This window comes from Nuphar pumila, chromosome 2 (assembly GCF_984573655.1).
Source record: "Nuphar pumila chromosome 2, dmNupPumi1.hap1.1, whole genome shotgun sequence".
NCBI classification, from domain to species: Eukaryota; Viridiplantae; Streptophyta; class Magnoliopsida; order Nymphaeales; family Nymphaeaceae; genus Nuphar; species Nuphar pumila.
Window position 1 is genome coordinate 108,616,747 of NC_143250.1, and position 144,179 is coordinate 108,760,925.

The following is a 144,179-nucleotide window of genomic DNA, read 5'->3' on the forward strand; positions in this document are numbered from 1 at the left end:
TTGCTTTTCAGGCTAATCCGTTTCCAACTTTCCATCGCCCACTAGGGAGGAGCTTGGCATCTATTCAAGTTAGGAGGCTCACATAAATATTCGCTCAAGTAATTGTATCATATAAAGCTCGAATTTTGCTTGGTCATGGTAGGCGCGTGATGGCCCCACAATTTATGGCATGTGTCACCAAAAGACGGAAATGGGCCTCAAGAACCAAGAAAGATGTGAGACCACATCCCTGACCACTTTATAGATATGGACTCAAAACCAAGTGACCACATGCAATGCTTCAATTGATGTCATCCATTTAATATGAACACCAAGCCAAGCCATACAATGACGTGCAGCACTACCATTTTTATACATGGACACGTCCACTGGCTTTGATTTTTAAACCGAATCTAATCACCCAAGACCATAATTAAGCCCCACCAGTTTGCTTGTGGCTGGGAACATCAGAAACCAGGAAGAAACTGAAAGGGATTATGAATTTAATAAAAAAAAATGTGATCTACATGTTTAGGTTAGTAAACCGGTGTTTGGCAGATGTGGTCTAAGACTTTGCAAGGGTTGAAAGATCAACAGCGTATGATGAAACAAATTTAACCCTCATAAACTTGTATTTCACCGTTAAAAAAATAGGATCTAAGAGTCCATTTCTACTATTTTAAACCATATGCTGAACACATCCATGGGATTAAATTTGGTCAAAACAGCCTGACAATATGAGTTCTAACTAAGGGGTTACTTACCTGCGAAGGTACCCAGTATTTGTCCTTGAATAATAATGTAAAGAACCCAGAGAGACCCTTGAATAGACTCCAAGATTGGGAGCACACCATCGCTTGTCCCTGAACCAAGCCATGGACCAGACTAATCCTTGAAAAACCGCGTACACCTGAAAATCCACAAACCAATCCTCCATCTCATGCTTGGAGAGAGTCTTATGAATTACAAACAGGGGTTAATAATGGCTACTAATGAAGGTATTGAACTAATGAGCTAAAAATCATAGGTGTAAGTTGCATCGACTCAATCTAACCACATAGATGTGTTCAGCATGGTTTGTTTGCTAAGGATCAAGCCTTGGATCGTGCTTTTCTGATGTGAAACATGTGATTTTTTGAGTTATGAAATTTTGGCACATTGTGGGCAGTTGATTTTTGGACCCCTTTAAAAACCTAATTCCTTGTCATAATCACATGATTCAAAACAAGTTTATAAATAAACAAACCATGTAGATCACATAGGTAACATTTGATCTACCAAAAATTGAAAAATTTTGAAGAAAAAAGTGATGATTTCTGTTCATTAGTAGCCAGTATTAACCCTACAGAGTTAGAAAAGATCAAATCTTTGATGATTCCTTGGTCGCTATCCTAAGAAACTTGCCAGCTTTAAGGTCAAGGTTTAAGAAAATCACTCGCATCCCTGCCACAATTCATGTTTCCTTGTCCATATATACAGAAAGCAACAAGCCCCAATCCGGAGAACTCAAAAGGAACAAACATGATTTTTATTTTTCATGAATACAATTCTTTCAAGGCTTGCAAAGAAACAAAGATCAGGACTTGTGAAGGCAACATCACAAAAGTTCAACTATTTATACAAGGAAACTCCTGTTTTTTCTTTCATTTTAAAAAAGGTCAAGAGGTGGACCAAGTTACAGGAGCACTCACCACTCATTTTGTAAAATAACATGATGGTGTCAATCATAAATATCAGCGTTTCTTCCCTTTCACGTACTGATTCCAACCATTGCCACAGAGTCTGAAAGAGAAACCTTCCCTCTCACCTGTTTCATCAACAACTCAATCCTGCTAAAAAATCTTACTACAAACAATATATCAAATAATCACATGAAAAAGAGCTTTATGTTCATTTTGGGGCACTGAGATTTAAATGATGTCCTGGCTCAACGAAGCAGCATATCCAATAGGGCCACTCAACGGTTAGCTAGAGGCTAATCACTGATCATCAACCCAGTAAACATTACAGAACACGTCCCACTGTCAAGAACAGGCCGCTTAAAAGGTCACTTAATCCTCCATCGTATGGACTATACGGACCAAGATGTGTTGAAAGTGGTCTTACCAGAAAAACTACAGCTCACAAATTTAAGCATGCAACCATCTAACCATGAATGCAAGCACACACACACAGCTTGGTGTAATCATGAAGTTGTAAAACCAGATGAGTGAAGAATGGTGATCCATCCAAGGCAAACTGGCCATTCATAATCATTTGCCAGAGAAGTTATCCTTCCTAACAATGTTTCAAAAAGTATCAATTCATGTGCAGCATAGCAAGACTCGTATGGGTTGAATGGTTCCTTCTGTCAGTCCAAGATCTGAAAAAATATTGAAATGCAACATTGGGGACAACGATAAAACCCCCGTATGAGGAAGGAAACAGTTTGCATGAAGAGAATAAAAATAAAATAGGGTTCACAGAAGTAACATTTCATATTCATGTTTAAGAATAATTTGCATAAAAAAGAATATATTCTTAAACCAGAGCATTTACTTGATTACTTCAATTAGAAAAACACGGTTCCAGAAGGGGGGAAACACCTATTCATAACAGTATAACCCAAAAGGAACAAACAAGCATTCAACTTATTAAAAGTCAGTTGGGTATCGAAATGCAAAAGTCCAATAAAATGATATATGTGCAGTATCAAGAATGAGATGAGGGTAATGGTACTCGCAAGATTTCATTCCATAACTAAACAATGATTTACACTCGTCCATTGTACAAAATACAAACAAATATAAAGAACACTTAAAGCTTCCCATGTTTAACAAATAAATTAACTTGTGTGCTAGAGAAAATAAAATTACCTATTTGGAGAGAACACTCATGAGATCGTTTGGAGAAAAGTGCTGCAGCACAGGCATGCTAACTTTCACATTGTCAATAAAATCCAAATTAATCTCTTGCTTCACCACATCTTGTTCATCACCCAGACAAACCATGCCTTGGTTCAATTCACCAGTAAAGGTGGATGGGGGTCCACTATCAACACCAAACCTGCTCAGGATGCTAGGCCCCTTGTTCAAAAACCCAAGACTCCTAGAGGCTCCTTGGTCCAACAAGTCGCCTCCCTTCAGGCCATATGAAATATCACAAACATTTGGTGCAAACCCAGCGACCTGACTAGCAGGATTTGTGCTCATTAATTGTACTGAATTCTGGACCTGCCAGCTTTGTAAGTCAGTCGTGCTCTCAGCCAGTACGGAGCAAGAAGAAGCTGCGGGGGATATTGAACTTGGAAGGGGATAACCACTAAGCAAACCAACATTCTTGAAGTCGCTATCTGATACTTGTCCCATCGCAACTGATATGTTGCCCGGAGAAGAAAGCATGCTGTAGTCAACAACTGAACTACTACTGAAGGTTGGGAAGCATGGGTTGTGGTTGCCAGACGAGGAAACTGGGTTATTCCTACCAGGAAAACTACTGGAAGACATAGGTGCCACAAGGCAAGAGGGCTGCACATTAAGCACATGCCCAGGTTCCAACTGCAATGATTGCTGATGCTGTTGTTGATGCTGATGTAGCTGCACCAACATGCTCCCTCCATGGGAATTTAACCCTCCAATGCTGTTGGAAGAAGCTGTTGCTCCAAGGGGCTGTTGCCATGTTGAGTAGCTAGATGGAATATCATCAATAGATATATTGGCTTGCGGAAACTGGTTCGGTAGATTGGATTGAGACTTAATCAAAGGTTGAGCAAATGTTGCACCCCTTTCAACAGGATTGCCTTTGGATCCATGAAGTGCAGCTTGTATAAGCGTAGACTGGTCCATGGCTGGCATGACCAAATTGCCAGTGTGACGACCAAGGATCTCAGCATGCAAAGCAGCAAAAGTCTGTGGCGCAATTTGACCAGAAGATGCCAATGCTTGGATACTGATATTTGCCATTGGACCCAGTTTGCCACTTGGTTCTCCAGGTCCACCAAAGGAACTACAGATTGCACCTTGATTCTGCCCAACACCACTAAGCCTCTTTAAATAAAGCCTGAATTTCTGCACAAGTACAACCATCATGGATATCATAAATCAACATGTTGAATTGTTGATTGATATATACACATGATCCAGTGCTAAATTGACATGATTTATCTAACAAATTATGCCATTAGACATGGGTTCCCATACACAGTTTTTTCCAAAAAGAAGGTGCAAGGGTGTTGCTGGATCAGGTATTTTATACACAGAAGAGCATAATATATAGCATATTTAATGCAAATGGACAGCTCCTCCAAAATATGAATAAACAAAGAAATTATAAAGTAACTCTAGGAACATACAACATATCTGATGTCTCATATATTACATGGTACATCTATGTGTCCCCCAAAAGCCACCAGCACTTAGAATATCAATATCAAAAGGGGTATGCAAGCATTTTGAAGTACCCATGTTACATAGCTAGCAAACAAGCTGCTTTCCAGTGAACATAATCAAAATTTTACATTTACCACCACAAAGCAGAATCAAGGTTCATAGAGAATAGATTTAGTTCAAGACCTCTTAGTGAAATCTCTTGTTCGTGGGAAGTCAGAAAAGACAAGAATTGTTGCAAGCATTAAAAACACATGCCCAAAGATTCAAGCTCACAACTTCAATTTTCTCATGTAGTAGTTTCCTTAACTCAAACCTGCCTATAGGCATCTCTCATTCAAATAGCCTGCTTGCACGATTTCACATGCAACAAGTTCCTCAAGAAGATAAAATTGACAATGAAGCTTGAAAATAAGGCCATGGAAAAAACTTATTCAAACTTTAACGGCTGAGATGAATTTGCTTATATATCAAATTTTAAAAAGAGAAAAAAAGAAGGAAAACCTGTAAATGGCTTGCAACATTTTCCCTCGTCAGACCTGGAACATTCATCAATTCCAGGATTCTCTTGGGAACAGCCTCTGCATGTACAAACACAAACAGCCAAATTTATCATACAGCCAATAATTACAGATCTCATCTTAAAACAGCCACCAAAAAAATGTACAGAGAGAAGACCAACAAAGATGGTATTAAAGGCATACTCTCAATTCCAAGCTGATTAACTGCATTAACAAATTGTTGATGCAACTCTACCGACCAAACCACACGAGGCTTCTTTGATGCAGCAGGATCTTCATTTTCTTCTTCACCGTCATCTTCATCATCTTTGCATTCCTTCCTCTTTTTGTGGACTTTCCAGTTGCCATCTGAACCTTCGTTAACAGATGATGCATATTCAGTCTCTTCACACACTCGTTTATGCCTATCATTATCCTCCAAACTACCCGAGTGCTCGTGTTCTTTGTTCTCGATGCACTTTTTTCGGATAACATGCTGCCAGATATTCTTCAGTTCTTCTATGCGCACAGGCTTTATCAGATAGTCACAGGCTCCATGCTTAATTCCTCTCATGACAGCACTAGTTCTCCCATCCGCAGACATCACTAAGTACATGTGCTAAGTTAGTAAAACAAGAACAGAGAACACACAGAAAATGAAAAAAACAGTTCTCACTTACTGATTACAGGTAGATCCATTTCCAATCCAACAAGTTCAAGAAGTTTAAAACCATCCATGTCAGGCATATGAACGTCACTTATGACCACATCAAAACCCCCTTTCTTCTCCCGCAGAAGAGAGAGAGCAGCTGTAGCTCGGTTAGATGTTGTGACTGCAAAAATAGAGTATATAATCATAATTATCACAGTGTACTGTTCTTTTTCAAATAATAGTATCTGCAAAGCTCTAACTTTAACCATGCCATCATCACTGGACACAAAATCAATGTCAAATCCACATGAACTGATGGAAATCTATAGAGAAGTTATTCCCATCATAGAGCCAGACAGAAATATATATTGCTGATTTCTTCAAGAACTCTACGACAATATGCATAATACAACAACAACTACGCCTTCATCCCAAAACTACGACAATATGCATAATAAAACCAAAATATAAAACAGAATATTTATCATTAAATCTAATGAAATATATATATATATATGGACTCAACACGAATAAACTAAATAAAGAACCAGATGAGGACCCAACAACAAGCAGACTCAGGCATCAACTTGATAACCAGCAACACAAAGGTACACAAAAACAACAAAAAAACTAGTGCATCTCCTGTGAATTTCACAAACAGTTTTTCAGGCAAGGAATGCCCCTGGAAAGTTATTCCAAGTCATTTCAGGCAGGCAGAGAATACCCCTAGAAGTCTCCAAAAAACACCTCTCCAAGAATAATATCACACGAAAATGAATTAAATAGCTTGATACCTACCACTTAATTTTATTGGCCAGACCCTGATAAAATTATGGTACTTAATAAGCATACTATATAGACAGATTTCATTCCGAGAATGTTCTACTCATAGCCCCCCTCAAGACCAAACCGGAAGTCTCATGCCATAAGTCTCACAGGTCATAACATTCTTCTCAGATTTTCCAAGAGAAAATGGACATGGGGAGGTTTTCAAATTTCATTCGCTTCTTGGGTATCATACTTGCAACATCATCAACACCTTAGCTCCAATCATCTTTTCCGTTAACCAATCTTGACAATCCTACAACACCAAATCCATCTGTGCACGCAACCAGTTATCAACGTGAGGGTGAAATTTGATATATACGAGATCTAACTCGGTTTTAGCTGGAGGAACCTCATAGTTAACCATTTAACTAATACCTAATCATGCAAACAAAGACCTGAACAACCTCTCAAGCTTCACAACTAGAAAATATAGATAAGAAAACAATCTAACAACCTAACAAATACACGACATAGATATTCCAAAAAAGAACGTCAAAATCATTTGGCAAACCCCAACAATCAATTTACATTTGTTCAGACAATTCCAGCACAAATCCATGGCCGTTTCCACCATAAATCCAGATTAACCGCAATCAAGTATGTTTAATGCTATAAGAATCAAGCAAACGAGACTAAGATCTTAGCCATTCTTGTCTCAAGTCCTAAAAGGTTTCTACTGTCGATGGACGAAACCGTCTTTCATAACATCCCAAAACCCAAAACTAGCTGAAAAACTGAAGGCGGGGATGAAAATATAGAAGCACCAAACCACCTATCACAACATACAGCAAGTACTGTAACAGTAACATCAGAAGAAAGGCAAAAATGAAACAAAGACTAACAAAACTTCAAGAAAGGGATAAAAAGAGTACCCGTATACATGCATTTCTTGAGCATTTGCTCCAATATCTTAAGACACGTCGTGTCATCATCAACCACCAAAACCCTAAGCCCCGCCGGAAACTGATCCGGCACCCCTTCCGTCCGGCTCGAGCCGTAACTGTTGGCCGTGGTCAGGCACGAATGTTGCAATCTCTGCATGCTCGCCATGCCAGAAACTGAAAAAGGAACGACTTTGACGAGATCAAGAAAAAAAGAAGATAATGGATCAAATCTTCCGGCTTCTGATCCTATCGGAAATGAAATCACTCGGCCGGAAGATCCTCACTTCCATCCCCAAATCCAGCACCTAACTCCGACCCCCTAAACATCCCTCTAAACCCTGATTTCACCTCCGAAACCCCTCAGACAACCATCTCCGCTAACAATCTCACTCGATCTCAGCCAGAATCCTGGATCCGATCTCTCCATCCACTCAACCGATACACCGACCTCAAAAAACCCCGTCTCCACCCCCGGACCGCCGATTCCCGGCCGGAAACCTCCCAGATCACGAATCCCCTATCCGCCAAGCCTCACGAGTCCACGGAGAACCGATTCCAACGGAAGAACCAAAACCGAGAGAAAACCCGAAAAGTAACCCTCTTGTACCTTCCGACGCCTGTGCCGAACCTTTCTTCGACAATTCCGGCCCTTATCCCGGCAAGATCTCCGGCCGCGCGAAGGATAGTCAACTTCCGTTCGGTTTCAGAGTATCCCTCTCCTCCGTCCCGGCGATTCTTGGCCGTTTTCCGGCTAGATCTCCGGCGCAACGACTGAAATTCGACGCCTTCCAATCACTTCCCCATCATCCCTACTACCGAACGAGAGAGAGAGAGAGAGAGAGAGAGGGTTATCCCAACGACTCGGAAGTCGGAATTTCGTCAGGCTCGACCACCACAGATCGAGAGCTCGCCGATCCACGCGTGTTCACTCTTCTCAGAGCAAAATACGTTGGCACGCCATTATTTAAAAAATATTAAAAAAAGTTCCGGTGCAATGACGATCCCGTCCCTGCACTTTACCGGTAAAGACCACAACTGCTTCCGCCACAGTGGATTCCCGATATACCCCGCATTCTCAGCTTAAATGACGGAAGCATCCCTTCTTCCGGACTCTTGCTGATACCGTACGCTTTGACGAAACTACCCTTGCTGACGACGTGCGTGCCGGATCACCGTAGATCCGAAATAGATTTCGGATATGAGGCATAAAATCCGAATCTGGACTCTAATTCTGACTAGATAGGGTGTAGTAGAGTCGAATGTGGAATGGAATTTAATTTAAAATCGATCCGATTAAAAAACGGTTGAATACCCTGCTTATTTAGAAAATTACCAGAACAAGCCGATTGGTCTGCAATTATGATAATGGGGCCATATCCGATTCAGTGGTTGTGGGTTTGGACAGAATGGATCGGGTTTGTGGAATGTGATTGGAGCAAAGACATGAGATTAGGATTTTGGACAATGTAATTTTTTTAAGAGGTTGGGGTTGTAAAAGTCATTGTCATTATTGTAATGGGCAAGTTGGGTCTTTAGATTGCAACTTTATATTCATATTGACTCTCCGTCTTTATGGCCATACTCGGATCCATGCCGCCTCTCCCGGCGTGTATAAAACAACAGCTCTGAACGTAAATACGAGAGATTAGGCAGACCCCACCACTTATTATTCAACCTAACCGCTAGGGTTTTGAACCTGCAACGTCCCACCACAAAGAGATCAAAACAAAGTGACGTACTGCTCCTACCAGACAAGCAGAGCTCCACTGGTAGACCGTCGATTCACTCTGCCAATGAGATATAAGACCAAAATTTTACTCTCTCTCTCTCTCTCTCTATATATATATATATATATATATATATATATATATATATATATATATATATATATATATATATATATATATATATATATTGGCTAGAATATGAGAACTAATGTGTGAACAATAATTTTCATAGATTTTTTGTTTGTTTCTCTTAAATCTAACTATACCGGTGTGATCTACATGCTTGATTTTATAAGAACTCTCTTTTGAATAATCCGATTTTGATGCATAAATGAGATTTGTTCAAAGCTCTAAAATCAACGGCTCGTAATCTTCATAATTATTCAAGCATTCAAAAATCATATTTTTCATCGAAAAACAAATCGAATAGTTGATTCCTAGCAAATTCGCCGTGCCCCCACATAGTTGGATTTGCACAAAAAAAGTGTTGAAAATGCTCATATTTCAGTTATAATCCAGCAACTATATATATTGAGAGAAAGTAACTAATATGAGAACTAGAACAATGAAGGCTATGCTTGTCTGGTAGGAGAAGCTAGTGCATCTCACCTTGTGTTGGGACGTTCATTGTATAACTGCTAGGAGTCTGCCTAACCCCAGCTAGACTTTAAAAAAAAAATTGAGAACTAGAAATATGGGCATTTCCCAATCCAACCATGTGGATGTGCTTGGCACGGTAAAATTGCTAGGAATCAACCATTGGATCGTGGATGAAAATATATGATTTTTAAATGCTTGGATATTTATGAAGCTTGAGCCATTGATTTCAAAGTCTTAAAAAAATATTGTTTATGCATCAACATCTGATGATTCAAGAGCAGGTTCTTATAAAACCAAACATGTAGATCACACGTGTACGGTTAGATTTAAGAGAAAAGAAAAAAAAACATGAAAATCGTGGTTCACACATTAATTCTCATATTTTCAGTTCTTGTATTCTAGTTACTCTCTCTCTCTCTCTCTCTCTCTCTCTCTCTCTCTCTCTCTCTCTATCTATCTATATATATATATATATATATATATTTATTTATTTATTTATTTGAAGCCTCAAAATTTTATAAAGATTTGGACTATTGATTTTTCAAACCTTCTAAAAACCTTCCCTTGTGTTTTAATTGAACACTCCAAGCCTCAAGTATGTAAATCACATCTATATAGTCAGAATTTAAAAATAAAATAAAAAACTCAAAAAAACTGATTTAGCATATTTGCATCACTATATATATCACAATCACATGATCCAAAATTTGTTTTTTACTTAAACATGCATGTAAACGGTATCTATAAAGGGCTTTGTTTGTTTGATAGGAGTTCTAATTAGTCTGTTTGATTCCGTGTTGGGACGTTTCAAGTTCAAAACCCAATGGTATGTTGTGTAACTGGTAGGGGTCTGCCTAACTCCAGCTTGCCTTTAAAAAAAAAGGTTTGATTAACAAAAAAAACATGAGAATTTTAATAACAAAAAAACACGAGAATTTTATATATATATATATATATATAAGGTAATTGAAATAGGTTTACCAACCAAATATGATTTTGAATCTCAAGTTAATTTAAATCTCAATTTGGTTTGAATTTTATTTGAGATTTAATTTCAATCTGGAGTTGAATTTCATTTGAGATTTCATTTTAATTTGTAGTTGAATTTCAATTAGAATTTAATTTAAATTTAAATTTAAATTAAATATGAATTTGAATTTGAGATTTAATTAAATTTGGATTTGAATTAGATTGAATTAATTAAGAAAATTGGATCCCAAGATTGGGACGCCCCTCTATGTGGGGGGCCCCTTTAGATCAAGATATTCAATGAGAGATGGGCTCCATCTAATCCAAGGAAATCCAAAAGAGAGTGGGACGTCCCCACCTCCCTTCTCTTTTAAATTAAGTTGCCTAAAAACTAATTAAAATTCTAATTAGTGAGTGTTCATCAAATCTATCTCTAATTAAATAAAAAGCAATGTTGATAGAGGTTTTTTTATTCAACACCAAGGGAGGAAACTATTTAAGGAGGTCTTCCTACCACCTTCCTGCCACACACCCTCCTCTCTCTCTATTCTCTCTTTTTTCTTCCTCTCACGTGCCCTTCTCTCTTAGAGAAGAAGGGTTGGTCTGGTGTAGATGCTCCATTGAAGGTGGTGCATACGTAAGGATTGTTGGTTGGTGAAGACGAATTCGAAAAGTTTTTTCGGTTTACTTTTTCAATTTTAAAATAGGTACACTGTAACCTTGCATGTATGCATGAGGCTAGATACATGAACATGCTGTGAATGATTTTCAAATGTGTATCAACATACATATCAGCCTAGATTCACCTAGGAATTGATATGATTTTGAGTATCAAGGTTTTTTATAAATCAAAATCCTTTCTTAAAATAATATTTTTGAGAAAAATGTATTCTCTATGGGATTGTGAGTGATTTCCAATCTAGATCCATGTATGAATTATGTCTATATGAGCACAACATGATTTAATGTGTGCAATCATGAATATGACATATTTTTTATGGATTAAAATTGTCGGATGCACATTCTTAGTGTTTTCTTTATGAAAATGATGAAGCTCTTGATATGTTTCTTAAAAACTACATGTTCTATATATTTATTCATATCAGTCTTAAAAATAAATCTAGTTCTGCAAAACGATAAACCTATAAATCCAAAAAAATTATGAAGATGTTCTGGACATGGAAGCAATCTAAAAAAATATTTACATCAATGAATTATAGATTGGAAGATACAACTTCTGCAAGTCGACACAAAATTTCTGTTCTAACAGAAAATCTGTGTAAGTTGTATGTTTCTATAAAAAATTATACCTCTAAAATTATTCTATATTTATGGCCTAGATTTTTCATGTATGTTAGTTTATATATTGAAGAACACACGATAAAAATCTTGTAGGTTGATTCTTCATGGTTTGGGAATTAAAAATCATGAAAGTTTTGTCTAGAACCTGTAATTTCTAAAAAAAATTATCTATTAACTAACAAAAATATCCTACATTACAAGATTTTTAATTTTTTGTTAGAAATGAATTTTAGTCCGAATTTTGGGGACTCGTGTCAAACACATGAAGCCATCTACAGTAAAAATATCAATATTTAATTTATTTTGTATAATTGTTGGCTGATTTTACATTAAAAATACTGAATTGATCAAGACAGTTCTGTGAATAGAAAACAGGTTGTACTTGTAAAATTTTTATTTCCTGATTCAAAATGAGTTTACATTTTTCTTATAGATAGCTAACATGTGTATGAATCTACACTAAAAATCTCAGAGCCAAAATCCTTTGTATGATTTATAGTAGAATTTCTAATGACAGAAATTTTGTCCACATAGTTCTAAATTGGGAACTTGTATTTGGATGCATGTCATAATTTCAAAAGTAAACCAGATGAACATGGCTTGGTTTCAGAAGTAGACTAGAAGGACACCTGACCTGTTGAAGTAGAGTAAGTGGGCTTATTGAGGCTAGGTAATTGTGCCATTACTTGTGAACAATTCTTGAATGTTATGCTGTAATTTTTTATCATAAAGTTATAATGTGTTGCCTGATGTGTTTGATCATGCATACATTTTACATGTATATTCATCTTATATTATGCATGATTTAGTGTAAAATCGCATTAAAACTCGTCTTTATCGTTGTTTTCAAGAAATTACTTTGAAACCCAATTTTCAGAAAAAAAAATATCTTTTTTTATTCGGTCCTGTGTTTTTCGGTATTTTTATTAGATAAAAATTTTTTACTTCATAATTTAGTTAGATTAGGACTTACTTTATTACTTTGAATTAGTTTTAGAAAATACCCCTTTGAAAAACACGTTTTTAAGAGGGAACCTATTTTGGAAATTGAAAAATATTTTAGACTCCTTTTAAAAATTTGTTTTTAACCTAATTAGGCTTATAAATATTAGTTTTGAGGGCTGGAAAAACATTTTTTCCAGCAGCCCTCTTGCCTCCCTTGCCTCTTGTCTCCATCTTCCCTTTTCCCTTCTTCTTCTTCATTCTTGGCCGATTTTTTTCTCCATCTATTTCTCCTTTTTCCTCTTCTTATTCTTTATTTCATCGATCATCTAAACTATGTCTTCATTGGCTTTTCTTACCTTCTTCGTCAGAGCGGCATGTATGCAACTGGGATCAACCACTTTCTCTTCTCAACCCCTCCATCAGAGGTGAATCACGGGAAGTGTTGGACGTATGGTAGAGCCCTTTTTGTGCCCTCAAAGTACCCTTTGAAGTTCCCTCAAACCCTCAGAAGTGCCCAGAGAGCCCTTTAGAAAACCATACAAAAGTGTTCAACCTAAGCACTTAAAGGGTACATAGAGGGAAAGATAAAGGGAAGCAAATCAATCAAAAAGGGGACACAAGGACTCGAAGCACTACAGCCTTTTCTTTTCCTTTTAGATTAGGGATTATTTTATTTATTAATTGAGTCTGTAATAAAATCATTTAATTATTTGTTTAAGCCCTCTGTGTAGGGGAAACACTCTTAGTTATTTATTTAATTATTTTTTTATTTTGGCAATAAAGAGTAATTTAGATTATGTGTTTGAATACGAAGTATTTTCTGTTCCTTGAGATCGACCCGAACTCCACCACTCCTGCGAACTAGTTTTTATATTATTTTAAAAAGGGTTTTCATAAAACTCACACAAAATTTTGGCATCATTGTTAGAGAACGGCGAGTAATACAAGTATTCACTTTATTGTCATTGTATGTTCATGTTTAATTAGGTTGTTAGTTACTTTTTGTTCTTTAATTAAGACTGTTTAGTTTACGTTCCATATTCATTGTTTAGGATTGCTAGTTTGCTTTCTGTATTTAGGTTTAGAACCACGTGCTTGCACACCGTAGAAACCAACGTACTTTTCCTGCACAGCCCACCTACTAAGATACCCTTAGAGGTGATTGCGCACGTTTGATACTGTGCTCATAGATTTTATTTTCTTCAAAATATCTGTTAAGTGCCATTGTGTGATGCTTGTTTATTTACTACTTTCCAGTTTATTTTCCTTTTTGCTTGCTTGTGGTTTGTTGTGGTTTGGTTGTGTAGCGTGTTAGGTAATTAGAAAACCAGTGTCTTAGGACGGTTACAACATCGGTCTACCTTCTGGTGCATGCACGGGCGACCCTCGCTTGACCCCGAGCTTGTTGAGTTAGTTGAGGACCCCTAGTCCCTTATCAGGAGAGCCCGTCGATCCGACCCCATGGCCCAAGATCAGCAGTTCACCTGTTCTCTTAGGGAGTACTTTACTCCCAATGCTTACACTCTGGCCTCCTGCATGGCGAGACCCGTTGTAGGAGCACCACAGTTTGAGATTAAGGCCAACATAATTAAGATGCTTCCATCTTTCTATGGCCTGAACAATGAAGACCCCTACTGTCATCTCGATGAGTTTCTCGAGAACTGCTCTGTGGTGCATATCAACAATTTTGGGGATGACGCATTGAGGTTGACGTTGTTTTCATTCTCTCTCAAGAATAAAGCTAAGCACTGACTAAAGGTCATCAATATTGTTCAAATTACCACTTGAAAACACATGCAACATGAGTTTCTCAAGAAGTATTTCTCAATTGGTAAGACGAACCAGTTTCATAAAGCCATTACCAGTTTCTCTCAGATTGAGAGAGAACAGTTCCATGAGACCTGGGAGAGGATGAAAAATCTTCTCTGAAAGTGCCTCCACCACCAGGTGCCTCATTGGCAACTGGTGCAGTACTTTTACGATGGCCTGACTGAGAAGGACAAGCAAATAGTTGATTCTTCGTATGGGGGCACATTCATGCTCAAGAGCAAAGATGAGACATGGGCTTTATTCGAAACATTAAGCGAAAATGCTATGTACCATGTCATGTCCTCGCGGCTTGATAGTGCCACACTTGCTCCTAATGGTCCTAAGAAAAAAGGGATTTATGAAATTAGATCTAAACATGATTTGTAAATCAAAGTGGACCAGTTGACTAGGAAAGTAGATCAATTACTGACCAACCCAGTTTCAATAAATTCAGTAGGAAAAGTGTGCAAGCTATGTGCTATCCCTGCACACTTTGTTTCTGAGTGTCCGGCAGCACCACTCTATCCTGAATTCATTCAGAAGCAAGTAAATGTTGCCCAAGGTTTTGTCAGACCGATGCACAACCCTTATGCACCTACTTATAACCCGAGATGGCGAAATCATCCCAACTTCGCGTGAAAAAATCCACACGAGCCACTTCATTTGTCCTCTCAGACACAACACAGACAGAGCAACTTCTCACAAGGTTACCCACGTCCTACACTTTCATAGGCCCACCCCTCGCTTAGCTTGACTTCTCCTCAGGAGCCCACATTGAGCTCATCTTTTCAGAAGAAGTTGTTAGAGGCATTTTCTGACATTAAAGTCACTATTTGTTCCCACACGCAGTCAATAGCGAAGCTAGAGATGTAGATGAGATAGTTGGTTGAGGCCTTGAGTAGGCAAAGCGAGGGAAGCCTCTCGAGTCAAGATGTCATCAACCCGAAGGGTAAGAAACCCATGTATCACGACCTGCACTTCATAGAGTCCCACCATGAGCAGGTCAACTCTATTATGACCCTTTAGAGTGAGAAGACATTCCACCCTACTCTGGAGGCGATTGGTGAACCCACTGCCACACCCATTTCTCAGTCGATCTCCTCTACCAGGCCCACGAAAAATGGGAAGGGCCCATGGCCTGTGCCTTCTTCGTATATTCTCATAGCCCCTTTTCCTCAGACCTTGGCCAAACTGTATGATTTTGACAAGCAGGGGGCATGCCTGTACGAAATGCTTGATATATTCAAGCACGAAATGCTAATATTGATAGATGTTCGGTTCTTGGCTCTCCACCATTTGAGAATAGTCTTGGAGACTAAACTCCTTCCTTCCAGTTTAAAGAGTCATCGTAGGGTGCATAGGGATAGAGTTGGAGGACATATAGTGCGCAGTGTCACAGATGACACTATTTTTCTCAGAACCCCTAATTGAACATGACTTCACATCTATTGATCTCATGGACGATGAAGGGTCTCCAGAGATACGTTTGGCTGAAGACGTAAAACTTAGCGCTTTATGAGAGGCAACTCATATTTGTGATGTACTATTAGTTGATTTAGTAGTTTTTCTATTTTTTTAGGTAGTTTTTTTCTTTCATGAGCGCAAATGATAGATTATGTATGCATTTCATTTTATGGTATAATTTTTATGAGTTATAAATTGTTAGACAGGTGGAACCTCTGCAGTGCCATTCACATGCCACATCAGGTAAGGTTTCACAGTGTGGATTAGGTGACTTCTACCTTTTCTCCCAGTTATTTATGTTCTTATATGTATTCACTCAGTTTCATACAAGCATGGAGGAGTGCCACTGAGGACAGTGTCATTCAAGCATGGGGGAGGGTGTAGTTACACACCCACGCTTTTTTTTGTCTTTATACTTGCACTTTTGATGGAAACTCATAAAAATTTGGTCTTTTAAGGAACGAGTTTGAACTTATATGATTGCTTTGCAAAATCTAATGTTTTAGAGGATTTTTAAGCCCCACAAAAAAAAAATCTGACACTAATCTAGAAAAATATGGCTATTTATGTGGATTTCAAAGAAATGATGATAAATGCATGTTAGAGTTTATTTTGAATCACTAGTATGAATATGCATAGTTTTATTTTTGAAAAACTAAGCAAATGAAAAACATTGCATTCATGAGCTCAAAAAGTGAAAAAAGCATGCATTTAGTTGTTTGATCTCTTCGTATTCTCTAATAGTTGAGCTCAGACAAAAGTTGAAGTGTTTGAGTCCCATGTTGAAAAGGATAACGAAGAAAGTCACTTCTATATCTAGTTGATATCTGTGGCCTATTTGGTTCGAGCAAGTAGAGCCTGAGGGGTGTTTACACCTGGTACCCTAAAGCCATCTGGTTTGGGAGCCACCGACCCAAAAGCCCGTTACACGAACTTTATAGAGAGCTTAATAGATGTTGACATTGCACATGACAAGAAGCAAGTTATACATAAAACTATAAAAAATTGAAGGTCTAGTGACTTGAGCAATTAAGTCTGAGGGATACTCCTAAGGTCGTCTGGCTTGGGAGTCACAGACCCAAAGCTCGTTATATGGGTCACAAAACTGGAAATTTGATATAGTGATTAACAAAAGAAAGAAAGAAAAAGGGTGAAAAAAATTAAAAATCTAGAAAAAGAAAGAAAAAAGCATAAAAGAAGAAAAAGTTCACTGCTTAGAAGCAAATATTGAGAAAACATGTATAGAAAATGTATGAGTGAGGATAAGTAAATAATGACATGTATATATTTGATTTTCTAATAATAAAGCATAAATGATTATGCTATTTAGAAAAGTGAAAGAAAAAGTTTTGTTCTGTGGTGGTATGTAAAAGACTCTAATCATATTTTGATAATGTAGAGCCCTTTTTGTGCCCTCAAAGTACCCTCTGAGATTTTCTCAAGCCCTAAGAAGTGCCCTCAGAGAGCCTTTTAGCAAACCATACAAAAGTGTTCAACCTAAGCACCTAAAGGGTACACAGAGGGAAGGATAAAGGGAAGCAAATTAATTAAAAAGAGGACACAAGGACTCGAAGCACTAAAGCATTTTCTTTTCTTTTTAGATTAGGGCTTATTTTATTTATTAATTGAGTCTATAATAAAATCATATAATTATTTGTTTAAGCCCTCTATGTAGGGGCAACACTCTTAGTTATTTATTTAATTAATTCTTTTTATTTTGGCAATAAAGAGTAGTTTAGATTGTGTGTTTGAATACGAAGTATTTTCCGTTCTTTGAGATCGACTCAGACTCCACCACTCATGGGAGCCGATTTTTATTATTTGGTATCTAGCTTTCACTGGATTTTTATTAAAAACATTGTTTTAAAAAGGGTTTTCATAAAACTCGCACAAGTGTTAATGTTCAATATAATATGTTAATATGTAGCATGATGTTATGATATACAACATGATGTTATGATGTGTTATAAGACATGAAATACATGCATGCACATGTGGATTTTCATGATTGAAGAACCATTGTGGTGTCACAAGTGCACAAATATGATATGTTGCATAAAAGTATGTTGATCTGCTATAAGATATGAAAAACATGCATGCACATATGATCGCTCATGAATGAGCAAGTGGTTTAAAGAACCAATGTGGTGTCATGAGTGCACGAATATGGTGTAGCATGTGATGATAATGTGTTGTAAGACATAAAAATTACGCATGCACACGAGATCGCTCATGAATGAGCAAAGGGTTGAAAAAAAACCCATGAAATACTAAAAATGCATCAAGTTATGAAAAAAATACATGCACACACAATAATCTGGGATCACTTTCATAGGAAAGATGCCCAATTGATTTAAGAGCATCAGAGCATATTAAATGGGTTATTAACATAAATGAGCAAATCAATTGTGTAACTACCTTATAGCGGATGCGGGGGTATAATGCTCATGTCAAGAAAGGCGATTGAGCCATGGAGTTATAAATGATAAATAGCACATGTGATGGAATGCAATGAACCCTTTAATAAAAACACTCAATAACTCATTTATACTTGGGCTTACCTTGAAAACGGTAGGTGATACAAAACTCCATTAAACTGTTATGTATTTTTTAGAGCAATGCATCTCATTTGATCACCAGTCCTCAAAGTTGGTGGGTGTGAACTACCAATGTGTCATAGGTGATAAGTTCATATTTTTTGCAGATATTTATGATGCATCCTCAGAATCTCGGCCATTAATGGGTTTTTCATTTGGTCATGAATCGTCCTTAGTTGATTTGTTTTAGTAAGTTACTCAAAAAATTAAAATACATAGCATAATAGACACTCAAGTGGTCTCCTCTGATTCAATAACTTATCCTATGAAAAAGTAAAACAAAACCTTACACTTGAAGATTTTTATTCTGTGAGAAAACTTGTATTGAATACATACCCTAATAAATCAAAAACTCAATTATGGATAGGTTCATGTGTTGAAATATGTTGCATGAATTTATTTTCTATACTTGTCTAATTGCATGTGTCATGGTGGTTATGTCATGAAAGAATGCATTATGATATGATATTACATTGCACATGTTCTAAAGAATGTATGTATTCACGTATGCTTGGTTCTGTATACATATTCATTGTTATTGTGTTCCTATTAAAACTTAATGAGTCTGGCTCATATATTACAAATATACGAACGATAACAGGATGTTGCAGGTGGTGCAAAAAACCAAATGCTAGATCTAGGATGAGTCTTAAATTGAAAGACTCATTAATTTGTTTGACAATTGTTTAGAAACAATTTATTGAATTGAGAAATGATTTTAAATTGATTCATGAATTGCATGTATCTTTTATGATTCAGTTTCAGATTCTTGAGTTGAAATTGAATTATGAGTTGGATCTGGACCCAAGTCTACTATGAGAATTGGATCCAGTCTCATGTTGTGTTTAAATACCTATAACTTGTCCGAAATTCAAACCAAAATGCTAAATAAATATTTTTGTTGTATTTTTGTTTTTCTTTTATAAAGGGTTTTTGTCCTTGGTTGTCTTCTTTTCGAACTTAATTCTAGTTGGCTAATATACACTAGCACTTACACACAAGTGAGCCCCCTAATGCTTAGTCCGGTTAGAGCAATGCCATAAATAAGGCCTTGCATAAAAAATTTTATGTATTTTTTGAGCTAAAATTATGGGGTGTTGCAATGTTAAACATTGTCTCTTGTCTTGTGTGGTTGTGTGATTCTCTCTCTCTTTCTCAACCCTTTTATGGTATCAGAGTCCGACTCTGGTGATTTATCACAGCCGCCTCAGGATTGATTTTTGTGCAGGACACCAATGACAGTATCTTCACCATCTTCCTCTTAGATAAGTTCTCCTATTCTACTTGCTCCTGTCAGTCTACCGTACTTTTTTAAGTACTAAGTTAATTGTAGATAATTTTTTACTATGGGAGTCTTAATTTACTCCCGTTCTTCTATCCTATGATCTTTATGAGTTTATTGATGTTTCAAAAAGGTGTTTGAACAAGTATATTTTGTCTAGTGATGAAAAAACTCAAATTGCTAATCCAGATTATCTGACCTGGCTGAGACATAATCAACTTTTTCTTAGTTGAATTATTTTCTCTCTTTCTGAGTTTGTTTATACTTAGATCATGGGTCTCAAGACCTCTTATGAAGTTTGGAATGCCTTTAAAAACTCTTATGTTGCCACAGTCCAAGGTCTTGTAGTTAAAAGAACAACTGCATAATTTAAAGAAATGAACCAAATCCATCGATGAGTACTTTCAGAGAGCTAAAATGTGCTCTCACCGGTTAGATGGTGTTTCACGTCCTTTAAGTGAAGAAATGATTTTACACTTGCTAAGGGGTCTTCTGTAAGAGTATGCTACTTTTAAGATCGTCGTCTCTACATGAAAAGAAGTTGTGACTGTCGATGAACTTTGCAGCCTTCTTTTGATTGAAGAGGCACAATTTGGTGATGTGGTACATGCTGACACCACCTCTAACTTCTCTGTAAATCTTATGCAATATCAATTGACTAGGGTGCAACCTAGACAACCCTAGAATAATAATAATAGGGGGTTCAGTCAACAAAGAGGCAAAGGAAGGTTCGGAGGAAGGAATCAGGAAAACAATGAGAATCGTGGAACTATGATTTATCGATACTGTAAAAAACCCTGATCATACTGTCAAGCGATGCTTTCAGACTATGAGAAACTTTCCGAAGAATTCAAATAGTTCACGTGAGTCTCAACCTCAAGTATATCAAGCTACATCATCTACTTTGGATAAAGGAAATTGGTACCTCAACTCTGGAGCATCACATCACGTGACTCGTGATTTGAACTCATTGTTGTTACACTCTCCTTATGAAGGGAAGGACATGGTCAAGATTGATAATGGATCAAGTTTGAAAATTCATAATATTGGTTCTTTATCTTTATCTGTTGATGGTTCAAAATTTTTTCTTAAAGATGTTTTGCATGTTCTCGCATTACAAGAAATTTACTTTCAGTAAATACATTTTCTCGTGACAATAATGTTATTTTTAAATTTTACCTTGAACATTGTTGTATAAATGATCATACTTCAGGGAAAGAGTTCATTCAAAGGAGCAGTGGGGGACTTTATCATATGAAGTTTCTTTCAAGTGAAAAGAGGAAAAACAATAACTTGTAGGTTGTTGTCCTGGTTGGAGAAAAGTGTCCCTTCAACGGTGACAACAGAGACTTGGTCATCCAACAGTTCGTATTGTTCAGAAAGTAGTTCAGTAGTTTGGTCTTCCATACTATCAAAATTCTTTTCAAAATGTGTGTGATGCTTGTCAACAAGGGAAGAGTTGTGCACTTCATTTTTCTAGGTCTATTCATACAATTTTTAGACCATTTGAATTGATTTATTTTGATGTGTGGGGCCAGCTCCTGTTATTAGTTTGGACTGATATCACTATTATGTTCATTTCGTTGATGCTTTTTTTAAGTTTACTTGGATATATATGATTGCTCACAAATCGGTCTTTCATACTATCAAAATTCTTTTCAAAATGTGTGTGATGCTTGTCAATAAGAGAAGAGTTATGCACTTCCTTTTTCTAGGTCTATTCATACAATTTTTAGACCACTTGAACTGATTTATTCTGATGAGTGGAGCTAGCTCCTATTATTAGTTTGGACGGTTATCGCTATTATGTTAATTTTGTTGATACTTTTTCTAAGTGAACTTGGATATATATGATTTCTCATAAATCTGATGTTGCTAATGTGTTTCGACTGTTCAAGGCAAAAATTGAAACTCTTTTCGAAAGAAAAATAAAAAATTTGCAAACTGATAGAGGAGGTAAGTACAGAGTTTTAGATTCCTTTTTATGTGGAAGTAGTATTTCACACAGAATATCATGTCTACACGCATGAACAAAATGGGTATGCTTAATGAAAGAACTATCATATTGGAGATACTGGTCTAAGCCTGATGAGTCAGTCATCAGTTCCTACCAAATATTGGTCCTTTGCCGTTTGCACAGTTGTCCTATTAATCAATAGGTCACCTTCTCCTATTATTCAAAATAAGTCGCCTTATGAAGTGCTTTTTAAACAACAACCAAACTACTCTTTTTTAAAAGCCTTTAGGTGTTCCTGTTATCCGTGTTTAAGACCATATTAGTCTAATAAACTTGATTTTAAAACTGAAAAGCGTATTTTTCTTGGCTATAGTGACAATCATCAATGCTCTTGATGTCTTAATCCCTTTATTATTTCCAGACATGAGTTATTTGATGAAGCTCAGTTTCCTTTCAAGGAACAAGAGACGTCACTCATACTAATCAACTCAACTATTCCTTCATCTATTTTAGTTTCTTGTAGCAATAACTCTTTGTTATTTTTTGAAGTTCAATCATAGCCTGCATCATCGAACCTATCTTCTCAAACAGGCACCCGAGATGTTCCTATCAAGTCAGTCCTCTCATCTCCTAAACAAAATCAATCACATCAAAACATATCCTAGTCATCGCAGTCTAACATTCTTGTTCATCCTCAGCCAGTTCATCACCATCCAATGGTCACTCAATCCCAAGATGGTACACGAATTCCAAAAGTGTTTCTTACCACTTTGTATATGTTGCCTTTTGCCATGTTAACTCAATATCTTCAAGATTTTGATCTCAAGTATTTTCGTCAAGCTAGCCAAATTCCATACTTGTGTGATGCTATGTCACTTGAGTGTAATGCTCTTATGCATAATGGTACTTGGGTTCTTAAACCACCTCATTCAGCTGAAATGATTGTTTAAAGTAAAATGAAATGTAGATGAGTCTCTTGAATGGTATAAAGCTTGTTTGGTTGCCAAGTATTATAATCAAGAAAAAGGTATTGATTATTTTGAAACTTTTAGTCTCATGGTTAAACTCACCACTATTTGTACTATTCTAACCATTGTTGAAAGCTATCAATGGCATGTTAAACAGTTGGTTGTTCAGAAAGCCTTTTTGCATGGTGATCTTCATGAGAATATTTATATGGACCAACCTCCTAGGTTTAAGGATACTCGTTATCCAAATCACATTTGTAAACTTTGAAAGGCTCTCTACGATCTGAAACAAGCTCCTCGAACATGGTACCAGTGACTCTTTACTGCTCTTCTAGATATGGGGTTTGTTAATTCTCATACAGATACATCATTATTTATTCTAAAAATGCTAAGTTTACTATTTTTCTATTGGTGTATATGGACGATATCCTTGTGACTGAAAATTGTGCCTGTTTCCTTAATAAGCTCATTGAGACGCTTTGACAGTTTTTTGCTCTTAAGTATCCTGATGATTTGCATTTTTTCTTGGGCATACAAGCTATTCTTGTTGCTTAGGAACTCCTCCTTTCTCAACAAAAGTATATGGTTGATCTTCTTAATCGTGTAGACATGGTAGGGGTTGAGCCTAGTACCACTCCTTTATCGCCCTCCTAGAGTTTCTCTGCACAGGATCCTTTCAACTTTCATGATTCAACATTAAACAAAAGTATTGTTGGGGCACTTCAATATTTGACATTGACTAGACCTGATTTGTCTTATGCAGTTAATGAAGTTTGTCAATTTATGGCCAAACCTATCATTAGGTAGCAGTCAAATAGATTATGCGCTATGTCATACACACCATCCAGTTTGGTCTTCTCATACTACTCTCTCTCTCTCTCTCTCTCTCTCTCTCTCTCTCTCTCTCTCTCTCTCTCTCTCTCTTCCGATATTGATTGGGCAAGGTGCTCTAATGATAGAAAGTCTATTGGGAGCTATGCTATTTTACCTTAGACCCAATCTTCTTTCTTGGAGCTTAAAAAAGCAGTCAACTATTGCTCTGTGCAGCATAGAGGCAGAATATCATATGCTTGCCAACATTGCTGTTGAGTTCATTTATGCTCAGTTCTTGGTGAACTTTGCATACCCTTGAAATCTATTTCATTGTTATGGTGTAACAATTACTATTTTTTAAATAATATTTTAATTTATTTAAATATTATATCAATAAAAATACCTTTTTATTATTAAAACATCAAAAAAATATTTTTTTATTAAAAAATAAAAACTTATATGTCCTTGTGTTCTACTTTTTAAAAACTTTTTGAACCTACGAATTGAACTCACCTCACATGTCTGCATGCCGATGTATATTTGTGACATATACCCATAAGAACATAATAAGACATAACCTAAAGGGTGGTTGGCATAGTGGAGATGGGCATTGACTATCATACGAGTGATTAAGATTCAATCCGTGTGGGCATTACCTCCCTACACATGTTGATGCTCAGCATAGGCATTGGGAGCAAGGGTCTTAGGCTCCTAGTCATGATATCTCTGTTCTCAGGCCTTGGGTTTCTCTGTGTAACTAAAATACCATAATGAGACATTTGAACCAAGCAGTTGGTTCTTCTCATTATAAAAAAATATAAGCATTAAAAGCTACAAGCCAATCTTCTAGTCAAGAGTTCTTTGGTATAATTATACATTGACCAAACTAATAATACTGAACTCTAATGTACACCTGGATATTAAAAAAATTAAACCATAGACCCATAATGTGAACCTTGTTTCACCAAGTGGTTGGTTTGGTTGTGTAAAAGGGTTTAACATTAAAGTAGTTTTATCAACTTATTAAAATAATCAAAACAACATTAAAAATAATTGTATTTTTTAAAATACAAGGCTACTTAGAGAGTTCAAGATAACATACTCGTGCTTTAAAAACTAAATTTATAAAATATTTTTTTCATAAAAATATATTTAACATTTTACTTTCTTTCGAAAAAAATACTCACTTAACTCTAAAAGCAACAATGTATTAGCACAACAACTATTATTTTTAAGATTGTTTTGTTTATTTCAATTTTAATCCATCCAATGTTAATATAATTAATTCAATATTAAATAAACTCAAATATATATTTATAAAAAATTAAAACTATGTTATAATAAATATATTAATTATTTGAAAATATGTATCTTTATACCCTACTTTCCATAAGAATAACATACTCTTATGCCAATTCCATATCATATATGTGTTTATATTTATCTCCATGTGAGAGTCAACTAAGATATAATTAGGATGCAAGATATTGGGCTACAATGGCCCATAAAGGTTTTGCTAATCTAGTAGGGGTGACTTGCAAACATTGTTGTGATTTTGGGGCCCATGCTCAGGATCACACTAGGTCAAATTTGATAATGATGCGATTAGAAAACATTGATAATTACAATAAAAATCAGTAAAGAAGCAAATAATCATAAGACAAGATGATTTTACATTGTTCGGCAAAATCGCATACATTCACGAAAAGAGTATCGAGAGTCTTTATTAATATAATTAGTCACTGATACAAGAGAAAACAAATAAAGCTATAAACAAGAATAACCACACTTCTCCTTCGACCCACCAAGAGGATCGATGAATACAACCTAAATATTTCTCTGTAACCAAGAAGAAGTTGTCACATTCTCTCACTTCTTTTAAAATCCAAGAGAAGTCTCAAGCATCGAAGAACCGTCCAAAAGAGCAAAACTACCCTCTTTCAGTACAAAAAAGAGAGATACCTTCTCTCTTTTTTTCTCTCTCTCTCAAATCAAGTACATCTTCACCTTTTCAAAAGAGAACACACCCTCTATTTATAATTCTTAAAAGGTACAGTCTTTATCCATCAAGGTACCTCATATGGTTCATATTTCTCATATCATATGATATTATAAACAAGAGTCCAAAAGCAACTGCTTTATGTGGCAAGGTGAGTCTTAGTCTAATAGAGACTCATTCAAGCCACAATCAATATTCTTCACCTTGGCTTGAATGCTCAACAACCAATTTTTTTTAAACCATAGTTTAAAAAGTTATCGGGTCAACGCGTTGACTCGGTTCACTCAACTCAGATCACCTATTTACTAGGTCAAAAATGAGTACAAATTCATTTTGTGCAAAACTTGGCAGAGTCACCGTGTTGACCTGACCGAGTAATGGGCGAGTCAACCAAGTCATGGGCAAGTCATGCATATATATATATATAATATTTTATATATAATTACATATATTATATGAAACATAATATAAATATTATATATATTATATATATGGTTATACATGTATTAATAAATATATTATAAAAATAACATAGAATGCATATTATATATAATATATTGGTAAAATACTATAAAATACACATAGTTTATATGTATATTTATATCTTTTATATAAAATATAACATTAACACAACCCAATCGAGTGACAAGTCACTCAAAGATGAGCCGAGTGACGAGTCACTGGGTTTTAAAACCATGCTTTAAATACCCCTCTTCTCGTTGCTTGATTAATCTAGCTTATAAAAGAGATCAAGTTCAGGTTAACCCTAAACTCTGCAAGCTTTACTATTTTGCAATTTTCACTTGTAAAAGTCATATTTCTTATGCATGAACCTGCATATTCAACTGACAAAACATACACTATCATATCAGCATCCTGTGTACATTGCCCATGAGCTTGAATAGACTTTTAAAGAAATTTAACCAGTAGTGAGTTATCCGTGATTGTAATGAGAAGATCTTGATGAAAAACCATTACCCTTTCCTTTTTCTCAACTTTTTGTTTCACCTGCAACAAAGTTTTATTTATTTTATTTGCCTTGTAAACACCATGTTGAATCAACAGATCCGTAACCCTTTTTTGCCATATCAAACTTAATATTCATCACCCTCCTTTTTTGCCATATCAAACATAATATTCATCACCCTTGAAGTCTTATCTGATTTTTCCTATAACCAATAGCTTTGATAACACTTGTGATTTTGGGACCCATGTATATGATCACATTATGTCAGATATGATATTGATACGATTAAGAAACACTGATAATCACAATAAAAACCAGCAAATAACCACAAGCTAAGATAATTTTAAAAGGTTCAACAAAACTACATACATCCACGAAGAGAGTACCAAAAGTCTTTATTAATATAATCAGTTGTTGATACAAGAGAGAACAAATAAAGCTACAAACAAAAATAATCACACTTGTCCTTTGACATACCAAGATGATCGATGTGTGCAACCCAAACCTTTTTCTCTGACACCAAGAATAAGTTGTCCCATACTCTCTCTTACTTCTCTCAAAATTCAAGAGAAACCCCAAAAATCAGAAAATCACCTAAGAGGCAAAACCACCCTCTTTCAACACTAAAAAGAAAGATACCTTCTTTTTTTTTCTTTCAAGCCAAGAAGTACTTCTTCACATTTCTAAAAGAGGGCACACCCTTTATTTATAATTCTCAAAAGTAGAGTCCTTATTAATCAAAGAACCTCATATAGTTTTTATTTCTTATATCATATGGGATTCTAAACAAGAGTCCAAAAAGGACTTCTTTACGTGGCAATGTGAGTCCTAATCTAATAAAGACTTATTCAAGCCACAATCAACAAACATCACCAAGTTAAAGGGTTTGAAACTCACAGGTGTATGTCTCTTGATGCGAGACTTAAACTGAATCTTCTCTCTAGTGGGCAACGAAGACCTAGGGTTTTTACAGTAATGAGTGAGTTAGTGAAGTGTTTTTCTACCTCTAGTAGACGACTGCAGGTATGACATCTTGAGCGAACGCATGCAGGTCATCATGCCAGGTGAGGTTTCTTAGAGTTATAAATTAAAAAAAAAAACATTTTTCTGCGATTATCTCAAGAAAAAGAAAAGAAAAAAAAAGCCACTATAGCCTACATAGGACCATGTTCCACTAGGGTTCAAGGTCTATTGGTTCCACGATTTCATTGGGTATGCATGAAATCATGCCCTTTGACCCAAACAAGTATTTAGGAGACTGGGTCAAGTCTGGGTCTAGCTAGAGATAGTGGTTGAGCCAATTTTTCTTCCATTTAACCATATGCTAGGTTCAAACCTGATCAACCTCATGTTTACGAGAGATTAATGAGCACGTCGGGGTTCATGCAATGTTGTCAACATTGAATCGAATTGGCCTGAACCAGCTGATTCGAATTGAATCAGCCTTATTTTGATTCTCGTGCAAAAACGTCTAATTCAACCTTGGTTCAGCTGTATCAGGCAGAATTGGCTTGATACGGCCTAGTTTGGAGCCTGGTCAGTGTGCGCATGCATGCGCGCACGCGCGCACACACACACACACACTATATATATATATATAGTGTGTGTGTATGCTAAATGGATTTTTTGTATTTTTTTTTTTTGTAATTTTGACCCTATAGATGCATTTGGCATGGTCAATTTACAAGGAATCGACATCTGAATCATGTGGGTTTTTATTAAAAAGATGATATTTGAAGCTTCAAAATTTTATGAAAAATCTAGACTATCGATTTTTCAAACCTTATAAAAACTTAACCATGCATTAGAATCAAACCCTTCAAGAGTTGATCCTTATAAAATTAAGTGCATAGATTGCACCAGTATGATCAAAATTTTAAAAAAATCAAAAGAAACTATATACATAATCTGTTTTTAAATTTAAAAAATTATTTTTTTAAATAACTTGATTCGAACGGATTCAAGTTTCTTTTTTCTGAAAGACATTCAATTCAGAAACCGATTCTAACATGTGTTCATGGTCCCCTCCAACCCCACTAGAGAATTGGAATATTCTCCTACCATTGAACTAGGAAAAGGGTGGGAAAAAGAAAGGAAAGCCAAAAATTGAAAAGCAAAAGAGGAGAGAAAAAGAGGAAAACACAAAGCGTGAGTTTCCGGGCATTAGTTTATCCACCTCCACTCTTAAAAGGCGAATGCCATCTACAAAAGGGAGACAAAATATCGCAAAAAACACAAAAAGAATATGTTTCTCATAATCAGAAATGGAGGGGCAATATCTTTCCTTTTTTCTTTTCCCATTATACCCCTTTTAATTTCAAAAATTGATTTGGGTGTCCAAATGGATCTTTTTGTTGATGTGGCTACATATCCATGTGAGAGAGAATTCATTCATGGGCAATATATATATATATATATATATATATATAAATGAACCTGACATAATCCGATTCCGAAAATGAATTTGGATTCCTTTCGAAAGGCACCTTACAGCATCTATCTTCACGTATTCAAGGATCTCAACTCACATCTAACTAGATGGGATCTTTGTTGGACAATGACATCCACCAAATTGACATTCTCAAATCTCTATCAAGTGAACAGCGGGGGTTCGAATTCTCAAAGGTTGGACCATTGGCATTGAATGACAAACAAAGGAGTACATACAACTAGGCACCCAACTTGCTGCCGAGCCGGGCTGGGTCGTGCAGGGCTTCTTTGAGCCCTGATTGGTTCACTAACCAAATGGGATCTTGTTGGATCGTGTCAGCATGTTGGGACTGAATATTAAACCTGAAAACCTAACAACTCAAACCAAACCAAACCAACCCGAACTTGAGGCTTTCTACTGGACCCGTTTGGTCCGGCAAAGGCTCGGTGGATTTGGGTTGGAGAGAACTTGGGTAAGCTTGGTCTTCCTCGTGTCCAAGAGGGGCACAAAAGTCATAGTCATATTATAAATGAAGCAAGGACGAAAAGGACTTCTTATTCGGATCTGATGAGCACCAACCGACTCGGTCTTCGATCTCCAATCAGAGGATTGACACGTCTTCTCCTATCATTGGCTGCTTCGCTCAGTGGGGCCCACGATTTGCGGTGCCACCTTATTGTGATAATTCAGAAAGGGTTGGAAGATGACGTGGCATCGACGCGGGGCCCACTGTCCTCTTTTGCCCCCAATCCTATCTCCGTCTGCCAGAGTTAAGGATGCAATCCACGTGCCACGCGTGTGGGTGATGGGACCCGCTTCGTTATGGTTAAAGTGACCGAGTGATCGTTCTCAGCATTTACTGGACGCGCATTTTAAAAAGAGGAAAAAACGATCGCAAAATTCTTTCTAGGGTTTCTTTCTTTCCTTTCTAGGGTTTTCTTGAGAAAATAAGACACGCGAATAAGGATATTTTTTAATCAATAAAAGTATTTTATAATATTTTAATATATGAACAATATTAAAATATTAACATTTATTTGAGTTTAATTGAGATATTAAAAAATATCTTCAATGTCGTGGCATGTCGTAAGACGCAACCAAAATAACGTGTCCATGTGACATAAAAAAACTAAAGGTAGAGTTTGGATATCTTGATAAGATTTCTCACAAGGTCACACAATTGGTGGTTTGGGATTTGTTCTACAAGAATCCTTCTCTTCAATTCTCATGGATTTTCAAAAGAAACAAAAGAAGCTTCAAGATCCAAATGAACCATTTATAAAGGGGTAAATATTGGCTACTAATTGTACCGATTCAATCTAACCATATAAATGTATTTATCATGGTTTTTTTGCTAAGGATCAAGCTTTTTTGATGTAAAAATGTGATCTTTTGAGTTATGGAATTTTGCCACATTATAGGCCATTGATTTTTAGACTCCTTTAAAAACCTAATTACTTGTCAGGATTCAAAGCAAGTTTTCTACTAAACTAACCATGTAGATCACATCCTTAATATTTGATATATAAAAAATTAACAATTTCTGAAAACAAGAGTAACTTCTACTCATTAGTTTTGTACCTTCATTAGTACCCAATATTAACATTTTATAGAGAGATAATTGTATCTTTTGAAACTCTTGAGCCCGCTATTTTTATTTTTCATGCAAGCTAAAATGTCGATTCACATTTTGGCCCTACTAAAATTACCATTTACTGAGTCAACATTAGAGCTAATTGCACCTTCAAGATTTTTAAGGTTTTACCCAATGTTATTAAAATCAGTCTGAATTGGCCGATTGAGTTCGAATCAACCCTACACCCGTTCTAAAAGGGCCGATTCAATCCAATTTTTTAATATTCTTTTAAAGGAGCTAAATTTTTTAATATATTTTATTTTCAAATGTCATGTGTCATTTGCTCCAAAGGGGTTTGGCATAGTGGGATGGGGCCTAGGCCGCTAGGCGGGAGTCTAGATTCAAATCCCATGAACGTTACCCCTTGCTCGAGCCCAAGCATGGTGACTCTTTGGGGGCCAAGGGGTAAAGCCCACAAAGTTTTACATTGTTATGAGTCAGGTGCAGTTAGGTATTTGATCGTTGGGGTGGTTTCTCTGTGTAAATATATAAAAAAAAAATGTCACGTGTCATTTGATGGAGAAAGTTGATTGATTCAGCTTCAATTCAATTTGATTCTATTTTTTTTAACCCAATTCACCTAGTGAACCTATTTTAACAACATTGGTTTACTCTAACAATGACCCAGTCATTCTTTTAGATATGGACACTAGGGATGTACAATTAGTCGAGCTAGCTCGGGCTCAACCGTTTAAGCTCAGCTTGAACTCATTCGAAAAAATAAATGAGCCAAGCCTAAACAAGGGTTCAGGCTCGATAAATGTAAATGAACCAAGTTTGAACAGGCAGTCCAGCTCGGATAAGGTCGAGCCGAGCGTGAACAACCTTTGCCCATTATCAGCTCGAGACGAGAACAGCTCAGCTCGAGTTGAACATCATTAATTTAAAAATCTTTTTTAAAACCGCTCGAGCCCAAAATTTAAAAGCCTTTTTAAAAATCTATGTAAAATCTTTCTTTAAAAGAGAGGAAAACAATTGGATTTGAAACCTTGTCACTTCCAAAAATAACCAATGATTTATTCATTGAGGTAAACCCCACTTTATGACTACATTATAAAAAAAAAAACACACACATATATAAAATATATTTTTTTATATGACTATGTGAGCCAAACTTACTCTGGCAGCTTGAGCTCGAGCTTCAACAACCAGATTTTAATCTCTAGTAGAGCCCTAGGCTCGAACCCAGCTTGTATGCATCCCTAATCGAGGCCATCTTACATTGGGTATGTCCCGAAGACACCGGTATGACCCGACAATAAATATGAGTTGGAGAAGCAATTTCCCATTTTCTTTTTAAATAAGACACAAGGATACATATTATTTTTTTCAATCAATAAAAATTATTTTTTAGATATTTTAATATGCAAACAACCTGTATTAAAATTATTAAAAACAGCATTAAAAATACTAAATTGATGTTTGTACGTGCCAGGTCATGCTGGAGAGTATTCGTTCATGTCACCAGGAACACGTGGCCAAAATCACATCTTATTATGACAAAGGACATACGTATACGATTTACATCTTTTTTATATATAATTCTTAATAGGTAATGACTTCACATCATATGCAGCATAGCTGCATGGTGGGCATGTAGCGACGTGCTTGACAGGCACTCATATTGGCATTTCTCGAGATGGGTGTGGCGTCCATCTAATGAGATGGATGGTCATCAGCAGCAGAGCTAATGGATGATGTCGTATTACATAAGCGCATAATTGAAGGATGGGATAAGGTAAGGTGTGTGAATGAAAATAGAGAATAGGGAATCCACACTTTTTTTCACTCTCGTGGTGTCTTGACCCCACCAACAGTTACAGTGTATTGCTAAAATGAAATCCTAAACCAGGATCTGTATAATTTCAAATGTTTATTCTTATTAAAATACATATAAATTTTTTGAATAGGGTCGGATACCCGACAAAAAAAATGAATTGGGTCGGATACTCAACAAAAATCATAACTCAAACCTGGTTCACATATTGCTCGGGTCGGGTCGATACTTTTTATGCCGAATATTCAAAAACTCAGGTTCGGGTTGAATCGAGAATCAGATACAAACCCAACCTGTCGACAGCCCTACCAACAGTCAGCCCTAAACACTATAAAGGAAGGTGCAAAATTCCTATTAGATGAGAAATATGTGCAATAACTTATATTTTATATCACGTGCCCTTTTTTTTTAGGCAAGCTAGCGTTAGGCAGACCCCATCAGTTATACAACTGCACCATTGGGTTTTGAACTTGCAACGTCCCAATACAAGGTGACGTGCACTAACAGCTCTTACCAAACAAGCATGTCTTGATAAAAAAGAGGCCTTCCTTTTCTCTCTCTTGCGACCAACATGGCCTTTAACTCTAATCTTCCAATCATAGTAATTATATTTTGTTTAAACACTTTAGAATCAAGTGACCACTGGGTGGTTGCGAAGGTGTTGAGTTGAAGACCCCAGATCAAACCTCACTGGCACACATGTGTCCGTAGCTTTCAGAGGTGGGTCACGTAAGGTAGGGTGGTCGTGGGGCTTCACCCGGGGTTGCAAGGGTTCCTTGTCGTGAAAAAAAACAACTCTTTAGAATCACTAAAAAAAGCACTTTTACCTTAAAAAATGACTATTGCTCATATTTAGAACAGACAGAAATTAATGGGAAATTTTCATAAACACACTTAAAAACTGGATAATCCAGAATGCAATTAAGCTTTTTATATTGTTAAAAACACAAGTAAATTATGTTCTCTAATAAAAAACACATTATTGTCAATTCAACTTGGTTTGCATTTAACCCAAGTTGAGTTAATAGGTCAAAGTTACTTATTTGCGCTTAAAACAAAATCTTTTTTCTATTTTTTTTCAAACATACACAAAAAGTTTTGGCGATGATATAAAATACACCTAGTTTGGTAATTGCAGCACAAATTTAATGGCAACTCTAATGGAAGCAAATCCTGATTAACCGTGAAAAAATTTAGGTGTGTTTTGGACAATATCGAAAACTTAGATGTGATTTTTATTATCATTCGAAATTTAAGTGCGTTTTTTTTGAAAATTTTCCAAAAGAAAATCGCTTTAGGAACTTTTTAAAGGGCCATGTTATGAACTTTATGTAAATTAAGAGAGAGAAACGGGATGGAGGGTAAAATAAAAAACTTAGGTGTGTTTTGGACATGAAACAGGGATGGAGGTTAAAATCAAAACCCGTGAGGGTATGGACTTACGCTTTTCCCCACCCAGCCTCCGCCCCTGTCCCCGTCCCCGTCCCCGTCCCTGTCCTCGATCCCTGCCTTGCTCTGCCCCACCCCATCCCCGATCCTTCTTTAGAGATGGCAGTGGACCGAGGGAAAACAGGGTCCTGCCCCGCCTTAGACCATGGATGGAGAACATGAAATGGGGATAGAGGCGGGGATCATCCAGGAATGGAGGCGGAGATGGAGGGTAGGTTTTTGAGACGGGACGGAGTGACGACCTTGTCCTCCATCCCTGCCCCGGTTCACTGCCATCCCTTGAGAGAACATGACTGACCCTGATGATGGATCAGCAGTCACAACCAACTGTCCCACTTGACCATAATTTAACTTAGCAATCAAACTTATGGGTCATTGAGTTGACTTGTTTGTGCTTGGACTTAACGAGCAACATTGTATTATTTCATGCTGCGAGCCAACCGAAAAAGGGGGTGTAGGCATAAATACCCTTGACCAGTTGCTTCATGTATAAACAAATGATAAATCATTGAACCTTTCACAATTAGGGCACACCAAACTAGGAACACCGAAATCAAGAAAATGAAAGGTGAATATGCTCATGAGGGGGAAAGCTACATGTTCAAGGGTAGGGATGGCAAGGTCTCCACCCCCGCCTCAAGATTTTATCCTCCACCCCCGCCTCTATCCCCGGCGGGGATGGATTTTATCCTCCACCCCCGCTTTCATCCCTGTTTCATGTCCTCCATCCCCCGTTCAAATAACTGGGATGAGGCGGGGCGGGGAAAAGTGCACGTCCATCCCCGCCTCCACCCCCGGACGGGGATGGATTTTAACCTTCGTCCCCGCCTCCATCCTCGTTTCATACCCTTCATCCCCGGTCCAAATGGGGTGAGGCGGGGCGGGGCCCCGCTTTCCCCCGGTCCACTGCCATCCCTATTCAAGGGTAGAGAAATAGAGAGAAAGATCTCTCTCTCTAGAATAAGGTACATATGGACATCAGGTTCTTGATGGATTTTTAGAATGCAAAAAAATGTAACACCAGTGAGCTGAAAACAGACCTAGCCAACCAACCTTACTAAGAACTAGACAATGTCACGTGACAGCATATGGCAAACAAAATAAAGAAATCGCAATTGCAACATTAAGTACGGCAGGCAAAGCCAGCGCCACTAGGTCTTTGTCCCTGGGGTGGTTTCTTCCCGTAAATATCAAAAAAAGGGTTGTTTGGTTATGGATTCGAGAAGGCCAATCATACTAGGTGCGATCAAGTGGCAAGGATGTAGAACGGATGGTAATCTGTCAGCAACTCTCCTACGTGATATTTTTCTCAAAAAAAAAAAAAAAAAAAAGATCGCTTGGTCATCTTGATGTGAGAACATATCTGTAGTAGAAATCTTACTTTATTCAGGCTTGAACTACTTAATGAGAGCCACAAGAAAAATTTATTCACCAAGAAACTCACAATAAACCAGATGACAAGATAATAACCAAACTTGATCTCTAGGTCAGTGGCCGCATATGAAATTTCAGTTCATTGTAATTTATAGTACACTAAGTTCAAGCAAAATGCTATTCAATCTTGATGCATTGATTTCATGGGCATGACTTGCATGAAACATCAAACAAATTCATGGTATGTGTGTGTATTTGGTACTAATGACCGTATAGAACTATTGAGTTGGAAATCACATGTCACCTCAATCTTACCACGTAGAAGTGTTCAACATAGTTCGTTTACTAAAGATAGACCCTTGGATTATTATCATTTCGATGTATTATATCATGTTTTGAGCTATGAAATATTGGTATACATTGTGAGTCACTGATTTGCTTAGAGCTTAGAAAAGCTGCTTACATGTCTTAATCACCTGATTCAAAATTCATTTCCTACTATACAAAACCTTTAATCACATCCATGAGGTCTCATCCACAAAAGAATCTAAAAAAGTTTGAAAAGAAGGTGAGTTTGGCTCAATAGTTTTGTACCTTCATTGGTTACATTTAAATTTTTAAGGTCACTTCCTTTTTCTTTTCTTTTAAATGAAAAAGAAGATTTTATTGAACGAAAAATACTAGCAGGTTGAATACATGCACTAGGCATAAGCTTAATTAGTGATTAGCTACAAACAAGAGGCTCAGCCTCTAAATCTCTAATGTGCCGTGTGTGCCGATCAGACCATAATCTCACTTAAACGTGCAATTCAGCATGTTTAACATCTCTATTTCGTTCTCCAAGTGTCGATTCCTGATCAATTACACGTAGCACAAGTCATTGTTTGTAATCTTTAGATTGGCTTAATGAACCGTTTTTTGTATCTCTCAAGAAAAAAAAAAATCTCTACTTCATTTTGGCTACGTGACGAACAATCATTGTTTTTCCATTTGAGGAGGGGAGAGATATATGGGGAATGAAAGGGCTCTTTGTACTGTTCTTATCTTACTATCATGTCCTTGTTTTGTGTCCTCAAATAGAGCCATCCCACTGCAGGAGGGCTGTGATTGCCTTTACCACACGTCTTAAAGTGCAAGTACACAGATCAACTTGTGATACTTTCCCCTTTTCACAAGTTTATGCTGCACCGTACAATCCTTTGGAACCCACACCCCCACAATATATATATATATATATATATATTCCAATGAGTTCTAGGTCAATCTTAATCGCAGGTCTCACCATCAACTTTTATATATATATATATATATATATATATATATATATATATATATATATATATATATATATATATATATATATATATATATATATATATATATATATATTCCAATGAGTTCTAGGTCAATCTTAATCGCAGGTCTCACCATCAACTACGATGACTCAATTATCAGTATGTTTCAATTATTGCTGTGTGTGGTAGGGTTGCAAACAGATCGGGTCTAAGTGGATATATGATCTGAACCTGACATACTATGTACAGATATGAATCCTTAGATGAAGATCCTAATGTGCATTTGATTCAGATTCGAACTGCATAATCAAATTCTTTTAAAGTTAGATGATTCTTTTGTATCAGATCCACATTAGGATCCAGAAAAGATCCGATTTATTTACATTTAAAGTTTCCGATATGGATCCACACTCACACATTCAGATTGCTTTCTTTATGGATTTGGATCTAGCATGATCGAGCCCATATCTGACCCATTCGTGCCCCTAATGTGGAGTCAAGTGAGCAAAGAGTGCCACCAAAATTAATGAATTTTCTCAAGTTTTCAAATTCCTTGTTACTAACATGAAAATTAAAAAAAATCTAGTAAACTTTGAACTTTTTTGGCAAAATCCAAAATGCCCTGACTGCTTGCGGGTTCTACTCTGTGTTTTGAAATTTCAAAGAAACTCTTAACATCTAGGGCATTTGAACTCAACTTTAAGGTTACTAATGCATAGCATTAAAGGCATTTATCCAAGTTTTTATTTTAAAAATTAGTTTGAGAATAGTATTTAAAACCATTGTTGGTTATTTTGAAATTTGTTTTAAGGCTGTTTTTAGATATCCAAAGTTTTTGTAGCTTCATCTTCTATTTTGTTCTTTTAGTGCCGCACTTTATTGTGGTTGTCCTTTTTATAGTATAGTTTAAAAAACATGGCTAAAATGACTTTTGTGACTTATATCAAATTATTTGACAAGCTAAAAAGTTTAGTCTCATATTATAAATGAAGAATTTTTATAGGCTTATATAGGCTAGGTTTGACTTAGTGGGCAAAACTCTATTGAATTGCATTTGCATTTGCATTTGCATTTGCCTATGTCCATGCCCAGGCCTAGATCTAAGCTAAGGGTGTCAATGGGTCGGGTTTGACCTGGACTTGACCCATACTAATTAAACCCTATAGGGTTAGGTTTTGGTAACAAATAAGAAGGCCCGTTTAAAATTCTTGTCACACCTTTGGTACGACGGAGCCAGGTGTGGTTTGTGAAATTTCATACTAGACCCGGACTCGGCCCGAGTTTCGATTAAGATCAGCAATTTTTCAATATAAAAATGATAAAAAATATTGTTTTACCGAGTCTGGTCTTGGTCTGGTTCATGTAATCTTTATAGGATATGGTTTTGATTTCTCTTATGTCAGGTCTAATCAGTCTGAACTTCGTACCATCATTTCAAGTTAGGTTTGAGTATGGTTTCACATGGGTCTGAACCAAACTTGACCCATTGACACTCCTAAGTCTAGGCCTTGACTTAGTTTGAGTTTTGGCCCAAAACTCAACATTTTTTTTATCTATGTTAGTTGTTTCTAGATAGTCTTGATCATTTAAGGTCAAATTAGACCAAGGGGATTTACAATGGGGGTCAAGGCCATCTAATTTATTGGATGAGTTTGATTGTTTGAATGGGTTGATTGTTGATAGATTTGCTTTTGTTTTATTATTAAAGGTCACTTGAATGAACAAAACACATGAGAATTCTTTTACTTACTATAACTTTCATTTCTTAACATTTTCAATTCAGTTTTTTGCATTGAGTCGATGAGAACATTATCTATTATTTGCAGTAGAGATAATGTTTGTGCATATTAATTTTTTGTTGAATTCAAAGCTCATCAAGTATTCTTGGCATACTCATTTACACTTAGAAAGGTTGTGCAAGCTGAATAGAAGTACAACATAGTGGTTGGCTGGTTGTATCCTTAAGGTAGATGCCTAAACTCCTTGCATTATTGTAGGAGACGAAAACCACCTTGAAAAAATGGACCAACGTAACGTGCCTCGTGCTAGTCTCACAATTAAGAATCGAATCCTCACAATTCCATCATTTTCACACCTAATTTTACAATCTTAGCATGGTTGATCGGTCAAGTCCAATGTAGCCTGGACAATTCCTGACCTTGTTCTAGTTGGTTTAGACTATGGTGCATAAAAGTTCTGTAGAGACAAACAGGTTGGCCTCACTTCCATAAAAGAGCATCCACCAAACAATCAGGGTCCAGATCTGGGAGGGTCTGGACCCGACCCGTTCACAGCCTACATGCAGCAGTTGGCCAAGTGCTGCAAAAGCATAAACCAAAGGAGGTACTTATCTTGGCCTATATCACAAGAATACTCCAGTTTACTCTCTTATCATGTTTTCCTTTTATTATTCTTAATGAGGTGTGTCCTGTGTCCTTTTTGTTGTGTCCTAACAGCTTCTTGCAAGTTGAATTTGGTGTTGGTTTTGCCATTCAGAGAATTATGAATCCATGCTAATTAAGAGTTTTAAACAATGAATAGTCCTTTGTTGTGCATAGAAGAAAAGGATAGGAAAGCATCTTGTCTTTTTGAAGAGGTTTATGCTCAAAGAGACAGAGAAACACAAAAAGTTAATTGAACCCTAAAATCATGTTTGCATTATTTCCAAATGAAAAAGGCAAGTGGTAGTATTCAAAATGATGAAATTCTAGAGTTCATTCTCATTTTTTGTTATTCTAGGAAGGCATATATTCACAATAATTGAGAACTTGTTGTTTGTGGGCAAGGCCCAATATATGTGCAAGACAACTTTCAAGCAACTGTCACATGAAAAACTAAAGGCTTTCAAAAAGGAGGCCCATTTATAATCATGCATACCCATTTTGACTGTTTCATCACCTCATCTTGTAGGTGGAAGGTATGGATGTACTTATGATTCAAGTAGCTTGTTCATGTAACCTTATCACTATCTCCATAAGGTCAAAGCTGGGTGCACTTTCTAGTGGGCGAGGGGGACCTCAAGGGTTTTACCAATCAGAGGCCTGTCAATGGGTGGTTTATGATAAGCTTTTTCGTCGGCAGAGCCGCCAAGAAGAGGCCTGTCAATGTGCGGTTCATGATAAGGTTTTTTCTCAGCAGAGCCACCAAAAAAAAAAAAACTTTTGTCACTGGTTCAAACTTGAACCCGGCCCATGATGGTAAAAGTATAGTAGTTTTACATATAGGTGTGGAGTGTGGACCCTCTTTTTGGGTTTTTTTTTTTTAAGAAAATGCTGGATTTTTGCAAAATGTGAAAAAAGTCTTGATTTCAGAAATCTTTTGCGATGGATATAAAGATTGGTAGATTAGCACTGTTTTGATTTTTGTTTTACAAATTGATATTTTTTTGCTCCAAAAGAGGGTTTGCGTCTGCTAGACGTGCAGTCAAGATTTGATTTTCATGAGCATCACCCCTCTGCGCAAACCAGTGCCCACAGCATAAGCCCAGAGGGAAGGGGGGTCATAGCCTTAGAGTTTTAAGCTGCAAGCATGACAACCATAGGTATGGCAGGCTGAGCCAGCAAGATCAGGTCTTTGTGTCAGGTGCGGTTTCTTCGGGTTATATATAAATCAAGAAAAAAAAACTGGGTTCGAGTAAGATTAAAATGGCATTTGAATAGAGCTTGGTCCACTCGGATATTAGTCGGATTTTAAAACCCCAACTTGATCCACCTGAAACTCAGCCCAAAAAGACTCAGGCTCACCCAAGCCTTACAAGAGTAAGATTGGGCTTTCAGTAGGCTTGGGTCAGGCCCTAACAGGTCCGCCCAATGCCAACCCGTAGTCAAGAGACTATGATTCTACCTGGTCCAGCTAAATTATTCAACTCAACTCGGCTAAATTTGTCAAAAGTCCTAATCAACTACCGAGTCGAGACTCGAGCCGTGTCTGACCCGGCAAACTTCATAGCTATTAGTGAGACTCGAACCAATCTGGCCCCTTGTCTCACGGGTGATGCTCACCCAAGTTGGTCCTTTGTCCGGCAAGAACCTTCCAAAGCATGTGAAAGCAAAGACTTTGGCAATAAAATCCTTAGCTCTACGTAACATACAACCACAAGAAAAGCCAAACTCATAAGCCACCCTTGTCTTCAATCAATGCTCACAACAAGCCTATATATTGAATATGAAAACCAAGCATCTCTTTTCTTCCCTAGCTTTTCTTCTTTCATTATTTGTAGAGTTCCTTCCAATGGACAAGTGCCTCACTAGTGTGATGGAGCCCAATCCATTTTTCAGAAAGCAAAACATACTGGACCCACAACTTCATCTGGTGCAAGACTAGGCAGTAAAATAATAGCAATTGCCATGTTGCAGAACAAGGTCTTCACACAGATCGGATATCGATCCAGTCCTGCCTGATCCATATCGAAGCTGAATTTTGTGTAATAGGTCCTAATCCGAGTCTAGATCTGAATAAGATCCGATGAAGCAAGATTGAATCCGGGTCCAAAATGCATATGGTGATAGTTTTTTTTTTTTATGAGGGAAGGGGAAACCACCTTGGTATTAGAGACCTAGACGAGCTGGCTAAGCGTACGTGTCCTACTTATGGTCATTGTCTTGATGGTGTAAACCCATGGCGCACCCCTTGCCCCCCAGGGAGTCGCCAAGCTTCAGCTGAGAAAGGGCTTATCCCTTTTCCTTATTATTTAAGTGGCTAACGCTCATGGAAATGGAACCCTGATCAACTGTCTACTATACCAAACCCTTTGGGGCTGCGTATGGTGATAGTTGATCTGACAAAAGAAGACAGAAATCTAGGTACTTGAATTTAAAATGTGCAAATGGATCAGAATAGATCTGAATGCGAGCATAAATCTGACATGAAACACCAATTAAAATCTTAAAATGATCCGAATTTGCACAAATTTGAGTTTGATTCAGGTACCCGCGGTTGGGTTTTTTTTTTTAATGATCCATATCCAAAATTAAAGTGTCGGATTCAGATAGGAGGTCTGATCAAACCCGATCAGTTTGCACCCCTATGCAGATCACTGCAAACCAGGCACCGGAAGTTGAGAAGCCCTTAGATGAAGTCATAACTGCGTTTGTAAAGAAATATTCACTCATAAAATTTTTTTTTGAGAAATAATTTGAAATCAAAACATCTAAATTTGTTCAAAATGGGAGTGGCTGGTTAGAGATGAGCCCCATCCAAACTGTTTAGAATTCCTGGCTCTATCATTGAATAATTTTCCATTCTTAGCTTGGTGATTCCTTTTGACTTGCATCATGGAGTGCTACTAGGCCCTGTAGGTAGGGATGGCAGTGGACCGGGGGAAAGTGGGGCCCCGCCCCGCCTCGCCCCGTTTGGACCGGGGATGAAGGGTATGAAACGGGGATGGAGGCGGGGGTGGACGTGCACTTTTCCCCGCCCCGCCCCGTCCCTGCCACGATCCCCGCCTAATCCCCGCCCCGACCACTTTTCCCCGCAATATCCCCGCCCCGCCCCGCCTCATCCCCGTTTGGACCGGGGATGAAGGGTATGAAACGGGGATGGAGGATAAAATCCATCCCCGCCGCGGAGGCGGGGCAGGGGTGGAGGATAAAATTTTGAGGCGGGGCGGGGTTGGAAACCTTGTCCCCCGCCCCACTGCCATCCCTACCTGTAGGAGTTACAAGTAAGGATGCACAACTAACCGAGTTGGTTTGGGCTTGGCTTGGTTAAGCTCCGCTCAGGCTTTAAATGAGTTCAGTTTGTACGTTGGGCTGAGGTTTGGATGAGCAAACGAGTCCAGCTTGATCAGTCGACCGAGCTCGATAAGGCTTAATCGGCTCGAGCCATGTAGCCCCTTTAAACACTTACTAGGGTTTTCTACCACTGGCTCCCCTGTCTCACCCTTTTCCCTTTCGTGCTCAGAGGAAGATGAAGAACTAGGAGGAGGGGAAGAAGAAGAAGAAAGGCGACGTCAGTGCCCAGTGGTTATGCTCTCTCTCTCTCTCTCTCTCTCTCTCTCTCTCTCTCTCTCTCTCTCTCTTTGTGCCTGCTGAGCCCAGACTGAGCCACAGACCAAGCTGGACCGACCCCAAGCCAGCTCGATCTGTTGTGCTCATTGTGAAACACTGACACAGGCTCGGCATGTACAAACTCAGCTCAGTTCTGGCTGGAAATGAGCGTGTACATCTTTTTTTGCGAGCCGCTTGTACATGCCAAGCCCGGCTCGAGCCCGACCATGTGCATCCGAGGCAAGCTCGGACCGAGCACGAGGAACATACTTGCTTGAGTGTCTGCTCATGTGCATCCCTATTTGCAAGTTGCAATGAATTTATTAGTGGGACCCACCTTTGAACTCAACAAACGTGGTGCTTTTGCATGCGTGACCCAGATCATGGTAGTTGTATGGTTATAATGATTTATTTAAATGGACCTATAAAATTGTCTATACGGTCATTCCTCTTGTCTCCCTGTTCCCCAAAAGTATCCTTCATGTCCTAATAAATCTAAGAACCAAAATTCAACCCTAATATTGGGGAACCTTTTCTTTTTTTTTTCTTTTTTTTTTTTTGTTCAAATCAATCTACTAGAGTCTCATGATCGTTTCTACAACTTATAATATCAAACCAAATTTCAACTAAATTCCTTAACTTTTTCCCAGTAAAGTTCATTTTTCCCACTCTCTTCTTGTCTTAGGGTGCGTTTGTTACACCTGTCAATAGGGGACACATTTCACCCGAATTGCGCCTCCTACGGGAGCTGGTTTTCCTAGGAAACTTGCAGGCCCCACTCCACTGCTGTAAACAGCATTTTTTTCATATGAAAGCGGGCTGAAACAAATGCCCCCTTAGAAAACCCTAATTCCCCCCATCAAATTCCTTACTCCCCTTAGAAACCCAAACTTTTAGTGTAGTATATCACAAATGCCTTCAGCAATATCACGAAAAATCACCATTTTTTGTTTTATCATCAATTTATTTGTTGAAAACTTTAGTTTGATTTTCAAATTTATTTTTAAAAAAGTTTAATAGTGATTTCTTGTATTGTTTAATTCATTTGTCTTTGATGAGATTTTCTTCATAAAAATAAGAAAAAAATTGATTTTTTTTTTAAATCTCCCAATGCATAATGGTCGATAAACTGTTGTATTTCACTTATGTCATTATGCTTGTGTATCCCCAAGAAAAACTCTGAATCCTATTTAGATTCATTTGGCCTTTCTTAGACGGCTTTTAAGAAAAAAGTTGCCTTTCCTAAAAGTATATTTTTTTTCTCACTTTTTGGCTTTACTTTTAGGGATAAAGAAGTGACTGAACCAAATTGAAGGAGATTAAATACTGTCTTAAAAGGTGAAATCATGATCAACTCATGTGAAAATCAAAGACTGTCATGAGGATCTCATTAGACTTCAAAGGTTGATAGATGAAGGGTACCTGAAATTTATTGAAGAGACAGTGTAAAGGTGATGTAAACGGAGAGGGCTCGATTTATGATAAAATGCGATGTTATGCTATTTATATCGAATTTACGTTACTAAAGAAGAAACAATGAAAAATCAGTTAAAATAATGCACAAACTCAAGAAAAATACTAATTTCCATTCATCAACTCTTCACTCCAGTCAGAAATACCCATAATGAGTATTTCTACTTTGGATCTGAGATAGATCCATTACATAAAAGATTCAATTCTAAACTAAATTAAATCCAAATGAATCTTTATAGACCCAGGTCTTCGGCTCCTCTCCTGCATCAAAAGGACAACGTCCATGAACTTCGCCGGTGTGAAGAAGCATTTTGGAGACAGAAGTCACGGGTTAAGTGGTTGCAGGAGAGGGGGATATGAATACATCATTTTTTTCATGTGGGGTATGTCAATATCGGTTAGGGTTGCCCAAGTTCATCACGTTCAATTTTCTAAATTACCAAAGGGATTGATCTTTTGAGAAGAGAGTGATCATAGCTGATAAATGTTAGACAAGGTTCATTTCAACTAACACATAACAACTAAAGCTAGTAAATGTTAGGCTCGTCTCGGTTCGGCTCGCATGAAGCTCGTTCAGGCTTGTCAAGTAGGTTCGATGATCACAACTCATGAGCAGCTCATTTAGCATAATTAACAAGCTAAGCATGAACAATTAGTGTTTGGCTTGCTTGCGGCTAGGCTAGTGTGAGCTCATTAAGACCTTGGCTCAATGGACTCAACTAGGGGTGGCAAAACCTGACCCGACCCGCCAACCCGCCTCTTAGGCGGGTTCGGGTTGGGCTTAAGCCAACCCGTCTAATAAACGGGTCGACCCGCCTAACCCATTTATTAAACGGGTCGGGTTCTGGTTGGGGGTATGCCAACCCGGCTGACCCGTTTAATAAACGGGTTAGGCGGGCGGGTCAACCCGCCAACCCGTCTGCCAACCCGTCAACCCGACCCATCAACCCGCCAACCCGACCCACCAACTCGTCGACCCGAAAACATGACCCGTCAACCCGACCCGCGAACCTGAGAACCCGTTTACCCGACCCAACCCATTTATTAAATGGGTTGGCGGGTCGTGTCGGGTTACCCGTTTAATAAACGGGCCGGGTTCGTGTTTGCCACAGCCAACCCGTTTAATAAACAGGTCGGGTTCGGGTTGAGGTATGCTGACCCACCAACCCGACACGATTGCCACCCCTAATTTCCTTAGATCCAATAGCTTGGGTTGGCCTATACGCCATCCGCAGAGAAGTAGGACCTGTGTGTGTGTGGTCTTTAGCGTATATGTGTGCACCACAAAACAAGTATCAATGAGAGTATTATCTCATTACTTTCCTTAAAAATAAGAGTAATATTTCATTTTTTATGCATTTTTAATTGATTTATCACGATTCATTTACTTAAGAACATATCTCGAAATTATAAATTTAAACATTTCAATAAATTTTAAATAAAAATGAACGGTTCATATTGTACCAAAATGTATTTAGAAAACAAGAGCTTTCTATGTCCAATTGTCATATTAAAAAATTATTTATACTAAATAAATAATCTTATGCTCACTTGTATGGTCCAATCTATTAGAAAATGCATGAGGAGAGAATACATTTATGTTGTATGTGGATCAGCACTTGGAAAATTGCTCGGTTCAAACAACATTTGGTACTAACTAAATATTATGGACACTTTTTTTAACAAATTCAACCCTGCAGATGTACTAACTAAATAGAAAAATGTGAATTTTTCAGCTTGAATATTTATGAAAATTGTAAACCATTGATTTTCAAACCTTATAAAAACATACTGTGTTAGAATGGAACAATCCATGGGTTCATTTGTATAAAAGAAAGCAGGTAGAATACATCTGTTAGGTCAGATTTGAGAAAAACATAAAAAAAAACTTGAGAAACCCGGTTGACTGATGGTAACTAAGAATCAAGTAGGCTGAAATCCCTTACTCATATATGAGTGAGGAATAGGTGCCTACTAAAGTTAGGAGTCTACTGCAAGTGAATGAGGTTTTTTTGGGATGTTTTTTGCAAATCTGACCTTGTAGATGCCTTCAACATGGTCAATTTGCTAGAAAATAACACTTGTTTGTGTTTTTTAGGAAAAAACATGAATCTTTCAGCTTGAATATTTATGAAAATTGTAGACCGTCTATTTTCAAACCTTATGAAAACTTACCCATGTGTTAGAATCGGCCACTTCAAGTGCCCATACTTATAAAATCAAGCATGTAAAATAAATATGTATTATCATATATGAAAAAAACATGAAAAATCCCTTCAGAAGCCTCGTAGGCTGGCAATAGGCACAAATCGAATTAGGTAGCTGTCCTCTCTCTCTCTCTCTCTCTCTCTCTCTCTCTCTCTCTATATATATATATATATATATATATATATATATATATATATATATATATATGTGTGTGTGTGTGTGTGTGTGTGCCTACCAAATTTTGAGCCTACCACCAGTGAATAGGTGTTTTCGGATTGTTTTTCTCAAATTTGACCCTGCAAATATATTCAGCGTAGTCAATTTGCTAGGAAATGAGCCTTGGATAATGTTTTTATGATAAAAAAAATGATTTGTTAAGCATTGAATAGTTTAAAAAATTGTAGATCATTTATTTTTAAATCTTATAAAAACCTAATTGCATATCAGAATAGGATGATCTAAGATTTTATTCCTATAAAATCAAGTATGTAGGTCATGTCTGTATGGTCAGATTTTTAGAAAAAATAGAAGAAATCATTCCAATGCTTCATAAGATGGCATTAGGATAGAAAAGTGGTAGACAGCTACCACCTAATATATATATATATATATATATATATATATATATATATATATATATATATATATATATATATATATATATATATATATATATATATATATATATATATATATATATATATATAGGTTAAGATTTGCTACAACGGTTTATAGGTCCAAACAACCTAACAAATTGGGCAAAACTGGTTTTGTTTTTTCTTACATTTAACACCATAGATGTGATCTACATGCATTGTTTAGTAGGAATCGGCTTTTGAATCGCCGAAATATGAGCCATGTACAGGTTTCTCCCGTGATCCAAAAATTAATGGCTATGAATTCATTGATTTTTTGACTCATAAAATCATGTTATTTTGTCAAAAAACCATGATCCAAGAGTGGATTCCTACTAAATCAAGCATTTTGAACACATCTATGAGTTAGACATTGTCAAAACATCTAGCAACATGAGATTCAAACTAGATTGTAGGTTTAATAGTTTTCAGATAATTGTCAAATTTGGATAATTGTCGGATTCAATAGCAAAAATTCAAAACCATATCCGAATCCGATTATAATCTGGTATGGTTTTGGCATACCAAATTCAATTAAGCAGAATCAAATTAGGATGGATATCAAATAAAATCTGATTCATTGACATCCCTACTCCTAGGTGTGCTTTTCACGCACATTTTGCAATGGCTCAAACTCTCTCTATATATATATATACATAGAGAGAGAAGTGGGAAACTACCTGATTAGTTGCGTACTAGATATACATGCTTACCCTAGACTGTCTCATCTTAATCTGATCATACGGTCCATATGTACTATATAAATAGAACCCTAACCCCAACAACTTTGTGCAAACTTGTTGCCGTCGCTACAAGATGTCTTCACCTTTGTGTACGGTCCTGTTGTGTCGTCCTCGCGACCAACTTTCTGTGTTAACTTGGATCGAGTTTTGGTTACCTTTGGAGCTCTTCAGTGCGTAGGAGGAGATTTCAATTGCCTATTGTCTACGCAGGATTCTAGTCTACCGGTTCTTCTCAAGTCCTCTATTAGGGGGTTTCAGGAGTTTGTTCAGCGGAACCAGTTGTACTCGGTACCTCATGTGGGGGAGCAATTCTCGTGGTCAAATATGAGGTCTCGCCCTTGCTTGCAGATACTAGATCGTGTATTTCTCTCGCCAGATCTATTTCAATCAATCATGGATGTCACTGCTTGCCTGATGCTGCGGACCATGTCTCATCATGGACAACTAATTGTTTCTTGGGGTGCGGGCTTTAAAGCGTGTCGCAGGTTCTCCTTTGCGAAATTGTGGGTTCGTGTGCCAGACTTTCAACAGCTGGTTGGTCAATCGTGGGCTCAACCGGTTTCAGGATCTTGGGTGGCCATCTGCATCCATGCAAAGCTTCTTCGTCTTCGGCATCGTATTAAGGAATGGCTCAGCGTTAACAACCTGAACAAGTTTAGGTTCATCGGTCAGTGGGAAGCTAAGCTCTCCTCCTTGGCCCAACGTCAGGTCGATCTTGTTGGTGTGCCGGAGGGTCAAGTGCTTCAATTGCAGGAGCGTATCATTGTCCTTTCTGCCCTCGTTGCAGAATGGAGAGTGCGAGATGAGCTTAGATGGAAATTGAAAGCCAGAGTTGCATGGTTGGCAAATGGCGATGATAATACACAATTTTTTCATATAAGCGCATCAAATAAGTACAAAAAAAACTGGTTCCTCTCGATCGAGATCGATGGATGCCAGTTTGATCAGCATAATTGTCTGCCAGCTATTACTTCTTATTTCTCCAGGTTGTATTCGACTGACGTAGGCGTTGGGGGGCTCATCGATGATATGGGTTATAAGCGATTGGCGGCAAACCAATCTGTTCCTCTGCAGACTAGATTCACCAAAGCTGAGATTTCTGATGCTATTAGCAGCCTTTCAGGATGGAAGGCCCTAGGCCTTGATGGTTTTCACGTAGAATTCTTCAAAGTTTTTTGGCCAATTGTTAAAGCTGACCTGCTCCAGTTGTTCGATAAATTCTATCATAATGCCAGGCTGCCTAAACCATACCATGTGGCAGTCATTTTTTTTATTCCTAAAAGGCAAGGGGTGTCAGACATATCCAACTTCAGGCCGATTTCGGTGATGGGCGCTCTGTATCGCATTATATCTAAGGTGTTGGTTAACCGGTTGCGCGTTGTCATTGATCAACTTGTCTCTCCAAATCAGGGGGCTTTTATTCCAGGTCGAAGTGTGCAAGGGTCATTTATTTGTGCAACTGAGCTTCTTCACTCTTTACAGTCGACTGGAGCACCGTACTTCTTGTTAAAATTGGATTTTTACAAGGCTTATGATAGTCTGACATTGGATTTTCTGTTTGAATCTCTAACAAATATGGGGTTCGGCAACCAGTTTATTGCATGGGTTAAGGAGATGGTCACGAAATCAGTGTCGTCGGTGTGCATCAACGGACTGAGAGGGAAAAAATTCAAGTTGGGTAAAGGCGTGCGACAAGGTTGTCCCCTAGCCCCCATCCTCTTTAATATCGCGGCAGAGAGTTTACCTATTCTCATGAAAAGGGCAGAACAAACAGATTTCTTGAATTCGTTGGGCATTTCTGGTTTTGTTGGTCACACAATTCAATATGCAGATAATACTTTAATATTTGGTCATGCGAATGTTAATCAAATGTCTAGGTTGTGCTTCATTATTAAAATATTCGCTGTAATTTCTGGCCTTCGCCTGAACGAGAGTAAGTGCGCTCTGGTCTTACTCAATGCTGACCCTCTCCTCCAATCGGCTGCTGCAAGGATCTTTAATTGCCCGATATCCGACCTTCCTGTTAATTTCTTGGGTCTATCATTGCACTCACTGCAGCCGTCGAGAACTTCGTCTTGGACGTCTACTATAGAGCGGGTGCAAGGGAAATTACAGTCTTGGAAGGCCTGATATTTATCTTTTGCAGGATGATTGACGCTCATTTGCCATGTTTTGGCCAGATTACCAGATTTTTGTATGAGCATGTCCATTATACCGACGACAGTAGAACGAACGATTAGCCGTTTGCTTTCGCACTTTCTTTGGTCTGGGAATGCGTCTCACAAAAAGTACTCGCTTGTTTCTTGGCAGCAGATCGTTCTCCCGAGGCAGCGAGGCGGCTTGGAGATTCCGGCTCTGAGAAAGAGGAGCATCGTTTTAGTCTTGAAGTGGGCTTGGGTTGTTTCCACATCTTCATCTTCTTGGGCTACGTTTGTTAGGGAAAAATATGGTAGTTTACCTGACTCCCTTCTTTCGTGCCATTCGTCCCTATGGTTGGAGTGGTGGAAAACACTTCGCTCTTTCAGTGACAGAGATCTTAGGCCTGGCCATGGCCGCCCGTGGCTTCACTGGGCCATGACGAGCGGAGATAGGTTCTCCATTAAGCAAGTTTACTATTCCTTGTTGCCATCCGGGATGGATTGATTTTCCATTGATTGTATATGGGGTAAGGGGCCCGCTCCAAGGGCAAAAGCGTTGGCGTGGTTAGTGGCTCTGGATCGTGTTCAAACCCAGATTAATGTCAGGAAATGGGGGCTTTAATTTCCAAGCATGTGTGTTCTTTGCGAGAAGGCGATAGAGGACACGACTCACCTATTTTGGTTTTGCCTGGTAGTTTTAGACCTATTCTTTCAAACTTGGGTTGCACCGCCGGTTCAAACGCGTTCGAGTTCTGTTATTCGGGACCTCTTGTTTGGTCCCATGAGTTTACAAAACTAAAAAAAGGAGATTATTGTGGCGGGTATGGTTGTTTTCAGCATGGTGGGTGATATGGACTGAAAGAAACGATATCTTTTTCAGGAGCATCAAATTCAATTTTGGATGGCTACGTCAGCGAGTTATGTTTAATGTGTATCTGACTCTTAAATTACATAGTAGAGACGGGGGTTTGGATCTACTTGAACTCTGAATTGTGCACAGTCACCATCTAGATGGTGGCTGTAAAACCCAGTGTTTTATGCTCCTTCTTCTCCTCTCTTTCCCCGACCCATGATTTGGAGTTAACAGATGTTGAGACGGTCATTCAACCTCGACCAGTAGTATTAGCACATTGGTAAACCACATTACAGATTGATTGATTATCGCCTTCACAGGTAAGATGCTCGATTGGGTCAAAAGACCAGAGCATCTAGCATGGGTCATTGGTTAAGTAACCCCTCACACACCCATTCATTTTCTTGTTGTCTGTCAAGGGAGAGGACGAATTGGTACACACACTTCGATGGATAGGTTGTTAACAACCATTCTACGAGCAAAGACTCGGTGTCCTCAGTCATCGGAGTTAGGGGATGAGACTACCAGATATTATCCTAGGTGGTAGATCTTTTGGACTTCTGCAGAAGTAGGATGCATCCGTAGCCACGAACGCCTTTGGGGAATCCTCTCTCGGCTAACGGTCGTCCCCTTAGGAATGGACTCAACTAGCTATTCAGGTTATTCAAAATACATAGAATAATAGGCGCTGAACTAGTCTCAGTTGTTTCTACGAGTCGCGTCTGCGTGTACTTGCAGTCCAGTTAATGATGGAACATAAAGTAACATGTGCACTCCACTTGATGAATCTTAGAATTGTGTTTTATGCTCAGTGATTTCAATTCATTATTAAATGTTTTGTTACATCGTGCAGCATGTGCTAGTTAGACTTTTACTTATGCTAATAAATTGCTCATGTTAGTTCAGTAACTGTTTAGTTACTCGTCACACATAGTTAATTGTTTGTGCTTCTTTCAGACTTTTCTGTCTACTTGTGCACCAACTAGTTTTTCATGAAACTAACTCATTTTATGGGTACAGGTGATGATTAGATGCTTAGCAGGCGATGGCGCGATTGCAAGATGTCTTCAGGATCCACTGTTACCACTCGCAGCTCTTGTCTTGATCGTTTTGGGTTTTTGTTATGGATTTCTTAAGGAAATCCAAATTTTGTACAACTTAAAAACTATTTATAATACGAATGTTTTCATCTAGATATTTGCAAGTTATGCCTTTGTCTTTTTGCTCTTTTAGCTAACGTGCCCAAGATTGTCGACTTGCCCTCTTTTCTTTTAAAAGAAATGCTTCCGCTGATTTTATAAATAAACTCTGAAATAAAAAGGATTTTCGAGCCTTTTAAACCATTTTAAAAAGGTTTACAAGTTCGAAATTTTGGGGCGTTACAGTGGCTGTCTTACTCTTATGTTCCTCTCTCATCCAATATTCGGTTGGATGTATTTTGGTAATGTTGAATGATAAATGTTCTCTCTCTATCGATCTCTCTCACCCTGCCTCCCTCTATTATCACCATCGGCAGCGATGACCACCTGTGTTGTCGGCGATGACCACTCGTACCGCCTACGACGACCACCCATGCATGCGATACTTAGTCGGGGCTTGGTCTACAGCTCTGCGACAATATTCTTCTCTCTCTCTCTCTCTCTCTCTCTCTCTCTCTCTCTCTCTCTCTCTCTCTCTCTCTTTCTCTCTCTCTCTCTCGGCCTGTGATACTCAGTTGGGGCTTTTTATTCTTTTTTTGATAACCCATTTTGCCCTTTTTTTTGTATGTTTAGTTGTGTTTTTTTTTTTTTGAGCTGTTTAGATTTGATGTATATCCTGTATATTGTTCTTCTCCTTTCTATTTGCCTTTCTTTTTTCTCCTTTTTTTTATAACTCATTTCATCATTTTTTCTTGTATGTTCAGTTGTGTTTTTTTTTATTGTGTTGTTTAGATCCGATGCATATCAGCGTAGTGCTTGTATATTCTTTTTCTTCTTTTTTCTATTTGCCCTTCTGTTTTCCTCTTTTTTGATTTAACCCATTTCACCCTTTTTCTTGTAAGTTCAGTTGTGTTTTTTTTCTTGTGCGATTTAGATCTGAGAGCGTAGTGCATGTTGTTGTTGTTGTTCTTTCTATTATGTTGTGTACTTCTCCTTTTTTTGGCCTTTTATTCCTGGAATATTGCATTCATGCTGGTTTGCTTGTCTTCTCTCTCGTGGCTATGAAAGAGTATTGTGTTCCTTTGCTTGTCTTTCCTCTCAGCTTAGTGCATGTTGTTGTTGTTCTTTCTATTAGTTATAGTTTTTTTTGCACCTCAGGCTTGAGCTTTGAGGCGCAGAGGGTGCGAGAGGGCCGCGCCTCAAGGCGAGGCATGCCTTTTGCGCCTCAAGGCACATTTTTGATGACACTGGTTGGTAGTTTTTTTTATGTTGACTCAGTCATTCAAATATAGATAATACATGTCAAAGCTTTACAAATTCCAATGTGGCAAGGAAGTTGGATATGTCTATCAACAAGCAAGTAAAAATGAGTGAGAACATCATATGTTGTTGGATTTAGAGAGCAATAATGATTAAATACATTCGATCATTTGGATGAATTGAATGAAAATGAAACAAATATTGAATTGAAAAAGTTTAGTCCACAGTACATCCCAACTGTGCCATTAAATTATGTACCTGCCATAGGTATGGAATTTGAGACTGATTTGGATGCCTATAAGTTTTATAATTCGTATGCTAGACTGGGTGGTTTTGATACTTGCAAAAAAATTTGTAAAAAAAGAGGTGGGAGTGGTTTTTTGGAGGCAGTTTACTTGCAACAAAAAAGGGTTTCAGAGATTGAAAGGGTGTGAGAAAAAAAATATTTAGTGTTTAAATGTGTTTTTAGAATGAAGAATATTGCAGTCAAATTTTTTGTTAAAAATAAATTTGAGCCTTTCATTAGAGGGATATGATCCAAATCAGGTCTTTCAGTAAATAACCGATGATATTTAAAGCCACTAATTCTAGAAGGCATTAGAGCCACCGAGCAGTCTTTCTGTGAGACAATCAAAGATCTGATTTCTAAGGTGATGCTTTTTCGACGCACTTTCTGTGTATTAGAAACTTCATTCATGTGGGTTTCATGGACATATCTTCATACTCCTGTCTGTTCTTAAAGCATGTGCCTCCCTTCAATCTTTTCGATTTGGCCTTCAACTACACTGTAATATCCTTAAAAGCGGTCATGACTTCGAAATTGCAGCAGGGAATTCCCTTGTTACAATGTATGCCAAGTGTTCATCTCCTAATTTTGATTTCCAAGTATTTAACACAATGTCTAAAAGGGATGTTATCTCATGGAATGCAATGATTTCCTACTGTGCACAAGATGGGAGAAACACATGCATCGGTTATCCTCAATGAATCAGGGTTAATTGTATTTTCAGCAACCGCATTGATAGACATGTACTCCAAGTGCTATGTTCTGAATTCTTCATTTCAATTGTTTGATGGAATGTCACACAAAAATGAAGTTTCTTGTACTGCAAAAAATAAATACCCTTTGAAATCTCATCTCTTTCATCAAATGCAATTAGCTAGGTTGGAATTGAATCAAGTGTCTTTGGTTGCAATTATTCCCGTCTGTGCTGCACTGGGAGCTCTGGATAAAGGAAGATAAATCCATTTCACTGATAAATTGTTCTCGATATTAATTACACAAATTGTCATCAAAATTCTCGATATTAATAACAAACCCATCCCTAAAGCCCACCCAAATCAGACATTGCCAACTGCAAAACCCAAATACCAGAATAAACTACTAAAAACTTCAAACAACAATAGCCACTGCATATTTTTCATACTTTTCACAGATCCAACCATATTTGTAACAAGCCCAAAGAGGAAAAAAGTAAAAAAAAAAAAATTATTACATACTTTCGCATTAAAATTTACACAAATAAAGTTTACATTAAGGTTCATCACATCCATACTTTTCACTAAAATAATTATTGATATTAATATTTTTTACTCTTATAACAAGTTTTTTATGTGAGGTTGAAGCACGATGAGTTTGTTGCGGATCTTTGCATGTGCCTGCACTATCTCTCTTTGTAAATCCTCCAGCTTAGATAATAAAAAAAAATTGTTTTGCATATGCAACGATTTGGAGCCACCCTCCTTATAACACCACTCGAAGAACTTATAAAATTTTGCAGTGCCCTATAACATTTATGCAAATACTTAGAACAAACTTTATTATAATTTTCAAACATATTATATGCTCCAGTTAGAAGGATGGAGAAATGAGAAAATATATTAGTTAAAAGAGGTCGGGGTAGGCCTAGTAAGACTTGGATGGAGATGATAGGAAAGGATATGAATGCTTTGAACCTCACCGAGGACATGGCATTGGATAGAAATGATTGGAGGAGAAGGATTCATGTGGAAGACCCAGAATGATTTTCTTTTTTGGTTCATATCGCCGACCCCAATTGTTTTGGGATGAAGGCGTAGTTGTTGTTGTTGTATTATATTCTAATAAAGAAAAACTTACATAATTCTGACACTTATAAAATTGCCATCCTGCATTGGTTTGTTGTTTGATACGATACGTATAGGTGCCGGACTTTCACAATGACAACATTGATCCCAACAAATAATTTTCTTCATTAATGCTGCATAAGACAAACTCTAATATACAAACTATATATATAAGAAGTAAAGGATTCCAATTCAAAAACTGTATAATGAAAAAAAAAAAACAAAAAAAGTGACATTATTCTTTCAATCCCATACGAATGCAATCAATTATAGTGCAATCATGCCAGCAAAACAGAGATAGAGAATGGAATCCAAGTTAACTGCAATATCAAAAGAGTCAACCAAATTTAAGGCCATAAATCTCTCTATATGTAACCACCAATTCAGAATCCAACTTCATAAGCCATGAGAAGGAAGACAAGCAGACCAGTATAAGAAGTAAAAAAAAAAATCCAATTCAAAAACTATATGAAAAAAAACAAAAAAAGTGACTACTCCTTCCATCCCAGGCGATGGATTGATTGCAGGTATTGGGCCTATACCAGCAGATTTGATTGCTGGTATTACTGGAGGAAAAATCCGCCCGGTAATGGGTTTGTAATTAAAAAAAATGTATATTACAAAGAGTCTTGACAATGATGGTAATGTATACTCCTAGTCATATCACATTAACAGGAAAATATGCTCAAATAAACTACAAAGGCATTTCTTGATCCAATTACATTAACAAAATCAAACAGTGTTGTAATGGCTATATTTTGAATCTGAGTCTTCCAAATCCCCCACAAACAATGAACATAATATTACAACACCATATGAGAAATAAAGCAGTTTTCCCTCCATAATACACCAACAGTTTATCACCTAATATGAACAATGACTAATAAGCTGAGTGAAAGAGAGAGGGAGGCTGAGAGAGAGAAGATTACCATCGTTGAGTTGTAGACCAAGCCCCAACTGAGTATTGCCGGCACAGGTAGTCGGCGGCGGCAGCACGAGTGGTCGTCGCCGACGATGGTGGTAGCAGAGGGAGGCAGGGTGAGAGATGGAGGGTTTGAAGGAGATCAAAGGCGTAGCTGGGGGGGGGGGCGTCCTGCCTCCCGAAACAGTTAATTTTTTTTTTTTTTAAAAGCCCAGTCCTAGCCCAGCCCTGATTCCATATAAAATAGTTTTTTATCCATTTTTGTAGCCCAGCCCAGCCCTGACTGCAGCAAATAGTTTGATTTGTCCATATGAAATAGATTTTTATTAATAATTGTAGCCATTTTTTTTATCTCAAAAATTTTTTTTGAGATAAAATAAATTATTTTTTATTTGCTACACCCCTGTTTGCCCCCCCCCATGAATCCTAGCTACGCCACTGAAGGAGATCGATGGAAAGACCACCACCCACGCAAGTTGATGAGGTTAGAATTCCTTTTATATGGTACATATGGACCGTCCGATCAGATTAAGATCAAACGGTCCAGGGTAATCGGGTATATCTGGTACACAACTAATCAGGAGTTTCTCACTTTATATATATATATATATATATATATATATATATATATATATATATATATATATATATATATATATATATATATATATATATATATGAGAACTTAATATATTAGGCCCCATTTGTCATTCTGTCCCTTAGGTTTTAGTCATTTTATGATAGATCTGAACCGTTAGATGTGTTTAGCATGCTCGATTTAGCGGAAATATCGACTCTTGGATCATGTTTTTTTTATGAAAAAACATATTTTTCTGAGTTGAGAAATACGTGTACCTTCATAGCCATTGATTTTGGATCACCAAAAAACAGTGTATACAGATCAGATTAGATGTGGTGTTAGACGTGAGAAAAAATATTTAAAAGTATGATTTTTGAACGGGCCCAATGAGACCTAACGAAAAAAAGGGGCCTAAGTAACACATTACTATATATATATATATATATATATATATATATATATATATATATATATATATATATATATATATATATATATAGAGAGAGAGAGAGAGAGAGAGAGAGAGAGAGATTGGCCATTGCACTACGTGGACGGCATGTGTGTTGAGATTTAATATAAGCTGAGGATAACATTTTGGTAATGAAGAACAAGAGAGTTGAATGTAGGGGCTGGGCAACAGGTTGTCTTTGGCAGGGTGGCACACATTATATTGTTTGTTGACTAAATTGGGAAGCATTGTATATATGAGTTAATGACTTCTTGACTACGTCGAGTAAAGTGACATCGACATTAACGTTGAGTAAAAATCATTTTATATAGATGGCCTAAATACTTTAGACCTACCAAAATTAGCCAGGCTAATGAAACACTGCATTTCATTGGATGACTGGTTGTTTCTTTTCTTTTTCTCTCTTTCAGAACCCATTTTGAGGACGGGCCTACAGTTACCTGATCTCGTGAAAGAACTGTAGATATTCATGGAATCTTCACGTTTGCTAACCGTTATTTCCTTTTAAATAATACAAAAAAAAAGCAAAAATAGCTCCCTAATTAATTACAAAATAGTTGTTCAAGAGGACCGGAGAAGATTTAACTTAGCTTGAGTCAGGTAGTCGCGAAAGCCAATAGAGAGTCGGGCCATTGTGAGGGCAGTCATGTCTGGAAAATTATGAAGGTTAAGAATTTGGTGGAGATCATCACGTTACGTTCTGTTAAATATTATGTTGGAGTTATCTGAATTAAATGGAAAGCGTTGTAGAAAAGTCATCTACAATTATTGATGGGATGTTTCTGATTCATCATCATTAATTAAGAATGTAGGCGAAATTTCACTGCTATTTTCAATCCATGATCTCATCAGACATCAGTGCAATACTCCATTACTTAATTCTAAGATGAAGTGGAAACGATAGGAATTAGATATTGATACATGGAAACTGTGTGTGGCGAATGGCTGAGTGCATGCGATTGCAATTGCAGTAACTGCTGGTTCATGTTGGTCATCATATCAGGATGACAAAGGTTCAATGTGAAGTACAACAGAGGAATAAATTCAGGAAGAATGCGACCCACCAAACACTTACAGCGGTATGTAGGCCCATCCAAGAGAACGTATCCTACTGCAGAAGAGGAAAAGTGGTGGCCCTCAACCTTGTGATGAGCACAAGCTCGCCTGGCTCACGAAAAGCACGATCCAAGCTTGAGTTAGGTCCAAATATAATCAAGTCAAACCCAAAGGGCCTGCTTTCGGCTTTTTTTTTTTGCTCATATACCTGTCTTACTATTGATGAACAACCTTGACTATCATCTTTAACCTTTGCCAAAATAGCAATTGGATGCAATGTTGTCAAAATCTGCCGATTCAGATAGAAATCATAGAATTGGTCCAATGTAGGAGTGTCAACGGGTCAGGTTTGGTTTGGACTTCACTGGTGGCATCTCTTGTTGCAAGGTCAAAGCTGGGTGTACTCTCTAGTGGGTAGGGGGACCTTAAGGGTTTTACCAACTGGAAGCCAGCGAATCGGCGGTTGGTGATTTGGGGGTTGTTTTCCCTTGGATTATCCAAAAAAAAAAAAGTTGTGACTAGATTTCTCGGAAAATTTAAAAACGTGTGGGCCACAGGTGCACACTTGATCTCACATTATTGGTTAGTGTGGGATGTGAATGGGTCCAAAACCAAATAGGTCCAGTTCCGTTTTTTGTTCCCATTTTTCATTTTAGTCCAGTCTCAAGATCGAATCTCATTATTGCATCCATCTCTGACGGTTATTTTTTGTATCTTAGATGGAACTCACAAGTTTTTTTTGAGCCATTGATGTTCTAGATGAAGAGCAACTAGAGCATATAAGATGGGCGGCTGGAAATAAACCCCAAACCTTGTGTTTGAGAGGCCGTTCATCCTGTGGATGAATGGTACCAGAAGCACATACAATGGATTACAGTCAAGATACCTCTGACCTGATATGCTCTCATTGATTATTAATAGATCTCTGCCAGTCTGAATGGCATCAGTCAGTTCACGGAGCATCATTTCCTTTTTGCTTCAGGTCCCAAAAGTCATCAAAGAGTAGGACATATTAGTCTACAATTCTTGTCTGAGAATTTATTCTCCCGGCAAAGATGTTTGATACATGGGATTTATTTTCTTCTTCAGGGTATGAATCTCGTGCCTGTTGCAATTGCAGGCGTGTTTGCAACGCCTTGTGATTCTTGGATTTTCTCGATTTTCTGTGAGTACGAATCACAGTCGCAACACTTTGGCAAGTTTATTGAAGCATGAGAGGCGCAAACTGTGATTCTGATTCTCGCTCGAGAATGCATTTCCTTTGAATTATATGAAAGTCAGTCGCGCCGATTTTGGATTCTCAGCTGCGATTGCTCATCCCACTTGTAACCAAAGCACCCTCTTAAATTTATGAAGCTATATAGTCCTGCTTTCTTTTGCCTATTGTTAGCTCATACTTGAGATTCTTGCTCTTTTATTTTTATGATTTTTTGCTTTGCCATGAACTCGATGAATGACTGGTAAAAAAAAAAGGGAATGATCAGGTTGTTAAGGTAACTGCTGATCAGGACAAGTAGGACCAGCTAAGTGCTGACCAGGACAAGTAGGACCAAATCTGATAAGGAGATCCACTCAAAATATTATCATCATTAGACAGCAGATCTAGAATCACTGCACGAGATTTTTGTGTTGTGTATCCCGAGCACCTTGCAAAGAACTCGGGCTGATCACCTTACCACCACCATCATCTTGGACCTGATCCATTCTCGGGCTGCTATTCTGGGCAAGATACTGCAAAAAAAGTGACTAAGTTCATGATCCCCAATCTTGTTATTACCAGTCAAGATGTGGGAATTCATGAATTAAGGTATGTTGCCTCCAATTGCTAAAACCCTTGAGCACCCAGATACTACCTTGCAGCAAAAGATACACTCTGAGATAAGTCAGACAAACCATGATCACCCCGAGCCAAGAAGATGTAGTCATTGGACTCATCCTTTGTAAACATTTCCTCTTGATTTATTGCTAATAAACTGGTTGGGTCTGCCTGTGACTACAACAGTTGTAGATATTGTTTAAGAGCAACCAGTCACAACAATACTAGAACAGAAATATAACTGCCATCTTTTTTTCTTTTTTGCAAATCTTGTTAGAAAAACCACGAGCAAGAAACAACCGAAGGAAACAAACCATAGCAAGAATATACATATTTATGTGGAAAAATCTCTCCTCAAATTTGAGAGAGTAAAAAACTACGGTCACCCAAAGAAAAAAACTTTAGTCCTCTTTCTCGACAAATACAAGAGAGAAAGAAAAGGAAGAATTTATACAAGGCAAGGGCAACAGCCCTAAACCTAAACAATCGGGTCTGATTCATAAGAAACCGGGTCTCAAACATAAGCCTAAGAAAAAAATTTGGGGGGCACTGCCCCCCTAAGACTCTGCCAAGAGCGGCCCCTTTTGGACCCCCGTCCGTTGAATGCGTAGCGAGACCCGCACCGACGGAGAGGCCTGAACCCTCCTTTCTGCAAGGGTAAAAACTCTGAATCAAGCTCCACAACTCATAAAATCTGACCATGTAGATGTGCTTGGTATATTGAATTTGCTAGGCATCAACCCTTGGATAATATATTTTGGATAAAAAATATATAATTTTTGAATGTTTGAATATTTATGAAGATTATGAGCAGTTGATTTTAAAGCCTGAAAATATCTTGTTTATAAATTATTATCGGATGATTCAAGAGGTGGTCATTGTAAAACCAAATAGGTAGATCACATCTGTATGGTTAGATTTGAGAGAAAAAAACAAAAAATCCATAAAAATCACTGTTCACACGGTAATCATATTTCCCGTTCTCACATTTTAGTGTCAAAGAGTAAGACGATGAGAGAGGTTTTATCTGGATATAATGAGTGCAGTTTTTTGTGTTTTTATAATGAGAAACCATTACTGACCCAAGTGGACCCCACAACCACTTAATCTTAAGTGGCTCACCTATGAAAGCTATGAACACGCTGTGCCAATAGCGTTTGATGTGGTGCCTTCATCTCAGCACCCTCACAACCACCCTGCTGGCCATGCCCGCGACCCTGCGGTGAGTGCAGTTATACAACAATATTGTGTGCATGAAGTTAGGTGAAAATTGGTAATGAGAGAAAAAAAATAGTAGCAATTAAGGAAAATACATAGTTAATTAATTAATTAACTGAGATCTCATAAAAAGTTGTAGAAACGTGAATTAACATAGAAATGCAAGTGTGTGAAAGTAGGTGTTTTTCATTTAAAAAAAAAAGTAGGTCTGTAGAAATAAGTCGAGCCCCAACCCAAGACCGATACTCAGGACGTAGATCTGTTTCAGGTGTTAAAGTACCAAATTAGATATGGACCCATAGAATGCACCTGACCTTGTTGAGCGTCCGATCAGCAGGGATCCAGTGTGTATTGCGGCCAACACAACCAGATCAAGTCCAGATCCATACCTAGGTTCGGTTATGAGTACCAGTTGGATCCCAATGATCATTAAAATTTAGGATCCAAACAGATAGAAGCCTTGACATCTCCGTGGTAATTTAAAAAAAAAGTATATATCGTGTAATAAATAAAAAACTTGCCTTTTGGGAATGTATCAAAAATCACCATGTAGTAAAATTCAGAAATTTAAGAAAACATAATTTAAAAAAAAAATCTAAAAAAATAAATTTTTGAAAAAGGATCAACATGCAATGATATCATGATGTTTTAGAATGAGAGATATCACATGAAGTCATTAATATTTTCAAAATATCGAGTAATATGTGTTTATGGTCCTACCTAACAAACTCGATCACTTCAAGGATGAGGGTCAATAGCGGCGACTCATTAACGGCAACAAAAAAAGTCATCGCTATTGCTCGAATTGAATTACTGCAATAACGGTGATTGTATATATCATTGTTAAAGATATGTCTCTAACAGTGATTAATAAATGTCATTGTTATAGATTGCCTTTAACGGCGATATATGTGGTTGTTAAAACACTTTTGATGGCAATATTTAATGATCATTAAATGTTGTCTTTATTGATCAATAATGATGTCATTACGATATCATCATTATAGGGTTCTATTCTATAATGGCGACCTTGTACATCATTGTTATAGATGTGTCATTAACGGTGACATGTGCAGTCGTTAAATATATATACAATGATTAGGGTCAATAGTACTCTATAATGGCAACATAAATGTTGTCGTTATTGAGTTTAGAATTTGGGTTGGATATTTTCTCTCTCTTTGGCCTCCCTCCTCCCTGCTCGGGTGACGCTGCCGGACCCTGGCCTCTCTGCTCGGCTGACGCCGTCGGACCCTGGCCTTCCTCCTCACTCGTATCTCTTTCTCTCTCTTCTTCCTCCTTCTCTTCTCTTTCCTATTCTTCTTTTTCTTCTTCTTCTTCTCTCCTCGTTGTTGCGTCTGTCGAACCCAACTTGGGCTGAGTTTGTCCGTGTATAACCCAGCTCTTGTTTTGCAGTTTTTTTGTTTCTAATGGCGTTCCAGTTGGTTAGCTTTATATAGCTAGTGTTATTTTTTAGTGGAAATGTGTGTGACTTTTGTTATATGATCGTGCTTGAGTGTTGCTTTCTGTATTTATGGTCACTTCATTAGTCTATATGGATCTATACTCACTTTTAGGCAATGAATGCCTTTTCTTATGTCCACCTGTGATTTTGATGATAATTTTTCTTGTTTCATGTTCTCATTTTCTTCACCATTATTTTTTTTTTAATAAAGATAGCGATTAGTAAAGACTATTCATAGTTTTGGCATTAAAAAAAAAGAGATTTTTTTTTAAACTGGTTGCCCATTAATGTTTTTGTTTTCTGATGTCAAGGAAGATGCTACAAAACTCTTTTGTTCTTGGCTTTCTGTATTTCTCCCTTTGAGGGTATAGATCTAGTTGGCCACCATTCATGTATACAAAACCGTATGAAAAATTGATTTGGCTTCATTGTTTCATCATAGCTCCCTTTACTAGGATCAGTCATATAGCTTAGGATCTTAATACACAATATGCTGACAGATGCAAATTATGGATCTTTAACACACATAATATGTTGATCATGGAAACATAACATCCAATTTCTGTTCTTGGTCTTTTCTAGTGTTCTTTTGCTGATACGATTTCGATATATATAGTTTGAATTTGAGTAAGTAAATACGTGGACTTGACATAGAGATTTCTATTTTTTTCTTGCACTCTTGCGGTTAATGGTGCTCTGTATGATTAGTTAGTTGTCCAACTTCTTACATATTTCATGTTTGATACTTCCTAGATATGGTGCATCCTGAATGCTTTTAGATAAAATTGATGGGTTGCTTTTCAGGATGAGTATAAAACCAATAAATTTTGAGAATTTTAAATAAATAAAGTGAACATCTTTGTCATCGGTTTAAAAATGTGTTTCTGGCTTTTAAATTTTATTCATCGTTGTATTACATGTTTAATTACTCATTTCTAGCCAATAAGGGTATAACTGGCATTTATAAAATTATTTCAAGCAATTAACTATTAAAATTACTTAATTTATACTTAAATATAAATATTTGAAGGTGTCTAAAATATAAAGTATTTTCAAGTATTTGAGCTTAACCAAATGTATCTTGGTAGCTTATGAAAGAATTTTTATCAAAAGGGTATTTTGGTTAAAAACAATTTAAGTGGATATTTTAATCTAAAATAATTATTAACTAAGTAATTTTTAAAAACAATAATTTAGTAGAATTATAATAAATTTGCATTAGTCTAGCAAAGTTCAAGATGTTGTGAAGTAAAATCGGACTTCTATTATGGACCCATAGTCCATATGGGTTTGGATCCAATGAGTTGACCCAAATTTGAGTTCTTACAGATTGTGAATGCTCGTGATTGTGAATCCTCTATGTGAATGTTCGTGAATGTGAGATATTTCATTGTAGCTGGTCCTAATCAACCTGGGGTTCTTTAAAAACAATCAGGTTTTAAGGGTTTTTTAGAGATTTTGTGTGTTTATTCATTTTTTTTTTGCTTCCTTTCATTTAGACATTTCATTGTGGTTGACCTTGTGCAACGTAGGTTTATTTACAAATAATCATATTTTAGGGTTCTTTAGTGATTTTGTGTGCACACACCAATTAGTTGTTGATATATAAGGTTGTTATGATTGCTTATATTGATTGAATTGAAAAATGTGCACACACTACTTAGTTGTGAATATCTAGGGTTGTGTGTTTTTCTATGAGTTTAGATGTGATTTGCTACGCAAGTTAAACAAATGTGATACTCAACGTCAAGTATCCAAATAATAAGGCAAAAAGTCTAAGCGCATTACAAAAACTCAATGCCAATGAAAATAGGCAAAAGACCCTGGGTAAGTACCAAATTTTGAAAGGAGTAAGGAGATCATGTACATGATACATTGTTTGAGAATATGAAGTGTGTGTGTATATATATATATATATATATATATATATATATATATATTGTATAACCAGTATGAGCCAGAGAGAGGTAAAAGTGGAGATAAGATGTGTATATTGCAGGTACCCTTAGGCATGGACCATTAAGTTTTGTGCTCCACTGTATGCTTTAACTATGGTCTTTTGGAGATGAATGGGTAGATCAGGTTCTCTCTTGTGATCATGTATGCTTTAACTATGATCTTTTGAAGATGATCGAGTAAGTCGGGTTCTCTATTGTGATGATATATTTTCAATGTGTAATTTATAATGTAATTATTAGTTTATGCTTATGCAAATGGGCTATAATAGCTAGACATAACATCATCTCAAGGGCATGTTATGTTCTAGTTGCAAATTGTTTCGTAGGGGTTTGTGAAGTGGCATTTGAGGTGTAATAAGTAAGTTTTTTATGGTATATGAATTGAGAATTGGGAATGAAGAATTTCAATTTTACATGTTATTTTTTTGGTAACCACAATTTTTTATGTTATTGTCAATGTGCAGCAAAATGTTATTTTTAATTTTACATCTTTCCCAAATTACTAATTACAAGTATTTTTTTTAAAACAGTGCATTTGTGTCCACTCTAGTTTAGATTACTGATTGTTAAAAGATTCTCTTGTTGAATATAGTGGGGTCACCGTTTGTGAATATAGATCAATCATGGATACACGTTCACGACTGAAATTATGAACCTTATATATATGCAATTGATCAATTCCTAGAAGTGGCACATGCTCATGTTGATGGAGCTTAGTAGGAAGCGTTGCCTATGTCGGAACTCCAAGAATATAAAATATAGACGTATAAATCACATCAAAGCCTACTTGATTGCACGTGGTTCTACCATAAAATATATTCAGTCATATGTGAGTGTGGCCCAAACCCAAGCAAATGTAGTGCATGCACATGTGCATCATGATGAAAGTGAAGATACGACAAAGGATCATGATCGAATCAATGAATTGTTGGATAAATTTATTTGGGGGATAACATAGGCTGCAGCTTTAGATGATGATGGCGAATAAAGACCCCTTCAAGCCTGAACCAATCTCATGTCGTTATACCAAGATGATTTAGAGGATGATTGAAAAATATTATTTATGTGTACAATTCATCATGATAATATTTATGTTAATATAAAATATTATTTAGCACTTAGTTGTGATATGTTCTGATATTGTAGGGCATTTCAAAAACTACAACATGTCTCCATCACAAGCGGAGAAGGAAGACCCTGTGTTGCCTGAAAATCCTAATTGGTTGGTGAATTCATGGCTAGACTCTGAATTTAATATAAGTACGATTGAATAACTACATATTAAAGCGTTCACAAAGTATCCAGGGTCAGAATGTAAGTGAATGTGTTATTGCTTTTTATATATTTCATAATTGTATACAATATCAAATTTAATGTCATTATTATATGATAGTGAATATTCTTGTATGATTGAATTCTATATATTGTAGTCTGATCTAATATTGTTTACATGAAATTAACAGATGTCATCTGCACGACGAGGATGTGTGTGTTCCTCCTCATTCAGAATCGTTTCACCACCTGATGAGATTGGACATAGATCACACTTAGGTGATACTTCATTATAAAAGAAGAGAAGCCCCCCCTCCCTCCCAACACCACAGTCCACTGCAACTCCAGAGCCGTCCACGACGGCCTTAGGTAAATATTAAGTAAGTATTTCTTTAGTACAATTAAAATTTTATTGGTGTCATTGCTATTAATATTTGTAAGTAAATAAAAATTAACAATTGCAGGTTCTTCCTAGTGAAAATATCGGAAGAACAAATATGTAGCCCACTTGAAGCAACTCAAGTAAAGAAAGGCTTTAGTAACCGTCAAGCTTGGGTACTGTGGAGTTGTGGGCGAGGGCGCATCACAGTTCTCTATGAGGCTTACGTGCATTATCAAGAAGAAGGCCAGACTCACTCACCAATCATGGATAAAGGTTCGAGAGGATGAGAAGATGTTGTTACATGAGATAGTTTTTGTAAGTATATTGTCTAACTATATTTTGATAAACAGATTAATCCATAAAAAAAGTGTTACTCATTATTTTTTAATAATTCGATGCAGAGAGAGTTTACTTTAGACGAGAACATAGTTGATCATCGTGTTGTCGTGGATAAGTAGCTTCAATTATCATACAAAAGGGTGCGAGAAACAGCCTACAAGCATTACAAGATGTTTTAAAACAGCACTGAAGCATAAGAACATCCTCCCTAAGGAATCAGCTATGAAGAGTGGAAAGATCTTTAGAACTTTTTTACTTGGTAAATATTGAATATATATTTATAAGTAAATAAATGTTAAAATTTCTATATTTTTGTCTACTAATTGATCTTTGTTTGGTTAACAGAAGACATTTGAGAAAAAATCAACGAACTGAGCCCAACAGACGGTCCAACATACCACTGGATCATCTTCGTACGTCTTAGAGGTTTTATACGAGGGTAAGTTTCTTATTTTCTAAGTTTTTTTTATATAGTAGTATAATATTAAATAAGTTTGATGTAATAGATTTTAAATTTGTTATTTACATACTCTTGAAATAGAAGGGAAAGAACTGACGATAAATGAGTTCTACTTTGAGACGCACACACATTCAGATCGCAAGACATTTGTCTACTGCGAAGTATCAGAGAACTATATTTGTAACCCACACTTTGTAGTGTTGTATTCATTCATTTTATTTTGTACATTATCATTAGTTATTGATAACCAATTATATATCATCGACATACAGAACAAACTACGATCTGTGAAGATTAATGATGATGAAACACGTTCTTCACAAAAAGGCGCATTGATGCCGTAATGAGAAGTATTTGTGAAGGTTCTCAAGGAGTGGTCTGGACATATGAGAGGGATGAGTACATTTTTTATTTCATCTAAAAGCAAAACATGAGTTTCAAAGCTATCTTCTCAGTTGGAGGTGATGCAGTCAGAGCTCGAACGACTCCCATAACAACTAGAGCGAGATAGAGAAGAACAAAGGATAAATCAGTTGTGACTCGAACAACAACTAAAGTGAGAGATAGAAGAAAATAAGAAGTTTAGAGAGGATATGTTGAATATAGTGGTGTCGCTCATACCGAACCCCTCATCCTAGATCTCTTCACAGTTTTGATATGCCCCATTTCCTAATCATCTCTCTCTCTCTCTCTCTCTCTCTCTCTCTCTCTCTCTCTCTCTCTCTCTCATGGGTTTGGGCTAAATGAAATATGCTAAACCAAATATGCTTTCATATTTATATTTATCATCATGTTAAGCTGCTTGTCTTCTCGAAAAATACATGAACCCACTTCATCTCCTGGTGCTTGCTCATCCAGAGAGATGACCCTCATCATCTCTCTCTCTCTCTCTCTCTCTCTCTCTCTCTCTCTATATATATATATATATATATATATATATATATATATATATATATATTGAGAAAGGAAACCTTTCAAGCAGAGAAAGATCCAAAATCTATAACTATATAGAGAGAGAGTAATGGGTTTGTGCTAAATCAAATGTGCTTTCATATTTATATTTACTATCATATTAAGTTGTTTGTCTTCTCAAAAAATAATTAAATGTAAAATAATGTTACCTAATTTGATAATAGAACTGGTTTTTCAAAATACTTTTATTTATTTATTTATTGTGGCATTGTTGTACAGTTGGTAAATGAGTCACATTTCTCTCACGGTATGTTCAACTTCGACTACAAGGTAAGCTCTATCAAGTACTCTGTTAATATATCTTAAATTCTTATTAATATATAGCAAGTGGATAATATTTTGGTGTGTTTTCACATTTATTTGAGTGTTTACAATTTTGAGTATTATTTTCTTAATAGTTGTCATAGGTACTAACATGTTTTATTCTTTTTTGGTAGGGAACACTACAAGAAAAATGTGTAATGGCGACGGATGATATCCGTCGTTGTACATGTTTACGATGGATTTTGCGATGGACTAGCGACGAATATCATCTGCCGCATAACCCTAGTCGCTAAATTGTGACAAAATTTATCTATCATCAATCTATCACTATGTTGCGACGGCTTAGCGACGAATCATGTACGTCGTGAATTCATCGTTAAATGATGACCGATTTGGTTAAGCGGCAGAATTTAATATGTAGCTATTTTCGTCGCTACCATCTATCGATGGATAAATATTCATCACTAATGTCCATCGCTAATAGGCGACGGAAATTATTGACGGCTTAAATTCTATAGCAAATAGATGACTATTTTATAATAAAAATTTAAAAAAAATTGAAATATTTTAAAAATCGAGAAAAAATTCTCGTATAATTCATGTATCTTGCTTATAAAAAAATAATATAAATAAAAAATGCATACAAATTAAACAGAAATGCTAAGTTAAGCAAACTTTAACTACCAAGTACAGTCCTTGCAAAGTTATAATTAGTTACAAGTTTGTCAAACAAATTAAACAAAAAAATCTAATCCTCGCCAAGATTTTGGGCATCATCCTCTTCATTTTCTCGATCTGTCCCTTCCTCCATGCCTACATGAGTTTCTCTACGTTGATCATTTTCATCATCCTACAAAAGAGAATCAAAATATTAGTATTTATAAACAAAACATAATGAAATAAATTATATGCAATCCACCTAATCTAATGCAACAAAGTAAATGGCTCAATGATAAATAGACTAGTAATAAACTGAAGGACATTAACAAAATTATAAGAAAAAATTTATAGCAATTCAATCATGCATACCTGACGGACACCTGAGCTCATGTTGAATGCAGATGAAGTTCTCCTGTCCTGCAAAAAGTTGCACAACTCAATACGGACAAGGTTGAAAATTGCTTCATTTAAAAAGTATTGCATTTTGCTCTCAAGACGCTGACAAACACCATCCTAAGACATAGCAGGGTCAATAGGACGTTGGAAGTTGATGCTGGCAGGAGAACTCTGTGAGCCCGGGCTGCAGGAGGCAACGACTGGTGTGGTGTTCATGCTACTCCCAAACTCAAACACGACCCTTTTTGGGTTCACCTGTAGCAGTCACCCATGCAGCAGGATCAAAAGATGGATGTTGAGTGGAGTTATCACCATATTGTTATATCATTTGATGCTCGTATGACTCCTACAAAGTAATAACTAGAATATGAATTAATAATTATGAATTATAATATTTATGATAAAATAATTTAAAGTAACTTGTATATTATAATGTTTATTAATACAATAAATATATATTGTTGTCGCTCTCGCCTTCTCGGATACAAAATCTCTCATGCTCTTACGTTTATGTGTTTCAACAAATGCATCCTTGTAAGGCACAATGTTTTCTTTTTCTGCTTTCTGCAATGTGATATGATATAAAAAATTGATTAATAAGTATGCAGAAATACTCATAAATTTGATTTTATATATATATATATATATATATATATATATATATATATATATATATATATATATATATACATTGATGACTTACCATTTTCTTCTGGTGGCTCCCAAAAATCCTAGATCCACCTGTGTGTAGATGAGCATTGGGCATTGCTACTCGGTTTTATGCAGCCTTTGCTCAGCAGTTTCAAAAATCATTACTCGCCCACTTGTCGCACATGCCCTCTCAATCAGTGTTGTGAGAGGCGTACGCCTCAGTACCTGAAGTGTACGCCTCAGAGGCGAGGCACACGCTCAAAGTACTGAGGCGTTGCTGTGATGCGCCCCTTATTAACCTCCGACCAGTTGTGATCACCGACCACCGGAGTTGTTGTGCTGCAGCTGCTGCTCAGTCTTCTCCGACCACCGGACGACCGGCATATCCCTCGCTTCCGTACCAGCTGGGCGGGTGGTCCTTCTCTTACTGCCTCCCCTCCCACCACTTCACTTCCATTCCAGTTGTGAGAGGCATATGCCTCAGTACCTGAGGCGTACGCCTCAGAGGCGAAGCGCAGGCTCAACGCCTCGCTTCGCCTCATCGCATTTAACAACCTTGCTCCCAATAATCTCTCCTGACAGTAGCCGGTCCATGGCCCTTCCACTGCAGTGGATCATTTATCCCACCAGCTGTTTTTTTTGCTGTAGCCTTCATATTGTGCAGCATGTTGGCAAATCGATTGGCAGCCACCTTCTGCCATACTATCCTCGCGTTCTTCTCCTTGTTTGCACTCACGAAGCGATGGGAGGCCTACAAATACTTTCAGAACGTTAGCACACATAAATATAAAACACTACTTGTTATGATAAATGATTGTATACCATGAATGAGGAAATTAAGTTGTCCAACACCTCTCTCGGGTACTCTTTCCGTTGCGCTACCAGTTCTGGAATATGATGTAGTAATGACTTCGTAATTCTTCGTATTAATTCTTGTTGCTCAAACCTCGCACTGCACATGAAAAGATATGCATTAACAATCGACCGTCAATATACATTTTTTATAAGTTAAATATTAAACAAGTGACAATGAAATACTTACGGTCGACCATCGATATACACTATTTGAATTACTTATCGTGGGTCACAGTGAGAAGACCTTGCATCCGACGTATGTGGGTCATGTGCAGGCGAAACAACACCTACAGAATAATGAGTTAGAAATTCATATAATATAAATTTCAACTAATCAAATATACAATTATTTAAATGATATACCTATCGAAGGAGCCCGTGAAGATGAAGGCTCGGACTGGCTACCACTGGGTGCTCGACGACTGTGTCCTCTATGAATCATATTCTAATAAATTAAATTGTACTGGCAATATATTCAAACATTGCAACACATTTCAATATATGCAAATCATTCTAATAATTCAGATCAAATTGAAAAAAAACTTCATGCAAGACATTTAAAAATTGCAACACATTTCAATATATTCAAATCAATATAATACATTCTAATCATTTAGATCATTCTGATCAAATTGAAAAAAACTTCATGCAAGACATTCAAACATTGCAACACATTTCAATATATTCAAATCAATATAATACATTTCAATACATTCAAATCATTCTAATCATTCAGATCAAATTGAAAAAAACTTCATGCAAGACATTCAAATATTGCAACATATTTCAATATATTCAAATCAATACAATACATTTCAATATATTCAAATCATTCTAATCATTCAGATCAAATTGAAAAAACCTTTGTGCAAGACATTCAAACATTGCAATACATTTCAATATATTCAAATCAATACAATACATTTCAATACATTCTAATCATTCTAATCATTTAGATCATTCAGATCAAATTGTATTATAAGTTGTATTTCACTAGCTCGTGAATGACTCATCATCACTTGTCTGACTTTCATAGTTTTCTTCTTCCTCATCCTCCCCCTCCTCCTCCTCATCATCATCTTCATCATCATCTTCTTCTTCTTCATGTAGCTCCCATTTACTTTGTATATCATTTGGATTACATTCGTCCATGCATGTGCCATCAGCCAATGGAGATATGACATGCATACCATGTGTGATATCGTGACCATAAGAGAAGCCATACATATTATCTGATTGATAGTATTCATTCTCTTCAGCAATCTTGTCTTCCTATAACTGATCATACTCGGTGTATAGTTTCGACTTCACCTTACAAACTGCCCACCATTTATTTCCATTTGACTTCCTTGTAGTCGGATATGAAGTATAGTACAGTTGTTGAGCTTGCGAGGCTAATATGAATGGTTTATATGTTCCAAACCTTGACTTACCATTCACCTCCACAATGCCTGAGACTTTGTCGACTCTAGTTGTTGTGGGATCAAATCATTGACACTTAAATAAAGTTAAGCTATTATTTGTGCCTAAGTAAGTCAATTTCATTATTTCTTTTATAACACCGTAGTAGTCATGTTCATTTTCACCATAGCTACTACCTTGACGCACATGCCACTATTCTTCGTTGACTTGTTGACACCGTAGTCTTTTGTATGGAAACGATAATCATTTACGATGTACTTGTTGTAACACTGCACAACTTTAGACGGACTATTTTATAAATCACATATTCCTTGATCTTTAACATCACCATGGTAGACCTACAAGCACAAACAAGGACTATGATCACGACAAATTAAGTATCTTATTGTTGTATAAAGGAAAAAAATGTATACAATCGTCCTTACCAACTCTTTCAATCATGCCACAAATTTATTTTCACGTTCCTTTTGTACTTCTGCATCAGTGAGTTGTGGAAGTTTTCTTCGCAACTCCAGATCAAATCGTCTATACTTAACATAAACTTATTTTACCGAACCATGTACACACATATAGAACTTAATGTTACATATTAACTATACTTACTCAATGTATGAGTCGATTGCTGAGCAATTGAAAAGGATATATATTTGTGTTGCGTCTTGCTCTCGATCTTCTAAGAGTCTTGACCGGAACTACCAAATGCATGTCTAAGTAGTTGAAATATAGACAATTTGTCAGTTACAGTTAATTGTTCTTCATCATCATTACGAGGTGGGCATGTGTAACGTGTTGGAATGTGAGGTTCAAAGTACATAGATGAGAAATTTGAAATATCTTCCAAGGTATACGCCTCACAAATAGAGTCCCCTATTCTTGCTTTATTCCAAACCTTTTGTTTTATGTCAAACATGCATCTGTCAACAATATACATCTCGGATTACAATAAATTTCTCAATAGTATTTAAAAAAAAAATTAAATAAACATATACCTTTCAAATGGGTACATCAAAAAATGTTTGTGGAAATATCTTCTCTAGCTGACAAATAGTAGTTACGACAGATTCCTCAAGATTCTTTACCTTAGATACTACAACTTCTGTTGTGCACAATGTTCTAAAAAATCTACTCAACTCGGACAATACCCCTCATATAGGTTTGTCTAACATATCATGGAATGCTAGGAGTATCAATTGTTGCATAATAACATGACAATCATGGCTCTTCAACCCATATAACGGTCCCTGATTTATCTTCACAGCCCGAGCAATGTTAAAAACGTAATCGTTTGAAAATATCAACTGTCTCAACCATTGATATATCAGCTTTACTTGATCTGGACCAAGCGCATACCTTGCCTTTGGTTTCAGTACTTTGTCATTGTACTCTTTGAGTTCCAATTCTGATCTTTTACATGCCACTTTTAAATCCATACATGCCTTCGGATTATCTTTCATTTTCTCTTTCACATTCATTACTGTATTAAATACATTATCGAACACATTTTTCTCCACATGCATGACATCTAAATTATGTCGTATCAATAAGGTTGGCCAATATGGTAGTTCCCAAAATATAAATTTTTTTGTCCAATTGTGATCCTTCCCAAATCCAACAAAGGGCATTGCCCTGCGGTCATCTGTCAATCCACATGGAAAGTATCACAGTCTTCTTAAAATCTCTATGCCAGACAACCTTATTGGTGGACCTTTAATTTCAGTTGTACCTACTCGAAACACATTCTTTTATCATCGAAACGGATGATCGCTGGGTAGAATCGACGATGACAATCAAACTAGCACGGCTTCCTTCCATGCGTCAAACTAAACAATTTTGTATCCTTCATGCAGTACGGACATGCTAACCTCTCATGTGTGCTACAACCAGATAACATATCATATGCAAGGAAGTCACTGATTGTCCATAGAACAGTAACCTTCATATTGAAGTTTTGTTTTTTGTGGGTATCGTACGTGACAACACCGTCATCCTACAGTATTTTCAGTTCATCAATCAATGACCTCAAATATACATCAAGATTTTGGCCGAGAGACGTCGGACCAAGGATCAATTGAGACAAGAAAAGATTTTGATGCTTCATACACAAGCTTGGAGGAAGGTTGTATAGGGTGACAAATATAGGCCAACACAAGTATGGGGTTGATCTACCCCCAAATAGATTAAATTCATCTGTAAATAAACCTAACCTAATATTTCTCACTTCCAAAGCGAAGTTCTAATGAGTACAATCAAAGTGCCTCCAAGCTTCTGCATTAACAGGATGTGTGATCTTGTCTTCATCATGTCAAACTTTATTTGCATGTCATATCATTTGTTTAGCTATCCTCGAAGACATATAAAGACGTTGCTATCTAGGGGTGAGAGGAAAGTAGCGAAGTGACTTATACGACACTTCTTTTGACCTTGTTCTACCATTTTCCTTTGTCTTTGGCTTGAACCGAGGATGTCCACATGATGGACATAATCTGCTTTTTTCTTGATCTTTAAAATACAACATGAAGTGATTGGGACAAGCATCTATCTTTTGATACCTCATACCTAGAGCATTGACCATAACCTTCGCACGGTAGAGATTTTATGGTAATTTCTCATCTTTGGGCAACATACTCTTCACAATAGATCACAGACGGTCAAAATATGATTGACTCAAATTAAACTTGCACTTCAAATTCAATAGTTAAAGAACTGCAGACAGGATAGTGTGACTCTCGCAACCATTTCACAGTGGTTCATCGGCATCTCTAAGTAAGACATAGAATGTACTAGTTGCATCGTTTGTTGCTTCTTCCTCTACCCCAGTTGGTGTATCACTATGTCTTATAGCAAAACTCATTTTTGGTCCTACGACATCAAATATCAGGTCCACATATGGATTATCGTCCACCACATCTACCCTTATGTCATAATTATTCCAAAATTCTTCACCATGTAACATCCAATTTTGATAACCACTAACAAAACACTTCCTGTATAGGTGATGTCTAACTCCATGAGGTTCTACAAATCGATTGTTCTTACACATCGTGCAGGGGCATTTGATCCGACCGGTAGGATCCACTGTACTGACATTGCAAATTCAATAAAACTGTCAACATCATCCATATATTCATATGATACCTCATTATCAACTATCCTACGATACATCCATTAACGGTTTGCAGTCATTTTGTCCTAAAATATTATAGATATTTTCATCATCAGTTAAAAGAAAATCTTAATAATGCTATGATGACACAAATATATTCATTTAAACAAAAAATTCATGATACAATTTCACATAGAATGCATAATCAAATGGAAAATAACTTCATGCAAGAATGGATACAGAAATATCAAACATTGCAATACATTCAAATCATTCATATCAAAACAATATCAAATATGTACCTGCTGCAAACACACTCCAATATCCCGCTAACTACTACCATGCCTAGCATGGAATCCGTACTCTAAAAATAAGAACACTTTTATTCTCATATATTAAAGTCATGCTCAGCATGATCTCCAAACTTCATCAAAGCAGTCTTAAATATCCAAAACTAAGTGAGTGTGTGAACAGAAAAGTGTTGCATCCAAAAAATTAAATAACATGTGATGTGCTTGCATCACTTACTCACAACGGGTATTTACCCGATTTGAATTGCTTTTTGTCTTTGCATCTTTTTTTATTTCTTTTTGCATTGCATTTTTAGTCACATGTGATGCTTATCACTAAGTATCGCACAATTAGCTCAGCTACGTACCTACAACGCATAAATATACAAAACAATACAATACAAAATAATCTACTCCCTCATATCTCGTAAGACAAGGAGACAGGGAAGGGGCTCGGCCCCTCCCTGGCAAAAAAAAAACAAGAATAGGGACGAGCCTGCTAAACTCTCTGTCTGACAGTAATCGTGGAGGCAGGGGGTGAAACCCCCTTGCCTGTCGAAAAGACACGGAGGCAGGGGATTTGCCCCCTGTCCACCAAGAAAAATAAGCAGAGGCAGGGGGCTCCCCCCTGCCTGACGACAAGAAGAATGGGAGACAGGGGCTTGGCCCATGTCGGCCTTGTTTGCGCATGCAGACGGCAGGGCCTAACCCCTGCCATTCTACCGAGAACAACTGCAGATGGTAGGGGCTTAGCCCTTGCCGGCCTGTCGAAAAGAAGAAAATGGTAGGATGCCCCTGTCGACCAACAAAATGGTGTAGGACACTACAACAAAGCAGTAGATTAGCGACGACCACATTCCGTCGCTACGCCTGTTAGCGATGGATTAGCGACAACGAGGCAACGATATGCTTACGTCGCGAATATTTTGACGCTAACTGCCGATGGATTTATTCTGTCGCCAGGTCCGTCGCTAATTGCGATGGACTAACGAGCGCTATATTCCGTCGCCAATCCACCGGTACTAAACAGCGACCACGGCTTGGCGACAGATTTACTTCCGTCGCTATGTCGTCGCTAGATTTATATGAATAGCGACGGATGGTTCCGTCGCTAATCCGTCGCAAACACGAAAAAAAAATAAAAAAATTTTATTTGAAAATTAAATACCGAGAACGGTACAATTTATATTTCCTGTACAATTTATATTTCCTGTAAATAAAAAATAAACCACACAAAAAAATCCATATAACAAGAATCTACAACAATTAATCGTTCCACCTTAAAATTAACAAGTTTAATTATTTACAATTCAACAATTACAATTAAAAAACATAAAAAAATAGAACTTCTTCAACACAGCTCTCTAATCATCGCCAAGATTTTGTGCGTATTCTTGTTCATTGTCTTTATCTGTCCCTTCAGCTCCACTACGCAGATTATCGCTAGCAGCCTACACAAGAAAAGAACAGTCAGTATTAATAAACAAAATATAATGAAATAAATTACACACTATATGTGATTCTATCATGTGCTCATGTGTGATCTAAGGCAATAAAAAAACTCTATATGTGATTCTATCATGCTCATATGTGCTCTAAGGTAGACAAAAAGTTTTATATATATATATATATATATATATATATATATATATATATATATATATATGTAATTCCATAATGCTCATATGTGTGCTAAGGCAGTCAAAAAATTGAATATATGATTATAGCATGTTCATATGTGTTCTAAGGCAGCTAGAAAAACTCTATATGTGATTCTACCATGCTCAGATGTGCTTTAAGGCAAACAAAAAACTATATATGTGATTCGATCATGCTCGTATGTGTGCTAAGGCAGTCAAAAAATTGAATATGTGATTATAGCATGCTCATATGTGCTCTAAGGCAGGCAAAGCAAAAAAAATTATATGTGATTCTATCATAAATGATATATGTTCTAAGGCAGTAAAAAAACTCTATATGTGATTTGTGCATGCTCATATGTGTTTTGAGGTAGTCAAAAAACTGAATATGTCATTATAACATGCTCATATGTGTTCTTAAGCAGTCAAAAAACTGAATATGTGATTATAACATGCTCATATGTGCTCTAAGGCAGGCAAAAAAACTTTATATGTGATTATAGCATGCTCATATATGCTCTAAGGCAATAAAAAAACTCTATATGTGAATCTATCATGCTCATATGTGTGCTAAGGCAGTCAAAAAGCTGAATATTGATTATAACATGCTCATATGTGTTCTTAGGCAGTCAAAAAACTGAATATGTGATTATAGCATGCTCATATGTGTTCTAAGGCAGTCAAAAAAATTTTATATGTGATTCTATCATGCTCATATGTGTTCTTAGGCAGTCAAAAAACTGAATATGTGATTATAGCATGCTCATATGTGCTCTAAGGCAGGCAAAAAAATTTATATGTGATTATAGCATGCTCATATGTGCTCTAAGGCAATAAAAAAACTCTATATGTTATTATAGCATGCTCATATGTGCTCTAAGGCAGGCAAAAAACTGTATATCTAATTCTATCATGCTCATATGTGCTCTAAGGCAGGCAAAAAGTTATATATGTGATTTGATTATGCTCATATGTGTTCTAAGGCAGACAAAAAACTGAATGTGTGATTATACCTAAGAGCGACCTGGAATCGAAGATCCCTTGTTCAGAACAAGATTGTTGATCTCATTTCGAAGAAAGGGGGCGACGGTGTCATGGAAGTAGTTATTCAGTGATTCTGTAACGATCTGGCGTACATCATCACCGGAAAGAATAGTATGCTGCTTGGAGCTTATGTCGGCGCAAGAAGTCGGTGAGCCGTAACTGGAAGAAGCAATAACTGGTGAAGTGTTCATATTACTCACAAACCCGAACACGCGACCTTTTTTGGGTTCACCTGCTGCAGTCACCCATGTCGTAGGATCAAATGATGGATGCTGAGTAGCGTCATCACCATATCGCTCTACCATCTGTTGCTCATATGCCTCCTACGAAATAATGTTTAAAGTATTCATTAATAATTAATGATAACATTATGATAACTTGCATATATATTGCAATGATTATTAATAGAATTAATACATACTGTTGTCGTTCTCGCCTTCTCTGATACGAAGACTCCCGTGGTCTTTCGTTTATGTGTTTCAACAAACACATCCTTATATGGTACACTGACTCCTTTTTCTGCTTCCTGCGAAGTTAAATGACAAAAGATTTAGTACACAAGTTTGCAACAATACTTATAAAATTAATATTATATATTAATGAGTTACCATTTTCTTCAGGTGGCTCCCAAATGTCTTAGATCCACCTGTGTGTAGATGGGCTTCGAGCATCTTCGATCGATTTTGTGCAGCCTTCGCAGAGCGATTTCTAAATGCATCTCCCGCTCACTTATCGCACATTTCATCCTAGTAATCTCTCCTGATAGTAATAGGACCATGGCCCTTCCACAGTAATGGATCATCTACTACGCCAGATGCTTTTTTTGATGTAATCTTCATAGTGTGCAGCATGTCTGCAAATCGATTGGCAGTCACCTTCTGCCACACCATCCTTGCATCATTTTCTTCCACCGTAGTTGTGAAGCGATTCAAAGCCTACAAATATTTTCAGAAAGTTAGTAGACATTACTTAAATAAATTAAATATGAAACACATTAACTATGAGGAACAACTGTATACCATGAATGAGGATCACAATCTGTCTAACACCTCCTTTGGGTACTCTTTCCATTGAGCAACCGGTCCTGGTAGATGTTGAAGAAGTGAATTCCTAATCTCCCGTACTACTTCTTGTGGCTCAAACCTCGTGCTGCACATGAATTGTTACACAGTAAATATCAATATAAAATATTTATAAGATATGCAATAATTGAAAACAAAATACTTACGGTCGATTGTCGATATACACTATTCGAATGAGTCTTCTTGTGCCAGCCTGAGAAGACCATGTTTCCTGTGTTGGTTGTTGACTTGTATGATCAACTGGTGTAGGTGGGTCGTGTACAGGCGCAACATCATCTGTAAAAAAATACATTAGAAATTCTCAGAATGCGCATTTGAACTAATCAAGCATCCAATTAGTTATATGATATACCTATCACAGGAACCCGTGAAGATGAAGGCTAAGTCTGGCTACTACTGAATGAGCGACCACTATAGCCTCCATGAACCATATTCTAACAAATAACATATGTCATACAATACATTCAAATAATTCACATCAAGTATTACAATGCATTCAAGTCATTCACATCAAGCATTGCAATGCATTCAAAGCATTCGCATCAAGTATTACAATGCATTCAAATAATTTAAATCATTCACATCAAGTATTGCAATAATTCAAATCATTCGTTGCATAAATTATAATACATTCAAATAATTGAAATTATTCACATCAAGTATTGCAATGCATTCGAACTATTCGTATCAAGTATTACAATACATTCAAATAATTCAAATCATTCACATCAAGTATTACAATGCATTCAAATCATTCGTATCAAGTATCACAATACAGTAAAAAAAATTTTAATCATTCACATCAAGTGTTGCAATACAACTCATGCATTTGCATCAAGTATTACAATACATTCAAATCATTCACATCAAGTATTGCAATGCATTCGAATCATTCGTATCAAGCATTACAATACATTCAATTAAAATTTTTAATCATTCACACCAAGTATTGCAATGCATTCGAATCATTCGTATCAAGTATTACAATACATTTAAATAAAAATTTTAATCATTCACACCAAGTATTACAATACAACTCACATCAAGTACTGCAATGCATTTAAATAGAGGTTTGTAGTATAAGATTTTGCTCACTAGCTTGAGAATTCTTCCTCGTCACTAGTTTGACTTTCTTCTTCTTCTTCTTCTTCTTCTTCTTCTTCTTCTTCTTCTTCTTCTTCTTCATTGTTTGCCCATCCACTTGGTACATCATTTGGATCACATTCTTCTATGAATGTTTCATCGGCCAATGGAGATATGACATGCATATCATGCACAACATCGTGACCATAAGCGAAGTCATAGACATCGTCTGATTGATAGTAATCGTTGTCTTCAGCTAACTCATCTTCCTGTAACTGATCATACTCGGGGTATAGTTTGGACTTCACCTTGCAAACTGCCCACCATTCATTTCTATCTGACTTTTTTATACTCGGATATGAAGTATAATAAACTTGTTGAGCTTGCGAGGCTAATATGAATGGTTCATATGTTCCAAACCTGGATTTATGATTCACCTCCACAATGCCTGAAGCTTTGTCGAGTCTTGTTGCAGTTGGATCAAACCAATGACACTTGAATATCGTAACCCTGTTATTCATGCCTAAGTAAGTCAACTCCATTATTTCCTCTATAACACCGTAGTAATCATGTTCATTTTCACCGTAGCTGCTACCCTTGACACACACGACACTATTTATCGTTGATTTATTTATACAGTAGTCTTTTGTATGAAATCGATAACCATTTACGATATACCCGTTATAACATTGCACAACTTTGGTCGGACCATTTTCTAAATCACATATTTCTTGATCTTTAACATCACCATGGCGAACCTACGCACAGACATAAACAATGATTGTGATCATGATTAATTAAGTAACTTAGTGTTGTTTATAAGTACAAAATTTATGTTAGCTTCTTTACCAACTGTTTCAACCACTCCACAAACTTAGTTTCACGTTCTTTTTGTACTTCTGCATCAGTGAGATGTGAAACTTCGCTTTGCAACTCCAGATCAAATCGTCTGCAAACCACAAATACTTATATTACCGAGTCATGTATCCACATATAGAACATAAAAGGATTTATAATTGAGTTGCATATACATATACTTACTTGATGTATGGGTCGATCGCTGAGCAATTAAAAAGAATATAGATGTGTGTTGCATCTTGCTCTCGATCTGTCAATAGCCTTGATCGGCAACTACCAAATGCATGCTCAAGTGGTTGAAATATCGACAGCATGTCAGCTACAGTTACTTGTTCTCCATCATCGTTACGGGGCGGGCATGTGTAACGTGTTGGAATATGAGGTTCAAAGTACATAGATGAGAAATTTGAAATCTCTTCTAAAGTGTACGCCTCACAAATAGAGCCTTCTACTCTTGCTTTATTACGAACCTTTTTTTTTAGGTCAAACATGCATCTGACAAGAATATACATTTCAAATTTTAAATATCCGTCATTAAAGAGACAAATATAAAAAAACATATACCTTTCAAATGGGTACATCCATCGATATTGCACAGGGCCATCAACCCTTAGTTCATATGGCAGATGTATGATCAAATGTTCCATAACATCGAAAAATGCTGGCGAAAATATCTTTTTTAGCAGACAAACAGTGGTGATGACAGAGTCCTCGAGATTCTTTACATCTGATACAACGACCTCCGATGCGCACAATGTTCTGAAAAATCTGCTCAACTCAGACAATACCCTCCATATAGGTTTGTCTAACATATAATGGAATGCTAGGGGTATCAATCGTTGCATAAAGATATGAAAATCATGGCTCTTCAACCCATATAACTGTTCATTGTCAATCTTCACAGCCCGAGCAATATTAGAGACATATCCATCTGAAAATCTCAGTTGTCTCAACCATTGACATACATGTTTTATTTGATCAGGTTTGAGCACGTACTTTGCCTTTGGTTTCAGTACTTTGTCATTATACTCTTTGAGTTCCAATTCTGGTCTTTTACATATTAATTTTAAATTCATACGGGCCTTCGGATTATCCTTCGTTTTTCCTTTAATATTCATTATTGTATTGAACACATTATCAAACACATTTTTCTCTACATGCATCACATCCAAATTATGTCGTATCAATAGGGTCGGCCAATATGGTAGTTCCCAAAAAATAGATTTTTTCGTCCAATTGTGATCCTTCCCAAATCCATGAAAGGGTGTAGAACTGCGGGCATCTGTTAATACATCTGGAAAGTATCGCAATCTTCTTAGAATCTCTATGCCGGACAATCTTGAGGATGGACCTTCCGTTTCAGTTGTGCCTGCTTTAAACGCATTCTTTTGACGTCGGAATGGATGATCGGTGGGTAGAAATCGACGATGGCACTCAAACCAGCAAGGCTTCCTTCCATGCCTCAATCTAAAAGCTTTGGAATCCTCCATGCAGTACGGACAAGCCAACCTCCCATGTGTGCTCCAACCAAATAACATATCATATGTAGGGAAGTCACTGATTGTTCATAGAACAGCGGCCTTCATGTTGAAATTTTGTTTTTTGTGGGCATCATACGTGGTAACACCGTCATCCCACAGTACTTTTAGTTCATCAATCAATGGTCTTAGATATACATCAAGATTTTGGCCAGGTGAGGTCGGACCAGGGATCAACAGAGACAAGAAAAGATTTGGACGTTTCATACACAAGCTTGGTGGAAGGTTGTATGGAGTTATAAATACTGGCCAGCATGAGTATGGAGTTGATCTACCCCCAAATGGATTAAATCCATCTGTACATAGACCGAGTCTAACATTTCGCACTTTCATTGCGAAGTTCTGATGAGTACGATCAAAGTGCTTCCAAGTTTCAGCGTCAATAGGATGCGTGATCTTGTTTTCATCGTGTCGAACTTTATTTGCATGCCATCTCATGTGTTTAGCTGTCCTTGAAGACATATACAATCGCTGCAATCTAAGAGTGATAGGAAAGTAGCGGAGCGACTTGTATGAAACTTCCTTTGATCTCGTGCTACCATTGCCTCTTGTCTTTGGCTTGAACCGAGGATGCCCACATGACGGGCATGATATGTTGTTTTCCTGCTCCTTGAAATACAACATGCAGTGATTTGGACAAGCATCAATCTTTTTGTAACCCATACCTAGAGCGTTGACCATAACTTTCGCACGATAGAAATTTTGTGGCAATTTCTCATCTTTGGGCAACATACTCTTCACAATCATGCACAAACGATCAAAACATGATTGACTCAAATTATACTCGGACTTCAAATTCATTAGTTGAAGAACTGCAGACAAGATAGTGTGACTCTCACAACCGTTCCAAAGTGGCTCATCAGCATCTCTAAGTAAATCATAAAATCTACTAGCTGCATCGTTTGGTGATTCTTCATCTACGGCAGTTCTTACATCACTAGAACTCATAGCAGAACCCAGTTTTGTTCCTGCGGCATCAAATATCAAATTCGTATATGGATTATCGTGCACCACATTCACCCGTTCATCAAAATCGTTTCTAAATTCTTCTCCATGAAACATTCAGTTCTGATAATCACTCACAAAACCCTTCCTGTATAGGTGATGTCTAACGTCATGAGGTTCTACAAATCGATTATTCTTACAAATCTTGCAGGGACAGCTAATCCGACATGTGGGATCTACTGTACTGACACTTGTCGTTGCAAATTCAATAAAATTGTCAACACCATCCATATATTTATGCGATAACTCATTGTCCACTATCCTACGGTACATCCATTTACGGTTTGCAGTCATTTTGTCGTATGATGTTACGAATTGTATCCTAACCAGTTAAAAGAGAACCATCAGAATGCTATGATGAAGAAAATATCAAATTTATCATGCAATATATGATGTCATACAATCACAAGAATTATGATGCATGAATTGATAACTTAATATTTTCATGTGCAAACTATTCATGACACGATACATTCATTTGAAGCATGCTTTCAGTATACAATTTCACATGGAAGACATAATCAAATTGAAAGTAACTACATGCAAGCATGGATACAATCACATCAAACATTGCAATACATCGAAATAATTCATATCAAACAAATGTCAAACATGTACCTGCAGCAAACACACTTCAATATCCCACTAACTACTATCATGCCTATCATGGACTCCGTACTCCAAAAATAAGAACACTTCCATATTCATACATTAAAATCATGCTCAGCATGATCTCCGAACTCCAACAAAGCAGTCCTAGATATCAACAACTAAGTGAGTGTGTGAACAATAAAGTGTTACATTCAATAAATTAAATAACATGTGATGTGCTTGCATCACTTACTCACCACGGGTATTTACCCGATTTGAATTGTTTTTGTCACTTACTTACCATGGGTGGCGGGGCACAAGCGAGTTCTGTTGAGAAATCTGCAAAAAATACTGTGCTAAAATGAATATTGAAGCTAATTAGGGAAACACAAACACTTATGCAATGCAAAAAACAACTAAACTGATGATGATATATCTAATGATGAAATGCGATGAAATAAAGTGTGCAAGTAATGTACTGCAATGAATATTGAAGCTAATTAGGGAAACACAAACACTTATGCAAAGGAAGCAAAAAGACTAAACAGAACTTTTACAAGAATGAAAAACTAAAAGATTAACAAAAATTAGCAGAACAAGAAATGCAGACAAGGAATTATCTAAACATGAAATGCAATGATCAAAAGCAAACACAAAAAAATGAAACAAGAAAATAACGAGAAAAACACAATTGGAAATTAAAATACAGGAAAACAGAAAAATGAACTTGTAAAAAAATTCAGGAAAATAAAATTTGAATGAAATAGACATAAAAAAATCAGATAAAAGCATGAAACATAAAACTGGACAAACAGAATTTTGAATGAAAGAAAAGAAAACAGGTAAAAATTAAAAACAGGAAATTAGAACCAGAAATTAAAAACAGGAACAATTAGCAACAGAAAAAAAAAAACTAAAAACTATACCTAATATAAACAGTAAAGCAAACAGAAAATTACTGAAAATTCAGAAAAGAAAAACAAGTAATGCAATGCTGAAAAAGAAAGCAAACAGGAACCGACTCAATTGAAAAGCATGAAATTCAACAATGAAAACAGAAAAATAAAAAATTGACATCAAACAAGACATAAAATGAAAATCAGATTTATGCTAAAGATGAAAACAGGAATTGGAATAGTTCGAGAATTAGGAAACACAAATCTATTACGATGACTGAATCATAATGCAGAAGCACTGAATTAAAAACAAATAGAGACAATTGAATATAAACTGAAAGTGTAATGCAGAAAAAAAACACAAGAAATAAAAAAAAAACATGAAATTGATGACTGTAAAACAAGAAAAATTAACAATGAACAACAACAATCGACAAACAATGAAAATAAAAACTCAGATCTATGAACCGATTAAAAAAATTTGCAGATGCTTAAGACGGGAAACAGAGAAACAAATGCTAATTCGATCTATTGTTTTTTTCTTTTTTTTTTTATTTCTCTTGTTTTTGTTTTTTATTTATTCTGTTTTATACAGAATTAATGGAAGAAGAAGAAAATGCAGATGAGGAATCGGAGGAAGAAGAAGAAGAAGAAGAATGAAGATGACTTACCGTACCTGAAATGATTACCTGCGCGTCGTCGGGCGGTGGCGGGAGGCTGACGGGGAGCGGCGGCTGGTGAGCGGTGGACGGCTGGCGAGCGGTGGCTGGCGAGCGGTGGACGGGGAGCGGCGGCTGGCGAGCGGCGGCGGTCGGGCGGTGGCTAGAGCCGACGGGCGGCGGGAGGGAGAGGGCGGCGGGGGGGAGCAAGACAGCGAAACAGGAAAAAGAGAAAGAGGGATGGGATTAGGGATTTACGCGACATTTAGCGATGGCTTAGCGACGGAATAATTCTGTCGCTAAGCCGTCGTAAATCAAAATACCAAAAAAGTGACGGAATATATTATGTCGCTAATTAGCGATGGATTAGCGACGACAAAGTTCCCTCTCTAAATCCATCGCTAAAATGGTGTTCTTATAATAAGAATTAGCGACAAAAAATTGCAGTCGCTAATCCGTCGCTAAGTAGCGACAGATTAGCGATAAAAGTTGTTTCCTCGCTAAACCGTCGCGAATTAGCGACAGATTGTTTCTCTAGCTAATCTGTCGCTAATTAGCGATAGAAAAAATCCGTCGCAAATTTCTGTCGCTAATTAACAATTTTCTTATAGTGGGAGGCAGCTCAGCTGCCAGACGGAAAAAGAAAAAAAATGAGGAAGAAGACAGACGGAGGTGGGAAAACCTTCACCTGTGGTCGGCGAAACGACGGATGCCGGCATCGTGGCTGCTCTGACATCACTGAGGCAGGCCGGGGGCGATGGGAGGCAGGCCGACGGGGGGACGGGAAGCGGGTCGGGGGGAACAGGAGGCGGGCCGGCAGGGGGACGCGGGGACGGGAGGCGGGTCAGGGGGAACGGAAGGCGGGCTGAGGGGCAAAGGGAGGCGGGCTGGGTGGCAACGGGAGGCAGGCCGGGGGAAGACGGGAGGCGAGCTGGGGGGCGACAGGAGGCAGGCTGGGTGACGACAGGAGGTGGACCAGGAGGCGAGCTGAGGAGACGCGACGAAGATGAAACAGAAAAGAGAAAGAAAGGGAAAATAATTAGGAATTTACGGGGAAATTAGCGACAGCTTAGCAATGGCCAAATTCCGTCGCTATTTGGCGACGACTTAGCGACGGAATAGTTCTGTCGCTGATTCATCGTTAAGTTGCGAAAGATATGGCGACAGAATAAAATACATCATTAATCCATCACAAAGTAGGGGTAGATTATCGATAAATTATTTTTCATCACTAAAATCGTAAATAAATGATATTTTAGCGACAAATATCTTTCTCTTGCTAATCCGTCATCAATTGGTGACAGATTTTTTCGGTCACAAATGTCCGTCGCTAATTAGCATTTTTCTTGTAGTGGAAGCAGAAAAAAGTAGGATTAGTTTGTTGGAACATGAAGCTATTTGGTTGATTAATTCACTATTAAGTGATTCTATTGGGACAGTGATGAGAGAGATTTTAGCCAATCATGTTAATGATTGGGCAACTTGAACTTCTACTTCTATTAATGAATATTAAAAGTTATCATATACTTTTATTTGACTATGTAATTATAATTATTTGAATTGTGATTGTTTGAGTGATTTCATTTGCATTGTTGTTGTTTGAATTTTGTTGAATGTAATGTTTGAATTGTTATTGTTTGAGTGATTCTATTTGCATTATTATTGTTTGAATTTTGTTGAATGTAATGTTTGAATTGTTATTGTTTAAGTGATTTCATTTGCATTATTATTGTTTAATTTTGTTGCATTGTTATTATTTCACATGCAAATTTTATAAAAAAAAAATAACTAATATAAAATTTTATTTTTTCAGGTTTAAGGCCTATAACGGTGACATTCCTATATCTCGGTTATAGGCCTTAAACCCTTCATATCCTATAACAATGACTCTGAGGTCATCGTTATGGGCTATCACAGCGATATTTTTGTTTCATCGTTATAGGTCTTAAACCCGACATAGCTTATAGCGACGGCTTCATGCTTGTCGTTATAGGTTATAACGAAATTTAATTCTCGACATTATCTCCTATAATGATGACTATGTAGTCGTCGTTATATGCTAAGTCATGGATATTGCGATGTATACTTTAACATCTTATAATTGTCAGCGTTATTAATCAACAAAGGCCAAAACTAGATGGGCACTTTTTGTCGCCGTTATTGGTCTATAACCGCAACAAATAGAGCAATAGTGGTGTCTTTTGTCACCGTTAATGGCCCTCATCCTTATAGTGGATGTTGGTTGAAATGGGACCGTGGATCCTTCTGGCCTGACCTGCGAGACCAATTGATTGCACTAGGCGGGACTAGGGCGCATTGGGTTCAACCCATATCTGACCCATGTTGAACCTGATAGGATCTGGGTTAATTTGGTGATAAAGATGGAGACCCAATTAAGAATTCACGTCAGACCCAAAGGGTCTAAATAATATATGAAGTCAGGTATGGCTTATAAAATCTTATACCAATTTTTCAATGTATAGAACATTTTAGAAAAAGTACTAATCTTACCGGGTACGGTTCTATTTTATGTAATCCTTATAGGACTAGGGTATGGCCCGGTTGGACCCGAGACCAGACTGAGTTCCAGTACCTCAAAGTAGAATCTTGGTCCGGCCAGCATACACACCTAGGTGGGTCCATGTCCAAACCTGTCGAGTTGGAGCCAAGTCAGAACCTGGCTACTGATAGCCAAGTCAGTTTGGCACGAGAAGTGTGTAGTGGAAACAATTTGTCATCCCTGACTGGTGACAGTACTGTGAAAACCCCATGCAATTAAACAAGGTCCTGTTTGTGATGTATAAATGCAACGAGGTTCATGAACTTCCAGATTTTTAACAATTAATGGCATTAAATATGTCAGCAAAATCATTAACTTGGTCACGTTTTGCTCGATCTCTGAAAATGAGTTCACGCGAATTTATTGAGGAAGACCTGTTGTAAAATCTTCCAATGTCCACTGAAAATGAATACTCAACGGATCGGATACATTTGATATCCGTCCCCATTCTTAATCCAATTAGCCTGATACAGTTAAGAAAACTGATTTTTGTACAGGCAAACTGGGGTTAGGCAGACCCTTACCAGTTATACAACCGTACCATTGGGTTTTGAACTTGCTACCTCCCAACACAAGGTGACTTGCACAAACTGCTCCTACCAGACAAGCCGAGCCCCCCTGTTGGTGTTAAGAAAACTGAATCGGATTAGAAAAGGATTCAGATTCGGTATAAAGATTTCATTAGTGAATCCAATGGATATCTAATTCTGATGGATATCTGAATCCAATTACATGTATTTTTTGTATTTGGTATTACTTTTTTTCCCATCTGAATCCGAATCTAAGTCTGATTATTCAGATTTGATATTGGCTACATCGGACCTGAATCCGAACCATTTACATCCCTACCAGGTTCCAAAAGACCTGCCAGTTGTCCACTGAGCCTGATAAAGTGAACAACTCTTGAGAAACAATAACACAAATATCGGGAAGATATCACGATAAATTCAAACTTTAGGATTTTTCCCGAGATATTTCAAAAAACATCAAAAGTAAATAAATATACAAATAACGTCAATGAAAAATTTATAAAATATAGAAAGTTAAAAAGCGGTTTTTAGCTGGTAAATATCATATTAGTATTGTGATATTTGAAAAAACAGTCATTATTTTGAAATGTCATGATATTTTAGGGATTATATCGATGGTTGAAAATATCATGATTAGGTCACGATATTTTAATATTTTCAAAATATGGACGCTATTTGCGAGAAAGTTGAGAAGTAAGGTGTTTGACATTAATATTGCCAAGAAAATCTTTCTTGTTTTTCATTGGGGATACTCAGTCTTTTGCAAATAAGTTGTCTATTCCATCTAAGTGTAAAGTTTTTGATGTCATAATTGTTGCCCTGATAACGGGAGATATACCATTTTATACTTGTGTTTGGATTGGAAATAATTTGTGAGAAATGGAATTACAATTACCACCTACATAACCTACATAAGATTCTTTTGTTTGGATCTATTTGTGGGTTTGGTTACTAGAATTTCAAATCCCTCAAAAACTGTCATTAGAGTTCCCACCTTTTCCAGGTGGCGCTGCAGCTTCCTTCTTCTCCTCTAAAGTATCCAAACGCACCCTTAAATCTTCTTCCAATAATAGGCTGATTTGAGATTCTCCCAAAAAATATGTTCCAGCTTGTTTATTTAGGTGTATCTGAGCCATAGTGACAAATATCGCGAGAAATTGCCTGAAAGTTTAAAACTGCAATTTCTTGTGATATTTTCAAAATATTGTGAGATTTATGAAAAAACATGAATATCATGATTTAAGTGTGATGTTTACGTTTTAAACGGCTCTTTATCATGAAAAAACCATGTATTTTTTATTTTTAATTAATTTTTATTAATATTTTCTTATAAAATTTATTTTTTCTATATTTTTTATTTATTTTTTTTATTGCCAAGATTTTGCCAAAAAATGCGAGATTTATGAAAAAAAATCAAATTCTCGTGAGTTTTTTGAAAAACAAGAATTTGCCATTTTTAACGTTTGTCACTATATATGATCCGAGCACAAGATTCACCTTTTTTCTCGGCGATGTTGGAGAGAGCAGTTGTGGTCATATTGCATATAACCTATTGTCAGTTATATTAAATCCTCGCCCACATCTCACATGGGGTATGTAACAGTGGGGTACATGCACACCACCATCAAGTGAGATGGATGGCGGCAATCAAAATAATCTACTTAGTAGTTTGGTTGTATACACGCTCTCAATGTTTTTTTTTTAATTTATAACTTAAAGAAACCGCACCCATCACGAAGATCAGGTTGTATTGACTCAGTAAAGTTGACGTCTAGACCCTGATTTCTACATTGATATGAATTTCTAATTGTTGAAAGGTAGTTTTATAAATTTATATTTATATAGGTTTTCTTAGACTTCTTGTATTTAAAGAGGAGAATATGTGATGTGTACAGTGATTTGTTGGAAAGAAAATTTTCAGGTTTGCCATTTGTTTAAGACTCTGATCAGGAAGATCTGATCAGGGTTATATATATATATATATATATATATATATATATATATATATATATATATATATATATATATATATATATATATATATATCGTTTTGAAAAAATATCTATACATACATTGTGAAATTTTATACCAAACCTGACCGGAGTTCCATTAAGCCCCGTAATTTTTCAATGTAAAAATAATAAAAAATATTATTTTTTCAGGTATAGTTCGAGTCTGGTTTATTCGGGTCCCGGTATTGTTTATCATATAATAGACCCAATTAGACTTGGGTTCAACCCGATACCATACCCACCTGAAAATCTGATCCAAGTCGGGTTTCACCTGGGTTTGAACCAAACCCCACCAGCTGACACCCTAAGATTCACCTAAATCGTTAGCCAAAAGATTCTGGACCCATACCATTGTTACGCCTAACTTCGGCGTACCTTTTTTAGAACTTCAAGACGCCTGCAACTCTATCATATTTGGAAACCCTTATCCTCATTTCTAAAGTAATTTTAAAAAAATGCAATCTATTTTATCAGCTATTTACAAAAAGCTGCCCATCATTTCAAATATTGCATGTAGCCAGCTATTTTTATAATTAATTATACTGGATCAACATCCGGTCCTCACATTCGGGACAATGAAAAAGAAAAAACCTTCAACCCAATCAAGAGATTGATACGATCCAAAAATTATTCCGTACTTACAAATATAAGAAAAAACTAATATATATTATGCTCTCTCTCCTTTAATTTTAACTTTAACTTTAACTTTAACGGTGTTAATTTTGGTAAAACCTCTTTCTCTCTCTATACAGAGAGAGTAATGGGCTATTCATGCCTACCTTCTGGTTCTACCCCACTAAAAAAACGAGTGTTTTGGCTTTTTTTTCTCACATCTAACTTTATAGATGTGATATGTAAGTTTTGCTTAGTAGGAATCCGCTTTTGGATCACTGTAATCGGATCTTGTAATTTGACCTGTATATAGGTTTTTTCGGTGATTCAAAATTAATGGCTATGAAAGTATCAAATTTTTTTTCTCATAAAAACATTTTTTCATCAAAAAAACATAATTTAAGAGTCATTTTTCACTTAATCAATCATGCTAAACACATCTAATGGTTCATAATTATCATAAAACACTTCAAAACTATGTGGCGAATCCCTCTGTCGAGAAATTTTGCCTCGACAGAGGGCGAGACCCCCCTGCCTCATGATTGATTTTCGGCAGGGGGCTCAGCCCCTGCCTCCCGATGCTTCCCTTCGGGAGGTCCCACCCCCTGCCTTTTGTGAATGTTTCGACAGGGAGTTTCGCTCCCTGCCTTGACCTTACTGTCCACGGGGGCGGCGCTCCTGCTTGTCTCGCTTTCAGCAGAGGGCTACATCTCTCTATCCGGGCTCGTTTACAATAGGGAGCGTCACTCTCCTTGTCATCGGGTAATAAACTTCATTTTAACACAGTGTTTTCTGTAGATTTCTCAACGAATCTCGCTTGCGCTTCGTGACCCGTGGTAAGTAAGTGACAAAAGCAATGCAAATCGGGTAAATATTCATAGTGAGTAAGTGATGCATGTGCATCACAGGTTATTTAATTTCTTAGATGCAACACGTTTCTATTCACACACTCACTTAGTTGTGGATAGCTAAGACTGTTTTGATGGAGTTCGAAGATCATGCTAAGCATGATTTTAATGTATGAAAATAGAAGTGTTCTTATTTTTGGAGTTCGGATTTCATGCTAGTCATGATAGTAGTTAGCGGAATATTGGAGTGTGTTTACTGCAGGTACATGTTTGACATTGTTTTGATATGAATGATTTGAATATATTACAATGTTTGATGTGATTGTATCTATACTTGCATGAAGTTAATTTCAATTTTATTATGATTTTCATGTGAAATTATATCATGAAAAACATGTTTCAAATGAATGTATCGTGTTATGAATGAGTTTGCACATGAAAATGAATGATAAGTTATCAATGCTTCAAATGAATGGTTTTGCACATAAAAATAGTAAGTTATTAATGCATGCATCATAGTTCTAGTGATTGAATGTCATTATATATAGATGTGTGTGATATATCAAAATAATCATGACATATGTGGATTTCTTCAACTGATGAAGTTATTGCACAAAATATTCTGGCCCGCTTATCCCCAAGATCTGGCCCGCTTATCCCCGAGAGATGTTGCATCAGCTGGGTCAGTCTGCATAAGGCTCTATCAGCTGACAAAAAATGAGCATTTGTGGAAGATGGTTTGCCAAAATGCATGGGGAAGAGAAGCAACTAGAGTCCTGGAATCAATTCCAGAAGACAAGAATGGGGACGTTTGGCTGGCTAGGGAGTTGACCACTCTTGAGGCTGCTGCGTGGAAGAAGCTCACTGTTGGAGGTGCAGTAGAGCCTTCTCGTTGTAATTTCAGTGCCTGTGATGTTGGGAAACAGGCTTGTGCTTTTTGGAGGGGAAGGGGTCAACATGCAACCAATGGATGATACCTTTGTTCTGGACCTTGATGCTGCTAACCCCGAATGGCGTCGTGTGAAAGTCGCTTCATCTCCTCCGGGACGATGGGGCCACACCTTGTCATGCTTGAATGGATCTTGGCTGGTGGTGTTTGGAGGCTGTGGGAGACAAGGCTTGCTTAATGATGTGTTTGTTTTGAACTTGGATGCACAGCAGCCAACATGGAAGGAAGTTGCAGGCATTGCACCTCCGCTTCCTCGGTCCTGGCAGAGCTCCTGCACCGTCGATGGCTCTAAATTGGTTGTATCAGGTGGGTGCACGGATGTTGGAGTGCTTTTGAGTGACACCTTTCTACTTGATCTCACCGTGGAGAAACCAATGTGGAGAGAATTACCTGCTTCATGGGCTCCTCCATCAAGGTTGGGGCACTCTCTTTCTGTGTATGGAGGCAAGAAGATCCTCATGTTTGGTGGTCTGGCAAAGAGCGGACCACTCCGGTTGAGATCCAACGAATCATATTCAATTGATTCGGATGAAGAGGAACCAAGATGGCGACCAGCTACAGGTAAGGGTTTTCCCACTGTAGTCGGCCAGAGTGCGATAGCGCCTCCGCCTAGGTTAGATCATGTTGCTGTTAGCATGCCTAGTGGAAGAGACAACATATTTGGAGAGTCTGTTGCTGGTCTCCACTCTGCATCTCAGCTATTTATTCTTGATCCATTGGAGGAGAAACCCACATGGAGGATCTCAATGTTCCAGGACAGCAACAAAAGTTTGCATGGGGTCACAGCACTTGTGTAGTTGGAGGAACTAGAGTCCTGGTCCTGGGTGGTCGCACAGGCGAAGAGTGGATACTGAATGAGCTACATGAACTCTCCTTAGTGAGCAAACCTGACTGAAGTTTGCTGATCAATGGCACTGAAATGGATAATTAACTTCTTTGATCTGTGTAACAGCTTCTGAGTTCTGACCCAACCGGGCGTACTTACTCAGGGTCCTTTGTATGTGATTGAGCTGCATGCTCTATTCTTGTTTTGCAATTTGCAAATTGTTTGCGTTTTGAATTATGCTTGTATAATCATGTTTATCTCATATGCCTAATTCTGATTGCTTTGTAGGGTTTAATATTTTATCTTGAATGTTGGGGAAAACTTGATGTTTTATTTATTTCTTCTTCTTCTCGTCTTCTGATGCACTAAATCAATGACATTCAGGTGATTATAACTAAGCCATTGTTATGCAACGTTGCAATTTATTCTCTGCATTTTCAGGCATGCAAAGCCAATCCCGCCCTGTTGATTGTGTTTGAGGATGTTTTGTGCGTGCCTCTCTTGTTGACCTAGTCTAGGAATCCTTCATTTGACAAAACCATATTTCTCTATTGAAATTAACCAACTTGTTGCTAAGCTTTTGTTTTTTTTCATTCTTACAATGAACTACTGATCGACCCCACGAGCAAATATTGACGACAGCCCTCACCATGATTAATAACTTCTACATGCTTCTCATACAACTGTGGTGAGCACCAATTATTTCCTATGATTGATGATACTGGTTTTTTGCCTTCTGTTTCCCTTCCTTAGATGTATGACATTTCACTTCTTGATTACAGCTATGCTATGCTCTCTCGTTCATCTGCCATGCTTGTCTAATTTCTGCATCTTTTCAAGTTCGATGCAGTTCTATATGTACATGTCAATTATTTGACCTGCATATATTCATTAATCCAGAACAACGTGGGGGAAAAAAATCTCAAACTTAAATGGGATGGACATGAATCTGTGAGACCCTTGGCCTTGACCATGTCAAGTTGGAAAATGTGACAGCAAAGGCCGGGGCCAGTTCGCTCATAGATGACGATGCTCCAAATTTGAACTTGCACAATGGCATTGAGCTATAATATTCAGAGGCTGCAAGCAGATTCATGTCCCGTCAGAATAATGGCAGCCATAAAGGAAATGAGCAGCTTGCGGCCGGCACCAATTCCCTGCAGCAAATGGTGCCATGGAAGCCAAATAGATAGATCTTGCACCACTGTTGCCAGCTTCAGAGAGGAGCTTAAAATAGACTTCCTGAGAGCTCATATATGCAAAGATTGAATGGTAGTCTGTCAAATGATCATAGCTAAATCAAATGAGAAATTTGTTGCAAATGAAGCTCAAGAATGCCGTGTACAAGCTTCACTCATTAACTGGATGAAAGAGTAGCATTGAATCATCGAAAGAGACCGCATACGCTTCTGCACCCTGTTTTGTCCTGTGACCTTTTTTTTCTATATCATTTAAAAAAGAAAATCTGAGAATATCCTGTAACCATTTTCGAGCTGGAAGAAATAGGATTACAAAAAATGCATTGTTTCATAGCTATCAATAAAAATATTTTACCATTAAATCTGTTTTTTTTTTTCAAACCAAATAGTCCAATTGTGTGTTCTACATATGCCCTATGATGTAAAATATACTTAAAATCTACTTTTTACTGCTTAACTAGCTCATAGGTGTCGAGCCAAGCCATGCACCTATTATTCCTGTTCAGCTTGCCAACCCTATTTTTATAAGTTTTAAGCTGAACAATGAGCAGCTTGACTTGTTTGTCAGTCCCAATAAGGCACTGAAGTCAGACATAAGGGATCTGGGTTAAACCCATTTGGCTAATCCGGTTTGACACCATTAGTAGGCCACATTAGTCGACCACGTAACGAGGAGATAGTGGGTGGGAGTTACGTACATAACTGCCTCTTTTTTCATTATGTAACTGCCTCTTTTCACATTATATAAGGGGGTTGGCTGCTAGAGATTCATGGCAATAGCCTACCCAAATTTCACATTCATGTTCCTTACGTTTTCTGTGTACGTTGATGCAAGAAATGTCAACATTGGGTTATGGGCCCACAATCATGCATACCATTGTGTGTGGGTGTGTGCGGGCCTGCTGTCACAGGTTGACAGCACCCGTTGTGGGGCGACGTAGCTCATATGTATTCAGTAATAAGGTCGCCTAAACTTTGCATCTATCGTTGTAGGGCGACAGCGTTTTACGGCAAACTGTTGTCATGGGGCAACAGCCTTCACCGGAGACAGCCATCCTAAGGTGACCGTAGTGGGGCGACGTTGGTCACCGGTCGACGGTGACAGTCATTGTGGGGTGACTGCCTTTTCCGACAGCAGTATGCCGGTGGTGGTTGCAGCCCTGGTGACCCTCGTTAAAAAGAAAATCTGTCGATTGAGTGTTTTACCTGCGCCATTGGGTTGCAAGAGGTTTACCTTCGCCAGGATGTCATCGGGGTTGCCACCTGACTGCAGATGTCACAGGGGGGGGTGTTGCCGGATTCCTGGCGTCCGTCTAGCGATGCATGGAATTCGGGGATTAAAAAACCCCTTTCCTCTGATTTTTTTTTGGTGTTGTTCAATCGTGGGGTTGCAGAGCAGTCTGCCATCGTCGAAGAATCGGGTTGATCGTCGTGGGGTGATATGTCAAAAGGGGTGACCATTGGGTCGTCGCGCCGGCAAAGTCCCTCGATCGCATGGGCCATCGCCTGAGATCCTCTGCATCGTCGGGTTGCAGGGTGGTCGGCCTGAGCCGAGGTCACCGCAGAATGTCGCCAGAAAAGGAGGGTTTGAAAACCCCTTTCTCTGCTCCTTCAGTTGTTGGGGTGCTTCACCGAAGAGGGTTTGATTTTTGCTGGAGGCATAGATCCATGGCACCGGTGTTGGGGTTTATCGCGGGATGTCATTGTTCGGCCACATGCGGCATCTGAAATCCCCCTCTTCTCAGTATCTGTGGTCGTCGAGCTACAAAGGGTTTTTTCGCCAGAAAGAGGGGTGTAGGCAACTATTAGCTGTCATCCTCGCTGGAATCATTAGATCTATCGGAAGTCGTCGCCTCGCTAGCTGCATCACCGACGACATCCCCTGTCTCCAGATGCGCGAATCAGGGATTTTGAAACCCTTTACCTTTCGTCGACAAGGTTAGGAAAAAGGGGGTGATAGCCATTGGGTTCTCGTCGGAATGCATCGTCGAAGATCGTTGGTCATCGTCGTCGTCGTTTGCTTTTGGTTGACCGCCGGTGTCTGTCGCTATGCTGTGATGTGGGTCGCCGCCGAATGGGCGACAGGCTTCTCTGCTTTCCACCTCAGGCCGCCACGGTCGAAGGGATTTTCTTCATCGTCGATGAACTCAGGCAGCGGAAGTCACCGTGGGGTGACGTTGGTCGTCGGCAGGCAACGTCGGTCTCCGGTTACTACCCTCTGGTGACGTGGGTCACTGTTTAGATCGTGAAATCGTTCAGTTTTTGAGTAACTGAATGCACGATCTTTTACGTTTTTATAGAGCGACCCGGGTTAGACCGGGTATTCCAACCCGATAGAGACCCAATCTGGCCCATTTTGGGTGGATCAGGTATGCCCGGATCTACCCGGATTCGTCTGCAGTTTTGTCCTAAAGACCGGACCCAGGTCCATAAGGCATACGGGATTTGGATCTGATCCTATGGACCTAGACCCATTTGGTAAAGGGTTCAGGTTTGGATCAGAACTGCTGACCAGATCGGGCTTAGGATCTTATCCCCTAAATGGACCCGGATCCATTTGGGTTTGGGTCGGTGATCGGATCCAACCCGGTTGGATCAGAGTTGTTCCCATTTGGTTTCGGGTATGGTCTGATCCGGTTTAACTGAGTCAAGATCCAAAACATTTATACCATGTTATGATCCGAACACATAAGGTATTCGGGTCTGAGTCTAATTCAGAAGACCCAAATTCATTTTTTGGATTGGGTTATGGTCCGTACCCATAAGGTATTCGAGTCTGAATCTTATCCAGACTCATTTGGTTCCAAGTTTGGTCTGATCCGATTGAATCGAGTTAAGATCTAAATCTATTCAGATATGGATCTACTCAGGAGGACTGGGTTCATTTTGAACTAGGTTAGACCCAGATTTGGTTTATATTGGGTCAGACCCGGATCTAGCTTATACCATGTCAAACTTGGATCTAATATGAACCAGATCAGGATCCTGGTACGGTTTAAAACTGAATCGGATCTGTGACTGGTTCAAACCCTTGGATGACCGATTCGGGGCTGTTTTAGATCAGTTCATGGTATTTTCAGACCAGTTTGGGGTCATATAAGACTGGTTTCTGCTTGAGAACTCTTGGTTTTACCCATATGAGCTTGTTTTAGTTATTTTTTATGCTTTATAAAGTGTTTACTGTATTAAAAAACATGACTTATGCATATTAATTTATGTGTTTCATGTTGGTTAAGTCATGCATGATGGTTTTAAGTATTAAGCATGAACTATGACTAAATTCATGACATTTTATCATCAAAATTAGTTTATGCATATAAGTGAAAGCATGAACTTGTATTTTTTATATAAAGTGTATCTTGTCATGAATATATAAGCATTAATATGTGTGCATGAGCATGCTCCATAATCCGAATATATTTTCAGTAAAAGATCTTGATTGACCGATTTATGTTATCACCAAAGTTATATGAGTCATGTTGATTAAGAATTCTTTGGACCGTATTAAGATTCGTTAATATGATTGTGTGTGAGTTTATGAAATATCGATTATACCCAAAGGTAGGTCGTTGTATTTCAAATTCACATAGGGTGTTATAGTAGATGTGTATTCCAATCCATGAAGCATGTTCATACTTAAAGGTACAGTGCTGAATTGCCTCTAATTACATAATCTGCTAGTTTTACCAACTAAAGTCAATTCCTTAATAATTGAAGAGACGGATCAACTATCAGTATTGTTATTTTCACCAAAGTGGAATGATAATGATCAACTATGCTTGTCTCAAAAAATATGAATAATAAAGGGTCTCATATTTACCTTTTCATTATAAATCTCATATAGAGTTATTTATCTTTCACTCATACGAAGAATAAAACAGTCGTTCTGAAGGTTGTCTATGAGAAGTGAGAGCGCTTAAAAGGATGTCCATGAGAAGTAAGAGTATTCGAATAATCTTAGCCTATTGCTTTTGCAATCGCGAGTGGCTCAGAATATTTGAGGTGTCATCTCTCACTGCAAGACAGTGAAGAAATTTCTGAAATCCATTGGGACAGAAATTTTATATGAGATTTTATCTCATGCCATTTGGATAAGAAGTTTTATTATAGTTTTTGGGTTCTATTGAGAAACCACTAAAAATCTTTTGTGATAATGAAGCAGTCATGTCCTTTTTCAAATAGCAACAAGAGTTCAATCTTGTGTTGACACATAGAGTTAAAATAATTTATTGTTAAAGAAAGGACTGAGAATCATCTAGTATGTATTGATATAGTTGGGATGAAGAAAATGACTGTGGATCTCCTTACTAAAGAGCTAGCACCAGGATTGTATTCTCAACATATAAAGAAGATGAGTCTTTTTTATTTCTTCTTATGAATAGCAGAATAACAATATTAAAGGATCAATAGAAGAATAGGTAAGAGACTAACCTATTCATAAAGGTAATTTCAACATGCTTAAGCATTGAAGGTGAATTGTAGTGTAGTACATGTGAATATGATATTTCATAAAGGAGTCTTCATCTCTATGACTTATATGATTCATCCTTGTGATAAAGGGTAGCATGTGAACCCATATGAAGAATTAAATCGAGATAATGGTATAAATCTCGATTTAGTGTACTTTTGGTGTCAATTGGTCAAGTGAGAGAATGTTGGACATAACGAATATGGGTCCAACCCATTTGAATGACCCGGTTTGACACTATTAGTGAGCCACATTAGTGGACCACATAAAGGGGAGATAGTAGGTGAGAGTTACATTTACGTATGTAACTGCCTCTTTCCTCATTATATAAGGGGGTTGGCTGCTACGAAGATAATGAGAGATTCATGGTAATAGCCTGCTCAAATTCCACATTCTATTTACGTGGTATAGGGTTCTGCTCACCGTTGACCTAAGGCCTGGGCTCATCGTGGGCGTCGATCGGATGAGGAGGATGCCGAACACCCACACGCGCACTCTATGGCATCTTCAGGTACGCTTTCTGTGTATGTTGATGCAAAAACGCCAACATGACAACCATAAATCCTAAAAATCAAACCACCACTCTCTTGGTCCCCAGGTTCCATTTCAACCTTAAATGAGGAATCTATGAATGCAAACGGGTTGGATCCAAAACAGCTAAATATTTACATGGGAGAGTCGGATCTGGTAGGATTCGAAACAGCCAAAAATTATAAAACTGCCATCTTGGATCCGGTCCATTTTCATCCATAATTAGGACCCCAACAATTTTCCTTGCGGTTTGCTTTGCCATTAAAAGGTCATACCTTCCTATTGCAAGGAGACATTTTGGAGCAGACACCCAAAAAACAAGACATGAGATAGCGTGTAGAATGATTGCCATTTTGGAGTCACCCGCACACTTTTCTAAAGAAATCCCATCCAAGGAAAATGGGCACTTGTACGGCCGTCAACAGGTTGGGGGTGATCATGGATCCCCATTACCCAACTACCGTACTACTGGGTATAGGGTGGGTTTAGAATTTCTGGACCCAAATCATATTGTACACTTGTACAGATAAACCATGAATAGGGACGTGAATTAGTCGGAGCTGATCCAGATCCAACCCATATTGTGGGATCCTAATAGTATGCGTCTAAATCTTTTTTGTTTTTAGTATTTTTTATCAAAATAGTATGTATTTAAATCTAGATCCAATTTAGAATACGGTTGTCTCTGTTTGGATCTTGGTCTAGATCGGGTTAGTGAATCCACTCTCTGATCTAGGTCGAGTCAGGCCTAATCTGATCCCATTTCATCTTTCCCCACAAAAAATCAATGTCTTGTTTTTTACAGTTTGTTACCAGCAAAATTCAGATCCTGGCAAGATCCCGAACTTTGTTATGATAATTGAGTTGGGCACAAGTATAGATCCAGATCCAATAATCAGATACACTGGCCTGAGCCATATCAAGCCAGTTTTCATGCTTAACAATGAGTGATGCAATGTAATCGCAGCGACAAAGTTTAAAGCCCACAATGATTTGGCTCTGAATTATTAATGAGATTTTCATTTCATTTTTTTCCTTGGGAAAGTAAACGAAAGGCATGTTTGGTAACAACTCATGAGATTCGGGCTCATGCAAATGAGAGAATGAATCTCATTAGCACAACTAAACAAACATCAGAAAATGAATGGTGAGACATCAGAATGAATGGAGAAGAATGGTTTCTCATTAATGTGATATTGTGATTCTGATTCATAGGGCCATACGTAGCCCAGTAAACCAAACGTATAAAAAAATATAATAAAATTTGAAATTTCAAAATATGTGAAAATTTCAGCTCAAGGTGAACCAAGCGGGATCTGAACCTGCTTAAAAAAAGAACCATAAGTTTGCACAGGGCTGACATTTAAGGGGCATTTGCGTGTCACGGAAATTGGGGATTTTTCCGTGAAAATGCATCGACAGGTGTGCATTTCCGCAGGCCGCACCATGACCAAACAAACTGGGCACTCTTTTTCCTCGCGGAAAAAGAGCCCAAAATCCACTATAACCCCACTTTCAGCGGAAAGGGTTCCCGTGGGGGAGGTGGCACGATTCTGTTTCCACGGAAAGGAAAGGGCGGCTGTGACATGCAAATGCCCCCCTTAATGTGGCAAAACCTATGGAAAGAAGGATGTAGCTTGCCAAGTGATATAAGATATTCAGGGCCCGTTTGCATGTCACGAAAAAAGATGGCTTTCCGCGGAAACACACGCAAGCCTGTGCATTTCACCATGACGCAAACACGAGGGGTGGTCGGACTCCTCGGAAAGGCTGCCGTGGAGCTCTCTTCCACCACACACAAATGCGCCCCTATTATCAAGAATCCTTTCCAAAGTGATTGAGCTTTCCAAAAGATAAAAGAGATTAGTGAGAAAGTCTTTCTGTAACTCTCCTACAATTCTAATGTTTGGAAACTATCTCACGTGACAAGTAGCCATTATGAAAATACTAAATCGGTCCGCTCATATGGCCGGGCCCTATGGTAAAAAAAAGTTTAAATAATATATATTTATCAATATTGAAAGAAAATTAATGGGACCCATAAAACATATTGATAAATTTAACACATTATAAAATATTTTTATTTTATGGCAAATAAGAAAGGGGAGAAATCCCCAATCCGGCAACCATTTCAAAATGTAACCTTGTCCAACATACTTTATAGCAAAATAGATAAACATTTTTTTTAGTTTTTTTCACATTCAAATATATAAGAGAGTTTAACAAACACACATGTCACTTAAATTTTGTACTGTCGAGAGTATACCACATGATTCTTTATTCTCATGTATTAAATCCATTTTTTCAGATAACTCTCTCTCTCTCTCTCTCTCTCTCTCTCTATATATATATATATATATATATATATATATATATATATATATATATATATATATATATATATATATATATATATATATATATACACACACGAAAATGTGTAGGTGCATGATCACTTTCGAAAATGACCAGAACGAACCCGCAGGGAGCATCCATCAAGTGCGCGATGGATGTTGTGTGAGGTTCTGCCAAATAACACCTTTAGAGGCGACTTTTGTCGCTGCTAATGGTCACCACTGAAACTTTTAATGGCAACAAAAGTCGCCACTGAAACTTTTAGTGGTGACAAAAGTCCCAGCGTGGAAACACTTTCACTGAGCGTCCATCATTGGTCATGTTCGAAAGTGATCATGCACGCACTACTATATATATATATATATATATATATATATATATATATATATATATATATATATATATATATATATATATATATATATATATATATAAAGGCGGAGCTGGGGGGAGAGGACTGGGTTGTAGCCCAGTCCGGCCTCCCGAAACAGTTACATTTTTTTTTTTCAAAGCCCAGCTCTGACTGCAGCAAATAGTTTGATTTGTGCATATGAAATAGATTTTTATTAATAATTGTAGCCATTTTTTATTTTATCTCAAAAAAAAAATTATCGAGTTTTGTGTCTCACCTGCAAAGGCAAGGGTTGGGATACTTATCTTTCTTGGGTAATCGTTACCAGCGATAACCATATCATTGAATTTCCAAACATGCTGAAAATTCAATGTTATGTGAGCCCACCACCATCCCAGTGGTTCATATCTCAATGACCCACTACTTAATTGGGTCATTGGATTCTTGACCCACTAATTTGGATTATTGGATCTAATTAATATTTTAGATTCATTACCTGGATCCAACATATAGGTTCCATGTAGGAGACTTATTAGCCACACTAGATCCGTACCAAGATCCAACATTAGGCAGTTTGCCGAACTATCCTCCCAAACAGGGTATTTTTGTCATTTCATAAAGAAGTTATTGCTCAAACGATGAACTAACCTTGAGGTTAGGATTGCAATCTTAGTGAAGAGCTACATTCATCATCCAATCTGTGAGAATGTGCATCTTTCTCAAATTTGCTTTTTCTGATTTCTCTCTGCACTTTGTCATCTTGAAATCCATGGCAGGGAGATGGCGGCCACGCAAAGCCTTCATCATGATTCATGAGCGTTGTGCAGTATAGTTGGGGATCATACGATGGGCAATGTGTATTTCACCAGGGGATCTAATTTCATCAGATTTTATTTATAGTTTTGGAATTGCCTGTGTTCCAAGGGCGAGTTCCTTTTTTGGATTTCTGAAGAATCATTGGTTTCTATTACAATTTTGACTTCCCGGTTGTAAAACCTACATGATGATGTTCGCATGTTGTAAAACATCACATTACTTTTTGTGTTAACATTTGTTTATAATCACACGTTCATAAGCAAATCCTGTTGTAAAACCTAAATATTCATAAGCACACGTTCCTCTTTCAAACTTCTATTCTTTGTTTTTTTGTGTAAACATTTGTAAGTTGGGAAGTGGTGGACCACTGGATGCAAGCAAAACGATCAGTGGCATATTGGTGATGATGGGAGGGCGATGAACGAGGCATTTAACACAACTTTTTACAAATTTCCTTCCACGACCTCTCTCTCTCTCTCTCTCTCTCTCTCTCTCTCTCTCTCTGTATATATATATATATATATATATATATCACAAGTTTCACCCCGATTTTATTGCTATTTCAGCTTGGCTGTCTGGACTTCTGAGCAAATTATATATCTTCTTTTGTCAACTGTAAAAAGTTGGGGAAATTCTCATCTAGAAACCAACTTTTTGCCCTTAGTTTCACATAAATAGGCCTCATATTTCTAAATTTCCTGATATGGGCCTCCGGTATTTTGGGAGTTGTTAAACAGGGACCTGCTTTTATTAATATCTATTAACTCAGCATAAATATTAAGCTAATGTACGATGATACCTGTCATCATTTATGGTTTAAAATATTTACCTTTTTTTCTTATGAAGATAAATGTGTTTTGTGACTTTGTCAATTCTGAAGGACGATGCAGAAAACCAAAATCACTCACGTTTTTTGTGATGATGAATGACAGCTTGAGGTCTCTGTTTGGCAGTTTACAGTAAACCTTTGGCCCATATGAGGAACTTTGGAAAAGTAAGGCTCAGTTTTGGAACTAAAGGGAAGTTTGTTTCGATCACACGAGAATCACTTTCTCATTTAAATGAGCTCATTAACGCCAAATCTCATGTTCAACCAAACATGAGATTTGAACAGGAAAATCAAAATCAGTTCACCCGTGAGATTTAGAGTTGGAAATATATTCAAAATCACACCCATGAAACACGGGTGAATGTTGGGTTCCACCAAGGTCTTCCCATGCACGCAGATGGAAGACACCTTTCAGGAGAAGACGGCTGATTGGGTCATGATTGCTTGGGTCGTGATTGCGGTCGAGAACTCCATCGATGGGGTCATCGACCGGAACCTCCTCCGCCACAGTGTCAGCATTGTTGGTGAGCTCGTCCTCCCCTTGAATCACTGCCAGGTCTTCACATCGGGCGCCTCCCTCTCCGGCCTCAGGCAGACCATCAGCCACCCGCAGGTGGCCGGTCCCGGATCGAGGCCCCTGTTGTCGACATCGAGGAGGTCACCAACTCAGCCAAGGTAGCTCAGTTCACCTCGCAAAATCTGATCTCCAATACGGCGGTCATCAGGAGCGAGATCACTGCAAAGGAGTTTGTCCTGCAGATCCTTGAGCAGAACTTCTAGGACCGGAGTGAGAGCAATGTGAACTGGTTCTTCCAGCTTGCCCTTGACCCGGTAGTCCCCTCCCCCGAGACATCGGGGTCCAGAAGATGACTGTCGTGTATGGAATCAGGGCTGGGCTTTTAAAAAAAATTAACTGTCCCCCCCCCCCCCCCCGCCCAGCTCCGCCTCTGGTTCTCCCTGAAGAACGGCATCTCAGACCTCTTCCGGGCGCTCTGGGCATTCGAGAGTCAGAGCGTCCCCATGACGGGAGTCCAACACCGGCCGAACCAGAAGAACCCGGTTCGAGTGGTGGTGTGTGAAACAGAGGACAGGGGAAGGGGAAGTCGAGCGAGACGAATCCGTGGGGCCCATGCTTTGATACGTGGGAGATCCAGACCATTCAAATGCACCCTAAGAGTAGGGTCAGTGAGGGTGACCATCCAGTATCATGGCAGTCATCCAGGCTTGACCATCTATATTAAGTGGCATTAAGACATAATTTGGTGGAATTTTCTGACTCTCAGACATCAATAATAACATTCAATGCAGCTAGGTAGCGTCCCACCCAAAGGGCACATTGTATTCAAGATGAATAAGGACATTTTATGGCATTGTGCAATGGAAAAGACAGAGAGTTGATCATTCAAGATGCCTTGAGCTTAACATGGTAAGGATAGTTCTGGTAGATGGATATGCTGATTGCCACAAGGGGTAAAGCTATTAGACAATACAAAGAAGGGGGCTTCCCATCAAAAATAAACTGTAGCAATGCAGTGACCAGCAATGCAGAAACAATGACAAAGCCCTGTGCACATAGGAATAAACTGGTAAGAAAAGAAGACAACAGCATTGGAATAAACTGGTAAGAGAAGAAAAGGTGAATTTTAAAGAAAACAATTCTTCATGAAAAAAAAAAGCACGATTACTTGCCTTTCGAACACCACCAGCATGGGCAGTAACTAGCCCCACCAAGATCCCACCAATGGCATTAGATACTACAGGAATCTGGAACACAAAGCAAATGCTTAGCCACTCCTCAATCCGATGAGGATCATTCAGTTTGAAAAGCTTTAAACAGAGGCAAGTGCCAACTGAGGTGATGAAAATCAGTCAAGTACCACTATTTTTATAACAAGACTCTAGCTAGATTAAAATGATCTGATCATCAATTGTAATATTACAAATATAGAAGCAGGCATAGCAGGCCCTGTCAACTACTGTAACTACCCTTCCTACTCCATGTTTCTCTGGATTGACTGTTTGTAACCTCCTAATGCTGCAAACTGAAAGGAAGCAGCAGCCTCCAACCTCCGATCAAATGGCTAAACAGCAATTTGAATGGCTTCCTAGAAGTGAATATACAGAGAATGAAAGATAAATACTGGCTGTTTCTGATTATCCAACAAATTCATGTAGCCTAGGACAAGGGCATTGGACATGTCAAGCAATGAAATAAGAACATCAACAAAGGACATTAACCACTTCTGAGAAAAAAGACTCACAAAAGTAGTTGCACAGTGAAAATATAATGAGAACATCAGCAAAGAAAATTAATCACTTCTGGGATTAAGGGCATGCACGAGCAATTGCAGAGTTAATTTCTTGTGAATCCATTTCATAACAGGTTCAATAATATTATGAAGTTAATGGAGTTCATTTGTATTTTACTCTGGAATTGCTCTGTAACTTATCTGTGATTAGTAACAAAGACAGTTTTCAGATAACCCAAGCATCCAGAAGGAAGGTGTTTATGATCTCCTCAAATGCCATCACTAATAGTATTTTCCTGACTTTGGTCAGTTTGAAACTATTCACGTATTAATAGCACTCCATGCATGAACAAAGTGCCTAATAAGGCATGGAGGCACACTGATCAGTGGAGACAGCTACACCACAAAACCAGATATGGAGCAGGAACTTGGAACACTTTTAGAGTATTTACCAGTGTCAATGCAGTCCAACCATGAAAAAAGCCCTTTTGTCTGATGGCTTCTCCATCTGGAGATTTATAAGTGCTGACCAACAAGCAGAAACTGCCAACAAATGACATCTCGACAGTCATCAAGTATGAGGTGTGCTTCTTCACCTATAAGCAAAGGGAGATCAGGCCTCACAAAGACGCACTAGATAATTGTTTCTTGTAATGAAGGGAAGACAAGACTGACCTGAGAAGCCCACTGACAGAGAGAAGAAGCCAGACCAGAAAGAACAGATGCAACTAGAACAGGAACAATCCCATTAAGCCAAACTTGATCTGGATTATTGCCACTGGAACCTTTGCCAGAGCCTTCCCCAATACTAAGCAGAACAGCAGCAAAGATCAATAAAATAAGAGCTCCAACTTGCTGAACTGATTGCTTCTGCCTGCATATCTCATCCAGCAAAATATGCAACAGTCAGAGATACTTTGGTAATTCTCTCAACTTACCTGTAAATGTGGTCAATTCAAGAGGCCCTTCCATCAGCCTGATAAACCTAACTATGCAAACATTATGATCTCTACAAATAAAAGGCTCCTTTTGCTTTTACAGCAGCAAATCATTACTAGAACAGAATAAAACATCCAAAAGCTTTAGACAAACATAAATGCGCTAATATACAGGAAGAAATACATGACAAACAAAGAAGACACACACAGACATGCACTGAAAAAAAAAAGCACAAGTTTGCTACATATATGTATTTAAAGTCCCTAGCACTAATTTATATTTTTCCAAACATGCGGCTCAATAGAGGGAAAAACCGAAACAGGAATAAAAGAGTTAAAGCAAACATACCCTAAGATGAGGTAAGTAAACAATGCAGTAAAGAACAATTTTGTCTGATTCAGCATTGAAAAAGTCAGTGAATCAAGGTTCTTATATGAGATCTGTAGCAAGCTGTTTTGCAATGCATAAATTGCTGCCGGTAGGCCTGATGCAGTAAGTGAACCAAGCAGTGTCCATTCATTCCACAGTCTACCAAGACTGCCTTCTTTAGCCAAAAGCAGAAATGCACATACAACCTACATATCAACACAAAAATAAGAATTATAATTTTCATACTAAAATGAAGTTTGGTGGTGAAAGCACATGTTTAGAAGCCTAAACTTACCTTTGCTGCCTCACATGTCATAACAAAGGAGGTGACTATAACTTCTCTCCTGTCAAGGATAATAAAGAACTTAAATACATTATAGGGTTGGAGCTTTTTAAACTAAAACTAGTGCATAGCTAACAGAATGTGTTCCGTCAAACTGAGGTTTCTAAAATAAGAATTTCATGAAACAAAGAAACCCCCGCTATAGTTTTTATTTCAGTTTCTCATAATAGAGTGGAATAATGTGCTAACAGAGGATAGGATAATAGTGAACATAAAATGCACTGTTTCAGCAAAAAGCTAATATCCATTATACAACATCCCTGGACAAAAATTCTCATTACGAATCAACACAAGGCAATGAGGCACTACAAACACTAAACTTTCATTTTATTTTGAAATGAAAATTAGAATAATTTATCGAGAGCAAAAATAGAAGCACACATGCACAGTTAGCATAACTTTTCTCAAATGGCCCATTAGTAAATGATGGTTGATTCACCTTTTTTTTCATCGGCAAACTCATTTCCAAGTTGGAGACATGTAATTCTGAAAGGTCTAATGCCATTGAGTTTCATATAAAAAATCATTGCTCCAATTTGCAACAAATACCAGATTTTGGATAAAAAAAACGGACGTGTTTGGAATGGGTCACATGAGAGCTTCTCCTACATATCCTAGAAGGGTGCCCCTCCAAATTCCAAAACATTCCCTGATTGAACAACAAGTGTTCATCATGATCTACAATAGATGATGGCCTGATCTAACTTTTCTTCATGCAACACAAGAAGGCAGATGTCAGGCCTCTTTTAGGGTGTGCTTGCATAGACCCACTTGGAACTCCACAGAAGTTTATGTCATAATCACAAATGTGGGTCTTGGTTATATCTTGTCTTGGCAAGGCAATCTCTTGCGATGACATCAGTTTAGTTGATAAATCATGGGAAAATCTTGACATTTAAAATGAAAAAAATAGCAGAAATGAGTAAGAAAATAACACGTTTAGCTTAAAAAACACACGTAACAAAAGAAATAAGTAAAAAAATATAAAAGAAAGAAGAAAAACATATTTTAAGGTATACAAAATAAGTAAAAGAGTAAAAGTAACTGATAATATCCTGATATTATCGCAATAATATTGTGATATATATAAATTTCTGATATTTTCAAAATATTGCGAGATGTTGCCCTTAAAGATAATGCGGATATCTGTGACTATGGTTTATACTCCCAGGCAACAGAATTCCCAAAGTTGAGAAGCTTACCCTGTAAGCTGTTTATCAGAGTCCATGATTTAAATCCCGACCTACTCGAGTGGGAGTTTAAGGTGTGGAAATCAGCATTTGTTGGAATTAATCAAAATGCAAATTGATGAATTGGCACGCATTGCAATTCTGTGACCGAATCGTAGGCAATATAAAATGCACATATATTGTGCATAGAAATATCGTTACCAATCCTTTTGCACCGGATCGTTACGGTCACGATAATACTGAAACAAGAATAAATGGTCATCGGTCTTGACCACCACATGAATAACAAGCAATCTACGAGTAATTATCGTTCGTCGAGATCTATCATTTGCAGAATAACAATAGAATACCAACAATTTGTGCCCAAATAGAACTTAACCGCCAAATAAAACCAATTTTCTGGGCATACCTGGTGAAACGTTTTGATAGCAAAGGCTGAGCGCCGTACTGCAAGGTGAGCAATACCTGATACAGCCATACTTTACCGCTAATCCTCCTTGCATCCGGCACCGCTTTCGGCTTCGCCCCCATTCTATCAGAGCAAGAAACCCAACCAAGAAAATCCCCTGAAGGCCTGAACCAACTTGTTTGAACTCGTAATCAAGATACAAAACTCCAGACCTCTTGAACCACAGGTTGATATCACCGATTGCTCCTCCGAGAAACTGCTAATCGTGAAGACACCCGCAACGAGAAAAAATCCAAGTCTACTTTTGTTCCGAGCGAGAGCTTGAAGCGCCCTGGGATTCAAGGTTCGCCCGGGAAGAAGGAACAAGAAATGTGAGGATTCAAGAATAAGACACGACCACATTCACTCGCTCTTGAACTAAAACCGCCAAAAAAGAAAGCCAAATAAAATACCCACCGCGGCTTTCGCCGGATAGATCATACGAGGAGACGTGAGGGTTTTGGACTAAATCCGATCGCCGGAGACCGTGACTCGATGGGAATTACCGGAATATTCATCGGAGACGGCCGTTCGAGGGCGGCGGGAGACGGCAACACGGCAGAAATGCGTCGGAGAAGAGAGATTGAGAGAGGTGTTAGTTAAAGAGTTTAAATAGTGCGGCCCCCGGCCTAAGAGGGCGCACTGAAACCCTTTTCGATGAACGGTGGAAAGCAATTGGGATCCGTTTGTGCTTCTGACGTCACAGGGGGTTCCTTTCCGCACGGGAAAACGCTGCTATCCGAGGAAGGAGGAACGGCGGAAAATGATACGGTGGGTGGTGCCCCGCAAAAATCCAAACTAGAGCATTTCAAAATAACACTGACTAAGTTCTATGAATTATTATTTTTTCTTAGGAGCAAAATTTAAAAAATACTTTAACAGCAAAAATAGATATATATATATATATATATATATATATACAATCATTCATTGCTCATCAAAATATTTCATTTAATCAAACCAAAACAAGTTATGTATTATAAACAGTACAACTTAAACTGAGCTTATAAACGAAATGTCTAACAAAACCTCAAGAAACTTTGGATCTTGATGTCTCCCTGCACTGCATTGCACATCGTAGGTTCAATACCTATATCTCCCATAAAATGAGCTCAGAATCATTTTGTGTTTGATAAAAAAACATTTTAATTCTAATAAGTATAATATGTTGAAGACATAAAAGACACTTTAGGACCGCAGTTGAAAACATTGTAGCTCAAGGCTCTGCAACTTAGCATATAAGTATCACATGGACCAAAGGAAGAGCTTCTTAAGCTTAGCTTTGCCATGCGAATACAATTTGGGTCTTTTACTCGATCGATCCAACAATGTACCGAGATCAATACCTTATATAAGGTGATACATGAGTAGTACTAACATAAATTTATTTATTTATTCGTTAGTTTACCTATGACTAATACATTGTTTCGATAATTATAAATTCACCTGCTAGTATACAAGAGAACTTAACTTCGATGTCAAACAAAGTCATCTTGGTATTTCTTATGCTATGTATTTTTGTGCCTAGAGGCCTGAATGACCCTGTCCATAGTGAGGCGACAAATTTTTGTCAGAATAATCATTGCTAGGCCGGTTTGGATGCATCCTGCTATTGCAGCTACGGTGTCAATCCCTAGGTCTTAGGAATAACCCAATCTCCAAACTTTTGAGTGGCTGGGAGACCGCATGAACTTTTTGGTTCATAAGATAAAGTATGTCACTCGAGATGGTACCATTATCATCTATCTTGATGAGCGTAAGTCCTGAAGGGGTTCGATGGCATAATCTTTTTTATTAAAACATCAAGTGTCAAATAAGCAACCAGTGCATTATGCACAAAGAGAAATATGAACCCAACCCCAATCAATTTTTTAAAACACGGGCCGATTCTCGTATAAAAAAGGACTATCATTATGTTTATTTATATGCATGTTCTTGGCGCCTACGGCCTTCATGGGTGCTCCACCCCATTGTGAGTGAATAATCAACTCTTGCACAACAACACTTATCAATACTATTCTTGTGACCATAGTTTATAGAGACATGCATAATCAATTATTACTTTTAATCGACTCCTCGGGCGTGTTTAGCCGCAACGAGCATCGGCCTAACAAGGCGCAATAGCTATTTTGGCACAGTGATCCTTACGAGTATGATGCCCTTGAAGGCAAAAATGAAATGAGTCATCCTAGCAGGGTTCCAACAACGAGGGCATGTAACATCTGGGAATTTTCAAGAATTTTTCACTAATTTAATATGAATTTTTAGTTGACTTCCCTGTTTGGATCAATATTTCTGAATGTTTAAATTAGCTCTCTATCCAAGATCCAAACTAGACTAAATTTTGATTCATAATCCAAAACCCTACTCGAAAACCTAAGTGATTTAATCCATATTAAAAATAAGCATTCAGTATGAATTTAACCTACATTTCAATGTAATTGTAATTCAATTAATTTAGGGTTTAAATTGGAATTAGTTAGACTTAAATTTTAGAAGAATTAGAATTTTAATGTGAATTTGAATTTCAATTAAAATTAATTTAAAAGTGGCATTTTAGTAGATTAGGTAAATAAATTAATTTAGTTATAGTCTTGATCGTTGTAGGGGCTAATGGAAAATTAGCTTTACAAATTTTTAGTTTTGGCTCTTGTCCAACTATATTTAATCCAATCCAATTAAATTGGATCTGATAGAATTATATTGAATCTAGAATTTGGGCATTGGATCTTGGTGAAATCCAATTTCTAGTTTAAGATTTGATTTGGATCTTTGGTTGATCCAAATTTGAATAGAATCTAAGATTTGAATTCGGAATAAAATAGGAAATAGAAAATAAAAGAATTTCTGCCTAATACAAATTTAAAATAGGGTGGATCCCCCCCCCCCTCTCCCCCTAGTGGGACCCACCTACCAAAGAGGGAAAATTGACCCCCTTCTCTCTTGTTGTTACTTGTGAAAATAAAGTTAAAAAAACTACATTTAAAATGAGAAGCCTTAATTAATTTAGAATTTAATTATGGTAAATTTATAATCTCTCCACACACGTTTTGGAGAGTCACACGAGTTGGGGATATTAATTTAAAAAAGGTAGTTAACCATAACGAGAGGAAATATTATAAAGAAAGAAAATACTTGGGGAAGTAATCAAGAAGATTACTTGGTGTGTGAGAAATCACACTAAAATGGAAAGGGAGTGGTGCCCCCTTATTTCCATTTTCCCTTGTGTGGTCCTCAAGGGAAGGACCACACCCAACCACTCACCCTCCTTAAAGGTATGAGTAGCATTTTGGAAAGATTAGGTAGTCAATCAAAAAGGAAAAATATATATATCTAAAGACTAAGAGAAACTCATCTCTCTCTCCCACAAGTTTTGGAGAGAGAGAAATTGGAAGGAAAGCGTAAGACTTTTCTTTTTTTCATTCTTGATTTTTCTTTCAACATGGTAGTATTGATTTGTTTTTTTTATCTTTCCTTTGCTTCCCTAAAGTGACGCCCCTTAGTATTGATCTTCTTAGCATTTATGTGAGCATATCTCACCTCTTCTCTCTCATATCTCATTTCTCTTTTATCTCTCCCTCTTCTTTCCATTCTTCCACCTTCCTATCTCCATCTTCCTCACTTCTTCCCTCACACGTTGGAGAGGCCCTCATTGAAGGTCATGCAGCTATGGAGGAAAGCCTTAAAGCATTGAAGATCACCAATTAGAATTAAAATAAGTATCAGGCAAGACAATATCTTGAAACCAATTTTTTTACTGGTCTTTTTTGAGGTTTCAGTTCGTCAATAGAGGTAAGGGCACAACATCGCTATGTGTATGCAAGGTGCCATGGAGCACACATATGTTGCATACCATCTGAATATATGTATGAAGGTACATATATTCAACCATGGGTTGTAGCCATGGCTGATATAAGATCTAATTGTTCTTGGTGTATGAATAATGGACCAACATATACAATTGTTGGAACTCATGTCATTATGTGTGTCGATCTCCCTTAAATGGTGAGATCGATAGCATAACACATGTAGTTGGTTCACCTCGCATGATTTGGTAAGATTTTTCCTTGTATTAGTTCAAATATATATATATATATATATATATAATTCAAGAAACTCACCTACTCATGGATCAGTCCTAGACAACACTTCGGAATGATCCAGATCAGTCTTGACTGGGCTGAGATTGATCAGTTGAAAAATAAAATAATATATACATGTGTTTTAGAGGAATGTAGTTGCATTATTAAACAAGGATACTATTTGATTGGTGTTGTATATATGTGTTGAATAATAAAATATAATTAGAGTGCTAGAATACATTGAATGTTACGTTTTATACCTAAATAAATGAGGGAGCTATTCTTTTAAATTTCACCAGTATCGTTTGAAATTGTCTTCATGCATAGCTTCATGTGGCATGATAATTTCACTCTTTTTACTTTTAAGAGTTTTCTCAAATACCAAAGGCATGTTAATGATATCTCACTCTTTAGTTCATATGAATTTGAAAGAAGCCCTTACTTCCATGATTGCCTCATAAGTAAAAGATGTGTGGTTAACTTATTACGTGATTAAAAAAATGGATTGCATAAACAACAATTCTAATTCATGTGTAAATGAATGTTTTTCTTTTCACGTCTAAGTATTTGTTACATATGTCTGTGATTTCATGAGGGTTATGTTGCACGCCAGTTATGGGTTCAACTTATTAATATCATATTTTAATTTAGATACGATTTAGAATCAAAATGTTCTAACAATACGTACTTTCATTATGTGCATTCAAAGTTAAAACAATGCAACTCTAAATCTGACCTTGTTTCAATATATATATATATATATATATATATATATAGAGAGAGAGAGAGAGAGAGAGAGATGTTATTGATTTAACCTAATATGAGATATGAAGATTTTTCCAAAATACCATATTGTCAAGGCATGCTTTTAATTTGATTTCTTTGGTAAGTATCGGATCTAAAGAGTTGATTTCTGGTATGCCAATAATTATTTTATCGAATTTTTGATGCAAGAAATTTCTGACAGTTTCATATCTTCATACGTAGTAATGCTGGGAAAACATGTGATCACATATGTATACACACTGGCATATTTGAAATGGATTGGGCCTGCACGACCCAACCCCTTCCTCTATGCCAAGTCCTCGGGTTATGCTGGTTAGACCTGACAAGATCTGGTCGGCCTGACCGAGCCCGACCTGGGTCTGGGCTACTTGTAACTGAGTGCAACATGCGGCAGCTGGTCGTGCAACACTCTACTGGGCGTTGTTGCTGCTCATGGCAACACGCCACAACTTGGCAAGATGGGGTCTGCACGACCCCCAACATATTGGTTTTGGGCATGATGTGACACTCATCATGTCTGTCTTAGCCTAGCTTGCTCTTCAAAATAATAATAATAATATATTAAAGAGGTGCAGGCATGTTGGACTCTGCAGACCACCAGTCGACTGCTTCTCTTACGGTTTGGCACCCTGCTGAGCACAACAGTGGTGACTTGTTGTGCTGAACAGGGTGGGCAGCTACGACTGTTGCACTTGTTTAACTGTGGATAAGATTGGGTCAATTCGAATTAACCCCAGCTTGTCTTTCAAATATATGTGTGTGTGTGTGTGTGTGTGTAAGTCTGAACAATATATTGTCTTGCCATTGTGTTAGGAGAATGAGCATACGGAATGTATCACACACTTGCACATGCACATTTATTCATGTGTGTTATGCATATGCACAAACACAATTGTGTGGTCATGTTGTGCACAGACACACTTGAATATGTGTGTTGTGTATATGCATAGGCACAACTGTGTGCATACATGGTCATGACTGAGAAAAAAAAATTTACATTGTGCAGACACATATATTACATTAAAAATTTATTGTTGTACACTTGTTGAGACTAGGTTTGAAATTCATTAATATACACACACATTATTTATGGCAGGAGTCACTACAATGCACATGTTTAAATCACGTAATGAAAATTTGATTACTTGCTTATGAAAAAGGAATGATATGTGTTAATGAGTGTGGCAAATGAATGAGATATCAATGATGTATTTGTTTTGCATGTGATTTTGTATGTGAATGTCACGACCATTGTTCAATGCATGAACCACTTATTGTTAAATGCATATTTTTTATAATTGCATAATTAAGAAAAATCCCAGGGGCATGATTGTGCGAAATCAAAACTAAGCATGTGGTTCATCATAACCCTTGTAGTGCAATGTGAACACTTGTGAAAATTTTATATGTCTGACGTGACACGATTGATGCTAGGTTGTGATGCATATATCTAGGTGTGTTTCACCTAGAATAGGGCATGTGGTTGAATGACCAATGAGGTGTGATACGTACACCCAAACTTAAAAAATTTAAATTAATACAAGCACAAGTGCTTGGCTCGGATATGAGCCTATAATTATGAGAAAATTTGTATTGGTGCCTATTGTGTGCTAGGTTGATGATGTGCATACACATAGATTACCACAAATGTGGGTTTGGCGTTTCGATAATTCCTTATGGTGCAATAACTCGCACTATAGAATAAATAAATTTAATACATGCACACATAACCAAAGTTACAAGATTCTAGGTATACCTGAAAGACAATATATGTTATTGGTTTTCCTATGTTATAATTATACTTGAAAGCGGTATATGTTATCGAACTAACCTAAGTTAATAGATTTTAGGTATAACTAAAAGACAATATATGTTACCAGTTTCTATGGGTTCTGGGTATACCTGAAAGACAATCTATGTTACTGGACCTGTAGTCTACCTTAGAGAGGGTAGATGATACAAACTACGCAGGACATTTTTTGTTCTTCTGCGAGCTAGGCGTCTCACCCGGTCCCCAGTCCTCTAAGTTAGGGGGCCATGACTACCAATATGTCCTACATGATAGATCAATGTCTCCCGCAGAAGTCTTGGGATGCATCATGTTCTAGTTTTGCCATTGGAGAGTATTATCTCTGTCACAGACCGTTCGCTCTAAGTATTTGTATGGCTAGTCACTCGATTTATTCAATTAAAGCATAATGAACTCCCATGTGGTCTTGATCCGCTACGATGTCTGAGTCTGTGAGTACCCACAATACAAGTTAAATAGAGAAACCTAAATATACTTCTTATGTTTTGAGGTACATGCTTAGTTTGATATTGCGACTATTGTAATATGATTATGGTTCAATTATATGATACGTAGCTCTTAGTAATATTTTCATTTTTCAGACGATACGTTGTTTGTATTGGTTGAATTTCATATGACTTAAATGAGTTTTGGTATTTCATACACCAATATTCAGATGTTTTGAATGTATATTTGTACACGTGATACTGTGCACACTCATATTGATATTATGTTTCTTACTCAGACTACGTGTAGTCGGACCCCCTCTAAATTACTATTTTTCAAGTAATGAATGAAAATCATGGAGCAATTGCAAACATCGCTCGGGTGGCGCCATGAAACCATATCATTCTAATGATGTTTTGTAGAACTATGATTTAAATTACTTTTTTTATTGTTTATGATTATAAATGACATTTAATAATTCAAGACAATGTTTTAGTTATTTTGCCTTATGATATGGAAGCGTCTATCAATCGCCTATAATTTGCTTGAGATATTTAGTCAAATTTTTAATAAAAAATTTTGTTGTGATTTTAAAAAAAATCTGTAAAATTTTGAGTTAAAAATTTGGGGATGTTACAGCTTTGGTATCAGAGAAGGACAAGAATTTATGGTTCATAGCCCTTTAAGCAAACCTGTAGAACTCTGTAAGTATATTATAATTGGATTTAATGTTATATTGCTTAAAGACATCAAAATAATTTTTGTGTGAAGATCAAGAACCTAGATATATTGCTAGGAACACTATTTGATCCACCATTTTGGTCAAGATAGATCGAGATACTTATTTTATTCTGTCTGTTCAATTAGATGGCTTGAAAAGCTAGGTGTAACGATGTCCTCGATTCACTAAACAACCTAATTAGAGTTGTGATGCAACAGACGACCACAATACAAGTCTTAGAGAACAACCTGCAAAAATTATTGCAAGGGAATGTCCACAAGGAAAAGTTTGGTGGTCAAAGGAGCAAGTATAAAAAGGTCCTTAGTAGAAAAAAGTTCACAACACCTGCTAAGAAATAGAAAAGTAATGGAGGGGACAGACCACCGCTAGAGCTAAATCAAAGGTGTCAAAAAATGCCATCAGTTTCATAGGGGACAAGCATGCCTTCGTGACATGGGTGTCTGTTTCTACTGAAACAAGATGAGTCATCTCATTCATGAGTATCGAAGCAGGCTGATGTTAGAAAGCATATTGCGGTGGAGAACCTCACCACTAAAGCCTCGAACTCCAAGGATTTTCAAAATGCACAAGAGAGGAACTAATAACTTCTCCTGAGTAATAGCATGGGAGGTGAAGGATGCTCTGCTAAAACAGAGGCGCATGGTCTATAGGAGGGAATACCTCAATCAATTCATGAGTTATCCAAAGGAAAAAGGTCTCAACACACTGGAAGCCGAAGAAGGCAAACAAATGACAGAAATTAGGCAGTCAGGGAAGGTCAACCCCGGTAGTAGTTGTGGAAGCAACCACAACAATAAGTCGAGTTGAACTAGAATAGGATAAGATGAAAAATCTAAGATGAAAAATCTTTTGAGAGTGAAAGAAAATAAATATATAATCTGAGAATTTTTTGCTATATATTTTCTTTGGGAATAAAGATGAACCTTCTAGGTTTGAATTTTAATTGAATGGTTATAAGTATTATCATCTAGATTTGACCAACTTAAATTCTTATAATCACATGTATTCGTATCCAGGTTTTTGACAGATGCAAACCCTACTCATTCAAAGACGGATCCTGAATGCAATACCAAACCTTAATTGGATCCTACCAAGGATAGATGATCGGACTAATCGAATTTAGATATGGGTTGGATGCCAGATAATGTCTAACCCAATTGATATCCTTTGGTTCATATTTAACTTCTTTTTGAATAAACACAATGTAATTATTGATTCAAAAGTGGATTTTAGATATCCCAAATATGACTTCAAATACTCTAAATGAGACATGAGATTTAAATTTCAATTTGTATTGGAGTTTTCATTTGGAATAACACTTATAGCATGATCCCTTGCATAGTCATGGGGATGTCGCACGTTTTGGATGAGCATTACAAGATTTTGTGTAAGCCATAAATGAGAACATTATTTATTCAAAATGGACAGTCGCTGAAAAGTTTGACAGATTTATACATCAAAAAGATCATGCGACTGCATGGAGTTCCAACCTCGATCATATCTGATCGAGACCCATGATATACGAGATCGATTGCGCACTGCATAGAGTAGGCAGAAAAAATATGTTGATCAACGACGCATAAAACTCACCTTCGAGGTGAGGGATTTCATCTTTATAAAGGTGTCTCTGACTAAAAGTGTGTTCAGATTCGGTAAAAAGGGTAAACTAAGTCCTAGATATGTTGGCCCCTTTGTAATCTTGAAGCGGATCGGTGAAACAACATACCGAGTGGCGTTACCTCCTCAATTTGCATAGATTCATAATGTCTTTCATGTATCGTTGTTGAGAAAATATATCTATGACATATCTCATGAGATCCAATTTTAGGACATAGATATACAGGAAGACTTGTTTATAGAAGAAAATCATGTGGAGAATATGGATCACAAGGAACAAGTGTTAAGAACCAAGACTATTCCACTTTTCAAGGTGTGATGGCAACATCACGATCTTGAATAATATACTTGGAAACCCAAGGCAGCAATGAAAGAGAAGTACCCCCACTTATTTGAGCAATATGTGTAACGAATTTCGAGGACAAATTTCTTGTAAGGGAGGAAAGATGTAACATTTGGGAATTTTCAAGAATTTTCCACTCATCTAATATGAATTTTTAGTTGATTTAGTTTTTTTTAATCATTTCCATCATCTCGTTCTTTTTGTAAAAGAGGGTAGAACAAAAATAACAAGGTATTGTGAATGCAGTGTACAACATTTCGCATGTCAGTCGCATCCCATATTGTTAAAAAAAATATAAATATTAGCCTTTTTGTCTCGTGCGACGTGCATGACTCGACATCAAACATACCCTAAGGGCTTGTTTGATAGTTTGTCTAGGATTGGACGAAATGAACAAACAAAATGAACACTCGTTCTATTCGTTATGTAACAATTGCACCAAGTCCAATGTTTGTTTTGACTGTATAAGAGGTTGTGCTTCATGTGTCTAACGTTTGTTTTACGTTGTGAGTGGACAACAAGAACACACACAAATAATGGGTCAGATAACTTTATTTTGGAACATAAAACTCAATCCGCCGGATCATATGAGCAAATTAACATGTCTATTATGGATTTTAGTCCTGAATATAGATCTGAGATTAGATCTAAAAACCAAAAAATGTTACAATTTGAGTACTTTGAAAAAAATAAGAATTGAAATTATATATATATATATATATAAATATTTTAATCAATTTCATATCACATCTAATTATGAAAGTTTAGCATAAAAATATCAAACTCTAAAATCAAATTAATCATAAAAAATCAAATTATCAAACTGTATTAAACCATCAAACCTTAAAATGCAATAAAATAAATCATAAATAAACCAAAAACCCCTAAACTATAAGAAAAATAGGCCATAAAATTAAATAAAAAATCCTTAATTCAAGCTCTAATCAAATTAACTATAATAAAAATATAAATATATCATAAAACCCTAAAATACAAGAAAATAATTCATAAATAAACCAAAAAACCCTAATCTATAAGAAAAATAAACCAAAAAACCTAAACTATAAGAAAAATAAGGCATAAATAAACAAAACAACCATAAACTAGAAGAAAAATAAATCATAAATAAACCAAAAAAAATCCTAAACTACAAGAAAAATAAACCATAAAATTAAACATAAAAAGCCATAATTCAAACCCTAATCAAAGAAAAATGAAATCCCTAACCAAAGAAAATAAAAAATCCCTAATCAAATTATAAAACCTTAAAATACAATAAAATAGATTATAAATAAACAAAAAAAACCTAAACTATAAGAAAAAAACTATAAAATTAAATAAAATCCTTAAATCAAACCCTAACCAAAGAAAATTAAATCTCTAGTCAAATACAAGTAAAACCCTAATCAAATCAACTATAAATAGCTTTAATTTTTTTATTCAAAGCTCTAATCATAAAAAAATAAAGAAAAACTCTAATCAAATCAAAGAAAAAACCCTAATCAAACTTACTATAGAAAAACCCTAATTTAAAAAAGTTGATTAAAAAGCCCTAAATAAGAAAAATCAATACAAAGAATAATAAAGAAGAAAAAAATTGAATAAAGAAGAAAAATGAAGAAGTAGAAAAATACCGAAGAAGAAAAAAATGAAGAAGAAGGGGGATAGAGAGAGAGGAACGAAGAATAAGGGGAAGAAAGAAAAAAAGGGAAGATAGAGAGAAAACTGTGGCAGGTCATTGACAGCATGGTCGGTCGCCAATAGCCTTGCCTGGCCTACACATGGGTGAGAGAAAGAGGAGAATGAGAGAGTCAGGGGATGCCTCCTCTCATCTTTTTTTTATAACAACCCTTTCTCACTGCATCCACGTCCTAAATGTAACAGGAGCGTGTTATGAAAATTATAGTATTTTTTGGATGTGGCAGACACATTTTGCGCGTCCACCATTTCCAAAGTGTATAAGAAATCACGTTTTTGTCATGTTTTTCATCCCGCACAATGCGTGAGACACGCCATCAAACATGCTCTTAGGGCACAATTGGAAGCAAGAAAAACTCTTTGCATAACAAAAGTTTTGATATGATAATTTTTTTCAAATGAAAAAAATTCACTTATTTGTGTAGCATGACAAGAATAAAATGGAAAATGTTATAAAATGAAGGGAAGAAGAAGAAGAAAAAGAATTGGTGGTAGTGGTTCTTCTTTATCATCAGCTTGGTGAGGAAATATCGTGTTGATCCTAGAGGGGTTTTTAGTTCTGACTCAAAATAGAAAAGTTACAAACATGTCTCAGATTTCCAACGATTATAAAAATGTAGGTTTTCAAAGTCGGATCAGAGATACAGATATGAGAACAAATATTGTTCTATAGAAAATATACAAATATGCAAATTTTCTCCTAAATATGTGAATTTATTCATAAACATATGAAATTCCTCCTATATATGCAAATTGTATCCCAAATATGAAAATTTTCTCACAAATATTTAATTTTCCTTTTAAATATGTGAATTTTCTATTATATATGTGATTTTTCTCTCAAATATGCAAATTTTCTCTTAAATATGTGATTTTCTTCCAAATATTTAGGAAAAATTACATATTTAGGAAAAAATCACATATTTAGGAGGAAATTCACATATTTGGGAGAACAATCACATATTTTAGAGGAAATGCACATATTTGGGCGAAAATTGAATATTTACGAAGAGATTTGCATATTTGGGAGAAAATTCACATATTTGGAAGTATATTTGCATATTTTAGAGGAAAATCACATATTCACATATATATGAGGATATATACAAATTTAGAAAAAAAGTTGCATAATTTTTTTAGAGCAATCTCTATTTTCAAATATGTGTTTCTTTGATCCAATGCCAAAAACTTGTATTTTTGTAGTCGTTAGAATAATAATACACAAACCTGTAACTTTTTTATTTTAAGTCAGAACCAAAAACACTATAGGGCTCCTGTTTCTAAGTTTCAAATGTCTTGCAGTCTTAAATAACCAAACAGTCTATCTTATAGTGGATGTTTCCCTCCAACCACTCATCAAATCAAGGTAATCTTGTTAGCATTGAAAGCTAACTCTCCAATATGTCTTTGTCATTTTCATTGATTTTTTAGATTTCTAGTGTAATTGGTCAGAAAATACCATTGAATAATCGAGATAGGCATAGTCACATTTGTTTATCTCTTATTTTAGAAACATTGTCAGGGTTGTATCTCAATGCTTGTTCATCATTTTTCAGTGAATCTAGTATCATTTGAAATGTATTTTTGTCTAGTTTTTTGTTCTTTTATGTATTTTTCTAAAATCCTTCATTTTTAATAAAAAATGAGTGCAAAGTTTGTCACAAATATTTGATTCAATACTTGGACTCATATTTTTAAAAAAATCACATATTTAAGAGGAAATGCACATATTTGGTAAAAAATTCACATATTTAGGAGAAAATTCACATGTTTGGAGAAAAAAATGTTTATTTAAGAGAAAATTCATATATTTAGGACAAAATTCACATATTCACATATATTTTGCAAAGCAAACTCAATTTATTATTTGTATATCTCTAGTCTAATTTTGAAAACTTGTATTTTTATAGTAGTTGGAAAGCTGAAACACGAGCCTATAATTTTTATGTTTTGAGTCAAAATCGAAAACCCCTATAGGCTTTCTATTTTTTAGTTCCAAAACAAAAACAAAACCATGATCTGTAGACTGAAACAAATGAACAGTCTATCTTCCAGAGGAGATTTTTTTTTCAACCGCTCAATAGATCAAGGTGATCTTGGTAGCATTGAAATGCTAACGCCCTAATTTCCTCTATCATTTTTTTGTTTTCCTGAATTTTGAATGTAGGTAGTCGAAAAATATCATAGAATAATCTAGATTGGTGTAGCAGTGTCTGTTCATCTAGTATTTTAGAAACACTGTCAGGTGTGTATCCGAGCGCCCGTTCATCATTTTCTAGCGAATCATGTGCCATTGGAAAGTTATTTATGGCTAGTTTCTTTGTTTTTATGTTTTTTTGAAATCCTTCATTTTTTGGATAAAAAAATCAACGATAATGTCTGTCAGTGATCTTGGATGCAAAACTTGGATATATATTTGAGAGAAAATTCACATATCTAGAGAAAATTCATTCATACGAAGGTTATAATATTCTTTTTAATATCAAAAAGATTTTTAAAAATTATAAATTTTTTTGAAAAACACATTATTTTTTATGTACAATGCTATTATTTTTTTTCTACCTTCACTTTTATATATCTTTCTCACTTTCAAACATGCACTTATAAAAAACAGTAGAAAATATCTCAAAACATCTAAAGTATCAAGAAAGAGACATCATGAGTTTGAAACTTATGATAAAAGAAGGCTAGAACATGCTCACCATTCATAATGGTGGTCAATGGTCACTATTATGATTGTCAAGAATGATGTCATCCAACACTTTTTGGTGGGCTCCATAACCTGCACAAGAGACTGTGGGATTGGAACGTTGAACAGTGAGGATGTAAGATCACTTTTCAAAAATGATTTGGCAACTGTTTGAAAACAATGAGGACAACAACAATGAAATTGAAGGATTTGGCAATGACAACCTCCACCCATACCCTCTTCGTAATATCACATATTTTTCATACTTAGTCATTTTATGATCTTGTAAAAAATTTGGCTAAGTCTGGGAGAAAAATCGTTTGAGCCTCAATTTTAGACCAATATTTTTTAGTTTGGGCTGGGCTTAGGTCTCATCGACAAGGACGAGGCAAGCCAATCGAAGCGTAAGAAAGAGTTTTTTTTACCTTTAAATTTAAGAGAAATTTGGGTTATTTTTAGATGAATTTTAGAAGCAAAATTCGAGTTATATATTGTTAGATGTGTCTTGAAGTACTGAGTGCAATGATATTTTATTTTCCTTGATACGAGCTACGATTGGCATAAAATTTGTATTTTTTTTAAAATTAAGCAATTTATCAGTTGGGATTTGGATTTGGATAGGACTAGATTTGATCCAACTTAATATGGATTTGGACTCTATCCAATACCCATATTAATCTGGATTTGATCCAGCTCAAGACGCTTCTGGGTTTTTAAGATGAATTTGGATCTTGGATCTGAATCTGGATCTAAATCCATGCCCAATTATTTTTCAACTTTAAATTCATCAAAAACCTTTAAATTGGGGTTTATTAATGTTAACAAGCCTCCTATGTAAATGTAGTAATTTTTGGAAGCTTTTGAAAATTTATTTAATAATTAACATTAATTAATTAATTAATTTAATGTAATTCCAAAAAAAAATGAGGTTTGTTTAGGACTCTTAAAAGATCCCTTGAACACTTCTAGAAGGATCTAAGAAGGTTTGAGAATCAAGGAGTTCCAAATAAAATAAATTTTTGAAAAGTCAACTTAAGAGTTCTAGAATTTTTGGAAAACCCACAGGAGATGAGTTCTTAGAAGAGAGAACACTCTCTTCCCCATTTGGAATGGGCTGGAGAAGGGGGGGGGTTCCCCTATTAGCCTATAAATAGTCAAAAAAAAGAAGAGAGAGCAAAAGGAAAGAAAAAGGGAAAAGAGAGGAAGAGAGAGAAAAAGAGTGAAAAGGAGAGGAAGAAAAAGAGAGTTTTCTTCTTCGATTATCTATGTTTTTCACCATTGGTTTTATTTTTTTCTCGATTCACACAAAGGTACAAGTCTTCTCTCTTAGATACAAGTGAGAAATCGAATGTCGATTCGATTCTATGCAATATCTTGGATGGAAATTCATGAAAAAATGTTTATATGGTTGATTTCTCAAAAACGCATAGAGGATGATCTATGGATCTTCCTCCATGACTGAATTCTTGTTTTTCTTTCATCTTTTTCATGAAAAAAAATGTTTATATGTGATAACCGAAATTTTATTGTCGTAGGAGTGGTTCTTTTAGAACCCTCTTTGATGAATATCGATTTCTATGGATGAATCATGATATGGACTGAGTATATGCATGAAAATATATGTTGAAATCGTGTTGTATGCATGTATTTTTTAGAAAATGTGTGTGCAATGGTGTGCTTATTGAAAACATTGAATATATATATGCATTCTTGAATAAGTATTTTAAAAAAAGCTTATTGCTCATGTGATATTTCTAAACATGTATAGCTTGTAATTCGTTTTGTAAGCATATGTGAACATGATCATGTTTATAACATGTTTCTTCTTCTTTTTTCTCATTCATTAATGTAACTATGCATAGTTCACGCATACCTCAAAAAAAAAGGGGTTCATGTATTTGTTGATGTGGGGCAGTCGACCCAAGCCGATTGAGCTAACTGGGATAGGGCTGACCCAGTCGACTGGGTCGGCTGGGTGCAGCCGGCTGTAGACTTAAAAAAAAAAAATTATGAAACTATTGGGCCCAGCCGACCTACAGCCGGCTGAGCCATGGGCAATCGGCCCTAGCCGACTGGGTCAGCTGAGTTGGGAAAACTGACCCAGTTGACTGGGTGGGTGTGGCTGCGTGCCAAACCCAACCGATTGGGTCGGCTGGGTCAGGTGTTCTAAAAAAAATACTTTGTTGTGTGGTGTATTTAAAAATTTTAAATTTTGTTAAGTGGGTGCATTTGAATACATGCTAAAGAATGCAACTTATTTCTTGATATGATATGTGTAATCATGGTAATATTGTAGGGCTACATCTTATGTGTATACATACATACAATTGATGAGTTTGGCATGTACGTCACTACTTGAATGTTCATATGCTTGATTAAAATGCATATTTCATGAAAGCATGCATGTGACATGAACATGTGAGTTAAAGCATGCATATAAAATTTATGAGTTAAAGTGTTAATTCAAGATTTTTCTCTTATAGATGAGCATATGTGGAATTGACATGTTATTGCATGTAAATAATTGCATGTGTGAACACATGTTTTAATTGAAAGGTTGCATGAATGAAAGCATTTGACATGAATACATGTATTAAATGAAATCATGCTTTGGACATGAATACAATATTGAATGAAAGCATGCAATTAATATGAGGTTGTGATCTCATGCACATGCATATGAATTTTATTGTTTCATATACATATTTGAAATTGCTTGTATGAGGGCGTATTAAAAAGCATGTGAAAGAAATGCATAGTGGCATGTGATTGATGATTTTTGCATATGAATACATCGATTATCAAAATGGGTCATCTTGGGTTGTGTGAGCCTTGAGCAGGTATTGTTTTTTGTTTATGTTGTTTTATACATTGCAAAAATCAAAAGTGATATTATTGTTGTATTGTACTATTCTATAGTTTTTTGCGGGCGGTGGTCCCGTGATCGTTCTCGCAGGGGAATATGTGAGCTTGTGCTTTTGCTTTTACATGCTAATTTGCAAACTAAATAATTGACCTTTAATAGCAAGATAAAGATAAAGGAAAAGTGTAATATACGTTTTGAAATCTCTCATCGTTAGAATAAGAATCTTAGAGTTTTGGTTTGGGAGGACCACGAGGATACAAAAACTTCGTGTGCACTGTTGATTACCTCTGAACCTGATATTGAGGTTCTTTCTTATGACCATAGTTTTAGGGAGAGTCTATCACTTTACTTGGGGGTGGTGTGTAGATACAATTCTTATTTTGATATACCAAGAAAGTTACATTATTGGATGTGGAGGTCCTTAGTGTCCCGACATTAGAGGTGCAGGTTTAATGTTTCGAAGGTAATTCAGTCAAGGGATAAGTTTGAAACCCAGTAATAAAATACAATTTGTGTGCTAAGTTACCCTGAGAACCCTACTTGACCTCAAAAAATTTTACCCGTTTGATGTATCTGCGAGCAACGGTAATAAAAAGAGGAACTTAAATTTTGTGTGCATTTAATAGGAGCATGCATATAATAAGAGAACTTGATCAAAGATAATAAAGTATTCATGCATGTGCATAAACCTCATGCATTTTTTTGTTATGCATTAGATCATGCATACTTACTTGCTTCTCTACTTGCTCTGTATGATTAAATGCATGATATTATATCTTGTTGCATGCTGAATATTCTAAATACTTGTTTGAACCATGTTCTTATTGCAATAATATTCCTCTAAATTATTACATAAATTTTTATTTATATTCTTTATGCTCATTTGTTTCACCAAAGAGATTCGTACACATAATTTCTCAGATTTCTGACACCCCTACTTTTATGGTTTTTCGTAGCCTCAGGGGATCAGTGAAGTGACTCACTTCTGAAAGAACTATGAGTGATACATGTTTGTTAAATAACTTTACAAATGGATAACGTGGCTATGCTTTTTCTTTCGTTTTCTTTATATTTAATTGTCCATGCACTTTGATTTTTCTTATGCAATTATCTCGATACTATTCTTACTTATTTAATAAAATTTGGCTTGTTATGGTGTGGATGACAAATGTAAGATCCTTAGTGGTTTGTTTGGTTATCCAATTATGAGTGAAACTATAAAGGCCTCGGGTCTCTGAGTAAATTTTCATAATGGGTTTAAAAAAAAATCTGCATTTTTAAGGAGTATGAGTTGGGGTTGTTACACTCTTCTTCAAAAATGATGACCCCAATCAATAGAGACTACTGAGATTTCGTTAATCCTTTGTCACCGCTCCCAACTATGGCTCCCAAACAAAGCTATCACCAATGAGACACAATGACTCTTCACTTTTACATGATATGATAAGCTATAAAACTAAACAACAAACAATGCTAAATGTCGCGTGTCCATTCAATATATTTTTCAATGTATAAACTTCTAGAACTATTTTTTTTATAGAAACTTCTAGAACTTAAAAAGATGCATATGATTTTGGAGAAATGAAAACTACTGAGTTTTCAGCATTTTATCCGATATTTAATACACCGGGACTCGAAATAACCATTATGATTTGAACCGTGAAACTATATTATATGTCACGTAGTAAATAAAAACTTTGTGTTTTGGGGTATAAAGATGATTTTTCCCTTATATTTAAGGGGGTGTTTGTCAGTCACAGAAAAATTGGGTTTGTCGCAAAAACACATCGACGAGCGTGCAATTCTGCGGTACCCACAATGCCAAAAAAAACTTGGCATCGTGGAAACGCCTCGACGGGTGTGCCATTTTACACATTGGGCCACCCTTTTTCATAAAAACGATCTCGTGAAGGGATCCTATTCAGTTTCCACGGTAGAGGAATCCACGAAAGGAGTGTCGTGGCACTGTATTTCATGACACACAAACTCCCTGGTTTCTTATATAAAGGTGTGTGTGGCACATGGTAAATAAGATAGTGGGAGTCAAAAAAAAGAAGAAGACCATGACATTGTCTTTAACTAAGTTTAAATTTAAAATAAAGTTTTGGTATACAAAAATGAACTTGGTGGAAACATAAAATGATATGAGAGTATTATTATGGATATCACGCACAATAAAATTTATCATGCTATTTTTAATAGAAGTTTATGCATAGGTTCATCAATAATGAATAAATTATGTATAACCAACTCAAGTTTTGGATATTTGAAATAGGTACCTGAAATTTTAAGAAATGCTGCTCAAGTAACTTCCTACCAAAAGCATGGATGCAAATTGTTAGATTGAACATATCAAACCCCTTGAGTCTGACCTAAGTGAAGTGTTAGTGTTGGAACACCCTAAAAGGGGACATTCCAAATGCATTGATATTGTTTATTTGGCCGTAACTCCATATCCATAACAGTCTAGAGGGAAGACATGGGTGATCTCTAGTGAAAGTTGGCTCAAATGTAGGATAAGGTTTGCTTTGTTGAGGAAAATAGACATGGATGATTGTCTTGTATAGGACCCCAAAGTAGGGTAAGGTCAGCTTTAACATGAAAATTGATCCACCAATGTCATAAAAGGATACCCTTTGGGTGTTTTGGTAGAATTTTGTTTAACTAAACTCATTATTGTGTTGTATACAGAGGGTTGGGCCACTAGAATATGAGAACTATAGCATCAACTAGTTTTTTTTTTTGCAAGTCTGAACCTGCAGATGTGTTAGCATGGTCCAATTGTTATAAATGGACTGTTAAATCATGTTTTTTTAGCAAGAAAAAAGATATTTAAATGCTTGAATATTTACAAAATTTAAGAACTATTGATTTAGAATTCTTAAAAAAATAACAAAAAACAAAAAACCCATGAAAATCTTGATTCACACTATAGTTCTCATATTCTAGTGGTTCATTTGGATTATAAGCTTCATTGTGACTCATATCTTTCAAATGCTAAATTTAGATTAAATTCTTAAATAGATAAATATATTTTCAGTCAGACTCATTTCAAATGAGTGACTGAATCCATGTAAGGTTGCTATCTATGTAAACTAATAAGACACATGCGATGTTAAATTTCTGTGAATTTTTAATAACAATAATAAATAAAGTGTCACAACAGGAGAGTAAATTGGGTTCTTTAAGGACACATTTGGAAGGGGAAAACGCAGGGAATGCAAGTTGAGCAGAAATACAGACGGTTTTTTGTTTGTTCCAAACAATAAAAAAGATGTTTGAAGGGATAATTTTTTTTTATTTTGCTTTGATTTTGACAATAAAATTTCTCCATCTAATGATGGAAAGAATTTTGAATTCTCTTATAAAAAAATCAGTTTTAAGGCAGCTCTTACCCTAATCAAACCTCTTACACTTTTCCAAGTTGATATTTTCGTATCACACAAACAAGAGAGATTTTTTCATAAAATAAAAGTTTCAATACAAAACTTTTCATAGGCAATTTTTTTTCTTTATAGGCACTTTTGGAAGTGAGAAAATGAAATGAAAAACACAAGTAGAAAAAAATGACAACTTTTATATTTGTTCCAAATTGGAGAAAATTTATGAAAAGAAAGTTTTTTCAAAAACTCAGGTTATCGATAAGAGAATTTCTTTCACCCAAGTGCACAATTGAAAGCAAGAAAAATTCTCATAAGAAAATTAAATTTTGCCAATGAGAGGTTTCGATATGATAACTTTTCAAATAAAATAATTTTGTTTGTTTGTTTAGCATGAGAAAATGTGAGAAAATTTTGCAGATACGAGAGAGACAGAGAGAAAAGAGAGTTAAAAACGTTGGTGGGTAGAAGGAAAATGAAGATGAAAGAAGCTCTTCTTGTAGCAGCCCATGAAATGAGAAGCGTTGTGGGTGAAGAGTTGCCTTAATGCAAAATGATCTTTTCCTATAAAAAAATCAAATTATTTGGAAAAACTTTCCTATCAAAAATTATATTTCGTTTGAAACAGTTATGTTTTGCTTGTTTCATGCAACTTACATGGGAAAGTGATGAGCTGGCAACCTTAACTTTGATTTACAGGAAAACCAGGAAGAATTAGCTGCACATGTATAAAATTTGGTTTATTTTTATATTACTTTTTCTCTAAATCTATTAGTTTCTTCATTATTGATAACAATTATGTACTTGGGTGGGTAAAACTTTTTATTTCATATATACCAATCACTGAACTTTTCGAAAAAAAAAAATAAAACTAGTGAAGTCTTTGCAACAACAATTAGTCTCCTCGTTACATTAGCTAAAGCTTATTTGTTCACAATCATTCCTATCTCAACTACATGAACTTTATTTAATTTTTTATAAGCAAGCTGGGGTTAGGTACAAACCCCCACTAGGAATACAATGTACCATCGGGTTTTGAACTTGTAACATCCCAACACATTGCGATATACACCAAGGTTGTTAAATGCAATGAGGTGAAGCGAGACGTTGAGCCTGCGCTTCGCCTCTGAGGCGTACGCCTCTCACAACATGAGACTCTCAAGTATCCGTGGTATTATGTAAAATATCGTAAAAATATGTGGCATCACACTCAACGCCTCGCACTAGTGAAACATTTCATCATTATTATGGTGAACATGGCTGCTTCTAACCCAGAAATCCCAGATTTGGGTTAGAAACTTTTTATATTTACTTTAAGCGCATCGCAGCAATGCCTCAGTACCTTGAGCGTGCGCCTCGCCTTTGAGGCGTAAGCTTCAGGTACTGAGGCGTACACAACACTAATGTGCACTAACAGCTCAGAGCCCCCATTGATAACAAAATGGATTTTACCTGTGATGAGAATGGACCAACTATTAAATCTTGGGTGGAAATTTCTTTTACCTATGAATAAACATTAGATCATCACGGTGGTGTGAAAGGGTCATGCTAGCAGGAGTGAGCACCTACCACCTTTTTTATATGAATTTATTCATACATCTCTCTCTCCTATTAAAGCTTTCACATCGGTTGTTTTAGTAGTCATGTCTATTTTTATATAAAGTTTTTCCTTTTCATAGAATGAAACAAATGAGGCCCTAGAAAAATTAAAATTGTGTCTGTGTCACTGTCGCTACTTTATGCCTTAAGGGGCGGATGAATTTTTCACTCTTGAAAGCATTTCATTCCAAAAGTTGCCATTTTATTACCTTCTTTCGACGCAACTCTCTTTCTCTTAAAAAGGGTTTAATCGATCCATTTCTCCATATCCTTCTCCAATAAAAAAAAAATTGCCCACAAGGGATCGGCTCATCTGGTAGGGGTCGACTTGTAAATGGCACCAAGTTGATGGGACATCACAAGTTCGAAATCCACAAGTGATGTCCCTTGCCGCAAGGTCGAAGGTGAGTGTACTACTCGGTGGGCAGGGGGAACCATAAGGGTTTTGCTGATCGAAGGCCAGACAATGTGCAGTCAGTGATGGAGGGTTTTCTTGGATTATCTGAAAAAGAAGGAAATTTTGCAACCTTACTTTTCTTATTACACACAAATATATTAAAAATTTCTTATTTGAAAAAGTTTTCATATAAAAACATCTCATGGGCAATTTTTTTTTTTTTTGAGATCTTGTATTGCTGTACACATGACCTATGAGATTTTTTTTCTCATTGATAAAAGGGATTTTTTTTTTCATTTCTAAACATGCTTTAAAACATAGAAAAAATGAAAAAAAATGAAAAGGTAATTTTTGATGTGTTAGTTTCGTTTCGTTTTCTTTTTTAACATGAACAAATACTAGCACTCACAAATGGTGTGTTTGCCTATTGTGGAAGGAGGCTCATTTGCCACAGTCCACGCAAATTGGGGTTCTCTTTTCACAAAGAAAGAGAGCATGTTGTTTGCGTGGTAATGATGGGCCTGAGAAAACACTTTGTGCTTTGTGTAAGTGCTTTCTCTTAAGCCCTATGTGGCAGTGGCAGTGGCAGCGGGATTCCAACCTGGGTCTTCAGCTTGGCACAGGACCCTGCCATAGTGACAAATATCGCAAGATTTATGCAAATCTCACAATAGTATCGCGAGAAATTGCCTGAAGGTTTAAAACGACATTTTTTCACAAGATTTTTAAAATATCACGAGATTTATGAAAAAACATAAATACCGTGATTTGAACACAATATTTATGTTTTAAACAGTTATTTATCATGAAAAACCCATGTATTTGTATTTTTATATATTTTTTATTAATATTTTCTTATAAAATTCAATTTTATGAATATTTTTTTATAAAAATATATTTTTTATATCTTTTAATTTATTTTTTTATTGCCAACATTTTGCCCAAAAAAACACACGAGATTATGATTTTTTTTCAAATTCTCGTGAGTTTTTGAAAAATGAGATTTTGCCGTTGTTAACATTTATCACTATGGACCCCAAATACCACATGGGATACCACCTCGGTGGTAAAACCTAGGGGTGGCAATCATGTCAGGTCGACGGGTCAGGTTGGCAGGTCAGAACACCTCAACACGAACCCGACCCGTTTATTAAACGGGTCAGATGTGGCAAACACGAACACGACCCATTTATTAAATGGGTAACCCAACCCGACACGGTTAACCCGTTTAATAAACGGGTCGAGTCGACCCAACACGATTACACGACACGATGACCCGTTTATTAAAGGGGTCGACCAGATAACATGATAACACATGTATCAAGTTGACGGGTTGCGGGTTGACGGATTTGGGTTCTTGGCTCCTCTTTCTCAAAACCGATGAACAAAAACCCTAACCACCAACCCTGTCGCCCCCCCCCCCCCCCCCCTCTCTCTCTCTTTGATCGGTCTCCCCTGCCCCCTCTGGCATCCGAGCTTCACCGCCGGTGATCCCGGTCAGTGATTCTCTTGGAGGTGGCATTCACCTACGCTTTGAGGAGGACGATGCCCCCTCTATTAGGCATTCAGGGTTTCTGTTTCAAGGGATGTTGATCCGAGCATTATTGGGGTTTTGTTCACCCTTTACTTGTCGGCGGGCATAGCGCGTCTGCCGGTTGTTCTTCCTCTCTTACAGTTATCCTTCCTCTGACAAACCCTCATTTTCAGTCTCTCTCTTTTTCGCTGATGAGTTTCAAGTTGGAGCACCAAGTTCGGTGATGCTCAGCCTCCGGTGGTAGAGACGATGCTCTCCCGCAACTGATAGGGAGCGATCGAGCCTCCTATACTGTGTTAGGGTTAAGGTAAACCGAAAAAAGTTTTTTTTTCTCGTGCGAGTAGGAACTCTGGGAGATTCAGCCGGACGATGATTTCTGTCGAGGGATTTAACCACCCTTGACACCCCAGACCCCAAGCGCCTATCCCTGTTTTCTTATTTTCTTCCTCTTTTAGAGGGTTTTCCATCTTTCTCTTCTGGGGCAATCAAACACCTCACCTTAACCGCAGTAAACGGGTTGCGGGTTCGTGTAAACGGGTTGACCCTCCCGCCTAACCCGTTTATTAAACGGGTTAAACGGGTTGGTGGGTTGGCATACCCCTAACACTAACCCGACCCATTTAATAAACGGGTTAGGCGGGTCGACTCGTTTACGACAGGAACCCATTTAAGCCAAACTCGAACCCGGCTAAGAAGCGGGTTGGCGGGTAGTGTCAGATTTTGCCACCCCTAGTAAAACCTGTCAGGTTTCCGTGACACACAAACGCTGGACAAGCAAATGATAAGGCTTGTCACCATCTCATTGGTGATAAGGCATCAACACCATCCATCACTATTGATCGTAGCAATGAACGTTCCAAGAGTGATGATGCCACCGGACGCCATTTCTAATCAGTGGGTGGCGCTCGGTGGAGATTACAATTACGGTAGGTGGTGATATGCCTTAGTGCCTATTAACGGTGATAAAGCTGAGATATGATCAAGTCACAGGCATTAAGGTGCCTTGGATGCCGTTCATCTGAGCAAAGAAAGTGAGCGCTTGAAAAGAAGTAAAAATGATGGTGTTTGGATTGCCGTTCGCCTTGTGGATGCGTATCACGTCAGAGGCAGCTACGAGTCGTTCATCTCAAACATACGGTTTGGGGATTAATTTCAGCCGTCCACTGTGTATAATCTGGATGCTCGTCATCCAGAGCATCAATGGCCAAAAAAACTTGTGGGACCCGTTTAAGATAAAATACGTACTCATCTTCGGTAAGGTATTGGCTATTGAAGTAATTTCGCTTAACAAAAAGGGTAATTGATTTCTTTTTCCTCCTCATGGCCCGCAAACACCTCGCTATATAAGAGGGCGCGAGGCCTGACGAGCGGTCGATTGGGGAAACCCTAATTCCCAAAACGAGCGAAGCGGCGAAAGGGAAGAAGGAAGAAGAAGAAGGGGGAGAGGATGTCTCATTTCGGTCGGTCGGGCCCTCCTGATATCAAGGACACATACTCTCTTCTCGTCCTCAATATCACCTTCAGTAAGATCTCTCTCTCTCTCTCTCAATGGATTATTTTCTTCCAACTTTCGCTGCATCAATTGGTAATGTTCTTACTTCTTCGATCAGGAACGACGGCGGACGATCTTTTCCCTCTCTTTGCTAAGTACGGGAAGGTCGTCGATATATTTATCCCCAGGGACCGAAGGTGCGCTCCAGAAACCCTAATTTGTACTTTTCTCTCCACGTAAATTTGCGTTATGGTGCGCGAAAACACGTATATTTCGTTTGATTGTGTGTGTGTTTTTTCTTTGTGGAAATTAGTAGGATTTTGTACGGGTTTCTCGTTTCCGATCTCAATTTGATTGTTGCTGCACCCAGCAATATGTTTTCAATAGTGATATTTTGGGAATGTGACGTTCTGTTCGTTGGTCAGAGTTGTTCCTGTCTTGTTCAAAAGGTTTCGCTTCGTTTTCCATCCGAGTGTTCTGTTGTGTTATGTTCAGGACCGGCGAGTCACGTGGGTTTGCGTTTGTGCGGTACAAGTATGCAGACGAGGCGCAAGAAGCTGTCGGCCATCTCGATGGTGATTGCTATTTACAGCGCAATAGCAGCAATTTTCGCTAATCAAGGGATTGATTTGAAGGTTTGCTTTTACAGGGAGGAAGGTTGATGGTAGAGATATTATGGTGCAGTTTGCAAAATATGGACCGAGTGCTGAACCCATGTAAGTTCGATTTGGATGATTGGATGGTAATAGTTGATCGTTGTACCGATTCTGTTTTAGTTCCTATTGTTAGACTTATATATATTTTGTGATTCTCACTTGGAATTGCTTCTACTCTATGATTATTTGGGTTATGTCGCTTGTCTTTCGTTATTATTATCTGAATATTGGTTAAGATATATTATCAGTTCTTTTTATTTACCACGTCATTTATATTTAAGATAATCTATGGTATCTCTTTACAGCAAGAAAGGAAGGATAATGGAAACGTTGCCGAGGACAAGAGGCAGGTCAAGAAGCCGTAGCCCCAGGCCAAGGTAAAAATATGCTCTTACTTGAATGTTCATTCCCGAGCATAGCCTAAAGGTTTCCCTACGTGATATGAGTTGCTGATAAAGATTGTCTTGGACAGGTAGGAGTTTTTGAGCTCTTGTTTGATGTATGTCATGAAGTTCTCGTGGATTTTGTTTTGCTGGAGTTCATGTGTTCTTGGTGGAATTTTATTATCCTGTGTATGGATTTTTTTTATCATCTATTACTACCTAAGGGCCCTTAGTTTTTAGTGTCCTTTTTCTAAATGGTCATTTCATACTCTGTGAAAAATTTGTTTATATTGTTTATATTTGGTGTCAACTGTTCCCACCATAACATGATTTTGTGGAACTTGAAATGAGCTGAAATTGAGCTCCTATCCAGTGCTTCTTTAATTTCTGCCAAGTCTATGTTGCCTTGTGAAATGTCAAGATTACTGTCTCAGTGGAAGACAAATGTGAAAAATATTTTCCTTTCTCATTGTTTTCTTGTTCCTTTTTTTCTTCAGTCTCCTTGGATGTTTAATGCTGAGTATCTTCTAAAGAAACATTCAAGTTCCTACTGCATCACATGCCATTTATTTTCTGCTATGAGTTCCCTAAGGATTCCTATTAACATAATCCGCTACTTTGTTGATGCACGTTTGATTATTTATTCGTCCGCATCCTTCATTAGTGAACTTTAATCTTCAGGGTGATGGTTTATATATTTTTACATACTTTTCAGATATCGTGATGATTATAGAGAGAGGGGCTATAGAAGGCGCAGCCGGAGCCGCAGCAGGGACAAGTATGACCGTGACAGATACCGAGGGAGGGAGAGGGAAAAAGAGTATCGTCGAAGTAGCCGGAGTGCCAGTCCTGATCATTCCAGGGGGCGAACTAAGGGTCGGGTGGATGATGAACCAAGTAGAAAGAGAAGCGGATCATTCGACAGGTTTGTCTGGCTCATTGTATTTCCTGGTGAGGTCTTATTTTTAGAATACTTTTTCTTAGACATGTAACTTCTCTTTTCCTATTTGTTGCAGTGGTTCTCCTGCTCATCGGAGTCCTTTGCCACGGAGGAGTCCCTCACCACGTAGGTCTCGTGATGAAAGCCCTCAGCGGCGGAATCGTGATGAAAGGTCTCCTCATGATGAAAGCCCCAAGCGGCATATGCATGATGAAAGATCTCCTCATGATGAAAGTCCCGAGCCGCATAGTCATGATGAAAGATCTCCTGTGATTAAGTCTCCTCAGCGTCGGCGTCGTGATGACAGGTCTCCTGTGAGCACTTCTCCTCAGGGTCGACGTCATGATGACAGGTCTCCTGTGAGCACTTCTCCTCAGGGTCGACGTCGTGATGACAGGTCTCCTGTGAGCACTTCTCCTCAGGGTCGACGTCGTGATGACAGGTCTCCTGCGAGCATTTCTCCTCAGGGTCGACGTCATGATGACAGGCCTCCTGGGATCATTTCTCCTCAGGGTCGACGTCGTGATTCTCAGAGAAAATCACCAAGGAACTCAGATGCTGATGTATGATCTAGTAGCTTGTTGGACTAATTGTTTTGTGTTGGTTCACAGAAATTGTCATAGCTTGCTTATGTTTTGTCGCTTACATTCTCTTAATTTCTTTATATTTTTTTTCTTTTGCAGGATTGATGCCTGTGCTACTCATGTTAAAAGCTCCATGTTGGAGGAATTTGTAACTGCTACATGTTGGAGGCATGCGAGCTCATTGCATTTTGATAAGGAGCATTTTTTATGTGGACAGTTGATGGTGTGTGCGGACCTGTGTTTTTGCAGATCAAAGTTCTTTATGCTTTGTTTGCATAACAATGAACCCTGTTTCAAGGTTGTTTTTGTTTCCTCTATTTGAAACTATTAAGCTGTTTCACCTTTTGGAAACTATCACTTGAACTTTGGGCCGATATGTTATATCTGTCATTAAAAAGTATTTAAGTGGCATATATCTGTCGGTATTACTTGTTTTTTCAATGTGATCAAGGTGGATCTTGAGTGTTTTAGTCATATTTTTTCCATGTTTAATCTGCCTATTTATTTAGTTGCAAATCTTGTTTTCTCAGAAAACTTATGATGAAATATATCCTGCATTTGGTAGTTTTATGTTCGGGCAAGAGTGATTTGTAGCTGATTGGCTGGTGGTTAGAAAGGGTATCATCTTGGTGCTGCTTTTGTAGCTGATGCTGTGTGTACTTTTTAGATGAAGGACTTGGGTCCATTGCGTGTTGGTTTTAGTGCTGATAAAGCAGCAGAATGCTATCCTCAATGTCTAGTAACCAAGACAGATTTCTGTGTTTGAGCCCAAAAATGTGTGCAGAGGACATCTTTTGATAGTCTTCGTGATCGGTAAGGTTTGTATTTTTAAGTTTCTTATATGTGGAGACTTTTAACCATTAGGTTATGACTTTCTCCTGATCACACTCCTTGGTCTGGTTCTTTTAAATTGGGGTCATCTAAAGGGGTTTTGTAGCTGTTATGACCAATGGGAAGATGTACCCCTGCTCTCATATGTGGATGTTGCTGCCAATGGGATAGATTTGCAATTGGTATTACAGATTCTGATTCTGCAGAGGCTTTATGGGCTGATTCCATTGTACTAAGATATTCTTCGGTAATTATTGAAAGTTTTGCTGTATTTGTAGGTTCTTTTTATGTAAGATTGTATTCTTTTCTTCACTCAGTCTGCAGCCTGCACATTCTAGCTGTCAGGATCCTGGTCCGTGGCTGATGCTGATAAATGGAGAGGGATGTGAGAAATTTGTTGGGTAGTGACCTTCTTGACATGGTGGTCGTGAATGTTTTTTGTTGCTGTTCCTGGCTGCGGGTGTGCAGGTTTACGGGTTCCTTTGTTGGCTTCTATAGCTGATTGTAATAGAGAATTCTCGTGATTGACCAGTAGCAATTTTACCATGTAGATTCACTCCCATTGGTACACATTATCTTGTGAAAGATGTCTTTGCTCCTTAAACGTGATTTTGGTTGCTTTATGTCTATCTGCAGAAATTCTTTTCAAGTTTAGGTGTCTCTTTGTCCTGCTGCATATTATGATATTTTCCTATGCTTAAGCTAGCTTAGGGAACAATGATGTAGATTCTTGGCATGTGATGCTCAGCAGTTTGGATTTTCTTGTCATACTTTTTGGTGCACATGATGATTTGAGTGGTAACAGTGGAAGTTATACCAATCACTGCTACAAATTAGAATGGTTTTTTATCCAAAGACTCTTGGAAGAAATGGCTTTGGGAAAGGGAATATAAAAACATAAGAATGCTAGGTAAATAGTTGGAGAGCATCTCTAATCATACTGGGCATCTATGTCACATGGGTGCCGGTGCGGGTGCGGGTGCGGGGGTGCGGCACTTTCAAAATACTTGGGTCCGGGGGTGCGGAAAAAACATAAAAAATTATATATATATATATATATATATAGTCCAAAAGTTGGACATAAATGACCCTGGGTGCATTGACTGCACCCAGGGTCAGATTGACTGCATCGGGTGCGGGTGCGGCACCTAATTGGAGAGTCCCTGTGACATAGCTGGGCATCATTTTGTCTTCATAGTAGAAAAAGTGATGATTTTTGTATTTGAAGAAAGAAAAACCATATATTAAACTGAAAAGCAGTACATGGGAATGGAAAATAATATGGAACAGAAATGAATAATAATCCAACAAGACATCACCCAAGAAATATGTCCATTACAAACTTCTCTCTATGCTCATGGAGTGAGGCTGTGTATTCAGATTTCCACGTTGGATTCTGTTCCTGCAAACAAATGAGGCCTCATTTGTCTGTTCCATGAATCCGATGTGCAGGCTTTCACTACAGCTCTGTGAATCATCTGAATATGAAGGTACGTAACTTCAGAAAGAGCAGGCTCTGGCTTTGGAAAACACATGTTGCATTCTGGCCAAATTTGCCATTACAGGATTTTTAAGCCTCATATTCAAACTTTGCCTCATCTCCGTCTTCTAAAGGAGATTTTTGAAGCCAACAGAGGGTCCTGCAAGTGACATTTCTGGCCAAGGCCATTAAGCATGCTTTCCAAGCTAAATTGAAAATGAATTGTATGAAATCAAATAAAAACTAGGCATATGGGCATTTCACAGAGAATTCTCCATAGCAAAAGAAGAAATAAAAATTAAAAGGTTACATTGAAAAACCCACAGATAGGTGTTCTCCAGTGAGTCATCTGGAGACAAGTGGAGATGAACTTTTGCTTTTATATTTGCATGTGGTTTTCCATTGGCTATCCTTACGAACTCGTATCCTTTTTGAAAGTGCATTTGAGTGGAATTTTACTATAAGCCTTTCCGACAAAATACTCTGCCATGGTCGATGAAGTATAGGTTAGCAACATTCCATGCACTATTTTTTTCTATCTTTATTTTGTTTCTTTTCTTTATGAATTTTGTTCAGTTCACTTTTGTCTTGAAAAGTTAGACCATAATTGTTTTTTTTTGGTGCGTGAATCATATAAAGTTGCATTTAACATGTTGTATGTTGTGCTTAATTTACTAGCTTATGCACGTGGTTGTTTCCATATGATTAAGATTCTTGTCCTTGTAATATGAACAATAGATGGAATGACAGCTAGTATAGAAGTGTTCACTTTCAGCAATCACCTTAAGTGAATTATTTTTGTGATATATCTTTGTTTGTTGCTTACTATTTTTGTAATCACCTTCTGGTCATTTCAAGATGGCACAAAAGCCTTTGGTACTTATTTGCAATTTTCGGTCATGTGAAAATTTCTTATTAAACACATACAGTGTTTTGATAGGATTGGGGTCAGGGCACATTTACTTCCTCATGAGATTGCTCAAGTGAAAATAAGTAGGTCTTGGAATCTTACAACATAGTCAATATGTCAATTTTTCTGCCTCCTTCAGAGGCACTTTGAATAAGTATCAATGGCATCATTTCCTCAGTAATCCCCTTTTAGGTATCCAAAGGATCTAATTGTAATTGTGGTGTCTTTTAATAGGAGATAGAGATTATTGACGCAAGTAAAGCCTTTGACATGTAATGGGACATGCTTATTGTGGTATTGTGTTATGCATTCACTCTCTTAGTAATTGCGTTCAGAAATTAATGCCTTATTTCCCAGCCAATTATAATATTTGCAATTATGTAAACTGCTATGATGAATGCTATTTTCATAAACTTATTTGGTATTCTAATATCATTCCTCATGTTAATATGATGTGTTTAGTATCTTGGACGTATATTGCTGAGCGCCCCTCTGGACCAACCTTAGCCTGTTGTATTTGATCCGAAAAAAAGTTGACAATTGTGCCACTTTAAGGTCTTATGGTCGAGCAGAAATGATGGGACATTTGACAGGATGCTATTTTGGACATAATTTATACATTGGCTTGTCAGTGATGCCCTTGTCACCTTGGACAGATATTTAAGATACCAAACATTGCCTTAAAGTAGCTCATGCATTTGAGAAGATGTGTGTTCATGTATATCCCAATTCTGTTATCGACCAAAAATTATGAACAGTGTTGAAGCAATGTGGGAATTCTGACTGCTACATCACTGTCTTTAGAGGGTGCCCAAGACTATCATTTTCCTTAGCACCATTTTCCTTTTTTGTGGCATTCTCACCTACATTTGTTTGTTATTGATTATTATCATATTATTTTATTATGGTTATTATTAAAGTAATTATTATGGCTCTTTTTTAGGTAAATTGTTAGTTCAGGTGCTTTTCTAATATTGGCTTATTCTTTTCTTGTAAAGACTCTTTGCCATTCATATAAAAAAGACAGGGTTTTAGATGGTCCATTCCCCTCGTCAGTTTTGTTGAAGTCTCATCACCTATGTAACACGGACTCTTCTAACAGGGCACCGCACCCAAGCGGGTGCGACACTTTGACAAGGCTTCCTTTGTGTTATGTGAAGTCAACCACACTGAGGTCCATTTCTATCCAAAAGTAGATTCAGTCAACCCTAATCAAATTCATTTTTATCTATATTATATATATAAATCCATAAACTGTTAAAAATTATATATATATATATACTCTTCCCACACCCAAGTTTTTTTAAATCTCCGCATCTGCATCCGCATCCGCGTGACATAGCTCAGCACCGTTCATGGATCTACCATGTGGTGTGATTGTTCTAATTCAAGTAGCCATTGTCAAAACTTAAAATTCACTATAAATTTCTCCTCCTCTTAGCACTTTTTACTTTTAACCAAAGGAAGAAAATCTGTGTTAATTGCTGTTACCTTATTAATACTCCAAAACTTCATTTGTTTTCTATGTGCTGAAGTTTGAATTTGTTACATTTCTTTAGCCATTGGTATTACTCTGTGACTTACCATTTTTATTTTAAGTGCGTGTACGGCTCCTCAAGTTCACCAAGAGCTATGATGCTGTGATATATATTGCTTACCTGGATCCCATATTTCATCTGCTGCTTGTTTCATGGTGCATAATCTGTAACATTCCATCATGGCTCTACTTGGGTTCCAAGCTTAACAGGCAAAGATGGCTTAAGCCATCCGGCTGTATATTGGCCTCTCTCTCTCTCAAGGTGAAGATGGCCAGCTATCAAGTGTGAAGAGATATCTGGCCTGCTGTCTGCATGATTCTTTAGATTCTATGTTTATCTAATGTTACATCTCCTTTGTAGGAGTGATATTTTTCTACTCTACGATCATGTTTCCAGTGCCCTGTGATTCTTCGATTTTTTAAAGATCTTGTGATTGTAAATCACAATCACAACACTTTCTCGTAGATTAATTAGAAGAATATCACTCTGCTTTGTAGGAGTGATACTTTTCTACTCTAGGAGCGTGTTTGTAAATCACAATCATAACACTTTCTCATGGTCAGTGAAACACTAGAATGTACGAGTTGTGATTGTGTTTGCCATCTGTGATTGTTGCTGCCTTGAATCATGTGACCTACAATTACAGAACAGCTTGAACTTTCTCTGCTGTGATTTTTCATCCTTGTGACTACAACAAAGTCCCCTACTTTCCGGAGCACGGAACTTCGGTCTTCTTTACCATCATGCCTGATCATTTCTGCTGTCAACCAGTGTGACAAATATCTCGAGATTTATGAAAATCTTGTGATAATATAGTGAGAAATTGCCTGAAAGTTTAAAATGGCAATATCTCGTGAAATTTACAAAATATTGTGAGATTTATAAAAATAATAAATACCGTGATTTAAATGTGAT

At 37.1% G+C, this 144,179-nt stretch overlaps 3 protein-coding genes and 1 pseudogene across 13 annotated transcripts; 2 read left to right on the top strand and 2 right to left on the bottom strand.

The window, feature by feature from the left end:
- Positions 1-1,485: 1,485 nt before the first annotated feature.
- LOC149846654 (two-component response regulator ORR21-like) lies at positions 1,486-8,145 on the bottom strand. 2 transcript variants are annotated; one of them, XM_089996474.1, is made up of 6 exons: positions 7,196-8,145; positions 5,524-5,676; positions 5,048-5,449; positions 4,848-4,924; positions 2,835-4,025; positions 1,486-1,786 (listed from the first exon to the last, which is right to left on the bottom strand). In XM_089996474.1, exons 1-5 carry the CDS (start codon positions 7,371-7,373, stop codon positions 2,835-2,837), a joined length of 2,001 nt encoding a protein of 666 aa, XP_089852600.1. In that variant the 5' UTR covers positions 7,374-8,145; the 3' UTR covers positions 1,486-1,786. The 2 variants fall into 2 exon arrangements, with proteins under 2 accessions (XP_089852600.1, XP_089852602.1); XM_089996476.1 differs by lacking the exon at positions 1,486-1,786 and adding an exon at positions 1,795-2,000.
- Positions 8,146-48,007: 39,862 nt separating this feature from the next.
- Positions 48,008-94,462, top strand: LOC149846655 (adagio-like protein 1; annotated as a pseudogene).
- Positions 94,463-106,279: 11,817 nt separating this feature from the next.
- LOC149846656 (UDP-N-acetylglucosamine transporter ROCK1-like) lies at positions 106,280-111,060 on the bottom strand. Of its 2 annotated transcripts, XM_089998106.1 has the most exons (8): positions 110,899-111,060; positions 110,443-110,773; positions 108,796-108,844; positions 108,480-108,706; positions 107,868-108,066; positions 107,645-107,788; positions 106,633-106,707; positions 106,280-106,507 (listed from the first exon to the last, which is right to left on the bottom strand). In XM_089998106.1, exons 2-8 carry the CDS (start codon positions 110,562-110,564, stop codon positions 106,346-106,348), a joined length of 978 nt encoding a protein of 325 aa, XP_089854232.1. In that variant the 5' UTR covers positions 110,565-110,773; positions 110,899-111,060; the 3' UTR covers positions 106,280-106,345. The 2 variants fall into 2 exon arrangements, with proteins under 2 accessions (XP_089854232.1, XP_089854233.1); XM_089998107.1 differs by lacking the exon at positions 107,645-107,788.
- A 24,748-nt stretch (positions 111,061-135,808) lies between these two features.
- On the top strand, positions 135,809-139,984 carry LOC149846657 (serine/arginine-rich splicing factor SC35-like). Of its 9 annotated transcripts, none has more exons than XR_016430308.1 (10): positions 135,809-135,973; positions 136,061-136,139; positions 136,438-136,517; positions 136,592-136,658; positions 136,904-136,975; positions 137,697-137,906; positions 137,998-138,484; positions 138,605-138,803; positions 139,071-139,583; positions 139,654-139,984. XR_016430308.1 is itself a non-coding variant. In XM_089996477.1 (8 exons), exons 1-8 carry the CDS (start codon positions 135,898-135,900, stop codon positions 138,608-138,610), a joined length of 1,077 nt encoding a protein of 358 aa, XP_089852603.1. In that variant the 5' UTR covers positions 135,809-135,897; the 3' UTR covers positions 138,611-138,979. The 9 variants fall into 9 exon arrangements, 3 of the variants coding, with proteins under 3 accessions (XP_089852603.1, XP_089852604.1, XP_089852605.1); XR_016430309.1 differs by having other exon boundaries at positions 139,675-139,984; XR_016430306.1 differs by having other exon boundaries at positions 139,071-139,323; positions 139,432-139,984.
- Positions 139,985-144,179: the final 4,195 nt, after the last annotated feature.

What these genes read in the sequence shown, in the direction of transcription:
- LOC149846656 (XM_089998106.1), bottom strand. Translation starts at nt 110,564, where the DNA reads ATGGGGGCGAAGCCGAAAGCGGTGCCGGATGCAAGGAGGATTAGCGGT. An exon ending in TTTACTTACCTCATCTTAGG is followed by an intron (nt 108,067 to 108,479) that starts GTATGTTTGCTT and finishes TGAGATATGCAG; the next exon opens with GCAGAAGCAATCAGTTCAGC. An exon ending in TCTGTCAGTGGGCTTCTCAG is followed by an intron (nt 107,789 to 107,867) that starts GTCAGTCTTGTC and finishes CTTTGCTTATAG; the next exon opens with GTGAAGAAGCACACCTCATA.
- LOC149846654 (XM_089996474.1), bottom strand. Translation starts at nt 7,373, where the DNA reads ATGGCGAGCATGCAGAGATTGCAACATTCGTGCCTGACCACGGCCAAC. An exon ending in TAATCAGCTTGGAATTGAGA is followed by an intron (nt 4,925 to 5,047) that starts GTATGCCTTTAA and finishes TTGTACATGCAG; the next exon opens with AGGCTGTTCCCAAGAGAATC. An exon ending in ATGTTGCAAGCCATTTACAG is followed by an intron (nt 4,026 to 4,847) that starts GTTTTCCTTCTT and finishes GTACTTGTGCAG; the next exon opens with AAATTCAGGCTTTATTTAAA.
- LOC149846657 (XM_089996477.1), top strand. Translation starts at nt 135,898, where the DNA reads ATGTCTCATTTCGGTCGGTCGGGCCCTCCTGATATCAAGGACACATAC. An exon ending in AGCTGTCGGCCATCTCGATG is followed by an intron (nt 136,518 to 136,591) that starts GTGATTGCTATT and finishes TTGCTTTTACAG; the next exon opens with GGAGGAAGGTTGATGGTAGA. An exon ending in AGCCGTAGCCCCAGGCCAAG is followed by an intron (nt 136,976 to 137,696) that starts GTAAAAATATGC and finishes CATACTTTTCAG; the next exon opens with ATATCGTGATGATTATAGAG.